Source organism: Schistocerca piceifrons, chromosome X, assembly GCF_021461385.2.
Source record: "Schistocerca piceifrons isolate TAMUIC-IGC-003096 chromosome X, iqSchPice1.1, whole genome shotgun sequence".
NCBI lineage: Eukaryota > Metazoa > Arthropoda > Insecta > Orthoptera > Acrididae > Schistocerca > Schistocerca piceifrons.
Window position 1 is genome coordinate 566,856,909 of NC_060149.1, and position 144,179 is coordinate 567,001,087.

At 42.7% G+C, this 144,179-nt stretch overlaps 1 protein-coding gene across 1 annotated transcript; it reads right to left on the reverse strand.

Annotated features, from left to right (window-relative positions):
• Positions 1-37,441: 37,441 nt before the first annotated feature.
• LOC124722522 (toll-like receptor 7) lies at positions 37,442-120,049 on the reverse strand. Its single transcript, XM_047247672.1, has 3 exons — positions 119,998-120,049; positions 94,753-98,792; positions 37,442-37,940 (listed from the first exon to the last, which is right to left on the reverse strand). Exons 1-2 carry the CDS (start codon positions 120,047-120,049, stop codon positions 94,771-94,773), a joined length of 4,074 nt encoding a protein of 1,357 aa, XP_047103628.1. The 3' UTR covers positions 37,442-37,940; positions 94,753-94,770.
• Positions 120,050-144,179: the final 24,130 nt, after the last annotated feature.

The window sequence follows — 144,179 nt, forward strand, 5'->3', positions numbered from 1 at the left end:
CGGCGGTACGTCCACCCGGCCTCCCGCATGCCCACTATACGCCCTCGCTCAAAGTCCGTCAACTGCACATACGGTTCACGTCCACGCTGTCGCGGCATGCTACCAGTGTTAAAGACTGCGATGGAGCTCCGTATGCCACGGCAAACTGGCTGACACTGACGGCGGCGGTGCACAAATGCTGCGCAGCTAGCGCCATTCGACGGCCAACACCGCGGTTCCTGGTGTGTCCGCTGTGCCGTGCGTGTGATCATTGCTTGTACAGCCCTCTCGCAGTGTCCGGAGCAAGTATGGTGGGTCTGACACACCGGTGTCAATGTGTTCTTTTTTCCATTTCCAGGAGTGTATTTTCTAAGATAAGTCGTAGGGTCAGTGTTGCCTCACGTGTTCCAACATTTCTGCGGAATCCAAACTGATCTTCGCCGAGGTCGGCTTTTACCAGTTTTTCCATTCGTCTGTAAGGAATTCGCGTTAGTATTTTGCAGCTGTGACTTATTAAACTGATAGTTCGGTGATTTTCACATCTGTCAACACCTGCTTTTTTTCGGATTGGAATTATTATATTCTTCCTGAAGTCTGAGGGTATTTCGCCTGTCTCATACATCTTGCTCACCAGATGGTAGAGTTTTGTCAGTACTGGCTCTCCCAAGGCCTTGTTTCGACTCAGGTCTTTCAGTGCTCTGTCAAACTCTTCACGCAGTATCGTATCTCCCATTCAATCTTCGTCTACATCCTCTTCCATTTCCATAATATTGTCCTCAAGTACATCGCCCTTGTATAGACCCTCTATATACTCCTTCCACCTTTCTGCTTTCCCCTCTTTGCTTAGAACTGGGTTTCCATCTGAGCTCTTGATATTCATACAAGTGGCTCTCTTTTCTCCAAAGGTCTCTTTAATTTTCCTGTAGGCAGTATGTATCTGACCCCTAGTGAGATAAGCCTCCACATCCTTACATTTGTCCTCTAGCCATCCCTGCTTAGCCATTTTACACTTCCTGTCGATCTCATTTTTGAGACGTTTGTATTCATTTTTGCCTGCTTTCAGATTAGACTGATTTATCGTGTAACCGAAGTTTAATGAGTTCCTTTTAGCACTCATGTGAATGACCTCACACTTTTCGTTATTTAGGGTCAACTGCCACTTTTCGCACCACTCAGATATCTTTTCTAAATCGTTTTTCAGTTTGTTTTGATCTTCTGATGACTTTATTAGTCGATAAACGACAGTGTCATCTGAAAACAACCTAAGACGGCTGCTGAGATTATATAGATAAGGAACAGCAAAGGGCCTATACACTATCTTGGGGAACGCCAGAAATCACTTCTGTTTTACTCGATGCATTTCCGTCAATTACTACGAACTGTGACCTCTCTGAGAGGAAATCACAAATCCAGGCACATATACATCAACGGTTATCAGTGAAATATTGTGCTCATACACGTTAGATACAGAGACTGTCGCAGTATCTAAGTTGAATGACTCAGAATATTTCACTGAAAACTGTTGATATATATCATAATATGCCCTATAGTGGGGCACTCGGCTGCAGAATTATATATGAAATGTAGAAATCTTGTTGTTTTTTGCTTTTACCTGAATAATGATTTAAAACTGAAAACAGTCGGAATAAACGAGTAGAACTCAGTACAGCAAAATCAACATACATTTTCTAAAATGTTAAATTTATAATTCAAGTCTCCACTGACCCCGATAAAATTTCAGGAAAATATTGAGATTAAAATTGAAACACATAATTTCCTATTCTGTCCCTAGTTTTAGCAGTTCCATTATAAACAGGCCTTTGACGACAACCCAATTATCAACACCGCATTTAATCTGAAGTGGCTTCGAAAATACTCTATTTAAGTATGCAAATACAGGAACACGTCGGTAATTTATAAACATGGGCTGGCAAGATTTTCACATTTTAGAGGTGTATATTGAAAATTTCGCTGGAACACAAACTTTGAGTAATTAGCATCCCAGAATTCGGTGGAGTTACCTTTGCAACAGGGTTAAATGATTCCCTCATGGAAATATCTTCTACGCAATAAAAGCATTTAGGAATGAGGTTTGTGTGGCTTTAATGATGAAATCGCCTACACGCCGTAAAACTGGATCGCTGACCCGCTTTATTATTTCACTTTATTATGCTGGCACGTCATAAAATGTTGATAAAGTGTGGGTAGTGTTTTTACGTAGCCCGCAGCGAGTCGCAGGTACGAAGAGCGCTGGCCACAAAAAACGGCGGGACCCAGCAACCAGATTACCTGCCTCCTCCATTCTTTAATTGTGAAGAAATTAGGGCGTGGCCGGGTAAAATGTGGACGCCAGGAATTCCATGGAGACGCTCATCAGTAAATGCCCGCAGGTCGGCTCTCGGGGACGAAAAGTCCTCCGAGACACGCGCTTATCGTGTCCATGCTTCTCCTCATAAGTTTCGTTTGGTTCCGCATCTCTTTGTTCAGCGCACGCTCTTGGTTCAGGTTATTATATTTCTCAGATTACAGTGAGGAGTGGGAAAGGTATTAGGATACTTTTCATTCACAGATCCTTTTCTTTCACTTTATTAAATTTAACTGTTCTGTACTTGGCGCACCCCTTCACAGTTCGAAGCCACTCATCAAAAAAATTTTGTCGAGTATGTTCTGGTAGCTGGACTCATTCATCACCTTACGGCTGTAAAAGTTCTTCATCAGAAAAATATAGCTGTCACTTCACTTTTGGAAACAAGCATGTCACACTGGACAAGCTATAGGCAAAGTTTCTGGGAGATTTAAGCTCTCTGTAGTTGAACAGTTAGAATAATTTTTATAGCGACATGCTAAGTCGCTGTCACGCCGAAAGAACGAACTCATGGGTGTACCCAAATGTATCAGCCAAGATAAAAACTCGCAACAATATCATTCAGAGGCTGTGTGGCACAACCGTGGGGAGAGGGGGGGGACTTCAGTGGAGACCTTGCGCACATCGGCCCTTGCACTGGTTTTTTTTTAGTCGCAAGGTATTGTGCTTCAGTGTGGTGTAATAGTTTTCATATCAGCCTCATCGATGATCCCCTCGACAACACGATACGCGTGATTACTGGTACAGTCATACGAACTCTTGTCTACTGGCTTTCACTGCTAAGCAATATCTGCCCACCACACATTCGCAGAATTGAGAACCTGCTTAGAGATTACCACAGTATGCAAGAGAGTAACGAACTATCCATTCATCACAACATACCTGTTCTTACGAAGAAATGGGCTTCTTTCGAGACAGCCGACACTACTGTACGCTGAGCAGCTAACTGCTAGTAACGTGAAAGTCAGAAATCTCTGGAACAAGAACTGTCAACACATCGAATATTACCGAGAACTAGAATGGTTCCAGAAATATAACTGTGACACTGTGGGTCAAAGTATACAGAATCCTCACAAGATGTGGTCGGTGCTCTGACTCACTCTATAAATGGGGTACTGTGAAGTCTCCGAGTTGTAATTGTGGTGTACTGAAACAATTTATCAGACATATAAGAGAGGAGTGGGTCCTCCGATGTTATAACAGTATGTGGAATGATTTTATTACTGCCAACGCCACAGCAGTGGAATGGATTAGAAACCTAGATATTAATATTTAGTCGTTTTACTTTTGTTTTATAATGTGACATTCATTACATATTATAAATGTACTGCATGTTCGTGCCATACGGATGATGATGATGATAATGATGGTTGCCTCCTTAGACTGATTGTTTTACAAGGCTCTGTAGAATTAGGTTGGCACAATTTTTACCGCAACTCTTCACTGAGACATCGTCTTGTGATTATCTCACTTCTGGGGATAAAAACAACCGCTACCCTTTAGTGACAGAGTGTAGTTTTTGAAACAGGTCAGGCACTCACTCACCTCCAAGGATGGCCACATATTTTAGCGACGTGAAATTAGTAATTTCAAAAATTTTATTTTGTGATCTTAAACTATTTGATATAAATTGCAATAGCTACAGAAATACATTTAACAGCACGATCTTTTGACTGCAGATAATATACGGGCAGATGTAATAATACACAGAAGTTAGGCAATGAAACGTTGAATTGCAAAACTATCATATCGGTGGATCGGCGAGAAACTAAAAAAATCACGCTGCTTGTCAAAAAAAGCTGAAGCACCCAGTAGAGTAGAAGGAAACGAAATGAAACGCCACGGACTGAGAGGGTATGGCGTAGGCAGTATGAGCCCACTTATAAGTATGAAGTTGCATCCCCTCTCTTCTGGATGCATGCACTGGCTGGTTTGGGAAGGTGTCAAAAAGCCGCTGTATCCTCTCCTGAAGAAATCTGGACCACAACCGTTGTAACTAGTCCGTGATATTCTGGAACAGACACTGGGGCGGAGCAGATATCCGTGCTGTTCCCACAGAGGTTCTGTTGGGTACAGATCTTGGAATCTTGATGGCCACTGGAGTACTTCAACATCATTCAGACAGTAAATTTGAGACACGTGCAATATATGGACTGGCGTTGTCCTGTTGAAAAAGGCGTCACGGTACTGTCGCATGAGAAATAACAAATGAGGACGTAAGATGTCTGTGACGCACCATTGCGGGTCCAGATTTCCGTCAGTCATTACCAGAAGTCATACCCGATGCCTCCTAACACCATGGTGCTATGAGTAACAACATCACTGCACGTCTCGAAAACACTGGAAGAATGGGATGTCTTTCCATGTCGCCGCCATACTCGCCGACATGCTCGTCGACGATGGTCATCCCTGGTACTGCAGAACCACAATACATTGCTGTAGAAAATATGAAGACATTCGTCAGCAGTCCGTGCTCCCCGAACCCGGCACCATTCCAGACGCAGTTTTTTGTGTTGTTGTGTTAACGTCAAGGCAACAGAATTATGCAGGGACTCCTTTACTTGTTCTCGGATAGCACGGGCAGATGTAAAAGGATTACGATGTACAGTACACTCGTCGCATTTGGTCAATCGGAAGCGTGACGAAGAGTTTCGTGCCCTCACGTTTCCTTTCAACACTGGGCCACTGTCACATCTAATTGCCACAAAAATCTGGATATTGCACGTTTCGACCATACAGTCAAATGGAGATTGTGATGTAATCAAGGCTACTGCATACTAGGAACCCCTAGATACCTTTGAATGCCTATCATTTCATTTAGCAATTCGATGACTTTATGTAAACTGATTTCTACGTAAGCAATATACAGGGTGAGCACAAAGTCTTGCCCAGATTATAACAATTTATTACAGAAAACCGTTTCACATAATAATGTACATTTGATGCCCTTACATAGGTTAGTGTCACTATTTTTTTTAGACCACTTACGTTAGTAAACCTCAACGTGTGCTCCCTTAGTAGTTCGGAGAATGTCAAGGCGGTATTCCAGTTCGCGCCACGTGTTTCGTAACATATCCTACCCTTCAGTTCGTCGACGTCAGCAACTGGTATGACGTGGACTCTGTCCTTGATATAGCCCAAGAAAAAAAAAAGTCAAGGGGCGTAATGTCTGGAGAGGGGAGTAATGTCCGGATAGGTGGATTGGAAGGAACGGTCCAACACCCGGGCCAACCTGCTCTCCAGACATTACGCCCCTTGACTTTTTTTCTGGGGCTATATCAAGGACAGAGTCTTCGTCACACCAGTAGCTGACGTCGACGAACTGAAGGCTAGGATACAAGCTGCTGTGGGTACTGTGACAGAACACATGTTACGAAACACGTGGCGGGAACTGAAATACCACCTCGACGTTCTCCGAGCTGCCAAGGGAGCACACGTTGAGTTTTACTAACGTAAGTGGTCTTTAAAAAAAAAACTAGTAACATTAACCTATGTAAAGCCATCGAATGTAAATTATTATGTCAAACGGTTATTCTGATGATCAGGGCAAGACTTTGTGCTCATCTTGTACTTTATGAACTACTCCTTTCAATTTGAATAGAATAATTTTGAAGTTAATTAACAAGAAACATAGCTGCAGAAATTTAACGACTATAGAGCCATTTATAATACTTTTTTATCTACGTTTTGTTATATTTATGTAAAACATACACTTAAGGACAATTTAAATACTTCGTCATTAGATTCTTCGCTTACGATTGTAATCCCTCCTATCTGTTTCGCTTAGTATGAAGAGACATTGTGAAGTCAGGTAAGACTGTGCAGCTAAAGAGGGTATTTGGACTGTCGTAGTTCATGTAAGCAGATGAACATTATATTACTGCGTATGTTGAATGTTTATTATGGACCAGTTATTTGTGTATCTCAAGATGCAGAAGCTAAAGATGAAGAACTTTTATTATTTAGTTGTTTAAGTTATGGGACTTAACTTCTGAGGTCATAAGTCCCCTAGAAAAAGAACTACTTAAACCTAACTAACCTAAAGATATCACGCACATTCATGCCCGAGGCAGGATTCGAACCTGCGACCGTAGCGGTCGCGTAGCTCCAGACTGTAGCGCCTAGAACCGCTCGGCCACTCCGGCCAGCTATTACGCATGCTGTGTGTGGTTTGAATGGGGTGGTGGTAGGGGATGCGGTAGGAGGACGGACATTTTTCAATTCATAGATAAGTTTTTATGTTGAAACTGTATCATATATACGCAGAAAAGGAATAATATACATATTTTTCGTTGCTACAATAAAATACGCTGATCTCTAAATGGGCAGCAGGTACACACTCACCAAAAAGTAAATATAAACTGTAAATTAACTCGTTCCATGTCATCACGTCATGAAGAGCAAATGATGTACGGAAAATCTGAGTAAGAGTAGTCCGCGATACTTGACCAACGCGTTCTCTTAATCTGGTCTTTTCGTGATTTAAAACGTTTTAAATGGTTCAAATGGCTCTGAGCACTATGGGACTTAACATCTGTCATCAGTTCCCTAGAACTTAGAACTACTTAAACCTAACTAACCTAAGGACATCACACACATCCATGCCCCAGGCAGGATTCGAACCTGCGACCGTAGCGGTCGCGCTGTTCCAGACTGAAGCGGCTGGCAACGTTTCAGATATTCCCTCACTTTATTACCAAGAATCCTGAGTAACCAAACATGTATTACTCTGTTTCACTGCCACTGATAGTTCTACAAACATTTTCGATCGAAATGGAAAAATTGTGATCAGTAGCTGTCTCGATGTTTATGACCAGAGCTATTGTCTTTATCTACAAAAATCCTGAAATCAGTCCACGTAAGAGGGAAATGAAAAGATGCTATTTAAATCTTAGCTAAAATGGAGTTGATAAAGGAGGATAGCACGCACGCATATCTGATATTCTGTTATTGTTTCGGGAAGTTCTACAACAGCTTCTTGGGAGCGTTTTAATCACTGCAGAGGCGGGCATAGTGGCCTATTAAGCAGGCTAGTGGGCAAACCTGTGTGCCATCACATCGTTTCTCTGTCCAGTAACCATGTTCCACAAGCTTCGCCTCCAGATGGCCAAAAGCGTCTTAGTGCAGAGAACTCCACATACACGAGAGAGTAGTAAATACGTCGAGAGGACTTAACGACCTCACGGCGGACGATCTGTAAAACACATAACTGCGACAGCGGAGTCGCCATTAGGACACCGAGTGGAAGGTTGACGCCACTGTGTTACTTAATTCAGGTCTTCTGTATAAATGGACAGGCGCTAATGAACGGGAACTGGGCGTGCCTCGAGAGCGCAGCAAACACCGCCGTGTGTGTGGTCCGCCGCGCGCCGCCAGCCGCCGCTGCGAATTAACGATGGCGCCTCTCCCACTGCCACTATCACTGGCACAGAGATGAAACAAAAATTTCTATGCTTTCAACATCCTTCCACTCAAAAGGTAGACGGAAACGACGTCACTGAATTATAACATGGTTGCTATTGTTGTTTACAACAACTGGAATCTTCACTACGTAACAACAGATGAAAATTAATAGTTTAACGGGTTGTCGATCTCTAGTACACTGGATAAGACCAGGTTAGGAAATTGGTCACTGGACTTTCAATGGACGTGGAATACACCTGAAGCAGTTTATGGAAATATCGAATGACCTGAATCAGGATCAAGTGTACGTGACACGAACGCTGCTCCTCATAAATACTAAACCTGCGTCTACATCACTACTCGATCGCTCGACAACAGTTTAGTTATAAGTTTGAAATGTACTGGAAAACTGACAAGGCTACACATTGAACTATATAAAAACATTAAGCCCCTTGCAGAAATGGTGCGATATCAATCTAATGTCGTAGATGAGCGAGTCACTGGCGACATAATGATTGTAGCTGCAGTGATCTGTGTTGGCTAAGAGCGGCCTCGAGAATCAATTATTATTGCCACCATGCACCTGCGCTATCACGCCTGGTAGGGTAATGGGCGTGCGGAGCACCAGACGGTTAGAGAATACTGTCAAGGGACACGACAATAGCGCGTACGCATGTGCGACAACTCTAACAGCATTTGACAGATTTTGACAGTTCCCTCACCATGGGGCTGCACGTGGTTAGCAGGTCGAATCCTGCAAATCTCAGGCACGTAGGCATTTGGATGTAAAAGCAAACTTTAGTCGGACTGATTAACGAGAAGAAACGCACACTCGTCGTCACGTTACCGAGAGACCAAGCCAGACCATAACACTGAAGGACTGCTGTGTTACATTTTGGGAACATCGTAACCCCATGTTGCATTTCAGGTGCATCGTAACCTCTTCACGTCTGTGCCTCCTACCCGTACGCAAGCTATGGACTCATTACAACACACCATGTATTCCTGCACTACTGATAGCAGAACAGCAGCTGAGAGCATAAAACATCGCCGTCCCATGGAAAGGTTGCCGGCAACACCATAACACAGACGGCTTCGTAGTGCTTCCGCATTCGAGAAGCATAGACTGCTGACAAATGGTGTTGTATCTTTTTCAGCGATGAATCTTATTCTCTACTACCTCGGATGACAATCGTCTACGAATATGTTCGCTCCTTGGAGACACAACACATTCTGCCATCGTTTTCGAGGGTCCTACCAGTGTATGGAGCCACGAAGTATAGCTTGCAGCCCCGAATCTACGATATTTCCAAAATGGGGGAAAACTTGATAGTGGCTCCTCCCTTCCCTCCCCTCCCCTCGAGCGTTTCAGATATGACGTCAAAAAGTTTAATAACTCGATTTTCAAAAATGTGTTCATTTTGAAGGGCAGATTTTTCGGAAGAGTTTGATAAGTAAAACATCTATGTTCGAGGAATGTAAGACATACTATTTCGTTTCAAGTGTGCCACAGTGCTGTGCCACGCCTCTTCGCATAGCATTCTCCTATCGCATGTCAATGTATTTCGCTCTGTGGAATTCAAACGTGTATATTTTGTAATGGAAGCCATCAAACCTATATTCTGGATAGTGGAAATCAAAATATCCTGTGATGCATCTTCAGCTCCCAGTCGGCCGGTTTGGCATCCTACCCCCTTAAAAGAAAAAAAAAAGAAAAAAAAAAAAACCACAATTAATTCTGGGTAGGATTATATGTGACCTGGAGAGTAAGAACTCTTAAGAAAATTAGCACCCTTTTTTGCCTGCTAGCTAATAACTCTCTTTTGTGTGACATAAAATTAAATATGAAGACATAAAACCAGCAAAGACAAGAAACAAACAAGAGAACGCACATTTCATCAACCCTTAGGTCCCCGCATTTTTTTCTCTCTAATCTTGCTACAGCTTTACACAGTAGCATGCTTTCCTTTCTGCCAAAGAATCTATTACTTCATCAATGTCCATCAAACGTTTTGCTATGTGAAAACTCAAAATGTCATTGTCTAATACTGAAAAAGCTGTTAATACGAATAGCACCCAAGACAGGTGTGGTTTCTGGATTTAATGACGTCCATTTGGTCACTGCCTGCTAGATAAAACGAAACAGACCTTTCCAGTTTGCCAGCAATTGTAATACACGACAAATACCAGAGACTATTTTGGCACAAATCGTCATTTTTAAGTACCTACTTACATAAATAACACGACAGAATATAATTCGCGAAATACCAATATCAAATACCTATTTGGCCTACTACAAGCAAAAAGTTTTATGTTAGGTAATAGTTTCACACTTCATTCACATGCTCCAGTTTCTCAAGCTTGAGATCGAAAAGTAGTAGAAAGAAATTTTCATATGAATTTGGAATCGTTATATTCTTCCATATAATTTGTGTGATGTCACTGTCTCTTCTCCTTCCTTGTTCTAACAAACGATCTTGACATCACTAATTCTGTAACTATTACTGCCATTGTCAAAACTTATTCTCCAGTTAACTTCGCTAACTCTGCCAGAATCATCGGTTCAGCTTTCCCGCGTTTATTCTCCGGTTAGGTGTTATTATAGGTTCGTACAACGAGTTTTTCGCGCTATTCCGCGAACTGAACAAGCGGCTGCTAACCGGGGACTGTACAACTGGTCCTTAGCAGTTTAGCCATCTGGCAAAATATTTCTGTTAAAATTTCATTTTCTTGGATACGCTGAGATGATAATATCTAGTCCTTTTAACCTGTTATTCCTGTTTGTCGTTTATTTCCACTCTGGAAGTCTCAATCTGTGGATTCCGCTAACAATTACAACAAGGCTGATCATTCGCACACCCAATCAACCACATACACATACGCGATTGGCATTCACCCGTTCGGGTTTATTCGGCTCCTTTTGCATGCATTCAAAAATCAACATATGATTCGTTCAGAAATCAACTTATAATATGTTCAAAAACCAACTGGGATGCGTTTCAAAATCATATGATTAATCGATAGACCAACATACGCTGGATGCTAAGGGCTTTGTGAAACAGGTTTTTTTCTTCAAGAATATGAATTTGGTGCCCCCTGAAAAATTGCCGCTCCGGGCAGATACCCCGGTTTGTCCCCCTCACATCCCCACCCTATATTCGGGCTTGATAACTTCAAGCAATCTGTGGTAATGGTACAAGTAACTTGTGACACAACGTTACGACACGATTATACTGGGTCTTCACCTGTTACCCATCTACATCCACATACATACTCCGCAAGCCACTGTGTGGTGTGTGGCGGAGAGTACCTTGCACCACTAATAAATAGTCATTTCCTTCCCTGATACACTCACAAACTGAGCAAGGGGAAAACGCCTGCCTGTAATGCCTCCGTACTAACCCTAATATCTCTTGTCTTCGTCCTCTTTACGCGAAATGTATGTTAGTGGCAGTAGAAGCTTCCTATAGTAAGCCTCAGATGAGGGTTCTTTATAAATTTTTTCAATATTCAATATTGTTCCTCGAAAAGAACGTTACCTTCCCTCTAGGGATTCCCATTTGAGTTCCCGAAGCATTTCCGTAATAGCGGCGTGCTGATCGAACCTACCAGTAACAGATATAGCAGCTCGCCGCTGAACAACTTCGATACCTTCCTGTAATTCGACGTGGTGGGGATCCCAAACACACGAACAGCCTTCAAGAATGAGTCACACTGGTGTTGTATTCGCGATTTCCTTTACAAATGGACCACACTTTCCTAGTTTTCTTCAAAGAAACCAAAGTCTATCAGTTGCCTCCCCTACTAGAATCCATGCATGCTCGTTCCATTTTATATCGCTTTGCAACGTTACGTATAGATATTTAATCAGCGTGGTTGTGTCGTACAGCACACTACTAGTGCTGTATTCGAACAGTACAGGTTTGGGTTTTCCTACTCAAACTTACATTTTTCTGCAGTTAGAGCTAGCTGCCACTAATCACACCAACTACAAGTAATCTTGTACCTTCCTACAGTCACTCTAAGACGACGCCTTCACATACACCTTAGCATCATCAGCAAAAAGCCGCAGACTGCTGCGCACCCTGCCCGTCAGATCATTTACGAATATGTTACACAGAAAAACATCCTATCACAGTTCCCTGAGGCACTCCCATCACGAAACCGAGTACTGGAACCATCTTTCATAGGGACTATGCCTCTTCACATAGTAGCTACTGCTGTGAACTGAATGCATGACGATTATATTTCTCATTTGTCTAGCTAGGTCCACATATCAGGACAGATGTGTTACCAGCATTAACGTCAGCTCCACATCCCTATTAATCTCCTGGATATGGAGCATAGGTTACATCATTTGTTGGGCACTTGCTTCAGGGTATCAGCAGAAGATACACCAGATGTGTGACACCCGTAACTACCCAAGTAGTTTGTCGGTCCCTGCTCGACCAGTCGCATCATCGTACTGCCAGCTTTGTTGTAAGCCACATAACGTCTAAATACATGAAGTTTCGTTTCATTTACTTCTAATTATCTTTCTTTCCAAGCCAGTATATGACTGTCTACAGCGCTCAGGGAGATTTCCACTGTTCTTTAACAGATACTCCGCCGACGATTTGCCGAAGTTCCTGATACAGCTTGGCCAAAAGAAGTGTTGCACTTTGACAATGGCTTGGAGATTACGTGGGCACTGTGGGAAAACAAGAAAAATACGATATGTCCTTTTACCAATCGGATTAATCTCCGCCTACAGAAGAAACAAAATAAAAATGGTTCCAATGGCTCTGAGCACTATGCGACTTAACGTCTGAGGTCATCAGTCGCCTAGAACTTAGAACTAATTAAACCTAACTAACCTAAGGACATCACACACATCCATGCCCGAGGCAGGATTCGAACCTGCGACCGTAGCGGTCGCTCGGCTCCAGACTGTAGTGCCTAGAACCTCACGGCCAGAAACAAAATAACTTGGTTAAAAAGCCTGTAAGCATACGTCGCCTCAAGTTGTTCCAAACTCCGTCATTTTATTTGCCGCCATTATATTGGTTTGTTAGAGTCATTCTGTTGTAGTTTTCTTTTCATGAAAGAAGCAAGTTAATAAGATTTTAAAAATAAGTAATCCCACCGCTTATGAAATTCCCATTAAAAGGGAGAGTATTCCTGACGGAGTGTGAAACATGAATTTCTGACTGCAACGTGTATTTTAAACTGCTGTCGACGCAGTGCAACCATCAACCTTACCAAAGCTACGCAGCTTTGAACGGACTCAGTCTTCACAGGAATTCTTGGCTATAGCATTTTGCGACCGAAGAGTATAGACGGAATTTTTAGAGCATCGATCATCCACACCATCTGAGATGTACTCCCAGACTCATTTGAAACTGGGACATGATATTCACAAGTCATGGAGCTAAAAGCTGAAATCTGGAGCGGTCTTGGTTCAAGACAATTCACGCCCACGTTTTATCACGCACACTGGTATAATCCCTTTACAACGTTCAATTCAGTACTGACTGAAACTCAATTAAAAGCTAAATCTCTCCTCATTGTGTTATGGAGTGAGAGATTGAGGCACAGTTGTATTTATCCGTCGGCTGGATGGAGACGTTAGGCTCGGTAGCTCCTTGGCTCAGTGACTCACACGATATGGGTACACATCTACCACATCATAACAAATCGGAGGAAGGTAACGACAAATCACAGCCACGAGGACCTTCCCCTGTACGGCAATGCATGGCTCTCAAATCGTCTCTCCCCCTCCCCTCCCCAGCGCCACCACCTAACGTTCATATTCTGACTAAGACTCTTAACAACTGGCAACATTCGGTACGTTTACATAGCGTAGGTTATTGAGTAGCCACTTTCGGGACAAAAAGTTGGTTCACATGATAATCTAAACCGACCGATCTTGTGCGGCATTTTGCTGTGGCCGCACATCATGTTGGACTGCTTCCATGTTCACATCTCAGACGATAGAATATCATCAGTATCAAAATCGAATCGCTTGAAAATGCTTCATTATATTTATTATTTTACTTCAGTACAGTCTCCACCACCAACTCCTTTCGGTTCTACACTGCGCTTCTTTGAGTAAAAGGACGTATGTGGTCGAGAAGAATGAACAAGAAGGCAACAGAGATCCTGTAGTTGATGCAACCAAAACGCAGGGCTCAAAGGGTTTGTGGGAGCAGTCGTTAAAATTCTAAAGTTATCCACCTGCATACTTCAATATCACATAGTGCAGTCTTATTAGATGCAGAAAACTGTGTTCCGAAAAAGAAAATCTCATAACAGAAAGGTCTTTATAGCACAAGTCGTCGAAATGGACCAAAAAATGAACTATCCTACGCTAACGGAGACCAAGAAAAGACAACAGTCCAGGCCATCTCATCTGAATGGCAAGTCGTCTCCCTAAATTAGATAACACACCCGGCAGCTGCCCATAATGTCGTCTCTAGCAGCTATGATCATGGTCCCACCGTGGTTGTAACCGAGGCAATGTGCTGTCTATAAGAAACTTATTGTAGACAAGACATTAAAAACGAGAGAAATGCAAGAGGGAAAGAAAGAAGAGAAACTATTCGAAGCTCATAGTTTATTGAAACTCTCTTATGGTCCAGTGTTCGATGACTGCTTGCGAGCTGTGTGTATCAAAACATTATTTTTAAGCTCCTCCGTGTTACGTGTACTCTGTCTTTGTGTGGTCAACATTTAATGAACATTAGAAGTGAAAATATACCAAATGTATCGGGAGATCATTGAATTAAAGCTTGTGTCTGAAGTCTGTCCTCGACCGACTCGAGCCATAGTCTTGCTGCTACAGTTCCAAAATAAGTTAAATGGCACCCGACTCAATGGCAGTAGTAGTTATACGTATGTATTACAGCTTTAGTCGCAATTGCAAGTGCAGGGAATTCAGTATGTATATTTTACCACCGATTTTACGCCCGACATACTAGCCTAGAAAACATATGATAGAGGAGCTCGGAAACACGCAGACACGCTTAACATTTGTCATGTTTGGTAGAGCTATAATTTACAACGCCAAAATGCATGACCCATCCTAAATATTCAATTCTTTAACGTTAGCTACCAAAGATCTCCGTGTTACGCCGTGTCTCAACTCAGCGTCTCGAACACTCCCTACACGTGAATAAGGGACTGACACAAGAAAATAGAGAGGCTCATTTGTTATTATTCCCATTGTGTCGAAATTACTTTCAGTGTAGCATTTCCTTGGAAGTTATATATCCACAGGGCGTATTTGCTCCACACGAACGTAAGCTGCGTGTAGTGTAGTAACTGTAACACAGCATCATCATTACTACGCCAAAGTGATACCGACCAGCAGGATTAATGAGCGAATTGTTACAATCCAATAGCTGTAATCTGATGGACATGTGTTCAGCTCACCACCCATGATGTATTTTTACCATGGTTTCCCTAAAAAAATTTCCGTCGAAATTTTAGAATGTTCCTTCGAAAAGGCCAGACTGATTCCTTCCCAGCTATTGTCTAATTCAACCTTGTGCCCCGTTCATTTTTTATTTCACTTCATTTTTTCAACATGCTCCATTACAATATTTGTAATACTACATGTTTGGATACCGAGATACACAAAGAATAAGTCTAATTATGACGAGTTACTATAGCATAGATGAAAATTATTCGCAATCGAAAAATTATGTCAGGTTAGCAGGTAGAACATGATAAAAATGCGTTGTGACTCTTGTCTCTTCACATTTTGTTTGACATAGCAAATAACTTATGTAGAAAAATTAAGCTAAATTTGACTGAAATTCAAGCGTGCCTGAGTCTCAATGGAGAGACGAGCGACTATGTAATTATTTTCTTTTTGAAGCAAGTGGTTTTGAGTTACGCACATGCATACCGTTCTATTTCTCTTAAAGAAGCAACGTTAGGGCTACGAGTTTTTGTTAGATTGACAATTACTTCGCGTGAAGATTTTGGTGTGTACGAACATGTGTAGTTCTAATAGTTGTGTTGTTATGTCTGTAACTAGGGAACATTAATTGTTACACTTGTTATACAACAAAAATATTTTAGCGCATGTCATTCATGGCATTATTACCAAAAGGTCCTGAAAAATTGAAAAACTATGCCAGTGTTCTGTTTCCTAAACGACCGGCACACGTTGCTCCCGATCACCACTGAGTTTTCTGAATTTTCTTATAAGTACATTATTTCATACTTCTGTTAAAAAATTAAACATTAGGTGTATCACAGTTCTAGTATAAAGCGGAACGTGTGTTGTCTTTTCTACAATGACAGCAAAGCCTTACAGTCGAACAGTAAAAATAACGTGAACAGAAAGAAAATATGTGATCAAACTTTGTAGAAATCTCCAACAGTAAAAATAGAACGAAAGAGATGAGTTAATACCTGGATGAAAAATGTAGTGCCGCGCGGGATTAGCCGAGCGGTTTAGGGCGCTGCAGTTATGGACTGTGCGGCTGTTCCCGGCGGAGATTCAAGTCCTCCCTCGAGCCTGGGTGTGTGTGTCTGTCCTTAGGATAATTTAGGTTAAGTAATGTGTAAGCTTAGGGACTGACGACCTTAGCAGTTAAGTCCCATAAGATTTCACACAAATTTGACATTTTTTTTGAAAAATGTAGTAGTCTTGTCACAACGATCAAGTTAACCTTTGGGGACGACGTAAAAAGGTGACTGTTACCCAAGGTAAAAATCAAGCACGAAATAAAGAGCTGAACAAAAGAGATATAATACCATAATGAGGCTATTCCGCCGTGACAATGAAACCAGCTGAGCTCTCGGACAGACAGTTACGCGAAATACTTTTGATCACGTTTTCTGAAAATGCTTTTGAGCAGCTAGAACGGCAGCCCACACGCAATGGAAATATCTTAGCCCTCGTAGCTACAAATAGGCCGGACATTATCGACAATGTCAGTATAGAAACGGGGATTAGCGATCATGACGTTATTATAGCAACTATGAGTACGAAAGTTAATAAATCAGTCAAGAAGGCTAGGAGAGTGTTTCTGGTAGATAGAGCAGATAAGCAGTTATTAACATCTTACTTAGACAATGAATTGGCATCTCTTAGCACCAGTAAGGTGAATGTAGAGGAATTATGGGTTAAGTCCAAGCAAATTGTAAATCGTGGTCTTTAGAGTCACGAGCCTAGTAAGTGAATAAAGGATGGAAAAGACCCACCATGGTTTAATAACGAAATTCGTAAGATGCTGAGGAAGCAGAGGCTGTTGCACTCTAGGTTCAAAAGGGGACGCATAAACGATGACAAGCGAAGGTTAGTAGAGATTCGTGCGTCTGTGAAAAGACCTATGCGCGAAGCATACAACTACCACCGTCACGCCTTACTAAAGATCTGGTAGAGAAACCGAGAAAATTCTGGTCGTATGTAAAATCGCTAAGTGTATCTAAGGTATCCATTCAGTCCTTTATTGACCAACCTGGTGTGGCAGTCAAAGACAGCAAAACGAAATCTGAAGTTTTAAATTTGACTTTCAAGAAACCGTTCGCAAAGGAGAAAAGTACAAACATACCGTCATTTGACCATCGGACAGGCTCCCGTATGGATGACATAGAAATACGCATACCTGGCGTAGAGAGGCAACTGAAACATTTGAAAGCAAATAAGTCAACAGGTCCAGATGGAATTCCAGTTCGATTTTACAAAGAGTACTCTACGGCATTGGCCCCTTACCTAGCTTGCATTTATCGTGAATCTCTCGTCCAGCACAAAGTCCCAAACGACTGAAAAAAAGCACAGGTGACTCCAGTATATAAGAAAGGTGAAAGAACGGACCCGCAAAATTGCTGACCAATATCCCTAATTTCTGTTTGCTGCAGAATCCTTGAACGCACTCTCACTTCGAGTATAAGAAACTTTCCTCAGGCTAAGAAGCTTATGTCCACGTATCAGTATGGTTTTAGAAAGCATCGTTCGTGAGAAACTCAGCTTGCCCTTTTCTCACATGATATATTGAGAACTATGGATGAAGGGCAACAGGAAGATTCCATATTTCTAGATTTCTGGAAAGCATTTGACACGGTGTCCCACTGCAGAATGTTAACGAAGGTACGAGCATGTGGAATACGTTCACAGGTAAGTGAGTGGCTCGAAGACTTCTAAAAAACCCAATATGTTGTCGTCGACAGCGAGTGTTCATCAGAGAAAGTGTATTGCCAGGAGTGCGCCACTGAAGGACCGATGTTAGCATCGCTGTTGCTCTCCATATACATAAATGATTTGGTGGACAGGGTGGGCAGCAGTCTGCGGTTGTTTGCTGATGCAGTGGTGTACGGAAAGGTGTCGAAGTAAGAAGATACAAGATGACTTAAGAGAAATTTCCAGTTGGTGTGATGAATGGCAGCGAGCCCTAAATGGGAAAAATTTAAGTTAATGCGGATGAGTAGGAAGAACAAACCTGTAATGTTAGGATACAGTATTACTAGTGTCCAGCTTGACACAGTCAAGTTGCTGGTGCGACCTATTCTTGGGTACTGCTCAAGTGTCTGGGATATGTACCAGGTCGAACTGAAGGAAGACATCGAAGCCATTCAGAGGAGGGTTGCTAGATTTGTTACTGGTAGGTTCGAACAAAACGTAAGTGTTACTAAGATACTTCGGAAGCTCAAATGGTAATCCACGGAGGGAAGGCGGCGTTCTTTCAAGGAAAAACTACTGAGAAAATTTAGAGAAGCGGCATTTGAAGCTGACTGCCGAACGATTCTGCTGCCACTAACATACATTCTGAGTAAGGTCCACGAAGATAAGATACGAGAAATTGGGGCTCATACGGAGGCGTACAGACTGTCGTTTTTCCCTCGCTCTATTTGCGAGTGCAACAGGAGGGGAAATGACAAATAGTGGTGCAGGGTAGCATCCGCTACGCACATTCCGGTGGCTTGCGGAGTACCTATGTAGATGTAGAATCAGAATAAAAGAGTGTTGTCAATATCCTTAGATGAAGTGTAAAACAATGACGAAAGGATCATCAGTTGTTAATTTTTATCAGTCACAGGCAGAAAAAGAATTCTTCCTGATCATATCATACGAACACGTCACACAGTTCGTCTCTTAGAGGTTTTAGTAGCGTGAAATTCACTAGTAGACCACATGGTCCAGAAAATTCAGCTTAGGATCAGTGTTGGAGTGATTTAGTATGGACTTGTATAAGTGAAAGACATAATCAACGCAAGAAAACTCCAGACACATAAGAGGTATGCGAAATCCATCATTATCGCAGAAGTACCAAGATTAACAATTCTTTGAATTTTAAACAGGAAACACAACCTTGTGTGGTACATTTGCCAAACCTCTAGTTCGCGGCTCAGGTATATTGCGATCCAAACCCCCTGACTAGTCGAATACGCAATTACGTTTTCCGTTGAAAACAGATTTATGAAGATATATGTAAGTCATATCTATGTCGACCTAGATGGAACGTGTTTCTCCTAGCTCACCTTTTCATCTGCTTACTATATGGTTCACAATATTTCTAAACGGCTTCCCATGCACATACGGTTTCCAAGATTCAGCACCGGAGCCTCATTTCCAATTTTCACGTTGGCCTTCATGTACACTGAAATCATTTCGAGGTTAAAGGTTATGCTTTAATATACGAAATGGTCATCGTTTTGAGTTTCTTTTTTCTCCTATATAAGCCATTATATGTCAAATACTCGGCGGGCATGATACAGAAAGTATGTCATGTAATACTCAGCAATTGTGGCCCTTAAAATTTTACTCACGAACTTTCTGTTTATCGAAACAGCTACAGAATGTCTGAGAGATGGTGGCAAATAGCACGTACAAATGATGAACGACATAAGTGGATCAGATACTCTACCTCTTTTGCTGAACGAGTAAGTAACCATTAATTCTGTAGGGCAGTTTTAAACCACTTTGAAATTATGCTACTGTAAAGCTGTCATAGGAATTATAATGTAACTTGGTTTTACCTAATGCTAAGTGAAAAACTGGAGTAAATGTAAGCTGGAAAAAACTCAAAGAGTAATTCTTGAAAATGAAGTTTATCTCCGAAAAACGTAGCATATATTAACTCTAATACTCTTAATTAATTTTAGCATTACTGTTGCCTCATCGTTATGTCTGTCAGAATATGTCTTTGTGTTGAGATAAGTAATATGAAACAAATGTTTTCAGGCCTGCTTTTAAGAAATTTGAAAATATTGTAAATTTTAACCAACAGCGAACTAAAACAGGCACACATGTACTACCACAGCAGTGCTGCAACATGTACAACTGAAGCCAAAACAAATAATTGTATCAGTATAAACAGAAATTTTCTGTAAGGCTGTAAATCCTAGAAGATGAAAATGCATTACTTTGGTGCAAACGATTAACATTTTTCTCCTAGAACATTGCCAAAAATTAAGTTACTTTGCTAGGATGTGTAACGGAACGCCTGCGCTATTGAGTAGTATGTACTGTGCACACACCCGTGAACAGTGGACGAATAAACAAGCCGTCGCCCAAAGTGTATAGGCAATGCCCAACGGCTGTGTTCCTCGGCTCCTGGCCCACAAAGGAGCAGAACTGTGTCCACGGCCCAGCTGACTAACTAACAGTCCGGTACGGAAACCCTTCACTTACACGTCTTGAATAAGAATAATATGCAGCCACCCCAAATACCGACTGGCACAGAAATGAAGGGCCTTTAGTTACATTAATTAAGTAGAAAGTAACGTCTGTCCATAGGTGTTTGCGCGCTAGAACAGCAAGTCTTTTACAATTTTTCTACCAGGGGATACCACTTTATATTTCGTCGTGCATGTTCGCAAATGACAATTTGCTTAAGAACAGAGAAAATTGGAATCAATGAAGATCTAAATGAAGAAAGACGGACTATGATCATTGTAATACTGACTGAATATTAAGAGATTACTCAAGTATTAGCAATCCTGTGTTTTATTTCATATTTATGGGTGTAATTAGCCGATTACGTGAAAACATTCAACAGAGATGATACAGGATAAAGATATAGTTTATAATCAAATAAGTAATAACTTCAGATGAAAGAAGGTAGCCGGCCGCGGTGGCCGAGTGGTTCTAGGCGTGGAGTCCGGAGCCGCGCGACTGTTACGGTCGCAGGTTCGAATCCTGCCTCGGGCATGGATGTGTGTGCTGTCCTTAGGTTAGTTAGGTTTAAGTAGTTCTAAGTTCTAGGGGACTGATGACCTCAGCTGTCAAGTCCCATAGTGCTCAGAGCCATTTGAACCATTTGAAAGAAGGTAGGCAAAACTAACCACTAAATAGGGCCCTTTAATGTATACTGTTTCCAAAGGCGCAAGAGTGAAGAATGAGAGGTACTGAACTACAATACACTACACTATAAAATGTCAGAAAAATTTTCGTTTGGTTAATCCACGTCTTATGCTACTGGTTTGATTTCATTTATCTCGCATCGGCAATTTACTCTGAGCTATACGTTTTCTACTAGTTTTACTATTCCTAATAAACACTAATGATTATTTCTCTTACTACCAGATTAAGAAACTGTTAGGATATCAGGTTTCTTTAGTTTTAGAAAATATTTCTTCCTTTTTTCCTTATTTCCTACCAGGTAAAAGGACACGCTAACAAGTTTTACAAAAATGCTATTTAGGACAGCATTCTGTAATATCAGCTGAAGTGTTCTAGCACTTCGTCTTCTTGGTTCTTCCATGGTTGAAGTTGCATTTCCGTAAAATGTTAAGCTGCAAAGATCGGTTTTCAAATCAGAATCATCGTTTTAACACTATAGACTTCACCATCCAAAAAGATAGATTCATGCTAATTTTCTGCAACTGATCGTTTATTCAGATATCTGATGCTCTCTTGCTTCTCTATTTTCAGTATCTAATTTGAAATACTTCACTGTTGACATGTGCCTGCGGCATTGTATCCTTGTAAATCGCTTGAGAAGTCACAGGGTTACGGACAGAGCGATGTATAGTTGCTGATGCAAGATCAGTTATACGGCCTCAGATAGGAACTGGGGTATATCCTTGCTCTAATTCTCTTAGGATGGCGCCCAAGTCCCCTAAGCTCCTGCTTAAATCAGTGCCAAAGCGTTAATTCCTCACAGCGGGATTAAGGGTTAGCCGAAGTACGAAGCCAGCTCCACTAGCTTCTCCGTCTTGCCGTTAAGCGGCATACAAAGACTATCACAGACCTTTTGCACCAATAGACTTAAGAAAGAAATAACTGGCCATAATGACTCATAAAAAATAAAAACTAGATTAAAAGTTAACCAAGCATGATGCTGGTTTTAACCATGGATGATGCTGATTTTAGAATTCAATATTTCGCAGTTAACCATCTGCAAGATGTCGACAAGGTTATAGAGAAAAGCAACTGATACAGTTCACGACTTTACCTTAGATTTATTGATTTCGAGAATCAAAAAAGTTATACTTTGTTGACAGCAACTTAGAAACTCGAAACCGAATCCCAGTAAATCGATTCGCAACCCATACATACAGTTAAGTCAGTTCAGGAATGAAAATGCAGTAAGACAAGGGAATTTCATCTATCGATAGTGTGTCTATGAACTTGAAAGTGGATTTTAAACTTTAGGATCGATATGAAATGTAGTGCATTTCAGAGTGTTTTGCTACTGATTTGGTTTACTTTCGCCGCAGAAAAATTTAAACAGAGAATAAGAGTAACATAGAGAGATTTTTGTCTGGCTGAAAAGCAACCACAGTTTGCACAGAAACAAGTACAGCGAATGTAAGACAGCTAGGATGAACAACACATTACTGAAAAAAATGATATACTTCAAATACATGCTTGTGTGTGTGTGTGTGTGTGTGTAGACTATAGCTTGAACAGTTGGAGGAAATCTAACCAAACTTGGTACCTATGCACCTCACTATCTTTAAAGAATTACTGGGTTCAATCCTAACAACACTAGGATGGTGGGAGGACGTGATACTCGGGTGCTTCGAGGTATTTCAACCAAACTTCATAGATGTGTCAATTATTATTAGGAAAGAAATATTTTCAGTATTGAGTGAGGAGCGGGTGATATGTACGAGGGTTGAAACTTTAATAGTGGCAACTATTCATTCACAGCTCGTACAAAATAGATACGTCTTTCAAAGTTTTACTGACCTTCAAAGTAGTCACCAGCATTGTGTATAACCCGTTGCCAGCGATGTGGAAGTCATAGGATACTCTTAACAGTGCCAGTTGTGTTGACAGTTCGAGCGGCGCGGTCTATTGCCCCACGATTTTGCAGCAGTTCTGAAGCGAATGCCATGAAGTGTTTCGCCGGCCGGATTGGCCGTGCGGTCCTAGGCGCTACAGTCTGGAACAGAGGGACCGCTACGGTCGCAGGTTCGAATCCGGCCTCGGGCATGAATGTGTGTGATGTCCTTAGGTTAGTTAGGTTTAATTAGTTCTAAGTTCTAGGCGACTGATGACCTCAGAAGTTAAATCGCATAGTGCTCCGAGCCATTTGAAGTGTTTCCTTCAGTTTAGAAATCGAGTTGAAATCACGAGGGCTTAGGTCAAGGCAGTGCAGTAGGTGGTATAGCACTTAGCAGCCCCATCAGTCAAACAAATCAGTAACAGCTTGCACTGTACGTGATTGAGCATTGTCTTGCAAAATTTGCTTTCCTGCCGAAAGAGTCATCACTTCTGTCTCTAAGCTGGTCGTAGGTTGTGTTCCAAAAATGAAGAGGATGGGGAATGGAATGTTTGAACGAAGCAGCACTGTATGGGACGTTAGACAAGATTGTTGCCTCTCCGCTTTATTGCTCAACTGATACCTGGAACACACTTAGCAGCCCCATCAGTCAAACAAATCAGTAACAGCTTGCACTGTACGTGATTGAGCATTGTCTTGCAAAATTTGCTTTCCTGCCGAAAGAGTCATCACTTCTGTCTCTAAGCTGGTCGTAGGTTGTGTTCCAAAAATGAAGAGGATGGGGAATGGAATGTTTGAACGAAGCAGCACTGTATGGGACGTTAGACAAGATTGTTGCCTCTCCGCTTTATTGCTCAACTGATACCTGGAACAGTTTATTGGGAAAGGCTTAGATGGAAAAAGACGAATCTGTGTTGATGGAAAGAGAACAGAACGTATACGATTTGCTGATGACATGGTATTAGTGCCAGAAAGTGAACGAACTGTAAATAAAATGTTAAAAGATCTGAACGATGCTTGTGTGGAATAAGGGATGAGAATCAGTACAACAAAAACAAGGAGTATGGTGAACGTCAAAGGAAGGAGGCTGGCACTTACGAAGATATGACAAATTATTATTAATCAAGTAAGAGTATTTAAATATCTTGGAAGTACGATTACTGAAGACTTGAGATACTATCAGGGACATGAAACTCCCATTGCTATAGCGAAGGATTTCTATTTGACAAATTAGTTATAGGTATGAGGAAAAGACTTGGCAAATGTTATGTCTCCAGTGTGGCAATCTAGCGGCAGAAGTATAGACACGGAGACGAGAAGATGAGAAAGGGCTGGATGGAAAGATTAAGTGACGGAAGTGTTGGAAAGGAGTGGTGAGATCAGACGACTGCTGCAGATTATAAGAGTAAGGAAGGGGAACTGGATGGGATATTCTCTGAGATGTGAGTGCCTGCTAATAGACGCTTTTGAAGGTCTAGTTCGTGAGAGGAGATTGAGAGGAAGAAGGAGATACAAGATGATAAATCACATAAAGGGAAAAGGAAATTACGCGGACTTTGAAGACGATGGCAGAAGACGGGAGAGCATGGAAAGTTACCACGTGAAAACCAACCTTGGGGCAGAATACTGATAATGATTTTTTGTACTGAAGTACCAGTGCCTTTAGCATGAAACCACCGACGCTGTTGCAAGACACAGACATCTAGTGATACCCTAAGGTACTTCCACAAAAGTAGAGCATTGCAGCACACACTTACAGCGTTCAAGAGAACAGGTGGAGCGGAGATTGTGCTACGTCATTGTAGTAGATTGTGACATTAACAGCGGCCACGTTGAGGAGGTCACTGGCAGTGAAATTCCGTAACAACAGCTAAAGCTATTGCAAATCTGACTTTATACTACTGCTTTTATCAGTGGTTTGGAAATGAAAGCAATGGGACAGCACGTAGCTGCGAGACAGAATTCATTAATCTCCATATGGTCCCGCAGGCATACGTCATTACATTACAGTCACAAAATCTTAACAACACTCGCTAAACGTACTTACAATACTTTATGTCACTAAACACATTGGTTTTCGCTTGTTATTTAGAACTATAAATTGTTTTAGATGTTACGAGTTCATGGAAATTTCAAAACGTGGGATTGTGTCTAGGAAAACTGAGAATTTGCTTACAAATATAGCACAGGAAATGTGGGTGGTTGAAAACTGTATGCCTTCGTGGTGTCCTTAAAAAATTGATTGTTTGCTTTTTGCCAATTTCTTTTTTTTAATCATTGCTTACTCTGATAACAAAGGATACTTTTGGAAATGTTGGGGCTCAGAGGATTAAGCCTTGATCGTTCTTCTTTTCTTCTAACTCCTTGGCACGCAACTGGCAAAACTGTTGAATTTTCTCGTTTTGCTAACATTTTTATACGGTCCTTTTTTGACATACCAGCTAGTTTGGAACTATAAACAGCTGTCCTGTGCCATGTGGGATTCTCTGTCATGGACATCTGTGACCACACTTCACGAGATCCATTTAAAGTTTTCACTGTTGTGTTTATTTCTTAAAATATTTCTACTGTCTGTAGTATCGCCAAATTCCTTAGTGCCTATTCAATGACTGCTAGGTAATTAAAAAACGTCTTATACTGCGTAATACCCTAAAGCTACGACGCAGAATCTGTTACTTAGATCAAGGGTGTCCAACGATTTAGCTTACCTGCGCCACATTGGAAGAAGACGAGTACTTTTGGGCTGCTCATAAAAGTATGTTGGATACCCCTGACTTAGATGAAGAACGAAAATATCCCAAAACAGAAATATTTAGAAATTGAGAATAATCTCGATTGTAAGTTATAACGAGTGAGGAGGTACAATACTCAGCATACTGGTTTAGGTAATTATAAGCTGCGGGTTTTGAAACCACGGCTGCCCATCTGGTCTACGTATCCCGTGGTTTCTCAAAAATAAATGGTGCTTTTTACAAACAAACATTACGCTTGTAAATCTTATACGTTGGACTTGTCCACATGACCGACTCTTATCGAGGCGCTTTTATTTAACATCAGTTTCTATGGCACTGCTTCTATATGGCAGCAGCGCCACGGGAGAGACTCAGATTTGCTTTCCTCTTATCCAGTTTTTCCCTTGTGGAGGACAGCGAGCACCTCCCACGACTTCAGCAGCACACGTCGGGGGCGACTGAGGGGCGTGCCGTCAGTTTACCGGGGATAGTTGTGTAAAGGAAATTAGGTCCTGGGCGTGCACATTCCAGCTGCGTAGCGTTTGTCAGGCGCGAGGGAAAGGGAAGCCCACAGTGGGGCAGATCGCGCCGCAAGGGGTGTCCAGGCGGCGGCCAGGGATGCACAAATTAGCTGGCAGTCGCCAACCTCCCGCCTTGCGCTCCGCGGTTCGCATTAGTCACGACGCAGCCACGAATTCCTCGCGACGCCCGAACGCGGTCGTGCAATTACGCTCCACTTTGTACTGCTTTGAGTGCGTTTAGCTTTCCTTTTGCGCGCCTCGAGAGGCTCGCCGGCTTACGTTCCTCAGTGTCTCGACCGCCGACAGCCGGAATGCCGCCACAACAGCGCCGGACGTCAGCAGTTACGCCCTGTAACTGGACACGTCAACTTTCTTTCCACAGCCGCTCGCCTTTTTCTTTTCCTTATTCCAGTTTCGCCTTTGCGACAAATTTTCGACCCGCATCGTAACAGGTTAGACCGGTTCTAGTAAATACTGGACATCAGCGACCGCGCCGGTTGTCGAGTTAAGACAGCGTACAAATGGTTCTACTGGTGCAACCACTATCTCGTAAAAGACATTCCGTAGACCCTAAATAGCTCGCTAGGTAAAACTAATACATGTAATACATTACAGATTCTAATTATCGCCTCCCAATATTTCGATTTTGTATCAGTTTGAATGGTTTGCCTCACAGGTTTCCGTAAGAAGTAGAACAAAGCCGTGAGGCATCATATATTAACTCCTAAGAGTTATTGTACTAACCGACTGTATGACTAGTTATTCCCAAAATTCGTCATTCGAAATATATAGATCGATTCACACTCAGAGATGAAGCTTTGATAACTGAGGTCAATGTTATTACATTCTGTAGCAGCCCATTCCAGGCGTTAAAATTACGAGTTATAGTGTTCTTTTAATACATCTGACGCAGTTTCCACAAGAGGCGCGTTAGCGTTTGAATTTTGCGACAACTAATTTCTTGAAAGTGACCAGAGCATTCAGTTTACTTTCACTGTCAAATAGTAACGGTTGACAACCGACGCAGTTATAGAAGTGATTACATTGAGACACATCTTACAGTTTGTAGTTCACAACTGGTTCACGCGGACAATACGACTCTAATTTTAAGTTCGTGGTCATTAACGAAACACGAGGATCCAAACAGCTGTGTGGCAGTTAGGAATGGAACGTTAGCAGATGCCGTCAGATGAAGAACAGATTACAAAATGCTACTTGACAACGTAGGAGTTTTAAGAGACCTGGGAATGTGGGGTTTACAGATATAAGCCAGCACATTATGCAGGAGTTGCGATGGAAACTCTATGAAGCCTTCCCCACTACTCAAAAAAATACTCACAGCGAAAGTGCTGGAGATACAGAAGAACTTTTAAAAATCTGGCGATGCAGAATTCAAAGCGACTACGGAATGATGCGTGAAGAGTACGCAGTAGTAGAGAGGGGTGGGAGTGGGAGGGAGGAGGGGAGGGGCGTGGGAAACTTTATTACTACATGGATAATAGCAAAACTCTGGTTCAGTGCCTTCATGAGGCTAGAAACCAACAGCATTTCAGCGCCATGGACCTACTGTGAGGAAACAACATACGAAGCCTAAAAAGGAAACTCTTAGTACTTTTCATCTGAATGTAAAAATAAACGTCACAAAAAAGAAATGAGGTGTTGCCCATATGGACTAGCAGGTTGACATGATTTGAAATATTTCTTTGAATTCATGTTCGAATATGCCAATATGCACTACGAATACTAATTTTCAAAAAAAAAAAAAAAAATGGTTCAAATGGCTCTGAGCACTATGCGACTTAACGTCTGAGGTCATCAGTCGCCTAGAACTTAGAACTAATTAAACCTAACTAACCTAAGGACAACACACACATCCATGCCCGAGGCAGGATTTGAACCTGCGACCGTAGCGGTCGCTCGGTTCCAGACTGTAGCGCCCATAACCGCACGCCCACTCCGGCCGGCACACTAATTTTCGCATTAAAGATAGATAGTACACAAATCAGGAGAAAAGAAGGAAGGACAGCGGGGAAAACGAAACAACAGCAGCAATACTTACATTAAGAAGTGTATAAACACGATGACAAAATACAGATCAAAAGAAGGCTGGGCGGACCCCTCACGTTACCGAAGTTGTTTCTACTACGCTGCCGAAGTTTCGCTGGCGAGCCCTTTACACATCCTCACACAGTTGTGATTTCTCCCGATGCGATTTCCATATCTTTGGAGCCCTGAAGAAAGACATTCGTGGCCACTGATTTGCTTCGGACGAAGAGGTGTACACATGTGCACACATGGGTACAATCATGGTTCCTAAGGCAACAACACACATGTTTTTCATGAAGGCGCTGACTGCTTGGCCTCACAGTGGAGTAAATGTGTTAACCGTTATGTCGACTACTTTTGAAATTACTGACAGTTCACTTACTTCTTACTTTTTTTCTGTCTGCCCCTTTGTCATTTGACTCACATTTATATTTCAACTGAGTATGTCTGTATCAAGCTGGTACTGGGCTGAACGATCAACATGTCTAAGAAACACGAGGTTCAGTCATTGTGACTGTCGAGTATTCTTAAATAAACTTCTCCATCACTTCCGAAGAAGATCTCTACTCACGGGGTCGTAGCTAATAAAGTATTACGTTTGGAAATAAAAATTTCCCACCTATAGTCTGGTTTTGGTACATTCCTTTGTATTTCATTTTTTCGTGCAGATGAGGCAAGACTACTGCTACACATCTTGGCAGTACACATGAATGAGCGCTTGAGAAAGGAGTTACTAGAAAAAATTAAATATAGATAAATAAAACATCAGCTAAGTGTAGCTGGTTCCTAAAACAATGTTCTGGAATGGTATGCGAAATGACATCTGCGCCACTGCCTCACGTGGACTACTGAGGAACTAACTGAAAAGAATCGGCCGCGGTTTCGTAGGCCGACATAATGTACCGGGAAAATTGGTATGTTGACCGCATATCGCAACATTAGTAGAAAGCATCGGATGCTCTTTAGGGCTATTCGCAGATGATGCAGTTTTCTATACAAAGTGGCAACGCCAGAATGTAGTAAGAATTTCAAGAACGACCTGCAGAGAACTGATGAATGGTGCAGACTCTGGCAGTTGACCCTGAACGTAAATAAATGTAACATATTACACATACATAGGAAAAGAAATCCACTACTGTACAGCTATATATTGTTGACAAATAGCTGGAGATAGCGCCTGCCGTAAAATATCTAGGCGTAACTATCCAGAGCGACTCTAAGTGGAATGACCATATAAAACAGACAGTGATAAAAATGGTGCAAATGGCTCTGAGCACTATGCGACTTCGGTCATCAGTCGCCTAGAACTTAGAACTAATTAAACCTAACTAACCTAAGGACATCACACACATCCATGCCCGAGGCAAGATTCGAACCTGCGACCGTAGCGGTCGCTCGGCTTCAGACTGTAGCGCCTAGAACCGCACGGCCACTCCTGCCGGCGACAGTGATAAAAGCAGACACCAGACTCAGATTCATCGGAAGAATCTTAAGGAAATGTAACTCATCCACAGAAGAATTGGCTGATAAGGCACTTGTTCGCCCGATTCTTGAATATTGTTCATCCATCTGGGATCCCTATGAGGTAGGACTGATAGAGGAGATAGAGAAGATCCAACGAAGAGCGGAGCGTTTCGTCACGGGATCGTTTTGCTGGCGAGAGAGCGTAAGGGAGATGCTAAACAAACTCCACTAGCAGACGTTACAAGAGAGGCGTTGTGCATCACGGAGAGATTTGCTATTGAAATTTCGGGACAGCACATATCAGGAGGAGCCGGACAGTATATGACTTCCCGCCACATACATATCGCGTATTGACCAGGAGGCGAAAATTCGAGAAATTAGAGCCAATACAGAAGCTTACCGACAATCATTCCTCCCACGCGATATTCGCGAGTGGAACAGGGTTGGAGGAATCAGGTAGTGGTACCGAAAGTACCCTCCGCCACACACCATTAAGTGGCTTAAGGAGTATGATGTAGATGTGCTGCTCTACGATCAGGTCTAATGCAGAGGCTGTAGCAACGGACGATAGTATAAAAATCTGTGTGGACTGTAATGCCACTAAGTTTACTTTTAAGTCTGGATTAAACTTCTAGTTAGCTGCTCAGAATTTGTAAGAACCACAAACTGAGGAATTTGGGAGACCGCCAAAGTTGTGGCAACCCAGAACATGACAAGAACTTCAGTGTATTTGTGAAACGTTCTGTGTAATAAAAGGTATATGAAGTTTATTTGTAAATCGTTATAAAAGTATGCGGAATTTGATTGCAGAAAGGATAGACGCATAACTTCACACAGCTGGTCCGGAAAATGATTACAAATAAATCCCAGCATTTTACCTTTGTTGATCTCCGTTAGCCCCCAGGGGTACTGCTCCATACAACGTTATGTCTCATCTTGTATCTTGCTTCTGAATTTATGCTGCCCATTGTTGCCTTGTGGATACTCACTACTTTGTTCGTTCTTTCAGTTTACCTTATTCATTTCTTTTGATAGAATGTGTCCCAGTGTGCCATCAGTATGTTGTCCCTTCAAGCATTCTTTCCGGTGTAGTTCCCTATTAGCGTTTGAATTACTATTTAATGATGACTTATGCTCAAAGGCAATAACGAAACATTTACCGCCACTTGTTTTCCTTTCAAGTACCCAAGTTATTTAAAACGCAAACACCCAGAAGAAATCTGCAAATCACTTAAATAATTTGAAGTAATGGTACTAATCATAGGCTAATCAAGTTTAGCACACTATTTTATCCTACGCATAGGTTTAATATTATGATCCCCTATGTACTTGGTATTTTCTTCACACAATAAGGCATGTATTTTAGTTTTTGCCGTCTGCCAACAAATTTTTTCATACTTCATTTGCGCACATTGTTTCTCTTGGAAATTGCTCAAAAATGAAATGTTCCAACTTCAATTAGTTTCAAGAATTCGAAAATTAAAAATCAGTAACCTCATCGCAGTGGTTCACGTTTACAAGTTTCACGCTGTGATGTTAAGATATAATGTGTTGGTATCGGTTTTTATACTTCTTCTCCGAGTCTGTGTATCTACAAGTGTTTTCCGGACAAGATTCATTCACTGCAGTTAAACTGAAAACTAAATCGTAGGATGCGAGTATCGCACAGGATTTCGTTTCAGAAACCATCCTATCCTATCACTATAGTGCTTAAGACAGACCGGTTTTGATACTTTTTACTGATGTCTTAAAGTTATGTAAGTGTAAACATTTCTATGGAGCCCATAAGCAGAGAAAGACAACTCAATTACTTTGGTTCTAGCGTTGTACGTCACTGACAATCATGTCAGAAGAAGGAAGGAAGGGAAGTTAGAGCCGCACGCTCCATCGGCCAAAAAGGTAATTGAAGACTGAGCACAAACGTGGAATGGACAAGCATAGCGTCCGAGTTGAATAGAACCGGCCTTGCCTTACAAGATTTTAAGAAACGTGGAAAACCTCAAGTTAGAGACCTGAAGCCGACGTTTCCGATTGCCAGTCAAGTGTCTTAAGCGAAGTGCAACTTCGGTTGGTAATTTTTTCGGGAAGTAGATTGTACTTTCACCTACAAGGGATGAAACGATGTATGTACGGATATTTAGGAACGACCAACGATTAATGTCGATGACTAAGCTGGTAAATCACATACTTTTAATATGTTGGAGGGCTATCAAGTTGCAGCCATCGGGTTTTTAATGCTGTCAGTTTTTAATACGTGATCAGTGTGAAAGTGTTTCTCAGTGAATTAATAAGAATCAAGAGGGAAAAAGGATTTTATTCCTGTTTTACGACTGAAGAAAAGAAAACATATGTTTGTAGCATTTGTAGAGAGCTTTTGACACTTACTGCTGGAATGTTCTAAAATACTGAAGGTGTCAGTAGTTGGGATGGGATTGAGAAAATGTTTTACCCAATCCGTGATGTTATCCAGTCCGCGCACTACCGGAAGCGAAGAATAAACTTCAAAGAAAAGAAATAAAAACTTTGAACTTTGCCGATGATATTAATATTCTTTCAAAGATGGCGAAGTACTTGGAAAAACAGTTGGACCCAATGGATACTGTCTTGAAAAAAAGTTATAAGGTGAATATCGACAAATGCAAAACAAGGGTAATGGAATGTAGTGGGATTAGATCAGGCAATGTGGAGAATGATAGATCAGGAAACAAGAACCTAAAGTATTGATGGCTATTGCTGTCTGGGCAGTAAAATAAGTAAAGAAGGCCGAAGTATAGAGGGCATAAATTACAGGCTAACAACCACAAGAAAAGCGTTATTGAAAAAAAAAGAACTTTTTGCATCGAGTATAAATTTAAATGTTATTAAGTACCTTCCGAAGGTATTTGTCTGGAGTGTAGTCTTGTCCACATATTCAATGTGGACAGCAAACAATTTAGACAAGAAGAAATTACAAGGTTTTGAAATATGGTGTTAGCGAAGAATGGTGAAGATTCGATAGGTAGACAGAACAACTAATCACGAGATACTGAATCACATGCGGGAGAAAATAAATGAAATATATTCCATATTTTGATCTCGGTTAATGTGAAACATCCAGAGGCACCTAGGTATCGTAAATTTGGTAAGGAAGAGAAGTGTAGGTGTACAAATTATTGAGGGAATCCAAAGCTCGACTGCAGAAAACAAGTTCGAATAGGTTGCAGCAGTTGTGCAAGGACGCTTTCACAGATCAGATTAGCACTGATAGCTGCATCAAACCAGTCTTCGGATTGAAGCTCATAATATCGAAACGCAACAATTTTATGTAACGGCGAGATTTTCATGGAAAATGTCGAGCTTCCATTGGACTTTTAGTCCCGCCCAAACTTAAATTGGCAGTGTCTCTTTAGAAACTGTAGTGGACACGAAGTGCAACATAAGTTGCTTCCCGAATACAGAAGAGGCATAACCGAAGAAAAGGAAATAATGTGAATCAAAGGACGCAGATGAATCGGACATCTGTTGTTATAAAGGGTGTTTCACAATTCATGTTACACACTTCTAGAGATTGTAGAGCGGGTACGTAGAAGTTCTAATGCGTCGAGAGTTACTAGCGAAAACTGTTCTGATACCTCTGACAATGGAATACATGTACTGGTACTGTTGTTGTCTAGATTACAGCGCAGGTAACTTTCAGAGGTATGGACCAAAACAAGGAAAAACTGCCGGGTAAACATGGGCTCTAAAATGTATACCTGCGGAACTATGGGCACTTGTTCACCTTCGTTAGTGTGAAACAAATTTCCTTTATTGAACAAGTGCTCAAAGCTCTTAAGGCATGCATTTTAGAGCCCTTGTCTACTACACATTTTTTCCTTGTTTTCATCCATACTGCCACCTCTGAAAGTTGCCTACCCCACAGTCTTAGAAACAACAGTACCAGCACATGTTTTCCGCTGTCAGAGGGATCACAATGATTTTGGCTTATAATTTTCGACTCGTTCGCTTCCATTATACAGGCTCTTACGTCAAATTGTTACGTTTATCCTCCTCCATCATCCTAGAAAGTTTATAACATCATTAAGGTTTCATTTTGTATATACATACATTTACAGGTGTCTGCACCTATAACTTTGACGCTATCTAGTGTCGATGGATGACGTTTCTGGACATGGGTTCCTGTGTAAAACTTGATCTACCAAGTCCCCTCTACAACCTCTATAAGTGTGTAACATGAATTGTGAAACGGCCTGTAGATGTAGGATGTCTCTCAACACTGTTGATTGTCTTCAGCAAACACATGAAGTCTAAGAGGGGGGTTCTAATGTGACAGTAGCTTGAAGTCCCGCTCACAAGGCTTGAAGAATACTGATAAGCAGGACAACAGTGCAGTTTTAGAAATGCAGAAACATCCCTTGAACTTGACACGTGTTCGCAGAAATAACATTTCATAACGCAGGGAAGTACTGGCTTGTGATACTTTATCGATTCACTGAGAAAACCAGTGTTCCATGTGCCACTTGTTGGTATTTATGTGGATGTCGTCTCCTGCATTCCTCGCCAAGCCTGCAAGGTAAAGGCAACTGCTGTATCTACAGCGACGGGAGGTATAGCCTAAGTGGAACGAGGGGCCGCTTTTGTGTATATCAACTGACCGTGCACCGGAAACTTGTGTCGTCTTCCAGTGATGGCGCTGCTCTGCTCCTCTCTACGCTTCTGCAGCCATCGCCCTAGCTGGGAAAAAGTTTGAGCATGGGAAACTGTATGTATAATGCTGGCAACGCTCTGAGCAACAGCTGCATCCACTGTAAAAATAAAGCTGTCGGAGAAAGAAACGTTATTAGTATGTCTGGAGAGCATCCTGAAAAAAAGATTTCAATCGATTTCCGACTATACCTGGTCGTTGGCGGCCGGCGAGCTACGCAGAAGAAAATGTCACCGATCGGGCCGTTCGTTATAGCTGTGGAAAATGATTCAACATAGTGGATTTATGCTGATTCATAACAACAGCGGTTCTGTTGCACAGCTGCTGTTGTTCACTCCGCCGCCTCAGTGACGGCGTGTATCTGGTTTCCTTGACATGCTTCGAGGGTAGAAGTAAAAGTGAACATCTGTTTTCAGTGGTGCCTCGAAGATACACTACAGTTTTCAGTTACGATCTGTGGTAGTAAGTGGACTGAACTGCAAAAAATCATAGAATTTGCACGTTACACTTTACTCACATACACTATCTGATCAAAAGTATTCGGAGACCACTATGTAATGCGGAAATGACCTCTAGATGCGACGAGACGTGGACCTGGCAGTATAAAAGGAGGCAGGGATATAGCGTTGTCAATAGAGAAGCAGTAATAGCAGAATGAGTCGGTCAAGAGCGCTCTCGGTCTTCGAACGTGGACTAGTCATTGGATGCCACCCGAATGAATCCACTAGGGAAATTTCAATTCTTCTGAAGCTGCTGAAGTCGGCTGTCTGTGATGTTATTGTGAAGTGGAAACGCGAAGGAACTGCCACAGCTGAAGTGAGACCGGAAAGACCTCATGTACTGACTAACAGGGACCGTCGAGCATTGCGGAAGTTGGGTGTAAGAAATTGTACGAAGCCAGTGAAAGGAAGTGAGATACGAGCAGTCCAGCTAGTGCAATGACTGTGAGTACGGTATTAAAGGAATTGGGGTACAATGGGATTAAAAATAATGGGCTACAGTGGCCGAGCAGACCCGCATAAGCTACAGAGATCTGTAGTCAGAGCTAAGCGCCACTTGAAGAGATGTTTAGCGTTTTGGTTCGACGAATGTCTGGAGAACGTTACTTGTCACGTCCTGTAACGCCAACAGTCAAACGCAGTGAATGTGGTGGTACATTAAGCAAATGCTAAAGGCGTCAGAATATGAATATATTTTGCGGCATTTGTACTAAGTTAAGGAACATTTTGGAGGCGATAATGGTTCGCATCAGCATAACAATGCACACTGTCATGATACAGTATATGTGAGGCAATGGTTTGTGGACAGTAACATTCCTGTAATGGGATGGCCTGCGCGGGGTCCCGAAATGAATCCAATGGAACACCCTTGGGGCACGTTAGAAAGTCGACTTCGCTCCAGCCCCAGCTTCCAAATTCACAACCTCCTCTGCTTTCGGTTCTTGAGGAAGAGTGGACAGCCTCCCTCCACATATACTCAGACATCTCGTTGATAGTGTCCCTAGTAGAGTTCAAGCCATCATAAAGGTGAAGCGCGGCCACAATCCATATTAATGTCCACTAATAGGTGTCCGGACACTTTACAACAGACAATCTATAATTATTTTCTCGCTGTGCAGTTGGGATATAACATTAATGTGGAGACAAACTAATGCCAAAGCAACGAAACATTTAATAGGAGACTGTGAAATCCTAGCTAATAAGTGTCAGACTATAAATACTAATATTCGGATTTCGTCAACTTACTGCTCTAGTTTCATTGTCACCTATAGGTTTTTTTCACTTTTGTGAATGACTTGTACATGCAAAACATAAGCTCTATCGTGATTCGGAGACCTAGTGAATAGATCAGGGCATAAAGGGTCAGACTATCTTCAAAATGAGAAATTCTAGTAAAGCACTGTAGTTCTCAAACTAACATCGTTGTTGATGGATTCTCTGCTACTGTATGTCTACTTACTGTCCGGCGTCATGCTGCCCCATCTCTAATATCCCACACGACCGGATGATATTTTTCAGTGTAGTTAACCCTTATAACGTTTTTGTTTTATGAGATTAATCAATTATAGTTTCGCCAATTGGAAACATTTACGTCCGTAAAGGACACTGGAGAAACCACCTAAAGAATAGCCATGTAAAGAGAAGTACAAGAGTATACAGTGAAATTTTCGTGAAAAGCTAAAGAAGTACGTTAATGGTACCTCTCATTGCAACCCCCATCCCGTTAACCGTTACGCTTTGCAGTGTCGTCAGTATGGGACTTCATATTTGGCACCATATTCGCTTTTGCTTAAAAAACGTTTCACTGTACATCCAAAAAGGCGTCGTATAAATCATATGCTCTTTTAAATGGCTCTAGAAGTATGTGAAAAATGTACACAATAGCACTTAATATTATATTTCTTTGAATATTTCTATAAACAGTGCAATTAAGAGCACTGAGCACATAAGATACTTCTTGGCGCGCTGTCATATGTGCAAAACCTTATCTCGTTATCTTAAGTTGTTTATGGATTACTAGGAGTGTCTAGGTTAATTGAAAGATTATTATTAGCCAGCCTGCTCGAGTGTTAAAGATATTACTGTGCCCTCTGCCACAGAATCGTAGCAATAGCATTTTAAGCCTTTGCCGGAGAATCCCGAAATACTGACTTCTAAAATGTACTGTTTTTAGTCAAGACCATCTATTACTACCTAAATAATCACTGGTAATTTGCTGAAGCCAAAAAATAAACTGTGTATATTTTCTGCTCTTTTTCCTAGTTAAAAGTATTCGTAGAACCAAAGGTACTGATGGACATAGTACCTTTTAACGAACGGGGCATGTCGACGTTACAGTGAAACAATAAAAGACATCAATGTTCATCTCGTATACCTTTTTCTTTTCGTGTTTAGGTTTTGGAGTGTAACCCACGTGTGTGATAGCAAGAACGAAAGCTTTGCCACCATAACAGAAATGAATGGAATTGGTGCTCAATAAAAATCAGAGTGATCGCATATTACGGTTAAAAGATCATGGGAGTAACAACTGCTTCAGATAGCTAAAATAAAGATATAATATTATTAAATAAAAGACAAGCATACACATTTATTGACAATGAAAACAAATACAGGTAATATTCAGTCGGGAGAAAACACTCAAACGCTCAAGAATGCAAAAGTACATTCACTACAGCGACAAGTCATGACTCAGTCAGCACATCATACATATAATACTGCTTAGTAATTGCGAAATTTATTCTTTACAGAGAGAATGCAAGAATTCGGCTGAAATATGAAGGAAACAACCGACAAACAATTAGCAATATCGTAGCGCTATTTATACAGCACTCACATGTTCACTTTACGTATTTACAAATAATAATACACAATAATCACACACTAGTAACGTTGCAGAGGAAAATGTAAAAAAAGGAAGTCTCTTCGAGCTACATTTGGCAATTAGATTTCAAGAATAGATAATAAAATTAATATCACAGCGTAGTTTGTTGGTTAACATGCAGGAGGACCACGGCACACGCTGCTCCCCGACGTTGTCGCAGCTTGCCCTGGTCCGCGCCGGCCGACACCTCCTGGATCCCTGCCAACAAGGTGCACTATTTTAAATCTACCGTTTCCAGCCGGTCACTACACTTCTCAAACATATTAGTAATGGCTGTAGAGTGAGGAGTGTCACACACTCGGCTGTTAGTGAAAGAGAGCGGGATGCTTGTGTTCGAGCCAATGGCAACACGGGAGTATTTCTCTAAGAAGGCTGATTGCCGATTGGCCAGCGTGGAAAGTATTTTCAGGCCTGTTAGTGGAGAAAAAAGAAGTTAGTCACATTCACAAAGAACGTTAATGACGTTCGTTCATTCATACAAGATCTGTAAAAGAAAAAGTAATGCTTAGACGAGGATGCCAGGCTTGTGTTTTCAGTAAGCAAAGTCTCCTTGTGACGGCTCGTTCATGAAATGCTTGCTCCTTCCTATTTAAAGACGTGTTGTCTTTCAAAAACATCAGACCAAAAATATCTCGCAGTTAGTTTAGTTGGAAAAGCATGCACGGGCGAAATACTAGTTGATTTTCCAGCACTCCTTTCGTGGATTGACTTCAGAGTGGCGCCATACCGCGTGTAGGAGGTATTGAAAAGGAAGCAGTAATAAAAACCTAAACGAAATGCACACGTGTTATTGTGTATTTCGATTTTTTCCACCCTTCCGCTGTGGTGCTTTTGTTTGGCGTCGGAAGTACACTACTCACTGACTTAATCCATCTTTTACTCTTTTGGATATTCTACTTTTAAGCAGCAGACCCAAGAGAACACTTGGTAAGCACAGATCGTGACGCTGAGGTTGGCCATGACATCCCGTATCTCCCGCCACCACGTTGAATTAAGTGCGGTACCACTGTTTCTGTAGTTTCTTTTCACGTGGTGTTCACTTAGATGTAATCACAGCGTAGATTGTAACTACGTAGACTTTCCCGGCGTATTAACAGATCAGATTCTTGACATGTCTTCAGCAGGGTCGAACTGTCATCTGCACACAATATTTCCACAGTCGACGGGGCCGCCATTATTAGGTGAGGAAAGCTAAGGGACTCTCGCCGATAACTGTTGATGGCGGACAGGTAGACAGCAGAAATATGACAGTTTGGGCCGGCTGAAGACCCGACGAGAATCTGATCACAGCGTAGACTCGTACCTAAATGACTTTATGTAAGCCCCGCTTGTAACTATACTTCCTCCTTTTTAAAAAAGGAAACTATGTAAACATTTATTTTTCATTTTATTATGTGATTACATAGGATTCTCTCAGACTATAACCGCAGCGTACATAGTTACTCAAAAGACTTCGTGGCTGTCCGTTTTGTAACATTATGTCTGCAATTTTCGGAGTGTATAAGAAATTTGTTTAAAATTTTTTGTTTATGTTTAATCGCCCTATAACGGTGTCTGTGCGTTTTATTAATTACCAAATGTGTATTATTATATATCAGTTGCAATAACTGCATCAAATATTAATCCAGCCTCATATACGTACATTACGCAATGAGCGCTACAAGAATAATTTTTGTAGCTTCTGCAAATAATAATTATTTGGCAATAATTTTTAAAACACGAGTTGAGAGCTCTTCCACGTTATTAGCAATCACGCTATAATGTGACTAGTGTATGGATAGACTGTATCTCGGAAGCAGGTGATCACACCGTCGATCTAATGCTACCACGCTGAACTAGTGTTTCCACCATTGCTGTAATTATTCCTTTTTGGCTTATGTGGTTTTCACTCAGATTTTTCTGCAGCATGGATGGTTACTCAAAAGGCATGTGTAAGCCCTGCTGATAACTGTTTCTCCGCATCTTTATAATAATATTTTAATTTTTTTGTTTTGATTTTTATTATGCTACAATCTGAGCACACTGTTGTTACTTTGGACATAGCCCTAGTTTACACGGCTGCTTAAATGACGTGATAGAAGCCCAGATTGCTCAAATGACCTTGTGTAAGTCCAACTGATAATCATATTTCCACACTTTATAATAAATATTTTTACTATGTTATAATTTGAGTACATTGTTGTTGCTTTGCATGTAACCACAGTTTACACCGCCATTTTAATAATACTGATGGAGCCCAGATTGTAATTTCTACCCCTGCATTTTTATGATTTCTAAAACTTTTAAAAAATTTTCAAAGTATTTTAATGACCTTGTAAGTGTGTCTATGGTTTTTGTCAATTGTTAAGTAATCTACAGTCAATTAGTTTGTGGTAACTGTACCAAACATAAATTCTGCTTCGGCGTAGGAACATGGTGTAATTAACGTTATATGAATAATTTTCTTAGAGTCTGCCTTAATTACTAATTGATAATTTTATAAACACGCTATTAGATTTATTTTCGTCCACGTTTTAGTTAGCTCGCTGTATGTAATCACATAAATGATTTTAAGTAAGAACATGTTACCTATCGGTCCAATTGTCAATGCCTAGCCTTCCTGGTCACCACCTGCCAGATTAGCGGCGCCCTGGCTGCAATGAAGTGATCTGTTGTGAGTGACATAAGACAGATGTATGTGGTGAATAACAGTGTATACAGTCGTTTTACTTTTGATATGTCGATGCATGGGTCTTTAAGCCTGTTACGTACTTGCCCATTCATGAGAAACAATAATTTAACTGCTATTTTAAGACATACGCAATAATCTGTCTGTTGAGGTATATTGTTTTACCGTTTTGTTTTTCTTGTATACTATACCTGATACTCAATAATAAGACAAATGTTTAGCATATAGTCACACTTTGATTACCGTAACCGGTTATCGAGAAAAAAGTTTGTTATTAGCGATCTTGGAAAAGAAGTTTATCTTCGCTCATGTACATATATTTTACACTTCTCATAACTTTCGAACACACTTATGGTTCCTATTTTAGTTATAACGCTATGAATTGGTTCAAAGGTATTACTGGGAATATACAGATGCTTCACATTTAACAAATACAGAAAAATTTTAAAAATCTTATAAAGGCGATATCAAGATGTGCCACCTACGGGAACATTCGGAAGTGTTCGTTCTTAAGCCATGCCTAAGGACTGTTAAATCACATAGAAAGCGTTATCCGTACAGCTGCTTATGATTATGTTTAGTGCTTAAGTTGCTACAGCGTGACATGTATGCATGATACAGACTGTAGAGCACAGATTTCCGGAACGAGTTTGAAAGCATTTCTTATGTGTTTCCCCAAAGTCTATGGGTCCAGTCTAAGCACACAAAAGAAATTATTTGTAGTAAGCACACTGAGGAAAAAGCAGTTCATTTCTCACTACACGGGGCGAGGCAGCTTATGAGGCTCTGGCGCATTTGGGTGGAGTTCGTTTCATATTCCACCCAGCCGCCAAGAATGAACGTTTAAGTGTTTTCCCTAAGCCGATTAAGGTAACCAGGATGGTTTCTTTGAAAATGTAACGCATCGTGCTGCTCGCCATTCTTGAAGTGTACGAGTGTGTGCAGAGTGTGTGACGACATACTCATCAGATAGCACGAGAAGTCTTAATATGCCTTGCTACTTCTTTTCTCTTTATTTTCTCCAAACGTGTTTCAGTTCTGTTGTACCATATCTAGTAAGGTCCTTTATCACTGTATAGGTTTCTTTGGTACTGTTGACACAGGTAAGACCGACGTAACATTTCCACTTAATGTACACAAAAACTATGCATGATATCCACATACAGTGACATAGCTGGACGCTTGTGTTATGTGGTAAAGGGTAATATTTTCTTCAGTGTAGCATTTGAAACTAACCATGCATTTACTTAAAACATTACATTGTAACGAAAATTTTCATAATTTTTGTTTAATTTTTCAAAACTGAAGAGTGAAGGAAGGCTCTGTGTTTCGATCAAAGCTTTGAAGAAATATGTTGATTGTTTAAAAGACAACACGGGGCTGTAGCTCGCCCAACTGAAGTGTGTTTTTTGGAGAATAAGCATATTTATAGGAAGGTTAACACGTACAGAAGCCCAGTGCGTCTTTCACTTACATGCTTTAGGATGTTTCCTAGTTTCCTACTGCACTGAGTACTCGAACAGCCCCTCATATTCCTATACGCACCACCAGAGTTACCTCGGAGAAGTGGAATTTATATGTCACCTCGGAGCACCAGAGTTAGGTTTTCCATCCATTCCCCAAACCACAGGATGGTTCTTTATAGCAAAGCAAGCACCTGTCGCTATAAAACAGTAAGCTACAAAAACCCCAGTGTGTTCGTTTATGAATTCTCACGATGCTTACTTGTAAACGAGGCACCAAAGGCACTTGCACTGCACTCGTACCATTCAATTAATACCACTCTTCCTATTTAAGACAACACTTTGCTGATATTCAACAAACATCTTTAACACCGTACGAAAAGTCGATTGGCGGACGACTCAGTGTAGCTATTTGGTGCGCACTTAAACAAGAAGACACAATATTCGGCTGAGAGGCAGCTGCGTAGAGTCGTAAGACAGGCGCAAGCACTGCTTGTTTATTGTGTTGCACGGTGTATAAGCAGCCTTGGCAAACATCAGCACCCAGCAAAACAAACAGATTTCACGCGCTGGCGCCGCAGCTTTTTGCCTAATCCAGCTACGCGGGCTTAAGCCTTCTTCTCCAAGTACTACTTGGTCAAATGTGAGCCGGCTTTTCCACTGCGTGCGCGCAAGCTGTGCTGCGAAGCAACGAGGTGATAAAGCATGGGAACACTATTACAGGGAATATTCATCCCAAAGCGCCCACAGACATGCGAAACGACAACAAACGACGAAACTCACATTGTGCAAAGATGGCGAAGAACAGGTTGCTTCCTTCCGAATGGAACGCCCTCAACTTAATTTAAAAATCAATATACTTAATTGGACTCAGTACCATGTATCAGTTCTCCAGTTTACGAATACAGCATCGAACAGTCTACACAAGGCACAACACATCTGCTAATTACAAGATGATTTTTATAGGTATGTAGTTGTCAGAATGGAATTTAAAGCGTGAGCAAATACAATTATATTGACCTGAAACTAAGAAACATTAACGAATTTCATGATATAATGACTACGGCCTTTTCTGTACGGTACTTCTCAAGTTCGGCTACAAACTAAAAGCAGCAGTGCTCACATATGACTACTGTAATTTTGAAAGACCTGGAAAACGCACGAAGGACCATTTCAATGGCAACATTTATGTAGATCTCTTCACAATGTTAACTTCCGTACCGGCTTCAGACAATGGCCCTGGATGCCGTTGTCTGTGGTGGCCGCAAAGTGGAACGTAATTTTGTCTTCACAGGAAACGCTGTGAAGTCTGATGCGGTGTGCAATTTACAGCGATAACAACTGACAATGAGAAACATAATTATGTCCTCAGACAGCTGTTTATTTTAGCATGCTTAAATTCATTTCATCTGTTAAATCGTGAAATGAGGAATATACGCTGTGCAATTAGCTACACCATCATCAGTGGCAACTATCATCTATTCTTCAAGTTTCAGATTCGTCTTTCCTTGTGCAGCTGAATTGTAAACTCAGCGCATTTCCAAAACGCGAATCACTCGCACACTCCGACAGCGAATGGACAATAAAAGAGATCTTATCAATCATCGATATGGCATTCTAAAAAGACATGCACCTACTGTGCTTTACTACGGGTTTTATCGAAGTTTTAGTTACGAACAGCAAAAACCTGTTTCGTAATATAAATAATACGTTACAAATAAGGTCTCCAGAAAATACTATGATATCAAAAACTATACAGTGGCAGCAAGATTCGAAATTATTGCAATTTATTGGTCTCAGCACAAAGAACGTCGGTTCAATGTACGCCACAAGGAGGCAAAATTGTGGCAGAAGTAATGAACGAGAGGCTGCCAGCATGTTATTGATCACGGCTGCTGACAGAGTGATCAAAGTATTCGCCCAGATATCGTGAGTGCTACCGCAAGAAGAGCAGCATGACATTACGTCCAATATGCACGATCTCCATCGCATGAAACACGCTGAGTAATGCTTCATCTACAGCAGTTTACGCATATTCTGGAAAAGCAATACTAATGTGCAACATAAGCTATACTCTGAACTTCTCAACTAGCCTCTATTCGTACTAATCCCTTCATTGTTAACAGTGAAACATATCGTCACAATTTTTTACGTTATACATTCGATGTACCAAAGTACCGAATAAAACATAATACGCGTTCTCCTGTAACGAGCACGGCAGCAACAGCAATAGCGCAGATCTCTCTCTCTCTCTAGGTATTGCGCTCTACTTCGTACATGCGATGAAAGTCGTGTACTTGCGCAGCGATAGGAAATATTACTGATGCCGAACACCGTAGTACAGGTGATGCTACAGTTTCATGGAATGTCATATCCGTGTAATTCCTTGAAGAGAAAACAACTAGTGTTGCGGAAGCTAATTCAAAGTAACGTAAGAAATGATTCAGGCCATTGAAGCATGTTTGAAAAAAAATTGTTTTTGCCTTACTTGTTTTCTGTTTTATTACTTTCTGAAAACAACATATTTATTACAAACAGTAAGTAAAAATCAGCAGAAGTTAACTGAATCATGAAAGGTCTTGGCTAAAAGCAATATGGAACGTCGTAATTAGACTGATGTGTGTAGAGTAATTTGTAGTCCTCGGATTCTGAACAGCAATTATTATCAGCTACTGAAACGCAGCAACAACGAGTGTGACTGTGCGCGTCGTGGGCGCAAATCACATTCTGGAAACTTGTTTTGAGACGAATAGACAAAGACACAAAATATATCAAAATTTGCCATATTCACAAATAACATTCCTATACGTTATCCTCCACGTTCGCCTTTCTCGAGCCTCAGACTTTCACACGACACACCCTGAGAACAAAAACTGCATCTTTTCAGTTGTAGGATTTCCTTCATAAATTACTCCGTGACATTCATTGTTGGTTTTACAATTGTAATTAGTGCACATGATGGACCCCATCCGGTGTTTTCCCCACAGGAAGGAAGTGGAAACATCAATGCTCCTCTTTATCATATTACAGTACAGAAATAGAGTACAGTAACTGCCTCCTGTATGTAACCTAGCCTACTGAAAGATAAGGAGCCTGAACTGAACAAGAGTTAACTTCTAGACGCCGCGTTTACAGTTATTACTCAAGAGACCCGAACTTAAAAATAATAAAACTCAACGTTCCCTACGAGAGCCCTGCTACGTTCTACAAATGAATTAGATCCAGTTTTGATATTGGTATATTTTTCGTCGTTCATGTTACAACATTAATTTCACACTGTATTAAGTTTAACACAGTGGTTTTTCGTCCCTCATTTCTCATTTAAAGTTAACAGGTGTAGGATAATTCATTCCTTCGTCGGGGATTAATCCACCTTCAAAAGGTGATTTACAATATTTCTGATAACTTGAAAATAAATTCTTCTTACCTTCGGACTCTGATATGTAAATCTTGAATTGGATTACCTCTTCTGATGTTACGGTTTCACCATGAATACTTCGGCAATAGCGCCAAATTTTTAGTACGTGTTGTTCTAAGTACAACGTCCAAAAAGTATTTAAGAGTACAAATAACCGAAGTATTTTCACTGTGCAAAAAATTTCTCGTCTCTGAAATAAATAAGAGACTGCTATTACAATGTTTGTATACCAGACTGTTTTACCGGAATCGGTTTCCTAGGTTTTTGTAAAACGCCATTATTCAATTTGTGTATTTGGTTTTCTAGTCTCCCTTCCGTATTCGCAGTTTTACAGATAATATAGCATACCGTCTCTTACGAATATAAAAAAAGTCTTATTTAGACCATAGGCGCTTCGCTTTATTTGCAGACATCTTTAGTAGTGTGTGTAATACTGCCGCTTTTCTTACTAATCTGTTTGTCAAGTTCGTAAACAGTTTTCATCTTTTTAAATGAATATTATTTCCTACATTTTCATCCAAACATGAGTTTACACTTCAGAACCACACTTCAGCAAGTTATTATTTACAGTCTTACTGCAGTATTAAATGGTATTTGTGGTTTTCATTTGACTTTTAATACGATGTAAATGTAGTGATGACTTTTCACATCGTAATCAATTCTTCTGCGTTTCGCTAATGGGAAGAGTAATAAGTTACCAAAATGAAACTATTTTTTGTGATATGCTGAATATGTACAGCAGAATTTAATGAACAACACTACGTCTAAATTTACTCTAAAAGTTTCGAAGTATGAAACTGATAACGCAGTACGTCAATCGACAATGACACGTGTAGTGCGTTTAGTACTTCAAGTGGTGGAAACGCACAAATGAAAACCGACAGATGGCCAACTAATGGAATAAAATATCATGCGAACAAATACCAACGATTGCAGTTATGTAGTAATAAAATAAAACTCCGCAGACAGAATGATTAAGAGAAATTCCTAGCATTAGGCGTTGTCGTTTGGGCTGAAATCTGCGATTATATATTCATTAACCCGAGTACGCTGGTAACATCGCCATAAACATTTCCGGCGTTAAAAATAGTGGCGCACATGGTACTTCATAGAATGCTGGTACGATCTAAAGGTGAGAGTATGGCTATTTTCCTACATGTCTTTTAGATACGATTAACGTGGGACCTAACGCCGAACGGTGATGAATTTGTTGCGGAACTGCCTTCAGCACATGTGGTCGTAGTTAATATCTGCGGAAGCGTCGCGGCTGGTCGTTAGTTAGCACAGCGGCGCTGAATAAACGAGCGACGCACACGTATCCGAGGCTCCGGCAGCCGGCTCGCAACGTGCCCGCCCGCCATTCGTCTTGGCGTGGGTGGAGGCGGGGGAGGGCGCGATCGCGTGCAAAACGCGTGCCCATTTACATGCCGGCCGGCTACCGGCCTCTTCGAAGATGTACAGCTTACTCTCCGTAGGCATTTGTTGCACCCTTTTCCGCGCGGTAATGGTCTATTACACGCCAAGCAGTAAAACGTATTTCGAAATAGCTTACGGCGTCGCGCCAATGTTCACGGTGTTCCCTAAACGGAACTAACGCAGATTTAATGCGTCTGAGTGGGTGGAAGGAAGGGAACTTCGAGAGAAACGAACTGGGACTCGGAAAGTCATTTCGATGACATCCCCCGCCGCGGGAAGAGAACTCGGTGTCTCGTAGTCAACGGAATACCCCTTTTGGTTACGTGGTTACGTCGTTCGAATAATCCTTAAGCCTGAGTTCAAAAGCAAATAGTGTCAAGAAGTCATTTTATCATCAACTTCTTCATAATAATCATTATTAGCAGTTTGTCATCCACTGCTGGATAATACCTTTCTCTTCACTGTCCACGTATTACAGTCTTCAGATATACGCAACCATATTATGCCACCATGTTTCCTAATGACATTTACACACCTTCAATTTGGTTATCGTGTTGCTCTTTTGTTATTTCTTGGAATCCATCAAAGAATTTCCTTTGTACGTTACCCACACATTGCCGGCCGCGGTGGTCTCGCGGTTCTAGGCGCTCAGTCCGGAACCGCGTGACTGCTACGGTCGCAGGTTCGAATCCTGCCTCGGGCATGGATGTGTGTGATGTCCTTAGGTTAGTTAGGTTTAAGTAGTTCTAAGTTCTAGGGGACTGATGACCACAGCTATTACGTCCCATAGTGCTCAGGGCCATTTGAACCATTACCCACACATTGTCTTGGCTACATATACTTCCAAGCTCCATTTCATTTTCATTACGGCCATAATTACATCTTTTATTCCAGTCTGTTTCTTCGTCCACTTGTTTGCGATCCTTTCTCTCCTATTAATTGGAAATTTGTGGTAAGGTCATATGGGATCAAAATGCTGAGGTCATCGGTCCCTAAGCTTACACATTACTTAATCTAACTTAAACTAACTTACGCTAAGGACGACACTCACACCCATGCGCGAAGGAGGACTCGAACCTCCGACGGGGGAACCGCGCGAACAGTGACATGACGCCTGAGACCGCGCGGCTACCCTCGCGGCTCCTATTAATTCCAGATATGTTGCTGTCCACCACGTGCTGAGTGATCCTGAGTTTCTGAATAGTTCTCTTACGTCCCATTGTAACCAACTATAAAATTTCTTTCCAGGCACATCATAAACTTAGTTTTGATCATTTTGTGAGGTTTATTAAAGAAACTTCAGGACATTTTCACTCTTTTGCTGATTTGTTTTTCAACTGATCATCTGCTCCAAATACAAGATTTCCTTAACTTGTTCTATAAACATATAACTAATTTTAATATTTTCTTTCCGACTTGTTTGTTATAATTTATTTTAGTCTTATTGTAATTGAATTCCAGGTGTGCTTACAATTTATTCCATTCGTTTTTGGAGGTTACTTGCACTATAGGGAAATAGTACGTCGTCAGAAGCAAAATAAAGGTTTTACATACAAGTTCTGCAGTTTAAGAATCGGAAACTTTCTCTATGACTAAAGAGTATAATTTTTGTGCTATATAATGTCGTTCACTGAACCCTCTTTATCTCAGATATTCACATCTTCCTGATGTAATCCAATGGATGCTGTAGCATTGGCGTGTGTATTCTTCAGTATACTGACATCAGCTGTATCAACCCATTGTTTCTCAAGGGATGTCAGCAATAAATACGAATTCTCACTTTATTGGTGCATTCGAAGTAACCTTTGACTCACAAAAAAAAAAGAATCTGTCGTTATAGCCTTTATATATGTAAGCAGCATTATTTCACATGCATATCATTTACACAATTATTCGTATCCTTTAGAACGCAGAGTACCATCGTTACGTTATCGGTTCTCTTTATCTATTCTCTCAGGATAAGAATAAAAGATGAATAACACTGCACACATGAATCCAAACAAATCGTCATAGATATTTTGAAGAAAGATGGACCAGTAACTAACTGTCGTACTCAGCCAAACCTTCGATTTAAGCACAGTTCGTTTTACTCTAGCAACGACTAGCGCTGTACTAAGTACAGTTTCTGCATCCCATTTAGAACTATCCGTAGAATGTCATAGTATACACTACACCATCGCCATCTACTTGATTAAGAAGACAGGCCACATTAGTTAATAACACTCCCACTCGACTCCGAAACAGAAGCTCACTAAGTCAGTATACTAAGTCACTATTTAAGAGAACGATTTTAATTTGATATATATATATATATATATATATATATATATATATATATATATATATATATATATATATAATCAGTATCATCATATGGTGACTGTTAACAAGAACGTCCTCTGTGTTAGCGCTTCTTTCATTATTACTCTGTGTTTAAAATTCATCGTTAAAGTGTTTCATACGGAGGAGAATAATGATCTCGGTAAGGAAGGGAGGATGACAACGCCGTCTCCTTCCAAGCGGTATGAACAATTTATCTTGCGAAGTGATCCATGCAGTGTGTTTAAGCCTAAATCATAATGGACGGACTATAGTTCAAATTACAAATCTCCAGTATACATGTCAAGGCAGTTACTGTTGCACAGCCTCGCCTGAGGGAGAATTTCTGTGTGTGTTTTTGTAAGGTCAGTTTAAGTCAGCTGCAGAAGAAAATAAATGGATAAATAATTTAAGTATTCTCCGTATGACACAACCTTTGTCTGACACCAGCCTTTATAATACACTTGGAGACTTGATTGTTCAAAATAAAATGTCGTATTCATACAGAAACACGGGAGCGGAGGATCTGAGTTACTGAATCGATACATCGACCGTCAAATGCAACAACTGTCTCGACACAACTAGGATGTTGAAACTCGGTAAATTATTGGGCTTTCTGTTTATATTAAAGGTGCACGGTTTTATCGAACGTGGGGCAAAGTTCGTTTGACCGCAAGAGTATAATACGATACCTCTCTTGTATCATAAGCCAGGTTCCTCGCTGTGTAGACGGCGAACTGAATGAGACGTTTGTAATTTTTGTAATTAAAAAGAATTCGATTTCGCATACATACTCAGAGGAAGAGATGAGTGATCAAGGAAAATATTTGGAGAATATGTAACGCAGATGGATTGTATTTAATGGGATATATATTAGGACTCTAGATCTTCGCGCGCCGAAAATCGTTACATTTAGCGCTCATCCTTCACTTGCAGAAATAAGAGCAAATCACACTGGGCAATGTGAGGGTTCTTAAGAGCTTACAAACGCCATAGATAAATACAGGGCGCCAAATATTTTGACCAGTGTACGGAATATAGCTGCACTGAAAGAAAATAATACGGGCCTTGAAATGGCAGAAATCTTCGGTTGTAACTTATTTTTATAAATTAACAGAGAGGCAATACTTAATGGTCCATAAAAACCTCATATTGGGGTGAAATGAGTTCGAATGCTCGTCTGTTCGTCCTGATTTAGTCTTTCTGTAGTTTCACTACATCACCTAAGTCAGACGTCGGGGTAGTTCCTTAAAAACAGCCGATTTACTTCTCCATGCATGTTGATTCCGATACTGTGTTCAGCCTTTGCCTACATCGACATCAATGGGAAGTTAAACTACGAACTTTTTCCTTTTTCTTTCGTTCACTAAAATTTTCGCATCAATGAACGGACAATCGTAATTTTAGTACGAGTCTAGCTAAGTATGTTTTAGCTTCCAGTAGCTGATAGATGCATAAACATACAACATTGAAAGATGTGCGGGAGGTATGAATATAACTCATCAGCAACCGTTCCAAATGGGCTTTAATGACAAACATGTCTGCCACTCTACCACAATCTGCAGAGCGAATCTTCTTTCGCTGTTATTCATTGTTAAAGGCAATATTCTTTTTTTGGAACGTTTGCGGATCCGCCATCAGCTTACAGGTAGACTGTGCTGTAAACTGTTTAGCTTTCTGTTAATAAAAAGCGAAATCACTCCATCGATCATCCGACGCAATTTCCACCGCACATATTACCGATGATGGTTTTTAATTAAACAGGAATATGATGTCATAATTAAATAATTCGCTTAAAGTTTGTGGCGGCGAACGTATGAAGGCTTCACATTTAATTTCACTCAACATCGGAAACAGGAAGGGAAAACAGCTCTAAAATCGTAGCAAGTTGCCTGTCAGATGGCAACCTTTATTTTATATTTGTGGTACAGTTTCTTAGAGCTAGTGTGCTACAAACTGAACAGAACTCCCAATCTGCCTACGCATTTATTTAACACTTTTGTGTTTTAAAGGCATATAGCCGTATTTGAAAGACAGAATCTCAATAGCCGAAAGCGATGGCAGGGACTGAGATTAAACAAAAAAATCATAAGATGGATTGACAAAACTAAATTCAAGGAATTCCTGGTGATCGCAGCACGTCCGCCTATTTCAGCTGGTACAGTGTTTTAGCACTGTTGCCACGTTTCGAAGAAAAAAAAATGGACAGGTCGGGTTCTACAAACACCTGCAACACAATGGCAGTCTGAATCAGGTCGAATGAAACGTTCTGATGGTGACGTACGTTTATTGCTGTATGGCGTATCTGTGAAATGGAAGTGACTCAACAGACACAGCATTAGTATAAGAAAACAGTTGCCAAAGAACATCGTGTTACAAAACAGAAACGAAAGTTATGAATTAGCGTCTAGTTGCCATTTGGTGTTGTTTTAGACAGAAGACCAATTCAGTTTAACAGTTACTAAATTGGAGAGAAAAAGAAGGTTGGAAGGGGTAGGAAAGATTCTACTAAACTGAGTAAGGGCATAGCACAGAAACCAAAATCTGGGTGGGTTGGAGAATATTTGAGAGAGAGAAAGGGGGGTTGGATTAAAGCCTCATCCACATGACAGTTACGAGATGGAGGACGAGTTCGAATTAAACAGGTGTATTTGAGGTAGTTAGCATTGTATTTTTGCAAAAAAGGGCGATGGGAGTCTAACCAAATCTCTACCACATACAACTAAGTACCATACTGCTCAGAGCCATTTGAACCACATACAACTGCGCCGGCTCACACCATAAAATAATGAGATATAGCTTCCCTAAACAGTATGCTCTATTGAAAGCGTAAAAAGTTATTTTATGCTGGGTAGCCCGCCAACAGTAATAGGCAAAACCAATAAGAAGGAATGACCCGCACTGCAAAACTCATATAAAAAGAGCTATAATCGAATAATGGGAAAGCTTGTGGTGACGAAACCTCGAATCCTCCTATCTGTCCAATCGGAAAGCGACGAATCCGATGTAATTCTGGACTCTAAACTAGCATAAAATGTTGCCTGCAAACGCAACGTACGCAGTGCCACTCGAGTCGGCAGGGCCATTATCATATGGGGGAAGTTACAAGAGGTGTCTCCCCCTCCAGAAGAGGCTCTATCTGGGGCAACCACAGCCAAAGTGGGCGTTACGGAAAGTGGGCGTTTTATCATCTTACTTCACAGAAGCCATTCATCATTTTATGACACATAGGGTCTCCTCCGTGTATTCCAGATCGACGTTATGCGCTCGTGCGCAGAACGAACTGTTCACACCAGTGCGGAGCACTGACTAGCGGACTAGAGCCGACCAAAGCGTCCCAGCCAGCAGCAGCTACTGTATTATAATACGTCGGATAAATATGCTGCAGCCTGTGCTACTGCTATTCTTTTGTTGTGATTAACGGCAAGTAAATTTATGAACTTGTAGCTACTTAAAGTTCAGTACTTTCTAAATTAGTTTCCTTCTTTTAAAATAACAGACAATATTGAAGAAAAGGGAGCTGATTCATCTCACACAGGAAGATTATCATACACAGGACACACAAGAAATAGGAAATTATGTCTAAGAATTAAGGCATGTTTTATTTAACAGTATGATGCAAAGAAATAACAAAAACTAGAAAGGCTGATGCAAAGAAATAACCAAAACTAGAAAGACTTGGGGTACCAGTATTGTTGTGATCCAGCTGCAAAAGCTAAGTGACAGATAACGTAATAGTTCTTTTTCTGTAGAATATATTTTAATTTGGAAATTCTCCAACGCGCTTTATGTATGAATAAGAGCCTCGTTTAGAGGACTGAAGTTTCAATCATGTCCTGGCCAGATTCATTTACGGTTTCACGCTTTGTTTAAAGAACATTGCGATATGACGAGAAAGGGGCATAATAGACCTCTTTCCTTATATTGAGACCTATTAACGAGTATTTTTTCTTTAAATATTGATGTGTTACGATAAAAAAGACACTCTTTAGTTTTGTTAAAACTACAGGACTCTTACATAGCATGTGAGTAGCAGCCTATCCTGAATATAATTCTAATGTTGGTTTTGGGCGATGACGGAGTACACTTTATGAAAATTATTTATTCGCTACCTAAGCGCAGTTTACTAGAAGAGATATTTCTGTTTTTACGTATGAAAATAATGATTATTTTACTTAAACGACACCTCATTACACTTCATACTTGTACATTAGAGAGAACTGTGGTTCAACTAATATGTCAGCGTGACGTGATACACGATTTGAAGCATTGTAGAAATGTTGCTCTTACTCAGACTACTGTTATTTTCCGCTGTAAAAATTACCAGAAACGCCGAAACGCACTGCTGCATGGAGTCGGGCCGTAAAAATGCGGAAAGCTGCCACGACATAACCGGATAAAAAGCTTTTAGCTTTTGCATTTTAATAATTTATAAAGCTCTCTGGAACACGCTGTGAGACACATGAGCTCTGCTTGTGTAGACCGGAATTTGCGCCCAAGTTTCTCGCTTCACATTTGTTTTCACATTCGTGGGTCACCTCTGAGTGACAAGAGAACTTTTCATTGTCCTGAACTAAATTATGCCAATGGGCTTGATTCTTAGCTCATGTACGTTAATGCGGACGGACATAAAAACAACACAGTACGTTAAGGGAAACCGCCTATTTACAATTTAGAATAGGGCTCCTTTGTTTACATTCGCGTAGTGTATCACTGGTGTTTCATAATTCCCGAACTTCTCAGGTACTTTATCCATATCTTGTTATTCGTACATCTTGTTCTGACAAATTTCCAATTTTACAACCCGTCACAGAAAATTCTAAACTATTATAGCTGTAAACGTATGTGAGTCTTTATACATCTATATTAATTTTTAAGAATTTAGCGAAAAAATGGTAAGGAGTGTAATAATTAATTCGTCAAGATCACTTAATAATGAAAATGTTCACATTACCGGTTTCGGCAACTGCCTGTTAATTGCCGGAACCGGCAATATGAACATTGTAATTAATAATCCATATTGTCACAATAACCTCTCGTTTGGCAATATGTCAGTTCTTAAAAAAATATAAATGAACGTTCCTCCTCCGATTTCTGATTTGTTTTACGTCATTGCAAGGAGTTTCTAATGACTAACGGGGAGGAAAAATATAAGTCCCTTGAGAAAAACAGACTTGCACGACAACTTTTATAAAAAGCGCACGCCAAAACATCCACGTATTCGCTCATTATTCGAGTCTCAAAGTTAGCAAACGCACCGCTCCCTCTCATCCCCCCCCCCCCCCCGCCTCCCACCACCCGCAGCTTCCTTTCTTTTCCAACCTCAAGACAAATAATGAAGTGACGTCAACTCCATATGCTGAAAAGCTGTTTCATGCTGAAGAGCGGTTCTTAGATAAGAAAAAAAAATCACAAACCAGAAAAGACTGTACAATTTTGACTGAGTAGTAAACAGTTCTCAGTCAACACTATCAACATTTTTACTGAAGAGGAGAAAAAGTTACTTTTTTCTTTTTTGTTTAGTTTTGTTTTAAACACCTTGTGCGAGATATCATGTGCAGTTTCAAACATTCTTTATTTTTTTCACTAAACTAGACGAACATCCCAACTTTTTTTCTAATTCACGTGAAAAGCTTATGTAAATCGAGAGATGGAGAAATTAAAAGTATATAACGATCGGCATTAAAACCACCAACGTACGTCACAGTGTAATAGGGGGCTGAAATACCGTTTGAATTTTACAGGCAACCAACAAAATCTGTTTTTCTTCGCTCAGGTTAACAGCGCGCAGTATCCTACAAGTAATTCTCATTATAATATATTACCAGTCCATTGCGGTGGCGTAACCATACGTTCGGAAGGCTCCAATAAAGTAATCAGGACTTGAGTTGACGCGCGCTAGTTCTCCAGTCAAACCGAAATGAAATACGACGCACGTTTGCTCGGCTACGCAATAATCAAACCGAAAGCGTAGTTTATTTCGGAAGGTGTTACAGGGCTACAGATAAATCGTTATTCATTTTATTACTCACTTACGACATGTCCACAGTCGATCAGTTATATTATGCACGGAAGCGGGAAATGTAAGCTGTTTCAACATCTTTGATTAAATTTTCCATTTTCTTTTTAGCTTCCTAAGCTGGACGCTGAAGTGCTAGCCATAAAGCCATTTTAGTTCTGACGATGTATAAATCGTTTCGGTGTTCCGGAAATAAGTCTGTTCCTTTTGTATCCAGCTTACCTCATCTGAGCGCCACGGCTTCTAATAGATCATCGACTCATAGGGCGCTGGCGAAACATGCGCATTTTATTTTATGCATCATACAAAACATTAAATTTCAGTTACTCCAAGAAAGCTTCAAGTGAGGCGGAGCATTTCAAAGACTGGAAAAACAAGATTCGAAGAGTTTCTGTGTTGTGAGAGACGGGCGAAGCTCAGTTTATTAGTAGACGGAGCGTTCGCTCCACATCTCTGTCACGAAAGCTTCTCGTTCTCATGTCACGCATCTCGTGTTTGACAGGGAACAACCTATTTGTCACGAAACATTACAAAGAAAGTAAGAAAAGGACGCGGCGTGCAATTAATGACAGTTCACTCGAAACGCCGTTTCAAGCATGAGAGCCTTTCTTGGAGAAACGTGAATGCCAAAACCGTCTCGATTTCTGGATATTTAATGATGAAGTTACACAGAAAGGGAAACGTCTACTGTGGTGGGAGAATTATTATGAGATACAATTCAATGAATCCTAGCCCTAGTCTGGGAGAAGAGTAAATCTGTATTACCAACAATCGAATCATTATGATATTATAATGGGTCAATCGAATCATTATGATGTTATAATGGGTCCTCAACCGTGGTTTCTGCTTAAAAAGCAGTAAGCTGCCGCCTACTTCACCCTCACCTATTGAAGACGTGAATGAAAAAGCGCTATGAAATGCTTTTAAGAAGATACAAACATTTTGTAACGCTTATCTTCATTCTGTGTACTTAATGATGGCACTAAGGAAGTAGTTGAATTGTGAGTCTAGTAGGCTGATACACGATAAGCGGTATGACCAGTTGCTGGAGCTCAGGGTAGAAGAAAGTGTGATTTAGAACCTCTAGCCACATCATATTATGTTGTCTGACGTGTCGTGCTTGTTCTTTCTTGCCTATTGAATATTAATTAGTAGAATGATCTTGGGGGGATTACCTGACAGCAGCTATTTGGCGCAGTGGTTCAGAAACTACGCGCAGTAGTCACAAATCGCCTCACGGCCATGCTGATCTAGAATTTCCGCGGTTTACCTGAATCAGTTAAGGTGAATACCGAAATAATTCCTTTCGGAGCTCCAGCTCTAATAACGTCGTCGAAGATGGGATGTTGAACTCAAATCTTCCTTGCTTCCTTTGTAGGAGAGTAACTCTTGAGACTAATACGCGAGACTCATCCTGATGGAATGACTGAAACATAAATGCGCAAACTGTGATACGAGATAGATTACAGGGTAAGTGTCATGACAGGCTTCTATCATCATACAAAAATGCGTCAGTCGGCGGTGCCTCGCTGATTCAACTTTTGGCCCAGCATTACATTAAAGCTCGTTCATATGTGAATAATCCTCCTACCTGACCGCGAACGAACACCCTCTCAAATGCTACGTGCATCCTGTGTTAATGGTCAGTATTACAGCGGCTCACGTTCGTTAACGTGGGATAATCGATCCAATTAACGAGCTCACGGATTTCTGTGGATTTCCTCAGTTGGGCGGATAAGCGCGGGAAGCCCCGCGCTTACACAAGTGCCAACTTTCGAACAAATCCGCGGCCTAACTGCGCTGGCCGATAACGAGATGAAAGCATCGCCGCTTCCATTCAGTCAACTTTCATCACATATCATATGACGACCATGTAAATTTTAATGGAGGTCCTGTCAGCTGCATTAATTTTTAAAATTATCTGTACCCGCCACCTTCATTAGCATATTATTATCGGCTTTTGCGTGATGAAAGAGGTCGATTTGTAAATGAATTCGATGCTATTAGGTAGTCGAAAACGTAATTTAAACTGTGCAGGTATTGTAGACTTTCTTTTCCCTTTTACTTTTGCTTTCATGCTACTGCGCAAGCCTTTCATTGTAAAAATTGTAGACAGTACAATTTGTAGGTCTCCTCAGTAATATCAATAAAGGAGAGGTAGATTCAATGACGAAGGAGGCAAGATATCTAGTGAAAATCACAAATATATCATTTTCAAATATAGGCCGACTCTTAAAAAGAAGGTAAAAGCAAATTCTTAAACTGAGTGATATCTGCTGATGCTGTTGGAGCAGGGATTAAGTCATTAAGACACTGGACTCGTATTCAAGAGTAGTTGAGTTCAAATTCGGCGTCGTAAGTCCCATAGTGCTCAGAGCCATTTGAACCATTTTCGAAAGTTGTTCGTGCATCCTCCGTGTAGAAGCAAGACTTGGGAAATTCGCTACTCAGATACTTTCAGCAAACGTAGCAAGCAATTTACACCATACAACGTGATCAACGATCATTTGAATTCCAATACATTTGGGCTCTGAAAATATTTAAGAGAGTGGTATGGGGCACGGAATCAACACAAGTCTAGAAGAAGAAAAGCTGCAGGAAGCAATCAGGTTGATCTATGAAGAAGACACATTGAAACTTATTGTTTAAGAAAAATTTATCTTATAATCTAGAGTGTTACTGAATAAAAAATCAGATTGTACACTAACACAAATAATATGAGATTATTTTACTTTTGCCGGTGGATTCGCTATGTTGAAAGTTCACGGAAAGTAAATTGAATCACTGTAACATAGACGATCGTTCATTTTCTGCCTACCAGGTAACATAATTGCTAGATACACGCATGTGTAATTATAACTAAGTCATTGTAACTACGGAGCGAGGCTACGATGCAGGGCTCGTATGCGCGATTAGCAGGTTGTGGAAGCCAGTTTGGCCGTGCCGATTTAAGCTGTCCGGCGTTATCCTAAATAACATGAGGAGAATAGTCAATTAGTGGCGACGGCCGATTGCCCACACCATGCTAGGCGGCTACAGTTAGTACTCCGTTTCTACTGGCCTCCACGCCAACGGGGTATTACACTACTTAGCTTCTTTTCCCATTTATTGAACTCAGTGCGGTACCCAAAATAAAACTGTGTCATTGCAGTGAGCACAACTGTCGTCGTGCATATAATATATTTCCGCTCGCCGAGGAAAATAACTGCCGTACACAGTACCTCCCATGGCTACCGTAATGCACAATAATCCGTTCTACTAAAGACCAGTAGACCAAAGCTCTCTCTGAATTTTACATCACTTCTTGCGTCTTATTATAGCGTTAATGACGCCTGCAGCGGGAATCGATTGTCGTTTCTTCGTGTCAACACCAAATTGTTCAGCCTGACATAGCTCATTTCAAATAAAGCACATCCATCTTTTAACTTTCATATTCAGTTGACGTACAACATTCCTTTAATGTCGTTCCTACGTACGGTACGTTCTTAGAGTGGACATCCGGTACCAAACCGATGAAAATAACGTGTAAACATTCGGAATGGTTATGTCACTCGGAAGAAATGCATCGCTACTACCTCTTTCTTTACATGCTGTTAAACAAAACAACCAATGGACATCGTAATCAAGGCTATAATTTTAGCGACAATGTATTCTCTCAGCTATTTAGCTCTTTACTTCGGCATCCTTATATAATTACATAGAAAGAATAGAGTCAAATAAATGGCTTTTTTTTATTACGACAACTATGTATCCGTATTGGGTGGTGTTGACTAGAACAGTTTTTCTGACTTGTGTTTGGAAGCTCATGGTTTTAATGATTCATATAATATTCATAATAGTTTTCATACTAACACTATTCTAGAGACCAAATGTGGTGCCACCTGTTCAAAATCGGCAGGGTGTAGATACCCGTCCGACCATCGTGATCTTTGTCGTGCACGGTACCATGTTCTAAAAAGTCGAGCTCGAAAATGCGCTTTTTCAGGTGGTCATATCTTGGACTCTATTGATCACTGAGATAAAGGGTCATGTGTTTTAGATAGCCCTTGGCGTAGCGACCATTTGTATATTTGTCGGAAATATGGGCATACTTTATAGTACAGTACAGAGTCAAAATTTAAACGTTATACACTTCCTCCAACCAAGGCAAACTGAGCAAATCAGTTGGTTGTTTTGCATTAGGTCTGGTCTAGGGTGAGCCTTATGCACCTTGTAAAAGCACAATTTGTTCATAGGCGGTCCCTGAAAAAAAAAAAAAAGAACGGATAACCATGATCTTTGGGTACCGGAAGTACTAGGTGTGGCGATGGCCACTTTGATAATTTCTGTTCATGGAAAATCGTTGAAATTTTCAACAAACGTTCTTAAGATTATGTCTCAGTCCACCTCGAACATTTTTGCGATATCACTTTTAATTTCCGAGATCCAGAGGATCAAGTTTCGGTACTTACGCACGTATTATGCGGTCTGAGGCGTAAATACAATTTTAACGGACGTAATGAACACATGGCGATGGTTCTGGGCGCATCGCGAGATACTCATGTCACCGAAGTATGTTCTTAGTTGCCATTTTTTCATTAATAAAACTTTATGACGTGCCTAAATAACTGTCTTGACCTGTAAATTACTCAGCGCTGTCACCTGGAGGCCAGAGCACATTGTGAAAAATAATTTTGTCACGCGAAAGGCGCTGTAATTGCACAAACTTCCAATTTTCTTGGTACACTGTAGGTGTAGCCTAAAAATGTTCATTTTTGTGTAAAGTAGTGTAAATTAGGATGTGAGACGATTTTGTATTACTCTTATATTATGTGTACTTATTTGTTGTTTATGTGTATCAAAGTACGTCAATGTCTCAAAGTATATAAATTAACTGTAAAAATTTTAATGACCTACAGAATTCTTTTTATATAAGCAGCACACCCTGCGGTAACAGGGGAAAAAAGGGAACGAGCTGAAAAATTCTGCTGTGAAGAGAAGTCGAATATGATCTTCCTTACAAGACTCTGGCAGCAAAATAGGGAACCAGCTGCATCAATCCTCATTCCACCTTCCTCACCAAAAATTTTTATATGCTAGGTTATTTGCGCTTTTTGTGCTGAAAGAGAGTAACAGAGAGGCAGTGACGGTGGAAGAGAGAGGAGACAATGCCAGTGGAATCGAAAGAGAGAGCAGATAGTGGTGGTGAGTGAGAGAAAATGGCATTGAAAGAGAAAGAGTGGTGAATAGAGATAGTGGCAGTGGGAGCAAGTGAGAGAGAAGACAGTGAAAATGTAAAACAGAGATCAGTGGAGACCATACATAGGCTTGGGGATTCTGAACCTCCCAAATTTGCGAACTTTAATGCGAAAAAATTTGTCCACATCCCCTACACCCACGTGTTAGTTTCTTGGTCTAGGGTCAAAACCCCGAACAAATCATCCCCAAGGACATGTATGGAAAGAGACAATGGTGGGTGAAGACAGCAGACAGTAAGCCAGAAAGAGACAGTGGAAATGGAAGAGAGAGTTGGTCAAAACAATGGCAGTGAGGCAGAAAACTAGCCAGTGGCAAGGAAGAGCGAGACAAAGTGACGGAGAGAGTGACACTGGGAGAGCCAGGCAGGAGAAAGTGTCAATGGGAGGAAAAGGATGCAGTAGGAAAAAGACATACGAGTGTTGCAGGGTAGGTTGTGCTTACAAATAACTGTTAAGAAAAAACTTCGGTAGGCAGTGCAGTTCACGTGTTACTTGGCATTGAAGTTAGCCAGTCAGCCAGATTATGCTAGCTAAGTCGGAAACAGCACAACGTTTCGATTTTTTTCCTAACAAATATTCCTCAGCAAAAACTACCCTACAACACCTTTACAAGTTTTTCAGACTGTTTCTGACCTCCCTGTATAGACTATGGCAGTGAGAGGGAGATGCTGAGTATCAAGGTTTCAAGACAAAAGGAGCTTGGGTAAAAGGATAGAGAATGTTCTGTGCTAAGCACGAATATTATTGCAAGCCAAAATTTTTGTTGAGGAAGGCGATGTGAGGATTGAGTGCTACTTGAGGCTAATATCGCAATTGTCCCCATAAATAGGTCACGGTGTAATTTCCTGCTCCATCCTTTTCAGATCGAGCTACAGGTCCGTCTCGAATGACCACACAGTCGACTGGCCATCTAACTCTCATTTTTCGTCCTTCCGGTTACGACGCACTTAGTTATTTCAGTATTGATGCTTTTGGAAATGCACTGAACACAGAAGCTGTGTTGCTACTACATGCGTACGTTGCTTTCAAAATGAGAAATAAGACAGGATCGATCTGCTGTTTGTCAGCGTTGTCACGCAATTACAAAGCATAGCTCGTGTTTGTCGCATAGCAGCTTTCTGTATTATTCAGAGAGTATATATATATATATATATATATATATATATATATATATATATATATATATATTCATAAAAAGTTGTTTAGACATTTTTACACACCACGTACAGAATATTCCTTTATAATCCACATACGTTATTCCCCGAACTCAAGAAAAAGCAAAATAGAATAACAGACACTTTTCTGCCATCACTGCACTACCACGGAGTATCGTAATCTCTCGTAAGGTATCGTCAGCTTCTTATTCTGAATTGCAAAAAGGGCTTCATAGTTTAACATTATATCAGATACAAGTCAAATAAGTTGTTCCTTAGGTTAGTTACTCTGTGCAATACATCACAGTGCAAAGGGTGAGAAACTATATGTTATCTCGGAAGATAAATCAATGTTGAAAATCACATTTTCCGATTTTGACGAAAACTTAGTCAACAAACTGGAGCTAACGGAATAGACCGTATGAAGATTTAAGTTTGGTAAGACAGAAAGGTGTTGCACATCCGTAAAGTTTGGTTACTGGAATAAATTTCATTTCTCTTGTTACATTACATTGTCGCTGCCACGTCATGTTATCGGCATAATCAACGACCTGAAAAAAAATGACGGTTGTAGGGCTCCATAGCGATGACTACGAAAGTGCGAGCGCCTTGGGTGTCTACCTGGTGGATTCTTCGGGAAGGCTTGTTTACGCGCAGTCAGGACATCGGCACAAAGGCAGATAAAGCGGGCCATTCTGCGCCACAGCGGGCTTCCGTGCCGGCAGAAAGTGGACTGTCGACCCGGCATTAAAGTGCACGTCAGCCGAGTCGCACCGTTCAGGCAGCGGCGGGCTTCCCACACGTCACGTGCTTGTAACTCATAACAGACACCTGTTCGTCAGCTTTAACGGTTACAATTATCGCGGCGCGAGTTCATTAGCAGGGTATTATCTACTGGTAAGCGACGAAAGGGATCGCTCCGCTAATGACAGATCATCAACGGTACGTCCACCAGGTGCCGAGACTTCTGTTAATGCTATCGCACTGATATCCTTAGCAGAGAACACAGTAACAAAAAAGGTTATTTTACAGCACGAGTTACGTTGTGTACGATATTTTGGGGGACTCCAGTAATTTGTATACGGTGAGAAATTCTACGATCCGGTCAGTTAAAAGGAAACTTTCTTTAAGGTAACTAATACATAAAAACTTACTAAACGAAATTTAAGACTGTCAAGTGTTCAAGTTAAGTCTCGCTTATACGCTGTCACGTGAATTCTAGGGTGTATCGCCTCAGGTGGATCGCTCCTTTCAATGGATATTACAAAAGCCAGAAATGTTCCTATAGTGTGGCAGTTTGTTCTTTTCTCTGGCATTAGCAACGTTTTATAATCGGTTAGAGATATCGAGCAATGGTTTAAGAAAGTGATAAGTTCACAAGGACGGGATGTTTTATTATAACGCAAATACTAGCAACTTTTTCTAATTTACCAAGATACTGAGGTAAGCGTGACTTTTAAATATACTTGAATACTTCTTAACATAACTGAACAGCTCGTGAAAAATAAAGCCCATCGTCATAACACTTGGCATTGATGATAAGTGAACTACATCTGTGGCAGGTAATGGCCTATATGAAAGGGCGAAATGCTCAAACAGCACAGCTTCAGCCGTCATTAAAGCCCTATACTGCTACGAAGCACAAAATTCTCCTTTTTGAGGCACCTCTACTACATTCCGATCACTTTCGACCTGCCTTTTTCGAAAATTTTTAGTACTAACGTTAACATGTGTTACACAACTATGTGGTTGTCTTTTCCTGAGAAATCGTGTGTCGTTAAATAAGAAGCTACACGTAGAATCCAAAAGTTGTTGCTATTTTTTCTTGGCACAGAAACTAGTTCAGAATATTTTAGATATCAAAAAATGCCCACTTTTTGGGTGTTACAACCTGTAGATTTTAGAAAGTATTACGACAATGTAGAGTGTAGTACACGTTTTAAATTCTCAAACTATAAGCGATAAAATATTTGGAACGAAAGGCAATAGACAACCTGTACAGCAACCAGACTGCAGTTGTAAAAGTACAAGGACATGAAAGTAAGTCGGTAGTTGAAAAGCGAGTGAGAAAGCGGCAGATAAAGTAAAAGAGAATGACAGAAGTAAGAGGATATGAAATGTCAACTGTTAAGAAAAGCTTCTGTGGAAAACAGAAATGTTAACATGGAATATGTCCGCCTCGATAGCTGCGAGGTCAGAGCGGCGGATGGCTAAGCGAAGTGGCTCGGGTTCGATTCCTGGCAGGGTCGGGAGTTTTCTCCGTTAGGAAACAAAGTGTTGTATTGTGCTTACGTTCGTATTGTCATAACTGACATTTCCACTGTTAAGAAGGCTGTATGGTTACTTCCTCAAAGAAAAAAAAGTCGAATATACAAAGTTGTTTCGTGTCGGTAGTTGTCTGGAACGTAGTCTTGCAGGGAAGAGAAACGTGGACGTTAAACAGAACAGACAAGAGGAACTTAGAAGATTTTGAAGAGTAATTTTACGAAAGAATATTGAAGAGTAGGTGTGTCAAAAAATTGTTCAAATGGCTCAGAGCACTATGGGACTTAACTTCTGAGGTCATCAGTCCCCTAGAACTTAGAACTACTTAAACCTAACTAACCTAAGGGCATCACACACATCCATGCCCGAGGCAGGATTCGAACCTGCAACCGTAGCGGTCGCGCGGTTCCAGACTGTAGCGCCTATAACCGCTCGGCCGCTTCAGCCGGCAGTAGGTGTGTAGTTTGGATAATTAATGAAGAGGTAGAGAAACAAATCGGGGAGACAAAGAGTTTCATTTCATAACTAGACAAAAAGTAAGGATATATAGATAGGACACATCTTGAGGCATCAGTGAATAGTTAATTGGATGGTCAAAATTGTAGACGGAGACGTAAGCTTGAATATAGTAAGCAGGTTCAAATGGTAGTTTGTTGCACTAGTTACGTGAAGATGAAAATACTTGTCCACAACCGACTAGATTGAAGAGCTGCACCAAACCGGATTAAGCCACAAAAAAGAAAATTGTTTTATGTCAGGAGCCTATTTTAACATACTAAAAACGACCACGTTGCAAATCCTCTCGTCGGAGAGGAAAACTTATTATTATGAGCTAAAGACGAAATACAGGGTGATTCAAAAAGAATACCACAACTTTAAAAATGTGTATTTAATGAAAGAAACATAATATAACCTTCTGTTATACATCATTACAAAGAGTATTTAAAAAGGTTTTTTTTTCACTCAAAAACAAGTTCAGAGATGTTCAATATGGCCTCCTCCAGACACACGAGCAATATCAACCCGATACTCCAACTCGTTCCACACTCTCTGTAGCATATCAGGCGTAACAGTTTGGATAGCTGCTGTTATTTCTCGTTTCAAACCATCAATGGTAGCTGGGAGAGGTGGCCGGAACACCATATCCTTAACATACCCCCATAAGAAAAAATCGCAGGGGGTAAGATCAGGGCTTCTTGGAGGCCAGTGATGAAGTGCTCTGTCACGGGCTGCCTGGCGGCCGATCCATCGCCTCGGGTAGTTGACGTTCAGGTAGTTACGGACAGATAAGTGCCAATGTGGTGGCGCTCCATCCTTTTTCGTAGGACTCTTCATACAGTTGATTGTGGAATTTGCAGCTCTCTGCTAGCTCTGCGAGTCGATTTTCCTGGGCTGCGAACAAATGTTTGCTGGATGCGTGCTACATTTTCATCACTCGTTCTCGGCCGTCCAGAACTTTTCACTTTGCACAAACACCCATTCTCTGTAAGCTGTTTATACCAACGTTTAATACACCACCTATCAGGAGGTTTAACACCATACTTCGTTCGAAATGCACCCTGAACAACTGTCGTCGATTCACTTCTGCCGTACTCAATAACACAAAAAGCTTTCTGTTGAGCGGTCGCCATCTTAGCATCAACTGACGCTGACGCCTAGTCAACAGCGCCTCAAGCGAACAAATGTACAACTAAATGAAACTTTATAGCTCCCTTAATTCGCCGACAGATAGTGCTTAGCTCTGCCTTTTGTCGTTGCAGAGTTTTAAATTCCTAAAGTTGTGGTATACTTTTTGAATTACCCTGTATATTAATTGCTACTTAGATAAATTCAATTGTTGTTATGTTTGTTCAAAGGAATATTGAAAAGACGTTGCTCCTCTTTAACATAGCTCTGCGCAAATACTCTGGTACCCTCTTTGGACACGAGCTGCACATTTTCATTCGGACATCTTCATAACGAGAGCGCGCAGGGACAACGGAAAGAGAGGTGGCCCGGGCCGGCGGCGCGGCACGCACAGCAATGTCTAATTGCAAATTAAACAAATAAATCACCTTCGGTTGTGTTGGGGTGAAATGGGTAGTGCGTCGCTCGATTTTGCGAGAGCGGAAAAGGGCTGTCCGGCGCCGCCCTTTCGGTGGACCAGAGAATCGATAGGCACGGCAAGTACGCGTGCGACCGCAGCAGCGCAGGGGACGAAGAATGCCGGAGATAAATGTCGGGGTGGCAATGACCGCACCGCCCATAAATCCCTCGTGGGAGGGACTTCAGCAGGTGAAATACAGCGGCCGCATCACGGACCCTGACGGCCGCCAACGAGCCCAAAGTGATATCGAATCGTCGCTCGCAATATGGAATATGTCTTCATTTCGCACCTGCCGCCGTTGGCAGTTTAACGGTTATACCTGCCGCTAAGAGCTTCCACAGCACCGCCGGACGTCTGTCGATGCTGGCATCACAGTCGTAAGATACGATAGTGTCCCGCGTATGGAGGATTGCATGGGATAATCAAAATATCTGCTTCCGGGCGTCCCCGCAATTTTCAGATTGCCGTTGTAAAACTGCACGAAAGATGGGTAAAGTAGCTCATGCGTAAATTATTTTAAGCGCGGTTTATTACACATCAAAAGAGGTCATTACAAATGTATATTTTATGGATTCGCATTCGCTTTGGTGTCGGCTGTAAGTCGAACCGCACGTCTTCGTAACGTTCGGCATTGCATCCATAAAGTTCAAGCTGTTATTCGGTCTCCGGGGTCAGGAGTGAATCCCACATTCTTTTGAATTTGTAATGGGAACTAGCTGAGGTAACTGTTATCTTTAGGTAAATAAGGTAGTTACTGACTAATATTAAGCACTCACGTACTTGTACTCTGAAAGTGTAATACTCTGGGGACCTGACCCAGACGTGTATTTAATATATTCTTCGGATTAACGATCGTTAGTTTTACATTATTGGATAACTTCAGTTGTATTAAGCCGCCAGAACTTCGCGTTTCAGGCGTGTTACTAGGCGAATAAGCCCTGAGTTCAACGGCGAATAATATTGGAACTGAGAATACAAGATGCAGGCCTACAGCCTCTGTACTGTTTTTGTCCTAGCTCTTCAGATGAAGTAAAAAAATTATGATCCGCTATACAAGCGCAGGTTAATTTCTAGAAATTTTGACGACTCATACGACTTGCGAATTGAGTGACGGTACATACGATGACTTTCCTAAGGAAGATTTCATGGACTCGGGAAAAACAGTGTATGTAGAAGGAAGGGTGGGGCAGATACGGCCGGCGGAGATCGAGATGGTGCTGTGGGGCGCTCCTCCCGCCTGCAAGACGCAGCCAGTTCAATTTCCGGCGTGAGCGGCTGTCACACCGGCCTACTGCACCCAGGTGTCTGTAGTCGCTTTAGTCAAGTGAAAATTCCATTCGACAATGTTAATTTAAAAATTAATGTACGTCTGCATTTCACCGTCAAAACCTACTTTTGTCGTGAGATTTTAAATCTCTTTGGTGTTTAAACCATTTAGAGACAACGTATCCTCAGTTCTATTTCTTCTTACGGGACAGAAGTACCGTATGTCACTTCGGGTGAGTTAGTATTTTTATGGCTGTATACGAGATGTGACAGAACTTGATCACTCTGATGTTATTCAAATGTTTCAGGGAAAGCGACTTAAGCTTTTCTATTTTTTGTTACTGGCTTTCGGGACGTGCCCATACAGCCATCTCTGTAATGAAATGTCAATTATGACGATACAAACGTTAGGGCAACACACCATCCCGATGCCGACCAGAGAAAAATTTCAGAGGCGACCGGGAATCGAACCCCTTCGGTTAGCAATTCGCAGCGTTGACCGCGCAACTGCCGAGGCGGACAAGTGACGTACGTTCATCAGTGCACAAGTATCCCTTTTGTCTGAATATATATAGTATAGTATAGTATAGCAAAGAAACATTTTCTCAAATGAACCATAGTAAACTTCACGCAAAACACAGAAATTTTAACGGCCGGTGTGGCCGAGCGGTTCTAGGCCCTTCGGCCTGGAACCGCGCGGTCGCTACGGTCGCAGGTTCGAATCCTGCCTCGGGCATGTATGTGTGTGATGTCCTTAGATTAGTTAGGTTTAAGTAGTTCTATGTTCTAGGGGACTGATGACCTCAGATGTTAAGTCCCATAGTGCTCAGAGCCATTTGAACCACTTATTTAGAGAAATTTTCAAACGAAGTAAACAGCAGCTATTCAAAGTACACGTCAACAATCAGTGTCTGTTTTAAATGAATTAAGAGATAGAGAGTGGACCTCAACCTCAAAAATGTCTAACAAGTCAGTTTGTAATATTCAGAATTGTGGATCCATGAAGTTTGCGGTCAACAAAAATGGTTCAAATGGCTGAGTACTATGGGACTTATCAACTGAGGTCATCAGTCCTCTAGGCTTAGAGCTACTTAAACCTAACTAACCTAAGGACATCACACACATCCATGCCCGAGCCAGGATTCGAACCTTCGACCGTAGCAGGAGCGCGGTTCCGGACTGAAGCGCCTAGAGCCGTTCGGCAACAACACCCGGCTGAGGTCAACAAAACGAAATGTAAGCGAGGTATATTTTGCCTTTACAAAAAGTGTTCAAATGTGTGTGAAATCTTATGAGACTTAACTGCTAAGGTCATCAGTCCCTAAGCTTACACACTACTTAACCTAAATTATCCTAAGGACAAACACACACACCCATGACCGAGGGAGGATTCGAACCTCCGCCGGGACCAGCCGCACAATCCATGACTGCAGTGCCCAAGACCGCTCGGCTAAGCCCGCGCGGCTTGCCTTTACAAACGACCGCAAAATGTCAGATACCCTGAAAACAATAGTCGCTATACGAGAACACAAATGAAACAGACAACGGCGCCATTACTTTCTACGGAAATCTGTTTTACAGTGTACTGTGACTGACATCTCTCAAATGAAGATTAATTCTAGCGCTACAAATCCGGCAGCCTGGAGCACAGAAACGCTTATCACCGCTGTTGCCGTTGAACTGTGATATATTTCCTATACGCGTTGAGACTTATTTGCTGTTGAAAATCAGCTAATTAGAGACATGGACATGACGGGGAGGGGCGTGAAAGTGTGATTTGGTTTTTAAAATTCTTTAAACTTAAACGTGTTAAATTTGAAACTACGTCAAAATATAATGAAATATTAAGTATTGATTACTCTGCTCTATGGCAAGGAGCACATAAAATGGACACTCCAAACCGACTGGAGATGTTGAAGCTAAGGTTTCACAAGAGAGTATAGTCTGTCGGTAAACTGAAGAGCGAGCGATCGACTCCCCACTCTGCCTACCCTGCTACGTCACAGGGCGCTTCTACAGGCTGTTTGACAACGTAGTACAGTCCCTCCCGCGGCGCGCGCTTTAAATCTGTGGCGACGCCGTGTACAGATACGTCCCGGCTGCGTTCATTTTTAGACAAATGCGTTGAGAGTATAAGGAAAACAAAAGACGATAGCTTCTTCGAAACAAAACTTTTTAGAGTAAATAATATTAACATAAAAACGGAAGTCAGGATTCTACTACAAACATAGAACCAAATGCCTATTCATATGAATGTATGTTCCTTTATTCGTAAGACGAACCAGATATAGTGCAATCAGTCTGTAGAATTTAAGGCTTGTTCTTACTTTGTGTTTCTACTAAAAAGGTAGAAGTTTTCTTTGAAGGGCTGCATTGAAACTTAACAATTCTTGCAACATGAAGAGTGTTTAAAAAGTAACCAGAAATTTATAATTTCGTGTGTTGTATTAGTTCGATTCGCACTGCTTTTACTCTTCGTAAACATGTCTGAAAAGTATTTCCAGGTAAATCCCATTTCACGCAATGTCTTGTGTAAAACATCTTTCTGCAACGAAAATGTATTTTTTGTTTCACGCCAGTAAGTAATTTCCGCAATGTGGTCACTATTTTTTGGTTTATGTAAAAAGTCCTCCATCGTTTGTCGAATGACCGATTTTGTGAAACTGTCTATAACGATGGGTTTCCTCCCTAAACTATTAGTTTTCCTTCGCGACGATTCCAGTAAACCATGGGCCTTGTCTTCGGGTTCCTTCCTTATGCGTCCTATTGTGGCGAGGGTGACCTTTGCACAAACGATTGGGACTGGTAATATTAGCCAACAGTTCTTTTTGTACAGCCTCCTTAATACACGCTGTAATAACGTTAGAGACGATCGAACGCTCGTTCTCCGCAAATATCTCCTCTTCTTCGTATTCTGCACGTTTTCTTGCAATTCAGGGCGATTATGTATCACTTCCGGATACTGAAGTATATCAGTGAGTACACAAAGTTAACTGACTGAGATTGGCAACTAAGATGCCACGAACAGGAACGACGTATATCACTGCACGCCGAACTACACCGCTGGACAGGTAACAGGCAACTGATTTTGGGTGGCCCTGTAGGCCAGTGGCAGGTTTCTTCCGGGAAGGGCCACTTCCCCCACCAAAAGCGCTGCTCGCTCTTGAGTTTACAGACAGACTATATTGAGAGTCTTTAGACAGAACAAGTTAGAACGAAATAGTACTCTGAAGTGAATATTGTGAAAGACACCTACAGGCACACCGCCTGCGTGGAACAGTTGATGTGCAACGTAAATCATTAACTTTCATACATCATTCTGAAAGGAAAAACCGAAGTTTCTGTAAGAGCTGATACAAGAACAACATCGTGTTACAGAAAGACCTTAGAGAGAGCATGAATGAACACTTACGATTTTGTTTAAGTGGACTGATAAGATTAGAAATGAGGAGTTTGTTCCTAGAATCGACGAGGAGAGGGACATGTGAGCAACATTTATAAGAAGGAAGGAGTGGATGACATTACATGTGTGAAGACGACAAGGAATAACTTCCATAGTAGTTGAGGGACCTGCAGAGAGTAAAAACTGTGGAGGAAGATCGAACTCGGAAAATTTAGAAAAAAACAACTAGGGATCAAAGGTACAAGTGCTGGCCTGAGATGAATGGATAGCACAGGACAACAATAAGTCGTAAAGAAAAGTTCAGAAACCGTGATATGTTGCAGAGAAGAAGATAAAGAAATATAAGAAGGACTGTTGCAATTCACTAATTAACTCACGTAAGTTAACAAGATAGAATAGGAAAACGTAGTACACATGAGAACTCTGAATATCAAACTGGCGTCTTACGTTTGGCACACTAAACTCGACAGCTCCAGAAAGAGTACCAACTGAATTTTAAGAAATGTAACAAAACTGGGAGAAAACTGAGCTTGTCCATCACTATAAGATATTGCCTTCCGCCGTCCTAATCTCTAACAAGATATGTGTGAAGCAGTCCACGCCCCTTGTCACCCTGAGGCCAACATGTGCAGCTATGCAACTGTGAATTTCGGTTGAAGAAGCGCCAGAAGACATGTAATTACTATTCGGTGTTGAATTCCGATCGGATGCTTCCTTCCGCCGGCTGGAAGAGCCGATGACATTCTGACAGGTCTCAGCGTCGACACGGGGAAGGGGTGCGGGCGCGTTCGATGCGAGTCCGATAAAGATGAAGCCCCCTATTCAAGGCGTTATCAAATGGCGCCGTCTTGACAAGTCTCCGATTCCATCTGTCGTAATTATGCGCGCCCAGGGGCGGCTGGCTTCGCCTCCGCTACGCTGCCATTAATTCCACATAAGGGCTGCATTAACATTCTCCGCGACGGCCAGAACTCGAACGTGAGACCGCTGACTAAATGCGTTTGGGACTAAATGAGGGTCAGAGAGAGAGAGAGAGAGAGATAGTGAGGTGTAAGGAAATAACTTCGAAAAGGGAGATTGCCCCGCGGTTTGTGGAACTGAATCGCATTTTCACAGTAAGCGGAACATACGATTTCGCTTTTATTGGCGCTATTTACGGAGCGCTGCACTCTTCACCCTCTCGACGGCAAAGCTGACTTGCCGCGCACTAACTGCGGCAGAGGCTCGAATAACCTGATGACTCGCAGGGCAGGTTAACCCTAAACCGGTATGTCGACGAGGAGAATGTCTTCATTAATACTGATTAGCGGAATTCTTGCCAAGAAGCTGCACCCATACACGGCGTTCTAGCGTTGCACGAGGGCCAGCAGAGGATATGCTGCCTGAGACCGGTGAGAAATGCCGTGGTATAAGGACTATAACGAGATCATTTGAGTTAATGGTCGCCTCTTGCTCAGCGGAAAGTGCATATCAACTCATCAAAGAGTTTACGGTGGGAAAACGGTAGAGTGCACTTCAACGTCATCTCCTGCATTATGCTCTGCAGAGAATTAGCAGCGCTGCCCACGGCCCATTGAATTGTCCGCGCACCCATTGCTTTAACCTGTCGCTGGCTGAATGTTCGTCGACCGCTAAGGTAATTCTTTTGAAGTTTGAAGTGACAAAAAACATAACACTGTGTCATCAATGAAAGGAGTATTATTTTATTCATGATTCTCGTTTAAGCCAACTAACGCCGCTTGGCCAACGGAACTACCTGCGATGCCAACCTAAACGTAACTGTCAGTTTATTCGGAACTCTTATCTCAGTGGGAAATGAGGCTAACGCTCTCCGTCCAAACAGTACAGTGACAAATATTCTGTAAAATATGTGCCATTGTAAGTCCCCGCATCTGCATACAATGCTAGCTAGCTAGCTAAATAAACGCAAATAAGAAAACGATTTGTCTTTTGACGGTTATGTGTTTGGTGCAGTATACAATAGTACTTAGAGCACCAAATTCGAAGCATTCTACCTGCGGTACCAAACTAGGGGACAAATGTTAACACTACATTATTTTTTGTGTGTGACCGTGGTTTTGAATGAACTGGAGAGGGGCGGGGAAGTGAAAAGGAAGGAGTGCGAGCAAAGCATTTTCCTATTCCTCCTTACCGAACGTGGTGCCGCAGTCGCGAAGTCATTGGATTTGTATTTGAAGGAAACAGACTCAAACCACACGATGTCCTTCATGCTAAAGTTTTCTATCAATCACTACCTCAGGAGGCAGGTACTGCAACACATTGCCCCCACTACACTGGTACAGTCGCGCTATCTTTCTATCTATAAAATAAATAATTTTGATGATGGAAAATGAAACTCTTAGATAGTTCTTTACTGTACGTGGGCATCAAACGGGTTGAAACAAAGTGCGAGTTTTACGAAAGCAGTATGAAATAACAGATTCTGGTGCTATTCAGTGCCGTAACAACTACGCCACATTTCTCTGTGCAAATCATGGTTATTTGACAAGATGGATAAGAAATTATTTGAATATACAACTAGTATTTACACATTGTACCCAAATGGTACCCATTTACTTACAATACTAGTGCGGTGTACAGCCTCGCATGCAGACTGAAAATGTAGAGCGCATGACAGCAGTAGAGATGTAGAAAAAAAAAAGCAATGCTTCTTATTTTTTATAACGCTACATGTCTTCCAAGTCATAGTTACAGCCAATTACGCAGTGAAGATTTTAACTTAATTTCTGATGTTTATAATTTAAACCATAAATCGCTTTCCAACAGTCATCCTAATGACAGCATTTCATACAGCCGGGTGATGCTAACGAAGCACGAATAAAAAACGCTTTTGTAGTACGGAACGGAGGTGCCAACTGGACTAGCACCTACACACAGGTGCGAAGCGAACCCTGCGTGATCCTTAGCCGTATCCAGAGCACTAACAAACGAGCTTGAGTGGTATCTGGAAGATATATTTCTAATTACAGGCCAATGCAGCTCCTTAGAGGTGAGGCGTATCAGCAGGTGGGAATCTCCCGCCGGAGTAACTCGTAACTGTTGCTGTTGTGGCTTGAGAACTCGTTCTCGGGACCATATTTCCGCAATGTAAAGTAATAATGCGGCGACGGGACCGTGGCGTGCGCCTGATGGACGCGGCCAACACAATTCTATCAATCTCCGAGCGGCGGGTTAGAAACCGTTACGTGCTCGCCCTCCGCCACTCAGATATGGCCGAGAAACATCTCCGCCAAAGGATAAATCGTGATTAATAAACGGTCGGCTAACAACAGTTTACTCCGTGACGTCACGTGGGGGAGCTATCGATTCGACTCGACCGCGAACTTCTCTCGCGCCGGCCGCCGTTATGAAGCAGGCAGACATTCTTCCGCACCGCTACGGCGCCTGCGACCAGCCGCCCCTGCGCTACCCACAGCGCGGCGGAGGTAACCTTACGCCACGACACTGGCGGATTTCACCTACGTTGAACGTCACATTCTCTTAGTGGACATAGCAGAAACTTCGGATTTGGACGACTCATTTCCTCTGAACGCAACAGCGATAGTCGCTTCTCAATTCAGTTCCGAAAATACAAATAGAGCCACTGAATTTCATTTGAGTAAAACCGACTGCGGAATTCGCTCCGGTGACTCAGGACGAAATTAATCTAATGGCGAGGACTGAAGTGAATCCACACCAAAAGAAGCTACACAATACTTAAAGCAATAGTTTCGTATACTTCCGTCCAAATTTACCGTGAATTTCGTAGAATGTGATCGCTAGGATGGTTTCTAGAACGTAACCACTTTACTTCTTTCACAGATAACATTCACTACTCGTGTATGATCAAAAGCATCCAGACACCCATACATAATGCGGAATTGATCACGAGATGCCACGAGATGCATAAAAGGCGCGGGGAGTGTTCAGTTGTCAGCAGAGAAGCATCAACAGCGAGATGTGTTGACCAGGAGAGCTTAGTGACGTCAACGGTGGACTAGTCATTGCACGTCATCCTAGTAACGCGTCCATCGGGACATCTCTATCCTTCTAAAGCTGTACAACGCGACTGCTGGTGAAGCTAAGGAATACCCATAGCTAAACCAAGACCACGCGAACCTCATGTACTAACGGAAAGACTCCGTTGTGCACTGAGGAGGGTGGTTGTAAAAAATCGCATTGAATAAGCGGAAGGAACCACTCATGAGTTCCAAAGCGTTACGAGCAGTCCAATTAGCACAGTTACTGTGCATAGAGAGTTAAAAAGACTTGGGTACAATGGTCCAGCAGCTACCCATCAGCCAAAATTTTCTGAAGTCACTGGATAGCGACGCTTGAGGTGGTGCAAAGAGCGACGTCACTGGACAGTGGATGGCTCGAAATGAGTGATGAATTATGCCATAACCTGTGGCAATCGGATGGAAGCCTTTGGGTGTCGCGAATATTTGGAGAACGTTACCTGCCGTCTGCTGTAGGCCAAAAGTGAGTGAAATCCGGAGAAAGTGGTGTTATGCTATGGAGATGTCTTTCGTGGTTATGGTGTGGTCCCTTTATTGCGATTAAGAAAATACTGGATATGGACACATTTTGCAGCATAGTGTATTGCGTACAGTAGAGGAACAGTTCGGAGACGATGACTGTATCAGCATGACAATGCAGCTTGCCATGAAGTAACACCTGTGTGGCAATAGTTGGTGAACAGTAAGATTCCTCAAAAGACTGGCTAGCCCAGAGACCGACCTGCATCCAACGGAACACCTTCGGGATGAGTTAGAACGTCGCCTTCGTTCCAGAACCCGGCATCCAATATCAATTCTCGTCTTCGGCTCTTGACGAAGAACGGGCTGTCATTCCTCCACAGACATTTAGCCACCTCAGTGAAAGAGCTCCAGCAGAGTTCAAGTCGTCACGAAGGCCAAGTGTGGACACATCCCATATTAACGTCCAGTAACTGATATCCATTTACATTTGATCGAACAGTGTAAATGGCATGAACAAAATACAGCAACGGCACATAAAATGAGCACACCATACCAAAATAATGGAGGGAAATAGAATGTTGAAACGAGTAATCAGTTATAAGTGAATAGGAAAAAGAAATACCGTTTGAGCATAACGCAGATAGTTTTAGTAAGGAGAGCACAGACTATAAACCTACCTCATGAAATGGACTGAGGAAGCAACACGCAAATGTAAGCAGTCAGGCATCAAAAGTTGAAAAAAAGGAACCTCGACCATTAATAAGAAAATCGCTTATCTACTGCCGTGGACTGAAACCAATCGGTGAGAGAAGACACTGTGGTTAAAACAATGAATTCGTATTCGGGAGATTCATGATTCACACTCCCAACCTCCCACATTTATTTAAGTGTTCCTTACAACGCGTCAAGGTAATTTATTAATCACCCATCAATTTCCAACGACTTTCGTAATGATTTTGTCCTCGACGAGACGAAGAACGTCTGGCCTCCTTCTGATATCCGATCACGCATGGGCCATGAAAGAAGCGTTTTCAGTTTACATCAGCCGACACCAAAGACGAACACTTCAAAATACTGAGTTATCGACTTAATAGCAGAATTTTATAATGATTTTCTCCTCAGAAGACAATTTAGTTGTGGAAGGTTTTATTCACAGAAGACTAGCATCGATTCACGGGTCAGAAGCCAGTTTAGTTGTGGAAGGCTTTATTCACACGGGTCAGAAGCCAGTTTAGTTGTGGAAGGTTTTATTCACAGAAGACTTGCATCGATTCACGGGTCAGAAGACAATTTAGCTGTGGAAGATTTTATTCACAGAAGACTTGCATCGATTCACGGGTGACTAGAAACGTATGTAGCCTGTTCGGTCTGAACTTCGGCGAAAATCAATTCGGAAGAATCCTACCACACCTACACTCAGCAGGAATGAACATTAGTGTTTATCGTTTGTCGACGAGGTTGTTTGAGACAACACACAAAGGTTATTTTCAAAGGAACCATACCGAAATTCGCCTTAAGCGATTTGGGGAAACCACGGAGAACCTAAATCTTGATGACCAGACAAGTACAAAAACCGTAGTTCTCCATAGTGCCTGGCCATTACCTTACCACTGCGCAATCTCGCTCGGTCTGTACTGAGTACGTTCGGTGATATTGCAGTAAAAGTGAAACACTGAACCTTTCCTTGTGTTGTGCCAGTTCATCTGACTCCCCAAATGAGGACGGGGGTAGGTAGAAGAGTGTATAGCACTATTTTCACAGTTTCTGGTTGATAAGTATGGATTTCTCCTCTAAACCTGAAGAATGATTTCATCGAACTGAAACTACAGGTTTTTAAATTACAATAGATACCGTTCGTTTTCGCATACAGCAACACCTGTAGTGAAAATGACCAAGCGTTTTCAATGGGCGGATATTCTTTGAAACAGATATAAACGACGGGGAGCATTTCTCGGTGAGAAAAGAAAATACGGTCATTGACAAAGCCTGTATTGTAAATTGAATTTTCCACTCTCACCCACCTCTAAAGAAGAAAGTGACATCATAAACGTACCAGACGTGTCACGAATGAATGTATGCAGTCACAGTGAAATAGATGGGCCTATAAACCGAAAATGGGGCCGACTTCAGAAGTGTAATTAATGAAACGCTGATAAAATAATAGTGTTGAGCGGAGGGAGGGAATATTATTGTGAGTGACTCTTCATATTCATATAAATATGCTTGCTAAGATACCATGAATCAGCTTACGACAAGAGTGATGTGAAATCACTAACTCCAAGTCCTAATATAATTCTACCATTATACCTCCAAACTACTCGCTCAACGGTCTCCATATATTATTCATTCTATTGGAACTGAGCTACTGCAGGGTCTCTGAATGTTCTGACAGTAACTGACTCTTCATAGAGATGCACATTACGAAGTATATAACCATGGAACTAACATCACATGAAACAGTGCATACAGCTTGAACTACTGCAAATATTTCTTGATAAAAATGCGACGAAATTTACAATGACCGATGCAGAAATGTGCCCCCTGTGTTAATAACCATATAATATTCCGCTGATCGGCCAGGACAGTTTTACCACACTTCTGAGGTGTTAGAACGGTCATACAGAAGGGCTCTCTTTTGTAGTTAAGACAGTGTGCGTTGCGTCTGAAGATCTCAGTGCTTGAGAAGTGTACCGCAGGGGAAAGACTTAGTACCTTCTTCGCCTCATTATTTATTACGTTCTCTATCGTGTCCTCTATCTTCTGTCTCGTAGTCCGTAACGTCCTTTTCTTATTACCTCTGTCTTAGGTTATCAGTGAATGTGTCGCCGGAGGACTGTAGTCGTAACGTAAGTTTTCTTATGTCCTCTTGGGGAATAAGGATGTATCGTGTAACTGAAAACTTTGTAATGCTATCCTAAGTGCTTACAGTATTTTAAAAGTTCGTGAAGTGTGTGTACTGTGCGCTAAATGGGACGTAATTATATATAAGTCTGAATTCGTGTAGAAGAGAGTGATGTAAGAATTTAAAAACGCTGTTTTTTGTAGGTCACACCAAGCGTCGGATGAGTCGGTCTTTCGCGTTCGAGGACGCGAATACTTGCCTGTGTGCGCTGGTGAGTAACAGTTGCGGCTCAGAATGCGACTATCTAACACAGAGTAAGTGCAGTGTCACTGCCCGCTAGTGAAGCTGGCTGCTTTGGTTGATATTTCTATTACACTTCAAGTCTTTTCGTACAGCAAAACGCACAGGGTTGGAGGCAATAAATTTAGATACAATAAAATTTATTGCCTCAGCCAATGGCTACAATCCAGTTCTTATTGACCACATCTTGCACAGGAAACAAAAACGGAAAATTATACCCCTCCTCTATGCCCCACCTGCTTCCCCATCCACTGTCTGCAAGAAATGGTGTACTCTACCATTTCTAGGTAAGGTATCACAGACTATAGCCAAAGCACTGAAATCCTGCAAGTATAGGGTTTCCTACTATGTCAGGAACACTACAGCCCAGTGTGTTTTTAATAGCAAAGATAAGATCCAGTTATTAGCCAACAGTGGGGTATACAAAATCACCTGTTCTGAGTGTGACAAATTTTACATTGGTCAGTCAGGCAGAGACATATCAACTAGGCTGGCTGAACATGAACGCAGCTGGAGGTTGCAGAATTCAGACTCTGCATTTGCTGAGCATGTACTGAGTGAGGGTCACAACTACCAACCAGTGTCCCATGTACTTCACTTAGCAAACAAAGGCCATAAACTCAACCTGCTGGAAGCCCTGGAAATTAACAAACATCTTGCTCACAGTCCAGATCTCATCCTAAATGACCAGACACAACTCAACACTTCCCCTCTCCTAAACTTCATATAATCATCTTTGTTGTTCATTACTTCCCACACCCTCTCTTCCTACATATTCCCATTTTCCTGTAGTCATTAAGTTGTTTTATTTGTTGCAGTTGTCTTTGTATTCCACATATGCTGTAGTTTCAATAGTTAAGGGTTTGCTTTTAACTTGTATTACTGTCCATGTTTAACTCCCCTTGTAGTTGTCTCATCAAATACTGTTCATATTTTACTTTGCTCATTTATTTAATGTAAACTGGTATACAGCCACTGCTTTGATTATAAAGTTAAAATGCAGTACCACCACACTCTCAAACTGTAGGTTCCCTCAAACACCTCAATTTTCCTGCATTTATTAATTTCAGTTTATCGTATTGATATAGCTTAAGTTCTTCGTGTATTCTGTATTTACATTGACAACTGTCTCTTCTTTTTTTTTTTTAATTGGTTGTGTATCACTCTCCATGTTTCATACCTCTTGATGCAGCCTTGCCTAGTACTAAGTTTATCTTATTTCAATAGTTTTGTTTATCAATAGATACCGTTATGTAGGCATGTTATTCTTATATTGTGCTAAAGGTTTTCCTGTCAACTCCATTGTTATTTATGTACTGTTCAGTTTTTACTATTTCATTGCAAAGATGTTACTCACTGTATGTTTCTACTTCACTCTAGATGTGTTACTTCTCTTCCAGTGTTGTCTGCTAACATTTAACTTCTTTGGTGATAATACTCAGTAAATGCCTGAAGATGGCCTTGTAAGCCGAAAACCGGTTAGCAATAAAAATAATATTGTAGAACAAAAGCAAACTGGTGCTTTTCATTTATTATTAAAAAAGTGTTAACATATATTTGTGCGCGTTGTTACATCTTTATAAAAAAGGATCGAACTACGATTCCAAGCTTTTCTTACGATACCTTTTCTTTTTTAGGTTTGCGGATGTTATTGCATAATGATAAGAAAACTGAGCTCGGATTACTGGTTTGCTTCAGAATACTTTTCTTTCGAGTCACTACGACCTTTTCACAAGCCAGTTATAAGCAAATAAGGATAAGAGTGGCACGTTCGACCGTAGATCTAATTTCAGTTTAAACTTTAATACCTTCTGTAATTGACTGGGGAAGTCGGTTCACAGGTGTGACGAAGAGTGAAAGTAATACTAACTCTAATAGGAGTGAACTATGTGAAGAACTGCGGCTTGACCTTCGAGGTGATGAGCACTGTATTCCCGTTGCCTAAGCAATGCGGAGGTGTTGAAACATTTGAAATCGAGCGGCTGAGTCAAATTATTATCGCCGTTAAGTGATTCCCAGCCGCAGCCCTGAGCTCACCTTCCGCTTTTATGTCAGACGCGGCGCGGGAAGACTTACTGGCACGTTACGCAAGGCGGCGCAGCTGATTAGCACAAGTCTCCGGAACGAAAGCAATAAGGCTGGGCGGCGGTCAGCTCGCTGTGAGCACGGCACCCACCCCCGCCCATGCTAATCTGTATTCGCTCCCAGACGCCTTCGCTGCGCCGGCGGAAATACTGCCCATCGAATAACAACGCATTTCCGAAGGACGTCGAGATAACACCAACCGGGTGGACAGTAGCGAGACTCATTGAGTTATTTACTGTGTGGTGTGTCCTTCTTTCCATTTTTGTAAGGCTATTATTTCACTTTCTAGGGAACAATGAGGAAGGGTCATGCTCTTCATTGGTAACCTAACAGCTTGGCACTTCCGATTATAACCTTTTTCATTTTCTTTGTTTCCTTTTTCTACTCAGCGAAGTGTTTCAGTGGTTAAAACGCTGGATTGGCATATGCGTCGATAGGTATTTTAACTTATTCACGTTTGGATGTTACGCGGTTGTCCGAAATTTTGTAAAATGGATGTCGAGATGTTCTCACCGAGAGCGATATGGTCAGTTTTCATGTCCACCATTTCTCTATCTGTCTCCAATTTATTTTTTGCTGCCTTTCACGAACGAATGACAAAGTAAGGAAACGCACGACGACTGATAGCTAGAAGGGATTTGCGGAAATTAGAAACAAGGCACCACTGGAACACAAACTTCAATTTGATAAAGAAAAGAGAAAGATAAAAATACCGCAGTCACTGTGCTTCAGTACCCATACTCGTATCTGTGGTAGTAAGGTCTTGTCTTTCTCCGATCTTGACACTAAATCACCCAGTCAGTTACAGGGAGAAAAAAATGGCTCTGAGCACTATGCGACTTAACTCCTGAGGTCATCAGTCGCCTATAACTTAGAACTAATTTAACCTAACTAACCTAAGGACATCACACACATCCATGCCCGAGGCAGGATTCAAACCTGCGACCGTAGCGGTCGCTCGACTCCAGACTGTAGCGCCCAGAACCGCACGGCCACTCCGGCCGGCCGTTACAGGGAGACACACAACTGATAGCGACCCCGAATTATTGTGTAATTCGTGACTCTTAGAATTCACCAAAAAAGAAAATCATTTTGATGTGTAAAAGGAAGGAGAAAACCGAAATTGATTTGGAAGGATGAACCAATTTTAACTGAAATGAGAACTAGTTCGAATTGGTTGGGGTGAGGCAGCAAACAGACTGTCTCGTTTGGAAAGGCAAACCCCTCCATTCGTCTATGTATGTTGGGGACACCAGAGGAAACGTTAAATTATATGACCGTTCCAAGGTTAGAATCTAGCTGCTTCAGGAGGTGAGTCGAGTTTCTTAACCACTACTTCACCTTCCCAACTGGTAACGGGTAAAAGGTAAAATTGTTTAGTATAGTGACATGAGAAGCCTCGGATCAAAATAATTCACTTATTACAAAACAGTAGACAAGTGCAGACTGAAAGACATACACCGCGCACGAATCCTAGTGATACTGTGACGAAGAATTTTTCCATTTTTTTCTGCTGTAAATGTCCGGCGTTTATGTAGTCATCACCAGAACCAGATGAGCGATCCACAGCAGGTCATAATACGTTACGTGAGCCCAGCATTGTCTTGAAGTAACTGGAGGTAAAAACGAAAAATCTCTTGATATTTAGTTTCATGATCGCCTCTCCACACTGAAATTTCCCTCTCTGTGACATAAGCGTACAGAACAATAGACGAACGGCAACCAACCAAGTATGTGGCGGAATATAACACGAATATGAAAACGTTAATGACAACGAACAAAATCCTGACATTACTCTACTACCATAAATAGGTTCAGCCATCTCGCCTCGTTGCTGTGTTAAGGGCATCGAATGTAGACACTGGTTTGCAACCGACTGAAAACATTTCGCTTTGATACAAGCACGAGCAGGTGTAGAAGCCACATGCAGCTGTAAAGTGCGTGAGCGAGATTGTGTACTATTACGAACGCCTACAAGTGCGGCCAAGAAGCCCAGAGGACGTGACGCATTTAATTCGGCGCTAGCGGAATTCCGAGCGCCGCCGCGCGCAACCGCCGTGCGACAACCAATTACAACGGCCGCCACCTTCCCGCCATTCTGCGGACAACCGAGTGCGACGGGCCACACAAACGCAACGCAAGAGTTACTCAGCATCTCTTAGCTCCCATCTCCTGAATAAGGTGATATAACTTTTCCTTGTTGTCAGGAATATGAGGGCTTCTTTCTCTTTCACATTTTTAATTTATCAGTCTAGGGCGAGTTTAATGCTGCCACCTCTTCCTCTTTCCTTTACAAGTCCATACAAGGGAGACTAAGCGTGACACACAATATCACAAATGCGACATGTTTCAGAAGCAATTATTTTCATCTTTACACTATTCTGACGTTCTGCTGTCACGTACTTTACTAAACTGCTGCCAAAATTCTGACGTCTTACCCCTTGTCAGTGTTGAAATGTTATCCCAAAAACCATGTGCCAGTTCCTTTTTCAATTTTATAGTGCTAAGTATGTTTTTAGGTAAATTTGCAGTTTCATGTATTTCCAGCTTACTTGCAGTTTCACCGCTACTCTCGAGTTCATATTTCACTGTTCTGCAAAAGTTTAATTACAAAATAAATAAATAGCTGAAAACTGACTATGGAAGTGTTTGACCACAGCGACTAGAAGTTTATTCTTACATGATTTGCCTCTTATTTATCATGTTACTGCGTCTTAAATATTTCGTTCATATTTTAAACACCTTGATCTTTCTTCTCCAAGTTCCGTTTTGTAAGACATTTTTTTCTTTTTTTAAAAATTTTCCTTTTTAATTCTTCATGAGACAGTTTGCTACTGTTCAGTTCCACTGCAACGATATTTTCCATGTTTCAAATACTTTTTAAGGTACTTTTATTTTAACTGAATAAAAATTTGAAATTTAGCATGAATTTCCGCGCTCTTATTAGTTCCGCTCCTTTTCCAAACATTTCAGAACTCCCGTGGTTGACTTCTTTTACATTGGAAACTAAGGTATGAAATTGCATGTGTGATTACTCGATACAGCTCTAAAACTGTGAAGATCCATTGATTTACTTTCAAAAGCAGAAAACATTTATTTTGCTCGCATCAGTTCCTCATTAAAAGAAAGATTTGTTCTCCAAAATTCCATCAACCAAGCAGCATTCGTTGTAAAAACGTCTTCAAGATTCTATTGATGAAGTTATTATTTCAGTACAAGATAGTCTGTGTCAAACATAAGCTTGAAAACCAAAGTGGTTAGTAGCTGTAACAATAGTGTTTGGTCGGCTGTCTGACACGTGGTATTTTGCATTCCCTCAGCAGACAGCGGATTATTCAACTTAATATACAGCGAAGAACCATTCAACAGGACTAAAGATTAACTCATTTCTTCTGCTGTTCATATTAACTAGTGGTCTGCCTAAAAAAAAAAAAAAAAAAAAAAAAAAAAAAGAAGAGAGAGAGAGAGAGAGAGAGAGAGCGGATAAATCTGCAGAAATGCGGGAATACTTCCATCATATTTCTCAACCTATTTATTGTCTATGGCACAGAGTAGAAAAAAAGATTGTATGATGCCTGATAGAACTATTCCTCTCACTAGGTGTCACTACGACTCTTAGATGACAGTATTACTGATAGAATTATTCTTGTATAAGGAAAGGCGTGAAACAAAATTTGAAACGTTCATAGTAGAAAAACAAGTACTGTGAATTCGTTAGTGTTACACAGTCAAGACTGAAGTGGATGTTGAAAAAAAAAAAAAAAGAGACAACGTTTATTTTGTGGAAGAATTCCAAGATGTGGAGACTGCACCTGCACCCAGGTCAGATCAAGCATTCACATTTTCATTTGAAGAATAAATTTTCCAATCACTGACGCAACATCCATTCCACTAAAAGCAGGGTCTATGCAGGAAGAAACCTAAGCCCTATTTTGTAGGCAGTCTGACCTACTGACAACGCCTGAAAACGGACTATTAAGAATGTTGAACATTTATACAGCCATTAATATAAGTCACATTTAGTCGAAATACTGATAGAAGACTTTCCGATGAAAGTTTATTGTTTTATAATCATTGTAGAATTGCCAATAAATCGTACTGACGTCTCAAAAATTTTTCTACTAAAAGATGGATATTGTTTTAACTAAGGGCTATTATGTAGCACAGCATAACAATGTAAAGAGTTACGACAGAACGCTTTCCCTGTAATAAGGGTAATATTCACCTTCGAATAACAGTATGGAACTATACAGATTACTGCGAAACGACTTGTATCTCTTGTATTTCAGCGTAAGTTTATAATACATTTTCACATCTCTCCAAAGAACGATCAGCACAGGACAAAATATAAAGTTATTCAATTTCGTCTACTTAAGATTATCCGAAGTTAGATAGCTGATAATCAACCTGGAAATCTAACAATCTCTATTACGAAAAGTTTTTATGTAGATGAATGTGATATTAAGCAAAGGAGGAACGAGGACAAACCCATCAAGCTGCATCAGCAGTTAATTCAGACAGAAATATTTATAAGGAACAAGCTGGACCAACTGTACCAACAGCACACAGAAAACGGGTATCAGGACGAACAGTTCACGGACGATGTGGGAAACCTGTTTGCGAATCGAGGAAGAATTTGTCTGAGGTGGTGAACAGTATTTTGAATTGCAGAACACAGGGTAAGAGATTGTGACAATCCCTCAATTGTACAGTCGCTCAGGTCGCTAACTAAGGCTAACAGGTGAACTGAAGCTGCGTTATATTTACATACATGCGGAGTGTATATATATACTATTAAACGTCCTCTGATCCCTATATCTTCAAAGTTGCGGAAGAGAGTAATCTTGTCTTTTGGGTTATCTTCTCGAAGTTTAATAGAATCAGATGTTTACTGAATTATACTGGTTACAGACAACACTAAACTTTTATAGATGTAAAATACACGTAGTTTATTAAGTACTACAGTGTGTTATTTTAGCTAGCAGCTTAGTTATGTTGCAGATATTTCCACCATTATCGTCTAATCCCAGTACAATAAACATTCATATACTGCACACCATAATCGGTAGTTACTTTAAAAATACGGGTAGAATCTGCTGTAAATTGTTGCCGATAATGCATTTCATATCCAAATGTATTAAAGTTCTCTCTTCCCCAGCACTCCTTCCGAGGCTAACCATCACCACAAAAGCCAACAGAAAGGTGCGAGGTGATAACCACGTAATATTGACCATGGCGGTGCAGGTACATAAAGTTACTGAACTTGAACTTGTAGCCCATTACTGGTCTGCTGGATTTATATTTTATTGAGTATTCATTAAAGTAGCCAAGAGAGACATCCAACAGTCATTCTGAGGTCACTAGTTGTTAATGAGATGCTCTTATTCACAGGTGTCATAAAGCTGCTTACCACTAAGAATCGGCGCAGAGGACAGGAACAGGATATTACAGAGCGCGGGTATAATCTCCTGTACGGGTCTTACTAAAAGACAATACGCTACTCATATAAAACAAAGATACGTGCAGCCCACTACTACATGACAATATAAATGGAACTTCCTGAATACAATTTCCTGGCACATCAAATGATATACAGATTAATTTCACTCGATGTATTAGTTTCGAAGCAGTTAATCAAGAACCGTAGTCTATTAGTCGTTACGTTATTTCATTGCGTGCTGTACTCGCAACGAATAACAGTAAGAACATGACAGAAAGAAAGGACTGGAGTTAAATATAACAGAAAATATTGGCGAACACATCAAAGGTGCTTCAATTGAGAGTGAAAATGTATGAAAAATTCCAAAAGCAGACGTAGGAAATTGGAACAACTGTGCGTGATGCTCTTGAGAAGACAAAGTGAATGGCATCTGGTGTACGTACATACTGCATTTTCCAGCTGCACAAGCATCGCTACCAAAAGCCTTATGAACTGGAAACAGTTGCTTAATTGTAGCTCATGTAGAAGATTTTTCACATCGTGTGGCAGGTTAGGACTGTAACGAAAAAGTCTAGGAATGCCGTCATACAGACCACACTGTATTTATTAGTAGGTGTGTGGCATAACTAATAAAATCATGAAGAGTGACAACAGAAAGATTGGACAATAACAGAGTGTGTGTATTTTTTCATTTATTGGCTATTTAAATAGTATTCGTTGATTGATCTAATACTCAGCGGCGACTCTCCACATCAGAGAAAACAGGATCAGCGATGGTAATGTCTTGGTTATTCGGTTCGTGTGATTTTTCTCACTTCAACACTTTTGCTTACATTGTAAGCAAAATCTTATGAGTGCTGATACAGAGCTGATGTGACACCTACGTGTTAGAAATCAGAAGGCTGTATTTTAAGATAACCAGCTGGTAAAATTCGTTTTCTCTTTGCATGTGGCAAATCGTTTGAAATCGTGTAAACAGTAATAGAAGTATCAAAATTCCATGTTATTGATGTAGATGATTATATGTTTGTTTGGACCCACGAGATGCAGGTCTTCGCACTTGCCTCCTTTGTATTGAGAAATGGTATGTGAATACCGTCATACAATTTTTTTTATGTACGTCTGCCTCGGTAGGTGCTCGGCTAGCGCGGCGGATTTTTAAGCGAAGGGGCCCCGATTTGATTCCACGCCGGGTAGAAGATTTTCTTCGCTCGCGGACTAGGTGTTGTACTGTCCTTACGTTTGTATCTGCCGTCATATCTGCCATTACACTACTGAGATGGCTGCATGGGCACGGTCCGAACGCCAATCAACTCAAAAAGTTACGTAGGCCAATGTAATTCTTAAATGCACATGAGTTAAGTCGTAGAACAGAACTACTTCGTACAATCAAGTTATAATTTTTAAATACATTCAGTGGCGACAACCAAAATTTTGTGGTATCGACTGACGTTCTCGCAAGGAATCAACAGGCAGCCAAGGGCCTGACTGTAAAGACTGGAAGTGCCATCGAGAACTCAAGTAGTTCTCTGATACTTTATTTGTACACCCTACGAACAATGAATGAACGCTATTACTTGCTCAGTTTTTGGATACGTTGCCTTAGATGCAGTGTAAACATTTCGTTGACAACGGATACAGCGCTAGTTCGTAAAGTAGAAAGAGAATTTCTGAGGGCCCAGTCTTTAGAATTATTACGGCCTGAGACAAACAGCACGGAAATTTAGAGAGATGAATTTTCAGTTCAGTATGAGACTGTAGATGTAAAAGTATGCGGGGAGCGTCATACAGAAAACAGCAAACGTAAATGTGTAACTCTACGAGCCGCAGAAATTTTGTTTTGTCATATTTATAAATAGTGGAATGTAAATGAGTTAATCCAAACATGTCCGCCCCTGGTAGCTGAGTAGTCAGCGCGACGGAATGTCATAACCTAACGGCCCAAGTTCGATTCGCGGCTGGGTCGGAGATTTTCTCCGCTCAGGGACTGGCTATTGTGTTGTCCTTATCATCATCATTTCATCCCCATCGACACGCAAGTCGCCGAAGTGGCGTCAACTCGAAAGACCTGCACCAGGCGAATGGTCTACTCGACGGGAGAGCCAGCCGGAGTGGCCGAGCGGTTCTAGGCGCTACAGCCTGAAGCCGCGCGACCGCTACGGTCGCAGGTTGGAATCCTGCCTCGGGCATGGATTTGTGTGATGTCCTTAGGTTAGTTAGGTTTAAGTAGTTCTAAGTTCTAGGGGACTGATGACCTCAGAAGTTAAGTCCCATAGTGCTCAGAGCCATTTTTGAACCGACGGAAAGCTCTAGCCACACGGCATTTCCTTTTCTAATTCAAGCATGACACATTGTACTTCTTGTTGTGTCTCCTACACAGAAACTTTTCTTTGACAATAACTAGAAGATTCCTCCGTTTTCTTGTCTTGCGAAAAAGTCCGGGAAACAAAACGTATTATGGTGTGCGCGTTCGGGAAGACGCGTGAGCACGAATATTGTGGGACCACACCCCGAGACAAAACAGCACACAACTCGTCCAAGTTCGGCGGCTGGAGTGTGGGCGCGGGCGGCTGATTGTCAGTTAGTGTTCACACTACGGGCGGGATATAAATCTCCGTCGCATTCTCGCCGGGGGGTTCCCTCGGCCGCCACTGATGCAGCTCATCACATTTTAAAACAAGGCGCCTGGCTGGGGAGCCAAAATGAAACAGATAAATAATTTCGAAAGCCAGCAGGAGATGAGCCCACTTTTGTGGCCCGCTATTGTGGCGCACCTCTCCACAGTCCGCTTTCGAAATAGGTTATAAAAGTGTGGCAGATAACGCCTCGCTTCGGAATGACTAAGTTCCTTCTCCTTCTTCCCGTGGCTACCTGCCTCTGGGTTTTGTTTTCTTTCTGGGCGCGCTGTTCGAATTGTAATAGCGCCTGCTTTGATAAGCGACCAATAACCCAGGCTACCGGCATCAATTGGAAACGGCGCGCTGGCGCTGTGCTAAGTACTAAGGGCACGTTCAAGCTATTCGGAGACCATTCAACTGTCACAACTCGAGACGAATTCTTCTCGAGCATTCAATCGATAGCTATCCATATTTGCCGGATGGCTGAGGCGGAATTACGTTTTTATTTCTAAAAGTTATTAATAGAGCATTACACGAAAATTAAACCAGATTAATTATCTGATAGCACCCAATAAATACGAGATGCGAGCATCATTTCGTAAATCTGTACGTGTTCAGGCTTCCAAACATAATAACAAGAACATACACTTTACTCAGATTCAGTCCATTAACGCGAGTTTAACACTTTTTAAAGTAATTCCACAGTTCTTCCGCTGTTTCGATTTTTTACCAAAACTGTATCTTTTGCTCCAGAAATAAATTCAAGAATGTGAAAAATCTGAGTGGCACTAAATGAATTGTTAGTAACTTTGTCGAAAGAGACTAAATTTGTATTTTTGACTTTCAACATGAGCGAACATGATGCAATCCTGAAGACATAATGAGAACAAAGTCAACACTGAACTAGAATATATAGTCTAGCAACTGCTTTCAGTAGTTTATTTTCAGCTAGCAGTAAAAGCAGGATTTGCAAAAATGTGTGATATTTTGTGTCGCTCTCCCGAGATATAAGGAAGAAATCGTAATAAAATTCAGCTTTCTGAGAGACACAATTATTATTTTCAGTTTGCAAAGATACGTATTTTACTCTTTCAATTGTTACTCATAAATGTTTGAACAGTTAGTGGGCAATCTTAAATAAGTACACTAAAAACAACTGACGGTTACCCAATAACGTATTCAAATTGTTGTATCACGTGTGACTGAAAAATATATACTGCAACGCGCAACGATTTCTTATCAGAGCTGCCTTGTAAATGCGGAAAAAAGAGCTATTGTTTTAAAAGATGTTACTTTTTCATGGTTTCCTCCTTTACTTCTTGGTAAACAGTTCCATATTTAAGGTTGAATATCAAGTACACTGTTTTTGTTCTACTGATTTTTATTTGTTTCAAACTAGTTTTCAGCTTATTGGGCCATCTTCAAGAAAAAAAACTGACTAACGTATGAAAGGGATACTAGTTCTTAGGTAACCAAACACTGTAAGCAAAAATACAATCCACTTGCATTGAGTGTCGTACATCAAACTTGTTTCTTAAGGTTGAAATTAGACTTTACTCAATGAATACTACCGTATGAAGCACAATAAATAATTAAACTACACAAAGTTACAAGTTAAATGGTTATAATGCTGAAGTTTGTCAGGTCTTGACATTGTCTGACAAACAAACTTTAGTATTGTAACCATTTAATCGGTAACATTATGCAGTTTACTTATTTATTGCGTTTAATATTGTCCATTGTGTAAAGCGTAATTTCAACGATAAGAAACAAGTTTGATGCACAAAACTCCATGAAAGTGGATTGTCTCTTTTCTCATAATGTTTAATTACCTAAGAACTAGTGTTCCTTTCATATGCTAGTCACTTTTTACCTGAAAATCGCTCAATAAGCCGAAAACTAGTTTGAAAATAAACAAAACTCAGTAGCACAAAAACAGTGCACTTGTTATTCCACCTTGATGATGTAACTTTAGATTAGCAAAACAGTAGCATTTTGAAGGGCGTTTCTTCAGAAAGTGAAAGAAGGAAGAATTGTAACGACATAGGATATAATGACGAGAATGTAATTGCTGCGGAAAAAATTCTCTTTGTACAAAAATTGCACACACGCTTTTCAAATTTTAGCTATTTTGATATAGTGCACTTTTCTAGGCAAGACGGGCGAGAGAGTTGTGCTGTGGGTGAAATTAACGACAATGATTGTTGTAGAAAAATAAGGCAATGAATTCATATTTTAGTTGCTTGGCTGCCATTCACAAAAGAAGAATCACACGTGACGCGGAATAAATAACAATGATATACTGTTATCGCCTTAGAAAATTATTGTGGGGCACCATGTTTAACAGATTGAAAGGTTAGCTCGATTCTGTACGAGAATAGCGTTTGGTTAATGAGCTTCTCAACAGGTAGTCAGAACTGCACCTCGTTCCTCTGCCTTCAGCCTACACACACAGTCCTATTGTTAATCATATATATGAGACACAATTTTAACTTAAAACATAAAGATATTTGACAGTTATAGCAGGGATGCTATCATACTTTTTACTGCGAGCATACGAATGTGCCTTAAGGCTCAGCAGTAAACAAACGAACCAGAATGTTAACCACGGCGTGGCTATAACGGCTGTCCTGGGTATCAAAATACAACACCCAAGTGTCTCGCCGTTGATTTAACGTAAGCCTTTACATTAGGAACACATTTGGGCTAGCTGTACGCTTGCCTGCAGCAAATAAAAAGGAATTATGGCCGGAATTTAGAAGCGACTTCTTCAGCTTCCAATATTTGGTCCTCGCTCTTATTAGCGTCACAGGCATATTTCATACCTCCGGACCAAAATTTACGTGAAGCGAGAGAATAACCACGACGAAATGTTAACGTCAGAGTTACCCAGTGCAAACAGAAGACAATTTTAATAAGGAAAAAAATAGCATTGGTACACTTGTGGGAACCAAAATATGAAGGAAATCGGGAAAGCGAGCAAGAGGACATAACCTAATGACGCCTACAAGGTGCGTATTTATTGACACGGCGTAAATGTCTCCACGAAAGACGGAACACCACAAAACAAGTTAAATTATTTGTTATCTTAATTCCAGAAATAGCTGGCAGAAAAGCTCGCGGCCTTTGTATTAAAAGTGATATAAGTGGCGTGCACGACGGCGCTACGGCGCTCGCGTGACCAGGCCAAGCCTTACTTACGGAGCACTTTCCCCGCATAACGCGTCCGTTTGCTCATTACTTAGGACGCGTCGCGCTCGGGCGAAACAAGGAGCGCAGTGAGAAAATCGAGACCTCGGCCGCACAGCACGGCATTTTAGACAGAGCGTAAAAATCCATGTTCCCATTCGCATCATCTAAGCACTGAACAGTATTCCATCCACTAGTGCCGATTTGCGCGAGTGAAAAAAAAAGTGAGACTATATTGAATTTTTTATTTTCACACTACCTAAAATATTTCTCAGCCTAAATTTAGGAAAGACAAGATCTCTAATGCGTTTCTATTATTTCTCAACAATACGTCGTACCTGGAAACCTGTGAGACATTAGGTACCTTAAATTATTGCATTTTTCTTCTCTAACTCCTAATTCCAATCCACACAGAAATAAAATTATCTATCCTGCTTCACCTAGATGAATTGCAGACATTCCGGGCGCTCGTCCAAAATATTTATTCGAGTGCACCTGAAGGCCTGCAGTGCATTTAATAAATCTTAAACATATTAAAATGTTCTTTTGTGAAACATAGTGTATGAACTAAATACCGATCACGAATTCCTTACAGAGCTGCCGACTAAATAATGCTTTCGTTTCGGAGCTCTTCCCTAAGCTGAACGACCACATATCACAATACATTTAACCCACATAGACGCATAGTGTTTCATGTGAAAAATATTAATACAAAACAAGCGCTAAGTCTTGTATATAACTGGAGTAAACCTCACAGCGGGTTATGGAACGTACTCGAATTTCCGCAGATGCCTTACAAATAACCCAAAGAACGTGGAAATATGGGACTTTATTTTCAACAGAAATAGTTCTAGAACTGAGAAATTAACGGATTTCACTGCGTTACGTAGGACACCACTTGTAAACGAATTTCGCTAGAAAACAGAGAGGAAAACTCAGTTATAAACTTGTGATAATTATTCCAGAGAAAAATTATTCATAAGACGTTTCAGAAACGAAGTGTGCTATTTTATAAACGTACTTTCTTTTGTGAACGTCTGAAACCAAAACAGAAATCCTCGTTGATGTATACTACGGTCACATTTTGCATTACAATTCTCACAAACGTTCCTCTTAATTTTGCAAGTTTTTTTCTGTTTTCATAAACTCATCAATTTTACTATATAGTAAATGTTGCACTCTCATTTATTAAAGGACATAAATTTCAGAGCGTGAAAAACATTGCGAAACACACAAAATTTATCTCATATATTCAATTGCTGAATGTACACTGTCGAAGGGAGAAATAAATAATCACTTCGGCGACGGCGCAATCGTGCGGCGGTACCGCAGCGCTAGTGCATAGAATGTTGAATTTTTATTAGCGTCCCGTAAGCAACGAACTCGGCTCACTAATGAATCATTCATGCAGTGAAAACGACAACAAAGAAGTACCTGCTTCTGATCAGATGACCCACTTGTTAGAATCTTTTACTACATTCAGTGTCGAGCGGCGTTGACATACACTGCCATCTTTTATCTAATTTAAAAATATGGCATGAGTTTAGTAAGAGAAGAACGTATCGTTGCAGCAGAAGAAATTTAATGAAACTGGATTTCATTGTAACGGGTCGCGCTTTGCGCTCACTAAATTTCTTGATACGGCGTGCGCTATAAACATAGTTAATTTCACGAATTACGGAAGCCACACAAAGAGTTGTGTAAATAGACGTATTAATCGGACGAGCACTGCCATTTACTTGTTTAAATGTGCTGTTTAAACTAGTGGGGGAAGTGAAATAGTAATCGCTGAGCATAGATAACAATCTTTAGATTTTCTATTGTATTTCCTTTATAGTGAATCCCTTTACACTCACTTTAACCAACAAGCTTTAGTGCTCTGATAATACCATTACATATTCAGGTTAAATTTTTGGTGAAAACAGTATAATCTGCTTATTAAAAAAAATAGAAATATGATTCCTTATCATTATTCAGGTCAATATTAAAAGCTTTAGCGGGCGTCGCGAATTAATATGGTGAATTTCGACCAAAATTATTTTTCACAACGGCATATCTTACATACAACTTCTACATACCCCGTTAATTCCAGTGAAGCTAACGCTAGAAGGCTTATGATCCTGGAATATAACGATGAGGCATGAACGATGTGCAGCAAATTTTTGTTAATTATTTTACTGTCAAAGTCCTTAGCTGAAATTTATCTTGGGAGATATAATTGCAGTTATTATATAACCAAGTTATCCAATTACATCACACAGCTAGCGCAACACCAATATTTTTAAGACCAGTTCCCTCAATTACTGAAAGTATGCATCAAAACTATTAAAAATATATTGTATTTCATTAGAAATTTTCTCATTTTCACTACGGTTCACATGTTGCCTGTTAGCAACGGTAGCTCTGTCACTTCAAGTGCAGCGTTTTGCCAGGTAAAGTGACGTTTAATATTTAATAAAGTATTAGAAAAATATTAATTAGATGTAGGGATGTATTCTGTTTGTGTCTTACACATCTGTCTCACTAAATTAGGGACTGTATCTAGTGCGAAGACGGTGCAAACAAATATAAATAAAGCGAGCTCGCAGCGCCCAGTACGTGCTGCAATAATATGAAGCAACTAATAATCTGAAGCACGAATTACTACGACGGACGCTATATTCGCTACACATGGTGCACAAAAATTTAATATTGTTACCACACATAGGGCGTTACATTTGAGAACACTACGTAAACGACAGAAGAAGTACGCATGTCCGTCGATCGAGCGCTATATGCGATTTTTGATGTCCAATTCTGAATTGTGAAGGAAAATGGGCTGTAAAGAGAAACGTAGAAACAAAACTGGGAGCTCTACAACCATGCAACGATTTTTTGAAGAAAAGCAGCTGTTAACGTAAAGGAAATGAGGTAAGGCACATCTAAGCAATGACACGCTAAGGAAGAAATTTGAAGTATTAAATAACAATGCACGGTGTTCAGTCACTAGATGTTTGGTAGGCGGCGCGCTTCGAATTTAAAGCATTCTCGAGGAATTAAATTTCAGTGTAGTGTTTGTTCTGAAACACGACAGGCATTACAGAAGTAAAGAAGATATGATGAGCGAATATTGTGTCACACAGTAGTTACAGACAAAGTATGGCCACAGAAAGACAAAAGTCAGTTTATATCGAAGAAAAGAAGTAGAAAACACCACGCCTAAAAGAAGTGATACGAAAATGTAAATTGGCGGCACACAAGAGCAATGAAGATTTGCGTCTACGGAAAAATTAGCAGGGAAAATGTACACATACTCACACGGAAGCGGGAAGTGGAAGAAGATAAGCGTGCGGTGTACTTACAGGTGGGAGAGCGGTGGCTCAGACTAGGTAGGCCTGGACGCCGCCCGATTCGGTGACGGCGGTGGCGGCGGTGCGCCACGGCGGCCTGGAGAGGCCGCGCAGCACCACCGAGCCGTCGCGCTCCAGCGTCGAGTAGTCCGAGTCTATGGACGAGTAGATGTGCTCCGAATTGGGGCGGCTGGCGGCGCCGGCCGTGGCCGCGGAGGCGGCGGGCGAGTCGTCGGCCGCCCGGCGCGACGTGTAGCTGGGCGGCGCGTCGCCGCTGTTGCTGCTGGCACTCGCGCTGCTGGCCCGCAGCTGCTGCAGCGGCACCAGCTGCCCCAGGCCCTGCTGCTGCAGGCGCCGGTTCTTGTCGTTCGCATTCCCGTGTTGGTTGCCGTTGCTCATCGTCGACTCGAGCGTGTAGTTGTTGATGTTGCGCCGGTACATGCTGCTGTTCTTGGCGTGATGGTGCTGGTGGCGCGCGTAGCTGTCTCGGTTGGGCATGGCGTAGCGCAGGCGGGCCCAGAAACGCTTCTCTCCCCAGCGCACGCGGGCGCCCGTCTTGAGGTACGGCCGCAGGTCCGGGTCCTCCTCGGCTTCCGGCAGGTTGCTGCTCTCCTCGACGACTACCAACTTGAACACGCGACCCTTGAGCGCCTCGTGCAGCGCCGACCGGAACTCGAAGCGCGACCACTCGGTCTGCATGAAATTGCGAGACAGCACCAGGATGACGCGCCGGCTCGCCTCGGCCGCCTCCAGGACCACCGGCGACGTCGAGTGCTGGAAGTAGGCCTGGTGCGGCAGGTCGCGATAGTGCAGGCACAGCTGGAACGACGGGTCCCCGTGCTCTAGTTCTGCCACGATAGAGTGCAGCACGAAATCCTCATCCTTGGGGCTGTAGCACACGTAACCGTCGTACAACTTCTCCCTCTCTTCTGCAAACTGTTTCGAGCCGCTTTTGAATTCGAAAAGACGTATACCGTATCGTGAATATACCCATATTCTCACTGGCTCTCTGAAGACGAACATGACGACAGTCAGCGTCAGTATTACGATAAACACGGAAAGTGTGGTGATTACCATGGGGAGATAATCGGATATCATGATACTTTGGATAACAGAAACGCTGGCGTAGTAATCACTGCAGGTGGTGCTATTGAAATCGATCTCCCGTCGCTGTGGCGGTTTCGTGTCATTGATATAGCACCATATGTTCTCGCCGTCCATCACCTTGCGTGCGTTGTCGGAGACCCAAGCCTGCAACGCTTGTAGGAACTTACACCTGCACGTCCACGGGTTGTAGCCCAGCCAGATCTCAGACAGCCTGCCATTCAAGTTCAGCTGCCATACGGGAAATGTCATCAGGCGATTGTTGTCTAGTCTCAGTACCTCCAGCGACATGAGCGGCAAAAGTGTAATGTTGGCCACGAAAGATATCCTGTTATTCTGCAAGTAGAGCTCTGTTAACTGCGATAAACGCTCAAATTCGTAGCCTTTCAGTTCTCGTATCATATTGTCTTCTAGATGAAGAATTTCGAGAGAGCGCAGGCCATTAAAAGTGCGATTCTGTATCGTTCTGACGTTGCTAGCATTTACAAATAGGACGCGGAGATTTTTCCGACCGATAAAGACGTGATCCTGCAGTTCGTCGAAATTGTTGCCATCCAAGTACACTTCGGTCGCATCCATGGGGATGCGCGGTGGCATAATTGTTTTCTTCAGTCCAGTACAGTCAACAATGTTGTGGGCCCATGTCTGATCGTGGTAGCAAGTACAGTTCTCCGGACACGTCATTTCGCAGTCACACGCGTCAAAATCGCAACAGTGGCACAGGGCAAAACAGTGCGTTTCGTAAGAGCACAGAAAGTTTGATGGCTGGGCTTCTATAGCATTAACAACGTAGCCGTGTCGGCCGTACGTCATTGTACACACAATACTCGACAGATCCATCACCCTCGGGTACTGCCTCGGGTTTGTCATATTGTTTATCTTCGGTAACCAATCCATCTGACAGTCACACTGGAAGGGATTGCCAGCCATGTAAAATTCTGGAAGAGATCTGTTTTCTGGCATGACAGGCAAGCGTAAAGCGTCTAGTTCCATCGAAAGAATCTTATTAGCGTACATATCAACTCTCACTAAATTGACCTTATCTGCAAATGTTGACGGTTGAATGACAGTTATTTCATTATTGTTGATAAATAGAAGCTCTATACTGTTCGGAATAGACAGAGGATTGAGTTCCGTTATATTGTTGTGGCTACAATCCATTGTTTTAATATGCATTTTATCCTGGATTTCGTAATAATTTCCCAGTGCTTCAATAAAATTTCCATGAATGTCCAGCCATTTTAAATTTGACGGAATAAAAGCGTAATCGAACCAAACTAGATGATTTTCTGACAAATTTAGCCACACAAGGGTCGCAATCGACGTGAAAACGCCGTTAATATCAGTCAAATAGTTCGAATCGACCCTTATAGCTTCGATATGATAATTATGTTCGAACGTACCTCTTTCGATCTGCTGGATCTTGTTCTTGGACAGATTGAGCACCTGCAGGCTGGTGAGATCCCAAAACATCCCCTTCGTCAAGTTTCCGACGTTGTTACCCAACAGCCGCAAGCCGGTCAGCTGGTTCAGGTTACGGAAGGAGCCGTTTTGAAAGTAAGAAATTTGATTTTCTCCTAAGTCGAGCGTCTTGAGGAACGAAAGAGCTTGCAGTGCCTCAGGTACAGAGTCCATCAAGTTATTGCTCATATCAAGTTCTTTGAGACCTGAACAGTTACTGAATGCTTGATGGTGGATGCTAGCGATTTCGTTGTAGCTCATAGACAATGAATTCAGAATAAACAATCCACTGAACGTCGCTGCGCTGAGGCTGGTCAACTTATTGTGACTCAGATTCAAGGTGTGCAAGTTGTAAAGCGGCAGGAAGGTATTGTCTTCGATGTACATAAGAGTATTGTTCCGTAAGTCTAGTATCTGCAAGAACGACACGTCCTTAAACATGCGGCCGCCGATTCGACTGATTTCGTTGTTGGACAAGTTGAGGACGACGAGCCGAATGAGCCCGTCGAAGGTGTGCTCGTTGATATGCTGCTCAGTCAGTTTATTTTGGGACAAGTCGAGGACGAGCAGCTGTTCGAGGTTGTGGAAGACGCCAGGGCCCATGTCGCGCAGTTCGTTGCCGTGGAGGTAGATCTCGCGCAGCTCTTTGTTGGTGGCGAACAGCTCGCCGGGCAGTGAGTGAAGCTTGTTGTACGATATGTTGAACATGCGCAGCTCAGTGAGACCAGTGAGGGCGCTTCCCGAGACGGCGCCGATCGCGTTGTACTCGAGGTACAGCTTTTGCAGTCGCTTCAGCCTGGTGACCGTCGAGTCCCCGCCCAGCACAGCTATTTCGTTGCGTGAGAGGTCGAGGATGCGCACGTCAAACCCTCCGAGGCAGTCTGGAGGCGCCGGATGCGGAGGGTAGCCGGCCAGTTCGACGGACGTGAATCGGTTGCAGGTCAAATTGATGCTCTGCAGGTTCGTCAGGCTGCAGAAGGAACCTTCCGGAAGAGCTTGGATGTTGTTGAAGGCTAAGTCGAGGTGCTGCAGCTCACTGAGACCGCGGAGGCTGCCAGGAGCGAGCTCCAGGTAGTGACTTGGGCCCCAGTCGCCGTTGTGGCTGTTGATACTGAGACGTTTCAGCTCCGGAAGGCCTCCGAGGGCGTCGGGCGGCAGCGAGCGCAGTTTGCAGCTTACGAGGGTGAGGTCTTCTAGTTGAGGGTAGCGGCTGAACGCCTTGGTGGTGAAGGCGCTGTCGAATAGCAGGTCGGGACTACACGTGAGGCGCAGCTTGGAAGTGTACGGGTCCAGCTGCAGCGCGGCCAGCGCCGGTCCGGAGGCGTCCAGCGTCCTGATGCGGCACCACGTGCCGTTGTCGGCCCCGTAGTTGCAGATGTCGGGCTCCTTGGCCGCTGCCGCGCCGCTTGCCAGCCACAGCGCCAGGAACGTGGACACGGCGTACACTGACGCGCGCACATGTCGCCTGCCCGCCGAGGAATCCAGGTCTGCGTTTGGCGGCCGATCGCCGCCGGCTCACGCACAGGACGACAGCTCACGAGTGCGACGGCACCGCACTCACTGGCCGTGCACGGCGCTCTACTGCTGTCCGCTGTGGCGTCAAAACTGTCTTCCGGGTGCACACGTTGCAGATCAAAATTGATGAAAAAATACTCGAGTCCCACTACATAACTGTGTCGAATAGGTAGAGAAAGTTCTTTCAGTCAGTTACTTGAAATTGCACCCGTTGGCGCCAGGAGCCAGCACGCCCACACGCGTAAGAACAGGCGACTGTCTATCCCCCCTACCTCGCTGCTGCCACACCGCGTCTGGCTCTGCGGCGCAACTGGCGCGATCGTGGCCGCGCGCACTAGTATATACCGAAGACGCGACTAACGCTTAGCGCAACTGCGCTTGCCGGCTGGCTGTGGCGGCGGGGTGGGGGCCGGCCGCCGTGGAGGGGGGAGGCGTGGCGGCGCGCCACCGCCAGGCGGCAGCACGGGCTGACAGGCCTGGGACTATTAACAGGCCACGGTGCACGCTCCCTCGGATTTTCACCGGACGCAGCCACGATAACGCCTGGCCGCACGTGTGCGCCGCGCCGCGCGCGGGCTGGCGCTGCCGTTTAACTGTAAAAAGCAAAAAAGGCCAACTCCCAAAACTGACAGTAAACCTTCGAGCATGGCTAAAAGCACCGATGTCCATTTCTTTGCGTGCGCTATCCTGAGACAAATGTGGGTAAAACTAACCTACTGGGCCGTTTCAACTAACGTACACATTACACCCTTTGAACCATCGTTCATTTTTACTTCAGGGTTTCTATTTTGCAGTGTTTTTGAAATAAATAAGACAATATTTTTATGAAGTAATTGATTCGGCCGTCTTAGAACTTTCAGACAAATTGTTACTTGGTATTACGAATTCTACATCACGTTCTCTTTGTGGAATTGTACTGCATATGAAAATTGATGACTGAGAAGTCATAAGTTTAATAACGAAAAGTAACACAATCCTGTGTTTAAAATGTGTTAATGAAATTAAAATCAACAGTCTTAGGGGGGTCAGAATTACATTTCTAATCATTAAAGCTTTCATCAACAAACTTAATAAGAAATAGTTCGTCAGTAAGTTTAGGGCCAAAGAAATTGGCGTAAATGGAAGAAAAGACAGGAATAAATAAATAAAGAATTAATTTCGATAGGCCGATGAATGATAGCGAGGTAGGAGGCAGACCGAAAGAAATGACTGAAACTATTACATTCTTATCGAAAAGGACGCTATGTCAACAAGTACAAAAAATAATTAACGTTCTTCTCGATGTACCGATGCTTAGAATTTATCTTAGATCATTAAAAATGGACGGATACACTGAAGAAGGAGTTTGAGACAGAACTGCGATGGTTACAAACAGCACGCTAAACAAATATAACAACGTATTAAATTTAAGTTAAGGCGATAACTATCTACGAGGGCGTTCTGAAAAGTAATACCTCTGCCTTTTTTATGTGAGAACTCTCAAAGGTCTTACAAATAAAACAAGCGTTATTAACATTCTGTATCTTTATTCTTCGTGCCTATATATTTATTTCTGAACATAGTCATCCTGGCGACGAATACATTTCTCCCAACAAGAAAGCAGTTTGTTGATACCGTCACTATTGAATGTTTGGCTTTTTGACGGAACCAAAACCTCACCTCTGCACCGTTTCCTCACTATCAAAGTGAAATCCGCGAAGGTGTTCTTGAAGTTTCGGACGACAGATGAAAATCGGATGAGACCAAGTCGGGACTGTATGAAGCAAGATCGATGAGAGTCAACCCAAAGCGTCTGGTTGTTGCAAATGTCGCAGCAGTCGTTTTGGTCTGGCATTGTCATGGTGAAGGAGAGGGTGCTCCGTGTGTGAACGAACTGTTCCAATTCTAAACTCGATTACAGCACGCTGAATGTCACGCCCCGATATACTTACGTTACACGCTGTCATGTTACACGTAGCAGTTCTGAGTAGCAAACTTTAAGAATTTTCACACAAGAAATTCTGGAGCAATACTTCTCACAAAACCCTCGTAACGTATAAGAAAATGTACCGCCGGATCACTTTTGGATGTACGGCGAGTGTCAGACTCACTATGACGGCGACAAAAAGGTACGTCTACGTCTGTATTCCGAAAACCATCTTACGGGATATGGCGGAGGGTACTTCTGATGTCTGTATTTTTTCCCCGCTTTCCTGTTCCATTTGCGGATGACGGGTGGGAAGCGTGACCGTACGCTAGACAAAGCTCCGCAAGACATCTGATTCATTCAACTTTCTCGCCATGATTATTTCCCCAGAGGTATGCGGGAGGAAGTAAGACGAGAGGTGGTAAATAAGTACTGCAACACATTGTTTTCTGAAAGTAGGTTGCTTTAATTCAGGATTCCAATTCACCGTATTATTCGCCACTCTTTCGGCTACAAAACCCTATTTTTTAGTATAATCTCCGTTCGGTGCGAAGGTCTTACGCCAGCCCACTAGGAGGGACTGTATGCCCGCATGGTAGCACTTTACTGGTCGACGTCTTGCTGCATCAATAACCTCCCCACCATCCACGTACTGCTTCCCGCAGAGTGCATGCTGCATGGAAGGTGCGAGATCCGCGCTGTTGTGTGGATGAGGAAGGACAGTCAGTGAAGTTTTGTGAGCTCCTCTCGGGTGCGCAGACTTGTGGGAGGCCTTGTCATGGAGAAAGAAACGCTCGTTTGCATGTTGGTGGTGACGAGGACGCTAAAGTTGTTTCTTCAATTTCCAGAGGGAAACACAGTACCCTTCAGAGTTGATCGTTGCATCATGCGAGCAGACATCTAACAGAATAACCCCTTCAGAGTCGCAGAAGACCGTAGCCAAGACTTGAGCGGCTGAGGGTGCGGCTTTGAGCTTTTTCCTCGGAGGAGAGGTGGTGTGGCGCCACTCCGTGGAGTCCCGATTGTTTCGGCTTCTAATTGATGATCCCATGTTTCACCGCCTGTGACGACGTTCGTCAAAAAATTATTACGATCAGCCTCGTAACACGCAGACAATCCCCGAAGATGGTCTTTCGTTGCTCTGTACAGTCTGTTAGGCGGCAAGGAACCCATCGGTGATATACCGGGTCATCAAAAAGTCAGTATAAATTTGAAAACTTAATAAACCACGGAATAATGTAGATAGAGAAGTAAAAATTGAATGACATGGGGTTTTACTAGAACCAAAAAAAAGTTCACAAAATGTCCGACATATGGCGCTGGACAGCAAAACATCAGTGACTACTCATGACAATCGTGTATAAAAGAAGCTGTAATGAGAGAGAGAATCAGATACGCCAGCAGTCGCAGCATGTTGACGTTACCTGAAAAGGCGCTTTTAGTGAATCTGTATTATCAGAATGGGGAATGTGCTATTTTCAGCGTTACGATCCTATCGCCATAGGAAGGGGATTCGAACGGGTAAAGGTCCGTTGACAAATGCAGCTGTGGCGAGAATGATTTAGAAGTTCGAAGCCACGGGTTGTTTAGACGATAGACCCCGTAGTGGCCGACCGAGGACAAGGCGTAATGCTGCTGAGATAGTTCAGGAAGAAATGGGGACTCTAGCGGGTTTGTCTATGCACGGGGAAGTCAGCGATCGTGCAGTCGCACGTCGCACCGGCATTCCATACACTACTGTTTGGCTGGCACTTAGGCGTACCCTCCGATGCTATCCGTACAAAATTCATCGGCATGTTGAACTGTTACCTGGCGATTTAGTGAAGCGGAGGGCATTTGCGGTGTGGGCGTTTCAAAATATGGCGGAAGATGACGATTGGTTGAGTAACGTGTTGTGGACCGACGAAGCACATTTCACGCTCCGAGGGTCTGTCAACGCCCACAACTGCAGAATTTGGGCTACCGAAAATCCTAGAACTGTCGTGGAAACTCCATTGTACGACGAAAAAGTCACGGTATGGGTTGGATTTACATGTACCGTTATCGGGCCTTTTTTCTTCGAGGAATTGCGTGATTCTGGTGTTGTAACAGCTACCGTGACGGGTGAGAGGTACGCCGATATGTTACAGAATCGCATCATCCCCAGCCTGGCTGATAAACACCTGCTGGAACGTACGATGTTTATGCAGGATGGCGCTCCACCCTATATTGCTAGACGCGTGAAAGTTCTCTTTCGCGCGTCGTTTGGTGATGACCGTGTGCTCAGCAGCCCCTTTCGTCATGCTTGGCCTCCCAGGCCCCCAGACCTCAGTCCGTGCGATTATTGGCTTTGGGGTTACCTGAAGTCGCAAGTGTATCGTGATCGACCGACATCTCTAGGGATGCTGAAAGACAACATTCAACGCCAATGCCTCACCATAACTCCGGACATACTTTACAGTGCTGTTCACAACATTATTCCTCTACAGCTATTGTTGAGGAATGATGGTGGACATATTGAGCATTTCCTGTAAATAACATCATCTTTGCTTTGTCTTACTTTGTTATGCTAATTACTGCTATTCTGATAAGATGAAGCGCCATCTGTCGGACATTTTTTGAACTTTTGTATTTTTTTGGTTCTAATAAAACCCTATGTCATTCCAAGCAAGTGTGTCAATTTGTACCTCTCTATCTACATTATTTCGTGATTTATTCAGTTTTCAAATTTATACTGACTTTTTGATCACCTGGTACATTTGAGTATCCAGAGTGGTGGCGGAGGGTGTCGGCACTACGAACACAGACCTCTAGCTATGCAGCCAGGTAGTTGATTGTGATCTGTTGGTCATCTCGAATAACAGTGTCCACACATTCCAACTATGCAGGAGTCACAGCTGCCTGCGGCCGGCCGTCACGCGGGAGATTTGACAGGTTTCTGCGATCTTGCGATGATGACAATCATCTCGCCCAATGACTCGCCGGGCTGTCGTTGATTGTCAGGTCTCCGTTGACATTCTGCAAGTGCCTACGAATATCTGAGATGCTCTGGATTTCCGCCAAGGATAGTCAATGATAACTCTCTACTTGGAAGGCACCACCGTTACAAACGCCATTTTGCCGGCCGCGGTGGTCTCGCGGTTCTAGGCGCGCAGTCCGGAACCGTGCGACTGCTACGGTCGCAGGTTCGAATCCTGCCTCGGGCATGGATGTGTGTGATGTCCTTAGGTTAGTTAGGTTTACGTAGTTCTAAGTTCTAGGGGACTGATAACCACAGCAGTTGAGTCCCATAGTGCTCAGAGCCATTTGAACCATTTCAACCACAAACGCCATTTTGAAGGCTACGTATAGCGTCGCCACCTACCGATACTTCATTAAACTGTAGGGCTGAAGCGGGAATATTCCACGACGTCACTCAATAAATTCCGCATAATTTCCACCGGAATTGGATGAGAAAAACATGTGTTGCAGTACTTATTGAACGCCCCTCGTACATTGTCCGATTCACTTTGGAACGTTTGGTCTCCAAATTTCAGCATTAAACCTCTCCGTGAGGCACAACGCCTCTCTTTTAGCGTCTGACACTGGATTTCATTGAGCATCTCTGTAACGTTCTCCCGCCGTGAAAACGATCTAGTGACGAAACACGCCCTTACTCGTTGCATCTTCTCTGTAACTTAACTACTTTTCCTTAAGAATCTTCCAATAAATCTCAGTCTGTCATCTACTATTCCTGTTATTATTTTGTATGGTTGTTCCATTTTAGGTCACTCCATATAATTAGTCTTGGTTATTTTACAGTAATTGCTGGTGCCAGTGATTGGTCGCCTATAGCGTATTTGAAGAGCAGTGGATCTCTTCGCCTATCTATGCACAATACATTACAGTTATTTACATTCAGCATCAACTGAAAGTCCCTGCACATGCCGTGGATCCATTGCAGTTCTCCCAGAATTTCGCTACAGTCTTCTAGCGTTGCAGCCTTCCCATAGATATCATCATCGTCCGCGAATAACCTTAGGTTCTTCCTACGTTATCCGCTGGAGCGTTAACGTAAAATACAGCTGGCCTCAAACGCTCCATTGTAGCAGTCCCTAAATTACATTAGTCGATAATGCTCCGTTAAAAACGACGTCTTGAGTTTTACCTGAAAGGAAATCCTGTATTCAAAAATCAAAAATGGTTCAAAAGGCTCTGAGCACTATGGGACTTAACTGCTGTGGTCATCAGTCCCCTAGAACTTAGAACTACTTTAACCTAACTAACCTAAGAACATCACACACATCCATGCCCGAGGCAGGATTCGAACCTGCGACCGTAGCGGTCACGCGGTTCCAGACTGAAGCGCCTTTAATCGCACGGCCACACCGGCCGGCTCCTGTATTCAATCACAAATTTTTGTATGTAATCGCTAACAGTTTTTTTTAACTATACTCTCTTCTACTCCTCAGCATAACGTGGCGAAGGTGATGCTTATATTTTCGTGAAGTTTCGTCTACTCTGAACAGGCATTGTGTACAAATATTCAACAGCATATTATTTTCGTGACATTGCAGTACAAGTATCCCTTTTTGCCTGACAAATCGCTATACGTGAAGTTTATCGACGTCTGTCAGAGATAAGGTTGCATGAAACGAGGGAACAGAGAGCAGGTATCCAAAACTAGTTAAGAGAATTTGACGTAGCGACAGGAGAAACTCTGGGGTAGTCATGTGAATTAAACGAAACAGAGATAAACGAGGGGCATTTAATAGGTAATGCAACAATTTTTTTTAAGAAGTAGGATAGTTTCATTCTTGATTTCAATACGTCATACTGTTCACCACTTATTTCAACGTAATCTCCGGTGAATGCGACGTCCACATTAGTGGGACTGTTTGTACGTCCCCATAGTACCGGCCGGCCAGAGTGGCCTAGCCGTTCTAGACGCTTCAGTGTGGAACCGCGCGACCACTGCGGTCGCAGGTTCGAATCCTGCCTCCGGCATGTGCGTGTGTTATGTCCTTAGGTTAGTTAGGTTTAAGTAGTTCTTAGTTCTAGGGGACTGATGACCTCAGATGTTAAGTCCAATAGTGCTCAGAGCCATTTTTAGCCCATAGTACCGCTCAACTAGTCGACATCGTATCCAATGAAGTGATGAATCCATCTTTCATCGCCTGTAACGATGTTCGACAAAATATAGTCACCATCAGCCTCGTAACGCACAGACAACTGTACACATACGGTCCTTTGTTCCTTTTTATGGTTTTCTGTGAGACGGCGACGAAGCCAGCGGGCGCACACGTTTAAGTACCACGAGCGATGGACGAGTGTGTCAGCACTACCGACAGAGACGTCCAGTTGTGCTGCGAGGTGTTTGACTGCGACTGCGATCCATCGATCACCTCGAATGGGAATGTCTGCACGTTCCAAGACTGCAGCAGTCACAGCTGTGTGCTGCCGGCCGGCTCGCGGGAGATCGGACAGGTTTGCGCGACCTTGTTGCGATGATAACAGATGCTTCACCCAACGACTCACTGTGGTTTTGTTCGCTACCACGTCCGCGTAACCATTCCACAAGCGCCTATGAACATCTGCGATGCTCTAGTTTTCTGCCGAAAGAAACTCGATGACAGATTTCTACTTGGAACGTACCTAAGCTACAGACGCCACTTTGAAGACTACGTATTGCGCCACCACCATCGGAACTTCGTGAAACTGTAGGGCTGAAGCGGGAATATTCCACGTTCCACGATGTCCCGCAACAAATTCTGCGTTTTGTCAACCGAAACTGGCCGAGAAGAAAATGTGTTTCATTCCTCACTGAAGGCCTCTCGTATGATGACAGTCTTATACGGAAGGGAAGAACAGGCTGCAAAAAGTCAGTTTCAGCAGAAGAAGAAGCTCACTGCCTGTAAAACATACGATGAAAAACTCTCCTACAAAACTGTTAAATTATTAATACCACGCAAGGTAAACATTGTCATTTTAGCACAAAACGTGCTGAAACACATACTCAAACACAAGGTGCCCACACGGACTGACAAATGCACACACTGCGATACACATAAAACTGTTTATGGCACTTGTGAAATTCTCTGCGTAGTTGAAACAGGGAAAGACTTTCACGAATGCAGTAGGGCGCCCATCGCCGTTTATCACTCAAATAATTAGCCACAAAGCAGTCATGGCCACTCGTTACATGGTATCAAACATATCTTCATATACTGCGTAAGAAGGAAAAGAGCAATCATATGACGTTTCATAAGGAATTTAAAATATTTCTCAGTGAAATAGTACCCGGAAATAGTTTTCTAAGCGAATAGAAAGTATAAATACAAACATTTTTCCACCATAGTTTGCTGTTATATTAATAGAAAAAGCAGCCTTAAATAGAGCCTATTTATTCTAGGAGTGGCTACAACAGTCATTACTTAAAGATCATGAAATACAAAGACTACGTTTCTTGGACCATCTCCATAGGTACCATACGAAATCTTCGCTAGTAGTCCTGTACTCTCCGCTATACTTCAAGTCTTCCAAGCCAAAATGTTTGCATAAGGAAAAGCTTCAAGGCCACACTAGTCTGCATGACTGCCCCATACAACAGCCAGGGTCAACCATGTACTGCCTCCAAACACTGCTGATACATCACAAGTAAACAAGTAAACTGCGTCATAAGTCCACAGAAAACAGTGGGGCCGCCAATAACCTGCTGCTTATTAAATTGCCCAGCAAGGTCAATGCTGATTGCTTTCAATGACCTATACACAGGAACATACCGCATAAGGCAACGACGATACAACGTCAACGAGGCACGGCAACGGTACGTTAACACTCAAAAAAATGGCTCTGAGCACTATGGGACTAAACGTCTGTGGTCATTAGTCCCCTAGAACTTAAAACTACTTAAATCTAACTAACCTAAGGACATCACACACATCCATGCCCGAGGCAGGATTCGAAACTGCGACCCTAGAGGTCGCTGGTCGCGCGGTTCCAGATTGAAGTGCCTAGAACCGCTCGGCCACACCGGCTGGCTGTTAACACTCGCTATATATATATGTATAGATATATAGGATGGTCCATTGATCGTGGCCGGGCTAAATATCTCATGAAATAAGCATCAAACGAAAAAACTACGAAGAACGAAACTTGTCTAGCTTGAAGGGGGAAACCAGATGGCACTATGGTTGGCCTGATAGATGGCGCTGCCATAGGTCAAACTGATATCAACTGCGTTTTTTTAAGTAGGAACCCCCATTTTTTATTACACATGAGTGTAGTACGTAAAGAAATATGAACCACTTTTCTCGATTTGTGATAGATGGCGCTGTAATAGTCAATAGTCAAAGAGTCAAAAACATATGGCTCACAATTTTAGACCAACAGTTGGTAACAGGTAAGTTTTTTAAATTAAAATACAGAACGTATGTACGTTTGAACATTTTATTTCGGTTGTTCCAATGTCATACATGTACCTTTGTCAACTTATCATTTCTGAGAATGCATGCTGTTACAGGATGATTACCTGTAAATACCACATTAATGCAATAAATGCTCAAACAGATGTGCGTCAACCTCAATGCATTTGGCAATACGTGTAAAGACATTCCTCTCAACAGCGAGTTGTTCGCATTCCGTAATGTTTGCACGTGCATTGACAATGCGCTGACGTATGTTGTCAGGCGTTGTCGGTGGATCACGATAGCAAATATCCTTCAACTTTCCCCACACAAAGAAATCCGGGAACGTCAGATCTGGTGAACGTGCGGACCATGGTATGGTGCTCCGACGACCAATCCACCTGTCATGACATATTCTATTCAATACCGCTTCAACCGCACGCGTGGTATGTGTCGGACATCCATCATGTTGGAAGTACATCGCCATTCTGTCATGCAGTGAGACATCTTGTAGTAACATCGGTGGAACATTACGTAGGAAATCCACCATTTAGATTGTCATCGATAAAATGGGCTCCAATTATTCTTCCTCCAATAATGCCCCACCATACATTAACCCGTCAAGATCACTGATGTTCCACTTACCGCAGCCATCGTGGATTTTCCGTTGCTCAATAATGCATATTATGCCGGTTTACGTTACCGCTGTTGGTGAACGACGTATCGTCGCTAAATAGAACGCGTGCAAAAAATCTGTCATCATCTTGTAATTTCTCTTGTGCCCAGTGGCAGAACTGAACACGATGCACAAAGTCGTCGCCATGCAGTTCCTGGTGCATAGAAATATGGTACGGGTACAATCGATGTTGATGTAGCATTCTCAACACCGACGTTTTTCAGATTCCCGATTCTCGCGCAATTTGTCTGCTACTGATGTGCGGATTAGCAGCGACAGCAGCTAAAAAAATGGTTCAAATGGCTCTGAGCACTATGGGACTCAACTGCTGTGGTCATAAGTCCCCTAGAACTTAGAACTACTTAAACCTAACTAACCTACGGACATCACACACATCCATGCCCGAGGCAGGAATCGAACCTGCGGCTGTAGCGGTCGTGCGGTTCCAGACTGTAGCGCCTTTAACCGCTCGGCCACTCCGGCCGGCGACAGCAGCTAAAACACCTAGTTGGGCATCATCATTTGTTGCAGGTCGTGGCTGACGTTTCACATGTGGTTGAACACTTCCTTTTTCCTTAAATTACCGAACTATCCGTCGAACGGTCCGGACATTTAGATGATGTCGTCTAGGATACCGAGCAACATACCATGTATGGTACACGCCCGTTGGGCATTTTGATCACAATAGCCGTACATCAACACGATATCGAGTTTTTCCGCAATTGGTAAACGGACCATTTTAACACGGGTAATGTATCACGAAGCAAATACCGTCCGCACTGGCGGAATGTTACGTGATACCACGTACTTATACGTTTGTGACTATAGAGCACCATCTATCACAGAGCGAAAAAAGTGGTCCAACTAAAACATTCATATTTCTTTACGTACTACACGAATATAAAATAAAAAATGGGGGTTCCTATTTAAAAAAGCGCAGTTGATATCAGTTTGACCTATGGCAGCGCCATCTAACGGGCCAACCATAGCGCCATCTGGTTTCCCCCTTCAAGCTAGACGAGTTTCGTTCTTTGTAGTTTTTTCGTTTGATTCTTATTTCGTGAGATATTTGGCCCGGTCACTATCAATGACCACCCTATTCAACTGAAATCCAAAATTTCGTCTCGAGACTGTACTGAAGAGGGCTGGCATCATCTGATACAAGTGGCCTTTCGACTGAATTCCGCACTTTGCTGTGTGTGTGTGTGTGTGTGTGTGTGTGTGTGTGTGTGTGTGTGTGTAGAAGAATATTCCATAATATTCCGTGTTATGTAAATGTAAGTGTGCTGTTTCTGAAGAGTGAGTTTCTGCGGTTGCCTTTATCTACAAGACAGCTTGCACTAGGTGCAATAATACACTCCTGGAAATTGAAATAAGAACACCGTGAATTCATTGTCCCAGGAAGGGGAAACTTTATTGACACATTCCTGGGGTCAGATACATCACACGATCAAACTGACAGAACCACAGGCACATAGACACAGGCAACAGAGCATGCACAATGTCGGCACTAGTACAGTGTATATCCACCTTTCGCAGCAATGCAGGCTGCTATTCTCCCATGGAGACGATCGTAGAGGTGCTGGATGTAGTCCTGTGGAACGGCTTGCCATGCCGTTTCCACCTGGCGCCTCAGTTGGACCAGCGTTCGTGCTGGACGTGCAGACCGCGTGAGACGACGCTTCATCCAGTCCCAAACATGCTCAATGGGGGACAGATCCGGAGATCTTGGTGGCCAGGGTAGTTGATTTACACCTTCTAGAGCACGTTGGGTGGCACGGGATACATGCGGACGTGCATTGTCCTGTTGGAACAGCAAGTTCCCTTGCCGGTCTAGGAATGGTAGAACGATGGGTTCGATGACGCTTTGGATGTACCGTGCACTATTCAGTGTCCCCTCGACGATCACCAGTGGTGTACGGCCAGTGTAGGAGATCGCTCCCCACACCATGATGCCGGGTGTTGGCCCTGTGTGCCTCGGTCGCATGCAGTCCTGATTGTGGCGCTCACCTGCACGGCGCCAAACACGCATACGACCATCATTGGCACCAAGGCAGAAGCGACTCTCATCGCTGAAGACGACACGTCTCCATTCGTCCATCCATTCACGCCTGTCGCGACACCACTGGAGGCGGGCTGCACGATGTTGGGGCGTGAGCGGAAGACGGCCTAACGGTGTGCGGGACCGTAGCCCAGCTTCATGGAGACGGTTGCGAATGGTCCTCGCCGATACCCCAGGAGCAACAGTGTCCCTAATTTGCTGGGAAGTGGCGGTGCGGTCCCCTACAGCACTGCGTAGGATCCTACGGTCTTGGCGTGCATCCGTGCGTCGCTGCGGTCCGGTCCCAGGTCGACGGGCACGTGCACCTTCCGCCGACCATTGGCGACAACATCGATGTACTGTGGAGACCTTACGCCCCACGTGTTGAGCAATTCGGCGGTATGTCCACCTGGCCTCCCGCATGCCCACTATACGCCCTCGCTCAAAGTCCGTCAACTGCACATACGGTTCACGTCCACGCTGTCGCGGCATGCTACCAGTGTTAAAGACTGCGATGGAGCTCCGTATGCCACGGCAAACTGGCTGACACTGACGGCGGCGGTGCACAAATGCTGCGCAGCTAGCGCCATTCGACGGCCAACACCGCGGTTCCTGGTGTGTCCGCTGTGCCGTGCGTGTGATCATTGCTTGTACAGCCCTCTCGCAGTGTCCGGAGCAAGTATGGTGGGTCTGACACACCGGTGTCAATGTGTTCTTTTTTCCATTTCCAGGAGTGTATATTGGCACTTTCATGTTTCAAGTTTTGCATTTCGCTTCTTACAAGAATTCTGCTGGTGAATAGGAATAGTGATCAACTAAGAATGACCTTAGCGTCTTACTAAAATGTGAGAATGATTATATATTTTTTATCTTCGCATCGCAGTATTTGTAATGGAACTTTTACAAGGTGATGTCCTTCTTGACTGGCCATGGTACATTCCTTTTGGCCGTATGCCATGTTCATCCATATGGAAATTTTGATTTATGTGTACTACAGTCAGAATAACCTGACTGGCTAATGGATAAGGGAGGAAATGTGAGTTTTAATAGAGCTAACGCAGGAGTTTTATACCCGTCAGTTTCGTAAACAGGGTGATTTGCGAGCCAGTTACAGCAGGCAACTGCCGTTGAAACGCACTGCGATCGCGTATATCACTTTCAGGCACATTTCCCGGCGTCCGCAGCTCGTGGTCTAGTGGCTGGCGTAGCTGCCTCTGCATCACGGGCTCCCGGGTTCGAATCTCTCCCGGGTTGGGTATTTTCTCTGGCCGGAGACTGGGTGTTTGTGTTGACCTCGTCATCGTCATCATTCGTGACAGTGGCTACTTTGGACTGTGTAAAAAAAAATGTACTGGGAAAGAATTGGGACGGGGCTTTTACGAGCGCTGATGACCGCGCAGTTGAGCGCGACGTAAACCAAACATCATCACACCTACCGTATGGCTGGCTCTGAGCACTATGGGACTTAACAGCAATGGTCATCAGTCCCCTAGAACTTAGAACTACTTAAACCTAACCAATCTAAGGACATCACGCAACACCCAGTCATCACGACACCTACCGTATGCACAAGTCACATCGTTTCTGAACGTTCAGCAGCACGTTGGCACGCTCAGCGTTGACGTTCGAAAGCACCGTCCATGTGCCCACGGCGTAACTGCGGTGGCGCGGCGTGGGCCTGTCCAGCGCGTATGCGCCACGTTGACAGCTTCTGGATCATTCCTGCAAGTTCAGTACTAACATGTTATTGCTCGAGCTCTTAAAGTGCGATGCGGTCTCATTCTTGAATTTTAGTAAGTTCCATCAACACAGAGGGTGCGGTTTTTTAGGGTATAGCCCATCGTTTTTGCATTCAGTCTGATTATGTTGTCGGTTCCAGCTCAGTTTTTGGAGGATGCTGATGGCACCATTCAGCCGATTTACAGTTCGACTGTACGCTCACTTGACGGAGTATTATTATCCGAATAATGAATTTTGGGTCTTCTATCTATTCCCACATTCGGGTCTTCTATCGTGTAGTTATTGCTGTTATTACTGATTGAGGGGACATTCTGTTTTTCAACAGATATTTCCCATTTGTATTTACATACCCTCTTGAATCTGCGGCTTGAAGCTACGAAACCGGTTTTGGTTCCAAAGAGAGGATCTTACACGCTGCTGTGAGGTTTTCACTTCACAAAATGCGCAGTATGCAAGTGTATCACGCATCAGAACCACTCCACGGGCGTCATAGCAACGGAGTTGCAAGTTTCTGACTGAAGCCGGTAGCGGCCGCGCAGTATCTGGCAGTACCAATGAAGCACGGTCGCTAAGCCACACCTCTACCGTCTCAAGACCACGAGCGCCCTCTGCCGCCGCGTTATGGGACGGCCTGCGACGGCCCCTTAACCCCACTCGCGCTTGGAGCCACTATTCTTCGACACCTTAGTTCGTGCTTCTCCCTTGGTACAGCGATAGCTGAACTGTATTTCTTGTCGCATTATTCGTATCGAGTCTTTGTACACTTGGAGAAATTGTTGTATTAACCTGTCCGCCAATCATTTCTGCTCCATCCAGCTTTTCTAAGACGACTGTTGCCACACCAGTCTGTAGCCGACCTCTCCTTACCATTGTGGCCGGCCGTTGTCGCCTAGTGGCTCTAGGAGCTTCAGTATGGAACCGCGTGACCGCTACGGTCGCAGGTTCGAATCCTGCCTCGGGCATGGATGTGTGTTATGTCCTTAGGTTAGTTAGGTTTAAGTAGTTCTAAGTTCTAGGGGACCGATGACCTCAGATGTTGAGTCCCATAGTGTTTAGAGCCATTTGAACCTTACCATTGGACACGAAGTCATGCACAACAGAAAGATGTAGTTTTCTCTTATAGAGTATAAATTATACGATACGAAGAACCTCATAATGAAATTGAATTGTATTAAAATGTCTCATCAGAGTCGCCATTTAACCACCTAACGTAACTGGCACACATCCCAGAAAATGAGTTTATACTACGCGAAATAATGTAATAATTACAAACGGGCACTTGCATTTGCGACGTCGTGACAGAGTAATAATACTGGTAACAAAATGTAACTGAAGTAGGAATCGAAGTTTTGCAAGCAGAAGTTTTCAAATGGTTCAAATGGCTCTGAGCACTATGGGACTTAACATCTATGGTCATCAGTCCCCTAGAACTCAGAACTACTTAAACCTAACTAACCTAAGGACAGCACACAACACCCACTCATCACGAGGCAGAGAAAATCGCTGACCCCGCCGGGAATCGAACCCGGGAACCCGGGCATGGGAAGCAGAAGTTTTGCGAACTAGTTAAATCACTGGACTCGCACTTTGAAGAGGAGGAATTCAGATACCCTTGTTGGCATTAAGGAATTTCCTTGAAAGACAATTAACGGTGGTGACAGGATGATTTCCTTGAAAACAACGCTGCCAATTTCCTTCCACATCCATGTCCTATTCGAACTTGTGCCTATTGTTTCTCTTCGTCGATCTGAAGGTAAACATCAATCTTTCTTGTTTTCCCCAGTCGACTGAAAAGAATAACATCTGAAACAAGCTGGACGTAGATCGGAGAAAATGTAAATATTAAAAGCTGTATCTAATGGTTGCAGATCTAGGTTGTCTCTTTCCCGGAGAGTGCTAACTTTAATTAATCCTGAAACCGCTAGTCATTATCAAGGAATCCAGCCAGTAATAGCTGAAGTTTTAAGATCTGAAAGGTTATACTTTATTCCTGGTGTGTTTAGGTGGCTATGTGGGTAAATTCCCACCCAGCCAAATGTTCGGCATTCAGTCTGGGGCCTCGTATTTTTCCTGCCACATGTCATTTATTTCAAAGCCGGCATTGATTTGTTAATGTGGAAAGCGCGAAGTTGCATCACGGTTAGGAGTGGACGTGATAATGTACTGATAAATCTCGTTATACGCGGTAGTTACGTTCCGAGGAATCGTCGCGTATACCGAATTCCTGTAAAACGGGTGACATTATGTGGGCCTACGTAAAATATGGTGTTAGATTCTCGTTTACTCACATACTGAGTCTAAAGTAGCAGAGTTTCTAAGTGGTATTGCACAAAATAATCAATATCAACTTTCTGAAACTCGTTTTAATGCAAAATTTATGCACTTAAAATTTAACACTGAAGCACACAATAGTACACTAACATCATTGTCATTAAATATGCATCCTAAATGGCATCTGGATCATCCACATCGGAAGAATTTGATGGTGCTATAGTCAGTTTAATTTCCGTGACTGATTTTCTTACATTCAAATCCTTTTGTACCAGAAGTGTTCTCACGAGGCGCTTGACATTCATTTGAAGTCTCGCATTGTTTTGCAGAGAAATGTTTAATTGTCAGCTGTGTAATCTTCTTTGCCGGTTGATTATACAGCTGTCTGTAAAACTTAACAGAAAGTACAACTTCTCTCTTCGCTATTGCAGTCCTTACTTCATCATGAGCACGTTCCTCAAAAACAGTTACTGCAGCGTCAATCACTCAGAAAGACTTGCCCATTTTCTTCTTTGTCAGATTTCTAACAGGCTGAACTTCCCCGACTTCTGTTTTTTTTTTTATTATTTTCACTGAAAACAGTCAAGTCATCGTAGCTCAGTTCCTCAGAATGAGAGTTTAGGAGGTCACACACATTCTCTTCATCGAGATCAGTGTTTCCAATCTCCCGTGCTATGTCCGCAGTTCCTCTCTTCTAGCACTACCACAGTGTCGGAGCAAAGTTTCCTCCATACAGCATTTATAAATTTTGCAGTGATGCCAGTCCACGGGTCTGTAATAACATCAATCGCCACCTTAATATTAAACTGTCGCCAGAAATCCTGATGATAAGTTCGTCACTTGAATCACATTCTTCTATGAGGTTGGAGAAAACTTTATGCGGATAATATGCCTTTAGAGTAGAAATAAAGTTCCACGGATTGAAGGAAGGATGTAGTGTTCGGTGGCGGAAACAGAAACTCAGTGTTTCATTTGAACCAATAATGAAAGCCTGCTCTTATCACAACTCTTTAGTGCCCTAGGGTGTGAGAGTGGCGGATCATAAGGGGTTTTTAATTCGCAATTCCTGAAGTGTTTCCACCGAAAAGAAGGGTGCACTGATCGTTGGTAGCTTTAAATGCTGGTGCTGTTTTTCCTCCAGTAGAAGCCGGCCGCCGTAGCCTAGCGGTTCTAGGCGCTTCAGTCCGGAACGACGCGCCTGCTACGGTCGCAGGTTGGAATCCTGCCTCGGGCATGGATGTGTGTGATGTCCTGAGGTTAGTTAGATTTAAGTGGTTCTAAGTCTAGGGGACTGATGACCTCTGCTGTTAAGTCCCATAGTGCTCAGAGCCATTTGAACCATTAGAACCTTTTGAACCTCCAGTAGGAATCAATGAGCAGCTACGCATTTGTTTCGAAAGTAAAACCGTTTCATCAAGGACGAAAACCTGTTTCGCAGTGTAGCCTTCTTCTGCCAATATTTCTCTAAACCTGTCTTTTAAATTCCTCGGCTCCAGTCTGTTGCAGATGCCTCTACTGTCATTTTAATGTTGTGAAAGCGAAAACGTTGCTTGAAGCGATCAAACCAATCTGAGTTGGCCAAAGGTGATATATCGTCATCTCCTTTCGTTAAATCTGCATTCACGGTCTCGGCTTCAGCTTGAATGGTAGCTCCCGAGAGAGGCAGGCTCAATCCAATAGCTTAGCAGTTCTTCCATTCTGACCACCGCCTCTGGGCGAAATTTGATCGCTCTATTCACACTTACGTTATGTGAAGGTTGAGCAGCTTTTCGGATTCATTCCGAATATCCAAGAACAGTTCTCACAGTCGATTCACTAAGTATCATAGCATGCAGAATGTGAACAAAACGCTACCTTTCTCGTAGCGATCCTAAACTTCTAACTTTGTTTCTACTCAACACGCTTCTTTCCGTCGACGAGCACACTTTCTTACTTTTGCCCTACATTACTGTATTACAGATGTTCCTGTTTACTATTGCTACCAGGCCTGGTAGAGTATATAAAAGTGTGAACAGCGTCAGATGCTGAATGATTACTGTTAAGAACACGGAGAAGACACGTACTCGTTTGAGACAGTATATCAGCACCTGACAGAATTTGAAAGGTGCTTTATTGTGGATCTTCATTTGACCGGCTGGTCGGCTCGGGCAGAACTCAGATTTGTGGAGCAGTCTGATGTAACAGTGGCCTTATCCTGGGCCGCGTGGGAACGTAAGGGCAAGCATACTCGTCTGCAAGGTTCCCGTCGACCACGCCTGACCACCACAAGACAGGACCGCCGTATTGTGTATCAAGCGTATCGTAACCACTTCACATTTGTGCCTGCCATCCAAGAACAAGTTATGAATTCCCTGCAACAGTCTCTATTATCCTCTACAAATGATCAGAGAATAGTAGTAGGTGGACAAGGGATTTACCCTCCCACGCGTAGCTTGCCTTCAACACCACAACACAAACGACTGCGTTCGGAGCGGTGCCGTGAAGGGGAAGCATGGACTGTGTTCAGAGACAAATCAGGTTTCTGCAATACGGCGGATGACCATCGTTGGTTAGTATGGCGACGAGATGAGGAGCGAACCCGTTCTGCCAAAGATCGGAAAAGTCACAGCTGTGTTACCTTTACCATCATGGTGAGGGCTGATAGTGACTGAGGGACCTATGACGGCACAACTACACGTCATGGACATCCAGAGTCTTCATGTGTTACCACAGTATTGTGGTGACATTTTTCAACAGAACAATGCCCCTCCACAGATGGCACATGTGGCTCTGTGAACTGTTTGCGTGATGTTGACGTAGCCTTATGGTCAACAACAGTTTCAGATTTTTCACCGATTTGAGCACGTGTGCGCCGGCCGGAGTGGCCGAGCGGTTCTAGGCGCTACAGCCTGGAACCGCGCAACCGCTACGGTCGCAGGTTCGAATCCTGCCTCGGGCATGGATGTTTGTGATGTCCTTAGATTAGGTAGGTTTAAATAGTTCTAAGTTCTAGGGGACTGATGACCTCAGCAGTTAAGTCCCATAGTGCTCAGAGCCATTTTCTTTTTTTTTTTTTGAGCCCGTGTGCAACCAGCTCTGATATCAAATCCCACCCAGTGACAGTATCCAGGATATCAAGGACAATTTGCAACAACTGTGTGCCAGCTTGCCTCAGGAGGGGATGCAAGGGCCTTATGAAACCTTTCCCTACCGAATCAGTGTATCCATTCAGCATAGAAGTAATGCAGCGTCATACTGACAAGTGGGGTCATACTGCCAGGTTCTTTGAAAATTTGACTCGATATTCGAATCACGGAAATAAAAACGCATACCCAGTCAATCTGTAAAGATGGTTGGTTGGTATTTGCACCTGTCGTTAAAGTATATCGTTCGAACTTCACGCAAGGTGTACTGTTACTTGTCTGAGAAGCGCTGCTGCTTCATATGTCAGACTCTACACTTCAGGTCCCGTCTCCGGTTTCAGCGAGAATTTTAAATGCGCCGTTTTGTGTGTGTACAGTGGGTGTACCAGAACTCCACCGACAGAGGTGGTAGCGCAGAACAAAACAAGAAAAATGCCTAGTAACCATGGGTTTTAAAATGAGTACCTAAAGAGCTATGAGCATTTGTTCGTCTTCGGTGCTGTGAACAGATATTTTGTATTGAAAGCTCTTTGGTTTTCTCATTGCAGGAGAAGGTAGTATAGGCCAAAACAAGAAACAAAATCCAGTAAACATGGGCTCAAAAATGCATACCTTAAGAGCTATGAGCACTTGTTCTATAAAAGTGATGTTTCACAGCAGCGAAGATGAACAAGTACTCATAGTTCTTAACTATACACTTTAGAGCCCATGTTTACAGGATTTTGTTTCTTGTTTTGATCCATACTACCACACCTCAAAATGTGGAAAGTAAACATGTTTATGTAGACGAGATTTGTTTCACAGTAGCAAAGGTGACCAAGTGCTTACAGTCCTTTTGGTATGCAATTTACATCCCATATTTAACGTTTACTTCTATGTGAACAGGCCCAACAGACCGCACCGTGCTAAGAGTCTCTTTCTCCAGTTACTTCCATCCAATGCTGCCATCCGCCATCCGTCCACATCTAGCACTGACTGTTGAAGGTCTTCATGGAGCCCAGCCCTCCACTTCTTCTTTTGTCTTTCCGGTGGTCTCCTACCCATAGGGATGAAATCATGGAGCTTGCGTGGCCACCTGTCGTCTTCCATCCGAACCACATGTCAAGCCGACTGTAGTCGCTTGTATCTTATGATTCCTGCTATACTGGTATCTCGGTACAATTCGGCTAGCTTATGGTTGTGTCTGATTCTCGATTCGCCGGTGTTCGCGTACGTCAGTGGACCTAAGGTCTTCCGCTGCACTTTTCTCTCGAATACGAGGTTATGAAAGTCAAGCTTTCGGACACTCCACGTCTCACAAAAAAATGGTTCAAATGGCTCTGAGCACTATGGGACTTAACATCTGTGGTCACCAGTCCCCTAGAACTTAGAACTACTTAAACCTAACTAACCTAAGGACATCACACATATCCATGCCCGAGGCATGATTCGAACCTGCGACCGTAGCAGTCGCGCGGTTCCGGACTGAGCGCCTAGAACCGCGAGACCACCGCGGCCGGCCCACGTCTCACAGCCACATAGTACCACGAACTTAATCAGGGTTTTATACAGCCGAATCTTGAACTGTCATGAGAAGGAGTTGGACCGAAGAAGTTGTGTTAGGCTGTAGAAGGGTAAGTTCGCTGTCGGTATCTCTATTTCGTATAACTATTTGTTCGTGAAAAGTGCTCCCAAGTATTTAAATTCGCGAACTTTCTTGTAGGAACGGCCTCCCACCACAGTGACTGTAGATGTTCGGTATCCTGAGCCTGTCGACGAGTGATAACATGGTAATCCGTCTTGGCTTTGTTCATGAGTAGCACACATTTGCTGGTAGCCATCTCAAGTGCCCTGGTCATTTCTTTCAATTCGTCTTCAGAGCTGCCGATTAAGCAGATATCATCTGCGTGTACTAGATATCCCTTCGACTTGGATCCCTTCAACGTTATTTTTGAAAGTGTCACGTATGATTTTCTCAAGGACAAAACTGAACAGGGTACGAGACAAGCCATCTCGTGGCCTGAGACCTATCACAATTTTATAGTCATGTCTTAGTCTGTTTTCCAGCTTTACCTTACCTCGTGTCTCACTCAGACAGATCTTTATCGGGTCGATGATCTTCTGTGGCATCCCGAACGCTTTGAGACAATGGAACAGGCTGTTGTGGTGTATGCGGTCATAGGTCTTCTTGAAATCTACAAACAGAACATGTGGTTCTTTACCGAGTTCTCTTGATTTTTAAGCGAGCTTGTGCTAAATAAATTTTTTTTTCTTTTCGTCCGTATCATCACATTTGGAACTTTATCGAAGGCTTACTGGTTCATTCTGTAGATAATAAGTGAATAACAGAAACATGTATACATGCGAAGTGGATTCGCGCGTCTGAGAGACATAACTAATTGAGGAAAATCAGTACGATGCGTAGTGATTCGTCTAAAATGCTGATATTCAACAAAAACTAATTGGCTATATGGCTGAGTAGGCTAAATTTAACTTTATATAAATATATCAGTGAAAAGCTTACTTTTCATGTCGGTTTTTGATAGGTAACACAAACATTAATACAGTCATTCCGTTTCAAAATCATTTATTTGCATCTTCTTAAAAGTATACTTTCGAAAATGCTTCGCGAGAGTAACCGTTGAATTTTACATTATATATTTACTGCATTGGTGTTAGTGCTCTTGCACGGATAATTCATGTGTTAAATGGTACCCCGAGAGACACGGATATATTGATACAAAAATCATCCGTAACGTAAAACACCTGGTGTCCACAAATGACCTGAAGAGTTTTCAGAGTCAAGAATCACTCTCTTTAAAAGCGAAATACTGTTAATAATCTCAGTGCTCGTTGATAGCACAGTTTGTTTCTGTGCTACGCATCTCACCGAAGCTGCCATGTTCCTTGCTGACAAGGTTATCTGACTAGGAGGGGACACGATTCAAATCTCAGTACGGTTAACATAATTTCGGTATTTTGTGGCTTCCACAGTTCGGTTTCAACGCATACTACCATCCTTGTCCTCTCTCTCGAATGAGCTCATCGGCGACAGGACGCTTCACTTGAAACTTTCCCTTTGAACAATTTTATATATGACTGTCCTTAACCTGACACACAATACTTTGTTAGCGCAACGCAATCTGACTTTCAAAATCCCTTACAAAAGAATGGCCCTGACTAACATTAAACTATACCTTTCACAAATCACTTACCTCACAAAAATCTTCGCTGCTCAAGCTACTGCAATACAGCGAGCGCCACTACTGCCAGCTAAATAAAAGATTCAAACTACTGAAGGCACTAACTACTGATAGGGATAGTTAGCAAATGAAAGATATTAATAGAGAACAAACAATGTATTTACCTTAATATCATCACAAGCCATAATATATATATCAGTTCATGACAAATTACAAATCTCCGCCATCTCTCTCCCCACATCCACCACTGCTGGCGGCTCACCTCCAACTGCGCAACGCTACGCGCTGTTCACAGCCAGCTGCCTAACACTACAATGGCGAGTATTACAACAATGCAAAGCAGCCACAGACTGCACACAGCACAGCCAGTGATTTTCATATTGAGCGCTACGTAACATTGCCAATAAGAAAACATAAACAGCCTACTTACATAGAGAAAACATAAACAGCCTACTTACACACTCTCAGCTTTGAATCTTACTTCGCTCCATAAAATGGTAACGTGACAAATATACAAAATTAGAATAGACGTAATATGAAACTTGATAATCAGTTTGAACAGTTTCTTGGTTTTAACAAAACATTTATTAGCACAAATTGCTTGCGAGGCATTACTGCGTACTACTACGGAATGAATAACAGACACGTCGACTACGAGAAGCAGTTACATAGGCATTATACACAATCTATTAAAATCTACGTTTACATCTACATCTAAATAAATACTCTACAAGCCACCGTACGGTGTGTGGCGGAGGGTACCTTTCACCACAACTAGTCGTTTTGTTTTCTGTTCCCTCGTAAATAGAGCGAGGGAAAAACGACTATGTGTATTCCTCCGTATGATCCCTAATGTCTCGTATCTTATCCAGAACCTCACCTCTGAATTACTTCCATGTCTTCTTTCAATCAGACCTGGTGCAGATCCCAAACTCTCAAGCAATACTCAAGAATAGGTCGCACTAACGTCCTATATGCGAGCTCTTTTAGATATGAAACACACTTTCCTAAAATTCTCCCAACTAACCAAAATCGACCATTCACCTTCAAATGGTTCAAATGACTCTGAGCACTATGGGATTTCACATCACGTTGCAACGTTACGCCCTCATATTTGAACGAGGTGGTTGCGTCAAGCAGGACACTACTAATGCTGTATCCGAACATTACGCGTTTGTTTCTGCTACTCATCGGCATTAACTTATATTTTTCTACATTAAGAGCCAGCTGTCACTGATCACACCACCTAGAAATTTTGTCTAGGTCATCTTGTATCAACCTACAGTCAGTTATCGTCGACACCTTCCTGTACACCACAGCATCATCAGCGAACAGCCGCAGATTACTGTCCACACTGTCTGCCAGATCATTTATGTATAAAGAAAATAGCAACGGTCCTGTCACACTTCCCTGTCTCCCACGGACACTCGCCGTCGAGAACAACATACAGGACTTTGTTACGTAAGAAGTCTTCGAACCAATCACGTATCTGGGAGCCTATTCCATATGCACGTACCTTCGTTAACAGTCTGCTGTGGAGTACCGTGTCGAATGCTTTTCATAACTTTATAAATATAGAATCCGCCAGTGCTTACAAAGTTCCGATAGCCCACGTTTCAAGGAGAAACTTACATATCGCATAATGACAGCGGCACTAAAATTAGAGAAATTGGTATCTGCAGTCTTTACTGTCGTGACTCGAATAGGAGTGGAGACAAGTACACTATATCCACTCAGCTAGACATCTGGTGGAGCACAGAAGTAAATGTGGATCATACCCCTCTGATAGCTTCAAATTTTACTGCATCTCTCCTGTGTACCTTTCTGAGTTCGAGTCTTTGTCGGGCGCATATTCTGAATCTGTTAGGAAGCTTTTACGTTTAGTGCGACCACTGTGTCGCAGATCGAACAATTCGTTCTGGATACTTAACATTCGCACCGTGAGGTAGCGACGTACACGGTGTAACCCAGTTGGACTCGCAAAGAATAGCCTCGACGTTCGAATCATTTGCGAGCTCGATGCTACACAGGCCCTCACAAACGAGCACGGCAGTGTCGCGGTGGATTTCCGCGTAACTTGGTTGGCGCGTGCAAAAGGAGGAAGACAATAAGAACGAAATAAACAGAGATGTCAGTCTGGAAGAGCAACGGCAGCGGCAGCGGCTGCGGCGGCGGCGGCGGCAGCGACGGCAGCACGGAGGAAAAACTTAATTTCCGCAGGAGTCTGGCGCGGGGCGTACGCTGCCGGCTGGCTGCAGCTATTAACCAGGGACTCCCTGCAGAGCTGCCTGCCATTATCTAACTCACATTTATAGGTCGCCGACGCTTCTGTTTTTACGATAAATTTGTTTCCGCCGCAGTTATAGCTAGAGGAACGCTCCTCATTGTGTTACAGTTGAGGCCGATGGGGCGTAATATTAATAGTTCATTACCGCAGCTCTCGGGCGATACATCGAAGGAGAAGGCGTCCAACATCGAACCAAATGTCAGTACATCTATATTTACATCTACATCACTGTTATGCAACTCACATTTAAGTGCCTGACAGAGGGTTCATCGAATCGGTTTTACTCTGTTTCCCTGTCGTTCCACTATGGAACAGAGCGAAAGGATATGAGATAGTTAAATCTTTCCGTGCGAACTCCGATACCTCTTATTTTATTAGAATGATCATTTCTCTCTTTGTAGGTGGATGTCAACAGAATCTTTTCGCATTAGGAGGAGAACGTTGGAGGTTGAAAGGAAGATTAGGTTTAACGTCCCGTCGACATCGAGGTCATTAAAGACGGAGCATAAGCTCGGATTGTTTCAAGGATAGGGAAGGAAATCGGCCGTGTCCCTTCAGAGGGCCTTTTCCTGGAGCGATTTAGGGAAATCACGGAAAAATTAAATATGTATGGCTGGACGCGGCTTTGAACCTTTGTCCTCCCGAATGTGATTCCAGTGTGTCAACCACAGCATCACCTCACTCGGTTTGAAGGTTGAAATTTCGTGAAAATATCTCGCAACAACGAAAAACGCCTTTGTTTTAATGATAGCTCCCTACTCTCGCGTAGCATATCCGTGACACTTTCTCCCCCATTTTGCGATAATATAAAACAAGCTGCCCTTATACGAACTCTTTCGTTGTCCTCCGTCACTTATCTCTTGTAAGTACCCGATACCACAAAGCAGTGTTCTACAGGGGATGGATGAGCGTAGTGTAAGAAGTCTCTTCACTGGATTTGTTGCATCTTCCAAGTGTTCTACCAATAAAAGGTAGTCTTCGGTTCACCTTTCGTGCCAAATTATCTATGTGATCGGTCCCATTTAAAATATTCGTTGGAGTTGTTCCTAGATATTTAGTTGAATTGAGAGCCTTCAGATTTGTGTAATTTATCGTGCACCCGAAATTTAACAGATTCCTTTTAGTGCTCATATGGATGACCTCACGCCTTTCGTTATTTGGCTCAAGTGACACTTTTCGCACCATACAGATATGTTGCCTAACTCAGTTTGCTATTGGGTTTGATCTTCGTACGACTTTACTATCTGCAAAAAATCTACTATGGCTACTCACATTGTCTGCTAAATCATAAAGTTAGGAGCAGAGGAGGGTTTATAACACTTCCTTGGGAATATCACTACAGGTTTACTCGATAACTTCCCGTCAGTTGCTTCGAACTGTGTGACCTTTCTGACAGGAAATAACAAAATTAGACACACAACTGGGACGGTACTCTATGGACGCTCAATTTGATAAGAAGCCGCTTGCGAAGAATCGTAAAAGCCCTTTGGAAATCCAGAAATATGTCACCGGTTTGAGATCCCCTGTCGATATAACTCATTACTTCGTGATAATAAATAGCTAATAGTGTTGCACAATAATGATAATTTCTGCATCCATACTGACTGTGTGTCATTAGATCGTTTTCTTCGATGTAATTCGTAGTTTTCGAACACAGTAAATGTTCCAAAATCATATTAATGATAGACGTCGGTGGTATGGAACAGTAATTCAGCGGATTATTAATATTTCCTTTCATGAGTATTGGTGTGACTTTTACAATTTTCCAGTCTTTAGGTACAGGTCTTTCGTCGAACGAGCAGTTGTACGTAAATGATAAGTTCAGAGCAATTTGTATCAGCTTTCTCTGAAGGGAATCTGAATAGTATACAATGTGGACCTTAAGACTTGCGTACATTAAGAGACTTGAGTAGCTTCATTAAACAGAAGATATCTACTTCTAAGTTACTCATGTTGACAGCTGTTCTTGATCGAAATTCTAGAATATTTACTTCGCCTTCTTTGGCGAAGGAATTTTGGAAAACCGTGTTTAATAACTCCGCTTTAGAGGGATTGTCAACGGTAACATTACCACTGCTGTCACGCAGAGAAGGTATTAGTTGTTGTGAGAAATATTAAATATATCTCGTGTTGAATATGCACTAAATTTCGAGCATCTGTAAACCTTCACCATTCTTGAGGATTTTGCCAGCTTGTAAACCTGTCACGCTTTTTTTCTTATCATGAGGGATGAGTTCCATCCCTTAATAACTTATTTGGTAAAAATCACTCTACTGCTGTCGATACTATTTCTTTGAAGTTAAGCCATACCTGGTCTACGCTTAGATAGTTAATTCCTAAGTAAGGAATGCTGTTACGAAGGCGTCAAGCGCAATTTCATCTGCTTGCTTAAGTAGGTATGTCCTGCGTTTATTTTTGTTGGGTTTTGATATTACAGTGTTCAGTCTCGCCACAATGGCATTGTGGTCGCTAATCCCTGTATCCGTAATGATGCTCTCTATATGCTCAGGATTATTCGTTGCAGAAAGGTCAAGTATGTTTTCGCTATTGTTTACAATTCGAGTGGGCTCGAGAACTCAATGTTTACAATAATTTTCGGAGAAAACATTTGGTACGATTTAGGTCATGTTTATGCCTAACACAGTCTTCAAACGCGTATTTTCGCCCACATATCGAGGACAGATTGAAGTCACCACGAAGTAAAATTCTGTGACTGTGTTACTTATCTGACAGGAGATTCAAGCCTTCTTTGAACTGTCCGGTAACTGTATCATCTGAGTCGTAAAGTCGCTAAAAGAAACCAGTTACTAATTTATTTCGGTTATTAAGCGTAACATCTACCCATACTAACTCACATGAACTATCTGATTCAATTTCGCAACGAGACAGACTACTGGTAACAGCAGTCACCACCAACTGTATTTAATCTATACTTTCTGAAAGTCGTTAGGTGTTTGTAATAATTGTGGCTGAACATACCTCCTGCCACCACCTTTATGTGATTCATTACTTCCTCTTAGTTCTGGAGGTCTGCTTCTTTCGCTACACAGATGCGACAATTTACTCTTATAATACCTACGATTCCTATGTCAACCCTCATACTTTGTTTGACGTACACCCTTTCAGCATGAAGCCCTTTTTGTCCTTTCCCGTGACCCTCCCACCTAAAAAACCGACTATTCCACTCTACACAGTCCACGCTACCTGTGTGCTGCCTCCTATGTGTAGTGCTCCCCTGACCTATGAAGCGGAACCCGAAACGCCACTAGCCCAAGGCGCAAGTCGAGGACTATGCTGTTTACACGGTCGCAGAATCACCTGAGTCTCTCATTCAGACTCTCTTCTCGGCTCTGTACTAAAGACCCAAAAATGGTCCTCTAGATGATACTACATATGGTGAGCTCTGCCCCACCCGAAACCAGAGAGAATCTCTTCCGATCCAAATCTACAAACATCATCAGTTCCGACACGAGCCACCACCCGCTGTTTGCTGTATCCTGTGCTCTTCAAGGCATCCTATACCACCCGTTCCACATGTGGAATGACTCCTTGAGTGCACTCCGGATTTCTTCCTTTACTTGGCAGCCATGTCTCTAAAGGGCTCCCAACTACCAAGAATCCTACCCTCTGTAAGTATCCAGACCTTGCGGGATTTGGGGCTTCCTCTTAAGGAGCACAAGCGACTGCATCTGGCTCGGAAAAGCCAATAGTCCCGAGTTCGCGTCTCAGTCCGGCACACAGTTTTAATCTGCCACGAAGTTTCATATCAGCACACACACTGTTTCAGAGGAAAGTTTCAATGTGGCACCTTTAGTGTTTGACAGTGGGACCGGGGAGATCCTCCAATCGCTTACTCCCCCCCTTCCTCCCCCCCCCCTCAATGCTCATCCAAAAAGTCTTTCACTTCCTGCTACACCTTAGAACGACCTTCCACTGGACCACGGGTGAGAGGTGAACCTCAATGCGGACAGTAACTGGGGCGGCCACTGTAATGGACCGACTAGGGATCACTTGGGAAGTGCTGGGCGTGCCTCGAATCCCCACGTTCGGCACATCACAGTGATAGGACCCCATTTTTAACAGCATCAGGGTGCTTGACCGAGCCAGCACTACCTGGATTTTTGAGCGAAAGGTCAGCAAGTCTGCGTGCATCCAGACACAACCATCACAGTCACTTTCAGTACTAAAGACGGCGGAGCTCTATACTACACATTTATTACAACATAGACTGCACCCAGTAACCGGAAAACACGCTATTAAATTTAAGATTTGATCTACTAAGCACACAGGTAACTGGAAATACGAATCTCTCGTATTTGGAGCTCGTAAAACTAATTCACAAACCGATGCTGTATTCGCCTTTGCTGCAGCGTGAACGGAAGCTGTCGTATTGACGTTCTGATTGTCAATGACTGACATGAATCTACGAATACGACTTCCAGCCCCATCACCAAAGTAACGTCCTTGCTAGGCAACCAGACTCATTGCTCTGATGCCTAGTCCATAGTTCGAAAGACGGGAGCAGTGTAATTAGGGTTTAACGTCCCGTGGATAATGGCATCGTTCGAGGTGTATGTTCGGACTGGGGATGCATGGTCGGCCGCGTCTGCTGGATGTAAACCATCTCGGAATACGACTGCACCAAGTTACGGAAAAAACGCATACCCTACATTCTGATCTCCGGATTGTGGAAAAATGACGCCTCGCTTGGTGTAAGGAGAGTAAACATTGGACGATTGAAGAGTGGAAAAACGTTGTGCGCAGTGACGAATCACGGTGCAAAAACGGGCGATCCGATGGTAGGGTGTGAGTATGGGGAATGCCTGGTGACTGTCATCTCCCAGCGTGTGTAGTGCCACCAGTAGAATTCGGAGGCGGCGGTGTTATGGTGTGGTCGTGTTTTTCGTCAAGGGGGCTTGCCCTCCTTGTTGTTTTGCGTGGCACTATCACAGCATAGGCCTACATTGATATTATAAGCACCATCTAGCTTCCCACAGTTGAACAGCAATTCGGGGATGGCGATTGCATCTTTCAATACTATCGAGCACCGGCAATTGAGGCAGTTTGGCCCCCTGATACTCATGTTGGTGACCCTTTGGTGGTGTCAGTTCTCCGAATGCAGGCATAACTGATTTTCTTACCTCTCGACGTGACTCCCGCTTGAATTTGTAACAGCATTCAACTGCAACAAATTTCCACCATCTTGCGAATTTTCTGAATTTTCTGAATTAACTGACTGGTGAACGTGACAAATGCTCTGTCCCAACCATTCGATAGTCCTCTACATCGGTGGTTGTAGTTGGCCGGGAAACATTGAATTTAATTCATAAATTGACTGATTAATGTCATTGGTCTTTCAGTTAAATGATTTATCGGCCTGTGACTACTGTCATTGAATATGTGATTGGCTAGATAATAAGAACTCGCGATTGGAGACGTTATTTTAATTTAACTCAGCTCTCTTTCTTTGTAAGGAGCCTGTACTGGACAGCTGCTGAGAATTCTCTTCATGCCTTAGGCATTACAAAATAATTGATTCACCTCGATGGCTAATGAATCAACAGCCTTTAGTGCAGATGCACATTTACGTTAGACCTCCTGTGGGAATCAAAAATTATCGAGCATGGAGGACATGGACAGGGACTTCGGGTAGGTGGTGCTAGGTGAGAATGTTAGTCGCCCGCGGAGCGGGCCCAGACACTCCGCGCAGTTGCGCAGAACACTATGTCTGGATGGCACAATGGTTAACGCAGCTGCCTAGTAGCCAGGAGATCCCAGGTTCGAGTCCCCCTCTAGCACACGTTTCCACTCGTCGCCGCTGATTCCACAAAAAGTCCCGCTGCAGCTGATATAATTAGTTTCTCTTCTTTCGTTTCCTTTATTTCTCCCCCCTCCACCTTCAACTTGCATAATGGTTTGTTTTACCAGTTTGGTTTTATATATACCAGTTGTACGTAATTCTCATTTATTTACGGTAATAGCAGGACAGGTTGTCTTCAGAGGCCAATAAATCAATAAAATAATCTTTCTTGTTAGACAATAAAGTATTTCAAGCGTCAAAGCTCTCGTCATTATCATCAAGTATTTCTATACAGCGATAAAAATTTAAAACAAAATCTGATTTAAGGGTAATTGCTTAAATTAGAGTTAAATGTCACTTTACTCCTCACAAGTCTCATTGCATCGCATCTGCACTTCAGGACTTATCCTTTTTCCGTCAGAGCGTGACCACTTGCCGCTGTGTTCACGTCCCGTTACTGTTTCGTACCACTGCATTGTTGCTTGTTCCCGTGCATGTGCTACCACACCGTTGTGCCACAGTGCCCATCATCCAGTCAACAGCTCATCGCTCAAAGAGAACTAAAGGCATTTCGACCTTGTCTCTACACACAAAACCTTACAATATTAAAGTATAAAAAGTAGGATAAACCTCAAAATTCGGTACCGATTATACACACAGCTCAAATATTTCGCAGTGAAGAAACCACAGTACACCACATGTAATAATACTACTTAAATACCTTAACGCACACAGCGACAACCCGCAAGGAATGGATGTGAGATTAAAGACCGTTGGTATGATACACAGGCCACCCTGAATACCATTATTGTGTTATTTTAAACACTCACTCATCTGTGGACTTTTCCGCGACTCTGAACGGACTCATGAGATGCCAACACTTAAAACACGAATATATAAAAGAAAGTTTATACAGGGAGTTCCATTGATAGTGACCGGGCCAAATATCTCACGAAATATGCATAAGACGAAAAAACTACAAAGAACGAAACTCGTCCAGCTTGAAGGGGGAAACCAGATGGCACTACGGTTGGCCCGCTAGATGGTGCTGCCATAGGTCAAACGAATATCAACTGCGTTTTTAAAAAGGAACCCCCATTTTTTATTTTATATTCATGTAGTACGTAAAAAAATATGAATGTTTTAGTTGGACCACTTTCCTCGCTTTGTGATAGACGGCACTGTAGTAGTCACAAACGTGTAAGTACGTGGTATCACGTAACATTCCGCCACTGCTGACGGTATTTGCTTCGTGATACATTACCCGTGTTAAACTGGACCGTTTATCAGCTGCGGAAAAGGTCGATATCGTGTTGATGTATGGCTGTTGTGATCAAAATGCCCAACGGACGTGTGCTATGTATGCTGCTCGGTATCCTGAACAACATCATCCAAGTGTCCGGACCGTTCGCCGGACACTTACGTTATTTAAGGGAACAGGAAGGGTTCACCCACATGTGAAACGTCAGCCACGACCTGCAACAAATGATGATGCCCAAATAGGTGTTTTAGCTGCTGTCGCGGCTATTCCGCACATCAGTAGCAGACAAATTGCGCGAGAAACGGGAATCTCAAAATCGTCGGTGTTGAGAATGCTACATCAACATCGATTGCACACGTACCATATTTCTATGCACCAGGAATTGCATGGCGACGGCTTTGAACGTCGTGTACAGTTCTGCCACTGGGCACAAGAGAAATTACAAGACGATGACAGATTTTTTGCACGCGTTCTATTTAGCGACGATGCGTCATTCACCAATAGCGGTAACGTAAACCGGCATAATATGCATTATTGGGCAACGGAAAATCCACGATGGCTGCGGTAAGTGGAAGATCAGCAACTTTGGTGTGTTAATGTATGGTGCGGCATTATGGGAGGAAGGATAATTTGCCCCCATTTTATCGATGGCAATTTAAATGGTGCAATGTATGTTGATTTCCTACGTAATGTTCTAGCGATGTTACTACAAGATGTCTCACTGCATGACAGAATGGCGATGTACTTCCAACATAATGGATGTCCGACACATACCTCGCGTGCGGTTGAAGCGGTATTGAATAGCATATTTCATGACAGGTGGATTGGTCGTCGGAGCACCATACCATGGCCCGCACGTTCACCGGATCTGACATTCCCGGATTTCTTTGTGTGGGGAAAGCTGAAGGATATTTGCTATCGTGATCCACCGACAACGACTGACGACATTCGTCAGCGCATTGTCAGTGCATGTGCCAACATTACGGAAGGAGAACTACTCGCTTTTGAGAGGAATATCGTTACACGTATTGCCAAATGCATTGAGGTTGACGGACATGATTTTGAGCATTTATTGCATTAATGTGGTATTTACAGGTAATCACTCTGTAACAGCATGCGTTCTCAGAAATGATAAGTTCACAAAGGTACATGTATCACATTGGAACAACCGAAATAAAATGTTGAAACGTACCTACGTTCTGTATTTTAGCTTAAAAAACCTACCTGTTACCAACTGTTCGTCTAAAATTGTGAGCCATATGTTTGTGACTATTACAGCGCCATCTATCACAAAGCGAAAAAAGTGGTCCAACTAAAACTTTCATATTTATTTACGTAGTACACAAATCTGTAATAAAAAATGGGGGTTTCTATTTTAAAAAAACGCAGTTGAGATCCGTTTGACCTATGGCAGCACCATCTAGCGGGCCAACAATAGCGCCATCTGGGTTCCCCCTTCAAGCTAGACAAGTTTCGTTCTTTGTAGATTTTTAGTTTGACGCTTATTTCGTGATATATTAGGCCCGGTCACGATCAGAGGACCACCTTGTATAGCGCTTCCAAGTTCCAAGGTAATCGGGTGTACTAACGGTTGCAGTCGCCGAAAGCCCATGGTATTTCTGTGAATAGCCATTCCACCATCATCAGATGATGCTGATGGAATGATGTATCTGACTTTTTTATTTTTAGAGCCGCTCCACACCCGCAACCGAGTAATTGCATCGAAGAGTTCGTAGGGTGCAGGTCTGTGAAGTTGTCCGTATGCCTGGGTAGGATTACGCACTAATAAGGGCTGATCGTGTGACAGAAGTGGTGGAAAGCTGTTTGCAGAAGAGCGATTTTAAGGACAGAGGAGAAAAATGTGCCATGGCTGGAGCCGCAGGAAAAACCTCTGCGAAAGTCTAGGTGGGTAGTAAGAGCAGAAGCGGATTTGTTGCTATCTTCGAAATATCATGCAAGGCTATCATTATGTTAGTAGTGGGTAACGTGTAATGATCGATACCAATGTTCGTCGTGGGAGTGTCAAACCTGTCTGTGAGAGATACCGATGTAGCCGGGCCAGCTTCAGCGTCTGCGTACCTGTAACAAGCCAAGTCGTCATCTGAGTGGTCGATTAAATTATGAAATCGGCCTCTCTGTGTGAAGACTGAGTGCGGTTTGTTTGCGTTAATATATATATATATATATTGCCGGTATGTCCAAATTTGGCATCGATCACAGCTGCAACGCCTCGGGCATGGAAGCAGTGAGTCCGCAGCTCGTGGTCGTGCGGTAGCGTTCTGGCTTCGCGCACCCGGGTTCCCGGGTTCGATTCCCGGCGGGGTCAGGGATTTTCTCTGCCTCGTGATGACTGGGTGTTGTGTGATGTCCTCAGGTTAGTAAGGTTTAAGCAGTTCTAAGTTCTAGGGGATTGATGACCATAGATATTAAGTTCCATAGTGCTCAGAGCCATTTGAACCATGGAAGCGGTGAGGCCTTGGTCGGTCGCTAGATGTATTGGCACCACGTCTACACATACAAGTCACCTTATTCCCGTAATTCTGGGGAGGGGGGCTGATGAGCTATGACGCCAGATTCAACCACATCCGAGATGTGTTCGATCGGTCCAGATATGGCGAGTTGGGAAGCCAGCACATCAATTAGAACTTGCCTCTGTGTCCCTCGAACCATTCCATCAAACACCTGGTCTTGTGACATGGTGTATTATCTTGTTGAAATATGCCACTGCCGTTGGGAGACATGGTCGTCATGAAGGGGCGTACGTGGTCTGCAACCAGTGTATGAAGCTCCTTGGTCGTCATAGTACCCAGCACGAGCCCCACTGGACCCATAGATGCCCACGTGAATGTTCTCCAGGGCATAATGGACCAGCCGCCAGCTTGTCTCCGTCCAGCATTACATGTGTCAAGGAGCTGATCCCCTGGAGGAAAAAGGATTCGCGCCCTCCCACCTCGGCATAAGGAAGAAAAATGGTTCAAATGGCTCTGAGCACTATGGGACTTAATATCTGTGGTCATCAGTCCCCTAGAACTTAGAACTACTTAAACCTAACTAACCTAAGGACATCACACACATCCATGCCCGAGGCAGGATTCGAACCTGCGACCGTATAAATCCCGCGGTTCCGTACTGAGCGCCTGGAACCGCTAGACCACCGCGGCCGGCATAAGGAAGAAAATATCGGGATACATCAGACCATGCAATGCTCTGCCACTGCGCCAACATCCAGTGCGTAGAGTCACATGCACATTTCATTCGTAGTTACCGATGTTGTGGTGTTAACATTGGCACATGCGTACGTCGTCGGCGGCGGAATCCCATCGTTTGGAGTGCTGGGTGCACTGTGTGTTCAGACACACTTGTACGCTGCCCAGCATTAAAGTCTGATGTTTTTTTCCGCCATAGTTCACCACCTGTCAGGTTTTACCAGCCCGCGCTCAGCCTACGGCGTCCGACATCTGTAATGAGGGGTGGCTGCCCTAACCACAACTTCTGGACGTGGTTTCACCTTGTTTTCGCCACGTGTTGAAGACATGGACCACAGCACTCCTCGAACACTCGGCAAGTCGTGCCGTTTCCGAAATGCTAGTCCTGAGCCTCCACGCCATCACAATCTACCCTCGGTCAAACTCAGATAGATGGCGCACCTTCCCCATTCTACACACGGATAGCTCGCTCACTGATACTACGTGCACCGTACCTGAGTCTGACTAGCAGTCATTCCCCGCAAGGTGACGCTACTGTCACGTGGACCGGTGTATATCGATAGTAGGTCGGTGGTCATATTGTTCTGGCTGGTCATTGTATATGAAAGTTAAGGCGGGTAGTTACTGCGGGATTTCGATTATCGTCCGAGGCACCCAGACTTGGTGCCAGCGCCCAGATGCTACTGATCTATCACATTCTACGGGACGTGACGTGAGCTGTAAGGATTCTGTTCTGACCAGGAGCTTGCGCGTGTGTTGGATGATGGTTTCCTCGATGGTTGGTTGGTTAAGCTCTTCACGTAGGTCAAGGATTCTTGCCCACCTGGAAACCCTAAGAATCAGTCTAAGACATGGTTTTGCCGAGTCTGGGTGGTTTTCAAATTAGAGGGGCTGGTTGCCCCCACGTGGGACAACCATATAAAATAGCTGGGAGGACTGTTACCCTGTTACCCTGGACAGTAGGGGGTGTAGTCGGCGGATAATGTGTAAAATCGTCAGCTTATTAACCTGTACATGCAGTTAACTTATTGTCGAATGTGTCCCTGATGTGATTGCTGCAAGGGATTTCCTGATGGTCAGTCTGTCTCTCAAATCCGAGCGGCGACGGGTAAACATCACCACTCTCATCTCATCTCGTTTGTTGGCTGTGTACTCACCTGGCAGTGTCGGTCAGATATGCTGTATTGCAGGAGCTCTCCGATACTGCGTTATTTGTGTGTGCTTTGGAAATTTGTGGGAAGGTCTTATGGGACCAAACTGCTGAGGTCATCAATCCCTAAGACTACACACTAGGCCGGCCGGAGCGGCCGAGCGGTTCTAGGCGCTACAGTCTGGAACCGCGCGACCGCTGGGTCGCAGGTTCGAATCCTGCTTCGGGTATGGGCGTTTGTGATGTCCTTAGGTTAGTTAGGTTTAAGTAGGTCTAAGTTATAGGGGACTGATGACCACAGCAGTTAAGTCCCATAGTGCTCAGAGCCACTACACTACTTAATCTATCTTAAACGAACTTACGCTATGGACAACACACGCACACCCATGCCCGAGAAAGGACTCGAACCCCCGACGTGGGGAGCCTCACGGACTGTGACAAGGCCCCTTAGACCGCGTGGCTACGCCCCACGGCTGTGTGCTTAATTTGACCTTAGCATAGATGGTTAATGACCCCTAACGAGGAGAGTCTGATGTATGTTGGCGGCATTAATATTTGACGGTCCACAGTTCGGGCCTCGCCAGCCACTCACCGTGCTCGGTAGTGAGTGGGGAGGGGGGAGGGGGAGGGGCTGCAGCTGCGACGGTGGGGTGGCCTTCCGCCCGCTTACTCTGTCGCCTCTCGCGTCCGGATGTCGCGTTTTACTTTGATGGAGTATGGTACTGGCGCCCATGCCCTGCTGATTTGGATGCCCGTGTTCCTATTGATTACATTATCAGTCACACGGATGTCAGTCACTTCTTTGAAAATCGACTCCCTACAATTATCGGTGGCAGCCGGGACTTTCGTTTGATGATAATTGAATTTATATTCATTTTCAATGCCGTGTTCTGCTCAGAGCAGTGCAGAGTAGTCCGCCACGCAGCACTGAGAGCTCGCGGCTTCTGCTGTCGCATTCGACGTGGTCACCTCACAGCCACTGGACGTGCTGAGACACACCGCGGGCAACCCTAAGTAGGCATAGCGCACTACCGATGGCGCTCAAGCGACACGCCTAGCGTTACTTTTTGTCATGCGTGTCCCACACTCACCTGCCCTCACTGAAAGACTTTTTGTGTTCGCAGGTGTCTTGATCGCATTTTTCAGATATATTTTAAACTGCCACAGTGTTTTATGACGATTTCATATATTACTTTCGTAACAAGATGCTGGAGTTTTAGTTCTGATGATGACTCAGTACAGTCGAAACAGGTTAATATAAAATGATGTACTTTACTAAATACTCACTTTAAAACTTGAAAAGTTGAGGCTAAAATAAAGGTGTCAACATTAGCGCGCTGCTCAGTAATAATATGGAAAAGGCTGAAATAAAGCTGTCAGTTTTAGCCCACTGCTCAGTAATAATATGGAAATAAACTAAGTCTTACTTCATTTCAAAAAATCAAAACTAGTTTGAAAAACAGTGCACGTAAATCAAACATACACAACAAAATATGCAAAAACGAAATGTTTTTCACCACTAGAAACAAAGGAAAACGACAATTAATGTTCGAAAAGAGTTTCAGCACACTTTTTGCTCATTTCTCTCTGAATCGCTTAGTGGTAATAAAAAGGAGAGCACCAGTATTGTCCGGGGGTAAAAGTGACCGTCCAGCGTTTTCCAGAAGTAGAGCTCGATCCTTGTATACCTAATATTTTTCTGGAGATTTTCTTAAGAGTCGGAAAAATTTGGTCCAACCGTTTTCCAATTAGAAGCTACTTACATTTTGCTACTTTGATTTAAATATCTCTTCAACTCATCTACTGGAGTAAAGCAATCTTCGACGTCTATCCACAAAACAAACATATTAACTCAGGCGGTAAGGGAGTTTTTGTGGAATTCGATGAAAAAATTGGCTCTTCGTGGCTCGTACACGCCTCTTTCACCATAATGTCGTTTATCTCATTGAAAAAATACAAAGGGTTTTCAGTATATCGTTCTGAAAATAAGCGCCAATATGAACCCTACTCTGAATACGAAAATTTATTGAAAATAAAATCAAATGTTCTGTTGTCTGTTGTTGAAGATATCTGAGCTATTTCAATGAATTTGATGGCTCCGCCAAGGTCGCTAAAAAATTCGATCAGGTGATCTGATAACGTATTCTCGTAGAGACTAAAATTCTTTTGGGTCTTTGGGTGCGTCATTGTAAAATACTAAAGCAACTAAACTGCCAATGTTTCGATCGACTTGCAGCGGTGCTCTTCAGAGCAGTCGACATTATATTCGGCTATTCATTAGGCGAGGGAACACCGACTCTGAGCCTATAAGGCCGGTACTCGATTCTGTGACGGTTTCACTGTTGGCTGTTACTGAGTCGGCAGTTCCGTTTCGAACTGGCTACTGGGAAGACTAATAGGATTGTACGTCTTACCTCTGCCATGACTTCAGACCTCTTATCATTAGGTATTATTTTCAAATGACGAAATGGTGGCCAGAGAAAAGTTTCTACCTCATGGCAACTCTGAACAGTTAACGTTTCCTCTAAGTATAATTTGAGGCGTTCACGTAAAAGTCCTATTTCAGAGGCTTCTCTATCGTGAGGCGCCTCAATCAAAGGTTGTACCAACACAATTTAAAAAAAAAAAGTCGTAGGTTTCACCGTGTTCTCAACGACGCGTTACGCCCGGATATCGCATCATCAGGTTATCTGAAAATTTATGGGTAGGACGACATTACTTTTATGATGCCCTATCCGGGCGAAAAAGCATCGTTCTCGAGTTAATAAAGAACACTGTGCAGCCTGCTGTTGTTTTTAAATAGCGGCAATAATAATGTTGGTGTACCACTACGCCAAGATGGAACGGAGTAATTTTATGTTGTAATAGTGAAACGTCTCCATGTCAGCCATTCCATTGATCTTGGAAAGCAACCTTCGGTTTTGCTACAGTTCTTAATGACTCAAATGTTCAGTATGACTATGCCTGGAGATTCAAATGGCTCTGAGCACTATGGGACTCAACTGCTGAGGTCATTAGTCCCCTAGAACTTAGAACTAGTTAAACCTAACTAACCTAAGGACATCACAAACATCCATGCCCGAGGCAGGATTCGAACCTGCGACCGTAGCGGTCTTGCGGTTCCAGACTGCAGTGCCTTTAACCGCACGGCCACTTCGGCCGGCTTATGCCTGGAGAGAAAGATGGACGAGGGTGCGTGATATTACAGCAGCATTTCAACGCCACAGGAGAATGTCTGCTTCAATTTCAGATTCATATCTATGTTTTGTGTGTAACTGTGTAATCCATTAGCCCCCACTGTCATCTGATAGTATGAATGTGTGGTTTGTCTGTAGCTGGCTCTTAAGGCTTCCTTAGATCCCAGAAGGTTTCCTTGAATTTTAAGAGCAGTTTAGCCCACCTTTGTGTAGAGCTTTGAATAAGGCTAAGTTGGGTCAGAGAGGCGTTACTGATCACTGGTCAGCATCCATTGCGAGGTTGGTACAGGTAGAAACCTCTTACGCTCTCTGAGTCCTAACGGGTCGCTGTGTAGACCCCAGCGACGGGGTAGATTAATTTTACTCTTCCCTAGGACACCTGTAAGTATACTCTGAGTAGCATCTCTAGTTGTTAAGTTGAAAAGCGTAAGAATTAGCTTTGTTTGAGATTTTCTGGTAGTCTCTCTGGTCTGTGGCATTGATAATCACGCTGCACCAGTTATTTCAGTCAGGGAACAGCATTAATTTTATTAGTATTCACTTTATTCGATGAGATCTTTTGTGCAGCTGCAACTTGTCGTAGATGAGCGGTGCCGCCGCGTGATGTACAGCTCTAGTTAGTTTCGTATATTATGTGTGAATGTGTTGTGAGTTTAGTGGAATGCTTGTGTTAAATTTTATTTAATTTGCCGTCCGATTTGTGTTTCATTCTCCCGTACTCTGCTGCACCACATGCGTTACTTTGTAAACCATGAGGCTTCAATTCGTCGTAAACACCTCTCGTATTCGAATTGAAGCCTCAGTTTCATCGCGGAATAGATGTGCTAATATTTGATTAATTTATTTAAAATTACTGAGTTGTACATTAATTCAGAAGTGGGCTTTGTTCTCTGAAACTGACCGTTAAAGCCAGTCACACTCCGACCCCGTGAGGTTACTTATGGAGTAGGGAAGCTTTCTTGTAAATTCTGTCTTACGATGTGTGAGTGATCAATGTGAACGAGGTGTGTGTGATTAGCAGACTTGCCCCACAGGTGTCAGTCCAGTTGTTGCCTTGTATAATGTGCCATGTGTCGAGCTTCACGCTCGAGTAGTCCGTGTACCTGCATTTTAATTTAACATCTGTGTGTGTGTGTGTGTGTGTATTACTTTTCATGATGAAATAAATGTTCAAATGGTTGAAATGGCTCTGAGCACTATGGGAGTTAACATCTATGGTCATCAGTCCGCTAGAACTTAGAACTACTTAAACCTAACTAAGCTAAGGACATCACACAACACCCAGTCATCACGAAATAAATGTTAATATTGCTAAATTCGTTGGTATCACGTCTCACAGCGCCATTCCGCTCCCTAGTCAGGATCTTTAAAATCAGTCAGTTTGCACCTCCACTTACCATGATTATTTTATATCCAGTATATGGATTAGTATTTTATTAAATCTTCAAATGTTCTGTGTGGTGGCGCCTTTTTATCAGTTCAGTAAATTAATATTTAAATAAATTTGGCCCATTAATCATAAATTTTGTGTCTGGTACCAGTTAGAGGCAAGCGAACGTAGGCTCTACTTGCATAGTCATCCTTAAGATATGGCAATTTACAAAAGAGATATTTTGCGAAGCTGATCCTACCAGTACTTTGCAGTAGTTAAAGACGTCAGGCATCATTCTAAGTGTCACCTTCCATGACAACAGAAGGTGCAGTATAGGTAACTTCTCCAGGTCTAAATCCTCGGACGTTATCCTGAGAAGCTGCAAAAAGCCTTACATTTTAAATGGCTTGTTACAGACTAGACGATAACATATAAGACTTACAATAACGTAATAGTATACATGCTGTGAGAGAAAAATTAGTTAGCTCCTCAGCGTGATATCAATTCCTTCGATTCGAGGTATTTCTCCCTACTCAGAGAGCTTTTTCTCAAAGCAGAATATTGGCTTTCTACGAATTGTAACATTGCCAACCGCTTATTCCAGTGAGCATCATTGAACTGTTCCAGCTATTTGTCAAAAGCATTGAGAAGACCACATTTATTTGTGTAAGTGATGAGTTCTTTCACCGCAGTCAAAATACAGGGTGTTTCAAAAATGACCGGTATATTTGAAACGGCAATAAAAACTAAACGAGCAGCGATAGAAATACACCGTTTGTTGCAATATGCTTGGGACAACAGTACATTTTCAGGCGGACAAACTTTCGAAATTACAGTAGTTACAATTTTCAACAACAGATGGCGCTGCAAGTGATGTGAAAGATATAGAAGACAACGCAGTCTGTGGGTGCGCCATTCTGTACGTCGTCTTTCTGCTGTAAGCGTGTGCTGTTCACAACGTGCAAGTGTGCTGTAGACAACATGGTTTATTCCTTAGAACAGAGGATTTTGCTGGTGTTGGAATTCCACCGCCTAGAACACAGTGTTGTTGCAACAAGACGAAGTTTTCAACGGAGGTTTAATGTAACCAAAGGACCGAAAAGTGATACAATAAAGGATCTGTTTGAAAAATTTCAACGGACTGGGAACGTGACGGATGAACGTGCTGGAAAGGTAGGGCGACCGCATACGGCAACCACAGAGGGCAACACGCAGCTAGTGCAGCAGGTGATCCAACAGCGGCCTCGGGTTTCAATTCGCCGTGTTGCAGCTGCGGTCCAAATGACGCCAACGTCCACGTATCGTCTCATGCGCCAGAGTTTACACCTCTATCCATACAAAATTCAAACGCGGCAACCCCTCAGCGCTGCTACCATTGCTGCACGAGAGACATTCGCTAACGATATAGTGCACAGGATTGATGACAGCGATATGCATGTGGGCAGCATTTGGTTTACTGACGAAGCTTATTTTTACCTGGACGGCTTCGTCAATAAACAGAACTGGCGCATATGGGGAACCGAAAAGCCCCATGTTGCAGTCCCATCGTCCCTGCATCCTCAAAAAGTACTGGTCTGGGCCGCCATTTCTTCCAAAGGAATCATTGGCCCATTTTTCAGATCCGAAACGATTACTGCATCACGCTATCTGGGCATTCTTCGTGAATTTGTGGCGGTACAAACTGCCTTAGACGACACTGCGAACACCTCGTGGTTTATGCAAGATGGTGCCCGGCCACATCGCACGGCCGACGTCTTTAATTTCCTGAATGAATATTTCGATGATCGTGTGATTGCTTTGGGCTATCCGAAACATACAGGAAGCGGCGTGGATTGGCCTCCCTATTCGCCAGACATGAACCCCTGTGATTTCTTTCTGTGGGGACACTTGAAAGACCAGGTGTACCGCCAGAATCCAGAAACAATTGAACAGCTGAAGCAGTACATCTCATCTGCATGTGAAGCCATTCCGCCAGACACGTTGTCAAAGGTTTCGGGTAATTTCCTTCAGAGACTACGCCATATTATTGCAACGCATGGTGGATATGTGGAAAATATCGTACTATAGAGTTTCCCAGACCGCAGCGCCATCTGTTGTTGAAAATTGTAACTACTGTAATTTCGAAAGTTTGTCTGCCTCAAAATGTACTGTTGTCCCAAGCATATTGCAACAAACGGTGTATTTCTATCGCTGCTCGTTTAGTTTTTATTGCCGTTTCAAATATACCGGTCATTTTTGAAACACCCTGTATCAAGAATTTATGGGCAATTGTCTCGCATATACTCCGCTTTAAAAGTATTTGGTAGTACTGTATTTATCACATGACAGTTACAGTTTAGTCGTGAATAATAACGCAGTGCAGCGGCGATATTGGCACATTGATCAGTAGTAAAAGGAATGTCTTACAAAGCGGTGTCGTGGACGTCAGGTGCAATAAATATCGTCTCAACGATTCTCTTCTAAGTTTTTTGGTTCATATGGAAACTGGGTTGCAAACAGAACAAGGGATCTGAGAGTCCATAAAACAAAATAGGACACAACAAATGTCAGATAATGGTCTCTTCACGCACGACTTGTCTGTAGTTGCTTAGCATTTACCTTTTTTTATACAGAGTGATTACAGTTAAACTTTCAAAACGCTGTAGAAGTAACACCACTGGTCAGAATGACGTCAAATTGCAACGGAATATTATCGGAGAAGGTGGAAAACGTATGTCAGAGGAAAAAAAATAGTGTGAAAATTGATCAATAGATGGTGCTGTATGTGTTAGAATACGTAAATGAAAACACCTGTCATGCGCCACTGAAGTTGGTATAAACATGCCGGGTACACGGCTTTTCGTCCTATCACGTCTGCGACGTTCGCTGTGAGTGTCTCAGTGCAAGTTCGGGCTCTGCTTGTAAAGCTGTAGTACAAGAATGATGACTGTGTACACGTCGCTCTGCAGATGTTCCGGACACGGAAGGGTCTGAAAAAAGGTGTTGTCCGATGACTGCCGTGGATCTGGAGAAAATGACACGTAAATTCGAAAAGACGGGTTCTTTTCGTGTGCAGCCTGGTTGAGGGAGGTGGTAACAGAAATGCAGGAGAAGACGAGTAGTGGTGTGCAAACGTGTAGTGCACGGAGAATTGCCCAAACATTGGACATACCAGTCAGCACGGTGCGTAAAATCCTACGAAACATCGGCTCGCATCTCGTGGTCGTGCGGTAGCGTTCTCGCTTCCCACGCCCGGGTTCACGGGTTCGATTCCCGGCGGGGTCAGGGATTTTCTCTGCCTCGTGATGGCTGGGTGTTGTGTGCTGTCTTTCGGTTAGTTAGGTTTAAGTAGTTCTAAGTTCTAGGGGACTGATGACCATAGATGTTGAGTCCCATAGTGCTCAGAGCCATTTGAATTTTTTGAACCTACGAAACATCCTTCTTTGATATCCAGTCAAAGTTACCTATGTGCACGAGTTGTTCCTGTAGACCTGTCAACAAGAGAGTTTTGTTTTAGAATTTCTTGCTCACATGGATGTGGACAATGATTGACTGTGGAAGATTTCGTGGACAGACGAAGCCCATTTCCATCTGACAGGATGTGTCAATATACAGAATTGTCGAATATGGGCAACGGAAAATCCACACGCATATCAACCAGTACCACTTCATCCTGAAAAGGTGACTGTGTGGTGCGGGTTTATGGCATCATTTATCATAGGCCCATATTTTTTCGAAGAGTCAGTTGCTTTCGGTCCTGTTATCTGTACCGTCACTGGTAAGCACCTTGAGTGTGTTTTGCGCAACCACGTCATTCCACCTCTCCAACAGCGTAGATGTGTGGATGGGATCATTTTTATACAAGATGGCGCACCTCCGCTCATTTCAAATGCAGTGAAGCAGCTGCTGAAGCGTCATTTCGGAAATTCTAGAATTATAAGCCGATATTTCCCTACTGCCTGACTGTCCCCACCACCTGATCTTAATCCATGTTTCTTCTGGCTGTGGGGCTATCTAAAAGATGTGTTCAGTATTCCGATTGCAAACTTAGCTGCTTTGAAAGCACGCATTGCCCAACAAATTCTGAACGTGACATCGGAAACGCTTCGATCAGTAGTTGAACCGCCGGCCGCTGTGCCCGAGCGGTTCTAGGCGCTTCAGTCCGGAACCACGCGGCTACTATGGTCGCAGGTTAGAATCCTGCCTCGGGCATGGATGTGTGTGATATACTTAGGTTAGTTCGGTTTAAGTATCTAACAACCCTACCACAACAAAGGTCAAAAATTAATTATGATTTGTAGTGTTGCTCACACTGCTAAATATTGCATTTTCGGGCAACAACAAAGTTATATTATGTGGCAGGTGTCATTAGAGCACAGTTAATAAAGTCATTTCATGAAATAATGGATAAACTAGGCACTCATCTTTTCATGTTTCCCACGCTGGTCTCGTTGTGAACTCATGGCTCAATCGTCGAAAATCTAGGTGGTGATGATTCCTAGCTCGGATGCAAAGAGGCCTAGGTGTTATTCTGAGATATTCAAAAGTTTTATATATGTGTTTCATAAAACATTCTTGAAGATTAAACTTTTGCAAGTTAGCACAATGGTGATGTAAAAAAAGTAATCAGCACTCCGAATTTAAGTTACACTCCTTTTTTATTACTTTTGTTGCAATATCGCGTAACTCACAAAAACATCACTTCACAATATAAAACATACTCGAAAATATCTTCCTCACTGTTAAAGTTCACATTTTTTAAACTGACTACAATTTGCGTCTTTTCAACATGACGGCCAAGTCTT

Coding starts and splice junctions, on each gene's coding strand:
- LOC124722522 (XM_047247672.1), bottom strand. CDS start 120,049: ATGCCACAGAAGATCATCGACCCGATAAAGATCTGTCTGAGTGAGACA. Junction 98,793..119,997: donor CTGTCTGAGTGAGACACGAG/GTAAGGTAAAGC, acceptor CGCCAAACGCAG/ACCTGGATTCCTCGGCGGGC.